The following is a 140,128-nucleotide window of genomic DNA, read 5'->3' on the forward strand; positions in this document are numbered from 1 at the left end:
GTGGAGGATCCTGTTCGGTGTATCCCACCCTTAGCACCCTTCGCACATCCCTTATCCATTATCTGGGTCAATGAGCAGAGATCTTCGCTGTACTGTACGGAGTACCCTAGATGCTTAAAGCTTTAATCTTAGTTGCTGTCGTCTCCGGCACTAGTCATGACGCCAGGGTCTTGCGTGGCATCGACCAGCATTGCACGCTTGCAGCATTGACCAAAAACCTTAGGGCTTTTGTCTTGCTATGGCCGGGGTCAATCTCTATTTGATATCTAGCTATACCTATATAGTTGGGATTCATTTGATTGTGCATATGTAGGAGAGTTCTCTCAACAACTGATTCGTTACCAAGCTGAATCTAGCTGACGTGGCCTTTACTGGCTGATTGTTGACGCGTAATTTTGCATCGGGAAGAAGCCCACATCCCTTGATCCCAGCCCACTTTTGATTCAGCTTATGAATGACACGCCGCTAACGGTTTACTTGAGTCATGTGGCGTATGCTTCGAGATAGACTTATAACTTGCTTATCTTTTCTACTTCTTCCACGTACTGTCGTGACATCTGCCAAAGTAGAATGACAGCCAAGACGCAGGCTTCCGAAAGTGCCAAGCCCAAGTACAGACGTGCATCTGCTCGCAAGGTCCGAACAGGTTGCAAAACATGGTTAGTCTCATGATCACCAAAAACGTAGTGCGCCGAGCCCTCTGCTAATAGGACCGTTGTAGCAAGTAGGTCTCGATCTCATCGGCTTCGATTCATTTCGGGTCTATCAGGAAGAGAAAATTGCTGACTAGATAGGATCCGACATATCAAATGCGATGAACGTCGCCCTTGCTGTCGTCGTTGTCTGGTTCATGGAGTGGTCTGCGATGGTTACGCGCCCATCGAGCCCAGAATCCCTGCGAAAAAACGGAACCAAGAGAAGAGTAAAAGTACTATCGAGGTTTTTGAGTTTGATGACACGCCGCCTCCAACTATCTCCTCTACGCCTTTACAACCCTCGGTGCTTTCCCAAAAACAACCTTCAATACCTAGGCGCAACCTAAGTGTCGTCGTTCTAGAAGGGGACCGTGATGCGGCATTTCCGCTATCATGGGACTCTCGCGTCGAGGAGAGCCCCGAATTAGAGTTGGCCCCGATCCAGAAACAGCTACCACTTCGAAACGAGAAAAAGCTTCCTAGGATTGCCGAGCTCGTTCGAGATACCGCGATATCATCTAGACTCAACCACAGGCCTATACCGAGTGTTAACCAGCCCTTTTCACTACCCAAACTTGCCGATTACTTGATAGAAACGGCTGGATCATCGCGTTTAATATCCCTGGATCGATCTTGTTACGGAGCAGGCCACGACAGCAGCGTCCTTCCACGGCTTCGTCAACCCTTTAGCGGTGTGCTCTAGTCAGAGAATGCTATTGCAGACATCAGTATATGGTATCACTGAGACCGGCGAACAAGGTCAGAGAGTCACGTTCGCAGCGCCATGAGGTAGCGGGAGATGCTGCATTATGTGACCAATACCTTCTCTAATTCACGTGCCGCACATTAGAGACATAGTTGGAAAGTTGGCGGAATAATGCCTTGCAGCGTAATGCGAAGGAGAGTTTACTATTGAGGGAAATCGAGGATATGTCAAACCCATTAGAGGTCAACATGGGGTGGAGGCTCTGCGACCCGGAAACGGATAGACTGTTCCCCAAAGACAGAGACAAGGCCAGCTTCTTACGGAATGCTATGCAATCAAGACCCGAGTCTTTTGTATTTTGATGTATCATAGGGATGACTGCTGATCGTAAGGTTAAGCTTTAGGCTGCAAACCCAGGTGATGAATGAGAACACGATAGTATTTTGATGTATGGTGGAGGGTAAAAAGCATTACCGACCCGGAGCATCCTCAGATAACAGCCAGTGCCGAAGGCTTCTAGTATGCATTCAAACACTGAAGGCGTCTGATTTTATGTACATCGATAAAGAAACCAGAAAAGCAAGCCATCCGTGAAAAGGAGCTATTGTCTTGCTTAGTGTGAAAGGACTGTAGACAGGCCTTGAGAATAAATGGTATAGGACGTCAGGAGAAGGCTGTCATTCGTGACAGGAGTAACATAGAATGGATCATGAAGGATGCTGGCTGGCTTGCTTTTCAGAGCTGTGGCTGTTGATTCCGGTGCTGGCGAGGCCATGATATGAACCTTGCAACAGAGATCCAACACGGTCAAGTTTTCATCACTTGTTGCCAGGCTCATCCCCTTCCTAAAAAGGCTTCTCCAAGTCTGATTCATTGCGCCTGCATTGGAAAGTAGAATACTCATTACTATTTCGGTTCATAGATAACTCGGCTGTCTCCGTATTAGTAGACCCTACCAGAGACACTAGCTTTGGTGCTGCCTTTGTGGAGATTGGACTGTGAGGATTACATGGCAGTATAATGGCCTTTAGAAAAGAAGGAGCATAGAATTTGCCTGCCTCAAAGAATGCCTTGCTTGTATAGATGCTTCGAACGGGGTTTGCATGACCCGTCGGAGCCTAGGTTCACGCACTGAGTAGATTGGCAGTGCCGCAGCATCGGATGTATGAGAGAAATGGGTTAGCTTTAGTATTACAAATGTTTCCGGCGCTCCAGTCGATATAAACTGCCCGCCATTGGCGAGCGGATACCAGACCAGCCCGAGAGCCAATTTCCTCTAAAGACAGGTATACTCCAACAACACTTGGTAGTCTCTCAGGCTTATTGAGAATCTTGACTTGTATAGTACGGTACTTGAACTGGAAGACAGGCTATTGAAGGGATGAGTAAAGTTCATGATGAATGTACCAACACGCGGTCGTCTCGACCACTTAATGCCGATCTGGCAAAGTTCCAACCATGGGTTTTGCTACCGCCAATGGCCCTGAAGCGGCCTTGAACGTAGATACCCTATCCTCTCCCAGTACATCAATTCTCAGAGATAGCCTTTGGGCATTATGCAAGTAGTCCAGCGTCTTCCCAGTGGATGGTCGATAAGCCAACCTCATGAGTTATTTCACGACCACAACAGCCACATCAGCTCGAGTTAGAGTCTCCTTTGACTTTCAGTCTATTTCCGCTAATAAAAGATAATTACCAAGACATTTTGGTTCCCCCCCTGGTACACATCATGTCGCAACAGCGAAAAGGTTCGCAAATCACGAGGTGTGACTACTAATCTTGTGGGCTAGAAATGTTATTTGCAGTTGAGATTTGTGGCTGTGAGCTTATTCCAGCAGAGAGAACCTAGAACCTAGTGACTACTAATCCACCCTCAACGCAGAACGAAGAGGAATTCTACTCGGAGCTTGCTCCAAGTGCAAGGGTCCGCACCTGCATTGTCCCCTTCACCCAGGTTGGACTGGATTCGAACCAGCAATCTTTGAGTGTGTATCTACTGGATGCAGATAGTAATTCTCTAGTACTGTTGTCATCTTTACTAACTATACTGATGGTATCAGACACCCATTTGCTTCTGGACGAGAAACACTGTTCGCAGATATCTGGATTGCCATGATTATATAGCTTTGAGGGTTTCCAAAGCTGTTGGTATTTATGCAGGAAAACCTTTACTTATTTTCTATGAAAGATAGGATAGTCTAGGTAGCTAAACTAAGAAAGAATCGAAGGATAATTTGTCAAATCCATGGACTTGATAAAGAACGTGTCCTCAGAAGCACGTGCGGCGAGGTATATTCCGAGAGCGATTGCCAATGACAGTTGCCTTCACACGCCCAGCATCTAGCAGAGCCCGTTGCAGTTCGTCTTCGAGACGTAGTTGACAGTGAGCATTCCATGAGACTTGATATCGTTGTCGCTAGGGTAGAACGCAGGAACACTGCCGCACTTGGCACATCCATGGTTGACCAGCTCCTGGAGCAGCCTCTTGATGTCCTTGCCAGGAAGGCCACCGGTGTTCTGGAGGAATGCACAGAACCCGGTCTTGTCAAGAGCCTGCCAACAGGCGATGTGCTGGCCGTTGTAGTACCACTTGTTGTCGTTCAGGTCCTGGGCGGTTCGGAGGAGGCCTGTCAGCTTGAAACCGGCGTTGGCGCAGTTGCTGCTGCCGTGGCAGTTGATGCCTTCAGCAGAGACACCGAGAGCAAGGACAGCAGAGGCGATGAGAGTGGTAAAATGCATTCTGGATCGGATGCGTTAGCAGGGGATAACTTAGGTTGACTGGAGCTCTTACTCGAAATTGGCTCTTGGTGAGTTACGATGGATTTGGTGGATTGTGATGGGCTTTGAAGCTCTTGTGAAATGATTGAGAGTGTTGCGAGTTGAGATTTTGGTCTCTTTGCAGGAATCATCACTTCTTTTATACATAATTCTGTCTCTATCTCTCCTTCAAAATTGTTGATACACATGCAAAATGAAATATACAATCAGTACTGCCCTCGGCATATCGCCCTGAGATCCGGCCACAATGTCACGGCACATGTTGTAGATCCCAATCCTGCGGCAAAAGTCCTTGACTGATGAGGCTATCGTATGTTCCATGTAAGGTTCGGCCGCCAACTGGATATGGGTTTTCTCGGCCATTCCTCTTTCGGAACAAGTTTGTAATGCTTCATAAGCTGCAGACATCTTATAAAGCTCGTATATGTGACATTTAATTACGTATCTGCAATGCTGAAGCAATCAATCTCAGCATAGACCATCAATGTCTGTCGTTTCCAGGTCAAAAGAGCATATGCTTCATTTTGGGCGTCGTCTTGTCCACGTCGGAAAGCCGATCCACTCTTATTACTCGTTCTCGGCAGTTATCAGCCAAGATCCACGACTGTAAAATGCCGAGGTCATATTTCCCTCAAGTATCATCTATATTTTATTTACCAAATTATCCAGAGCGCATTCTAGAGTATTAAGCAAAAGAAATTCTATACAATCGGTGAAACCCAATCTTGTCCTTTTGGTAAGCTGGAGCCTAGTAGAGTGGGCCAATTCTCGATTTGCATATAAACGTGGCTTGATACAAAGTTCCATGTCGAGAACCTCAGCTCGGGCACAGCTGCATCTGCATCACCGCAACTGCATAACCACGTTTTGGAGCCACAAAGACCTTCGTATTCGATAATGGAGACCGAGCATCAGAGTGACCTTCCTCTTCCGCTCGAGATCGTCACATTGATTTGTTCGACTTTGCCGAAACCCGACCTTCTTCGCTTGAGATTGGCCACTCATCAATTCCACGACGTAGTGACTCCATTATCTTCCAAGGCCTTTCATCTTAGAGTTTACGGAACCGTCGCAAACTTCACCTCCATTGCAACGTCACCCCATCTGCGCACTCATGTGAAGGAAATTACAGTTGACGCAAACACTGGCCTATATGAATACACTTCGTATGATACACATGAGTTATCCAGTGGCTTCTTCAACGCCCTTCCTTACCTCCGCTACTTTTCCAATCTCACCAGCCTGCACTTGAGGTTCAGTGAATATTATGGGAATGAAAATAGAGAATGGCAACCAGCAAGAGTCGAGGACGGCTGGCCGTTTCGATATAGAATCCTTGATATTATCCCACACTGTATCGTGGGATTGTGGTCACGGGCAAAGCTGTTCGAAGCCGATGAGAGGGCGAATCTTCGTTTTTTCGGACCTAGATACCGAGATGATGATCCAGAGTTCGTCACTGGGTGCATGGAGCACCTCCAAGAGCTCACGATTTCCAACTTGGCCGATTATCGTGATCCCAATCTGACTTTTTCAGATGCTTGGCAGCAATTACTCCGCCTACCTCACTTGCAGGATTTGAAGCTCTTGATTACTACCGAGTATTATAGGTTGAAGAACCAGACTTACTTTCCTCCAGAAAGGCATGAATTCTTTCAGAAGCTGCCCTACACCTGGCTATCGCCAAGTCTGGGGATTCATCTGAGAACTCTATCTCTTTACTACACTGAGTACTGGGGCTGGTTCCCGACAATGAATCTCTATGAGATTGGAACGTTGCCTCAGCTTAAGATTCTAGCTCTTGGCAAATTTGTCTTTATGGATGAGCGAGAAACCAACTGGATCGCAAGCATCGGAGAGAGCAATGCAAGCGGCGGTCTAGAGGAACTATACTTGGATGATTGTCCTATTCTGTTCAAAGCCCGTCAACGCAGTCCTCTGACCAGCGATGGATACCCGTATCACCACGCTGGCTTGGCGAATAATAAAGACTCTTCTGAGACCAAAGAGTATGCTATCAGATGACACCATGTCATTGAAAGCTGGACAGGACGAATAAAAGGCCTCAAGAAGTTCATAACGGGTCATGGCGACTGGATGAACCAATGGCCGAGTAACGAATCGTTGAGAGAGCACGAATGTGTTGTCAATCTCAGCAGCGACGAATTTGAGCAAATGATTTGTAGCAATGTTCACAGAAACTTTTCCAAACCTGCAGGCATGGACTTCGGGATTACCAGGAACCCAGTTTTGGCACAGACATACTTGCATGGTGTGGGATTGCTCCAACGAAGGGAAACACGGATGCAATATATTAGTTATAATGTCGGCGCCTCCTATCGATGGGAAAATCCAAATCGGACATGGGGAAGGGGTCAAGCAGATAATGGTTGGGCACCAGAGATGGGGACGGTTGGAATCGATGATGCTGAGTACGAGCTACTCATGGCAACTATTCGGTACAGGAATTTAGAAAACGAGAAATAGCATAATGGAGAAGAAGACCTGGCTCAAGTTCTGACGGTATGATTCAGTTTTACAAAGCATTACTGCTAGCATTTGACCCAATAGACAGATTTTAGATGACTTTATTCCGCATCTCCCGCCGTGTTTTAGCATTAGATCCCATTAATGCCATGCATCGGCATATGAATCAGTCCAAGCCGTAGAATCCCCATCATAGTCCAATGTCCATGCGATTATCCCATCAGGTCCCTCTTTTACGCCTTCCAGAAAATTTCGAGATCTCTTCTCGTGCGGAAGTGTCCGCGTTTCTCCACTCTAACGTTCCGTCTCTGCGTCATGATGCAGCAAACACGACAAATCCGCTTCTCGACCGTGGAAACTTCTTTTCTCGTGGCGGCTTTTTGAGCCTCATGTTGCAATTGCGTGAAGATAGAATTCTACTTATTTCTGCTATATCCAAACTCTGCTCGCGCTCGTGTTCAAGACTACCGATTTGAAGCTCTGTGGATCAGGGCCGATTATGGAGATGGTAACGATGCATGATTCCTGTGGAGTCGAAAAAATGGGATGCTTGGTGATTGAAGATTTGTGGTCAAGAACTCGTCGTTACACCGACTTGAACATCACTAAGAAGTAATAAAAGCCAAGCATCCGACCATAGTCCAAGCTATCGCCCAAATCTGTGTCTTGACCTGCCTCACCTCTTCACTTATTACTCTTAGCTTCACCCTAATCTCACAACCATTTCAATATGTCACAAGAACCCAGTATCCCTGATGTGTACGGTCCCCGGTACTCATACTGATCGCACATTCGTCCCTGTTCCCCGAGACACAGAACGCGTCTTCCGTCTCATCGCCTCTCAAACACCCGGCTTCACCCAGGACGAATCCATCCTTTCAAAATCCATATTCACCGGTGACGAGCTGTCAGTCATCTCCGGTCCGATCAAGGCTGTCCCGGTAGCTTCAGCTCTCCACGCCATGGCCGGTGTAGTAGCTGATGAGATCCTTACCCTTCGAGGCCTCGAGGACAAAGAGCGGAAAGTAACTGTCAATACTCCCCATGCCGGAATTTGGTTTGGCAATGTCGCTACTGCATATGTCGATGGCAAGGATGTCCTTACATTTGCCAAGTCTGGAGGGTTGAAGAAGCTGTTGTCAGATTGGGAACGCGGATGGGTTGATACACCTCTCAAGTATCGTACCACAGGGCTTTATCCTACCTCTGATCCTGACGCTTGGTACTCGCTCCACGGCTCCATGAATGCAGAGCCAGTTCTGAAGTCTATCGGCGTCGACTCATCTGATGCCATCACCTCCAACGAAGAAGCAGCGGCGCACATCCCAAGCTTCACAGGCAAGCTCTCACCGGAGAAGCTTGAATTCAAAAACCTTGTCAACGGCAACTGCGGCAGTATCTGCTTCACACCTAAGCAGTGGAACGAAAGGGAGATGGGCAAATCGCTCGCTACTCATCCTCTCATCAACATCAAGGCTCAGCCTCAAGCTATTCCTACACCTCCTGTTGCTTTGCCTCCTCTTGATCCAGACGATAAGCGCCTGCTGGCTGGTATCAAAGTCGTTGAGATGACTCGCGTTATCGCCGGCCCTCAAATCGGGACGATTCTTTCTAGCTTCGGCGCTGAAGTTATCCGGATCAACCCCCCTCACTTGCCCAATATCAACATTATGCAACTCACTCTCAACGCTGGAAAGCGCACTACCGCTATTGACCTGCGGAAGCCTGAGGATGCAACTATCATCAAGTCTCTTATCGCTGATGCAGATGTATTCATCCAAGGCTTCCGGATGAACAAGATGCTCAAGTTTGGCCTTGGATTGAACGATATCCTCAAGATGGCTGGAGAGCGAGGTTGTGGAATCATTCACGTCTCGGAGAACTGCTATGGCCCTCATGGCTATTATGCGGAGAGGCCCGGTTGGCAACAGATCGCTGATGCGGCTGCTGGATCAGCACATGTCACTGGCCGTTCTCTTAACCTGCCCGACAACGAAGCTGTTCTACCTTCGCTACCTATCAGCGACATGACCACCGGCGCTCTCGGTGCAGTAGGTACCCTTGTCGCCCTTCGCGATCGGGCCACCACCAAGGGCGGAAGCTACGCTGTTCACGCATCTCTCGTTGCAGTCAACGCGTTCGCTCTTCGATCCGACATCGGGCTCTACTCACCTGAAACAGTCGCCGAGTGTGCGAAGCGTTTCCAATGGGCCGAAATGAGAGGATCGCATCATGTGCTTGGTCTTTTGATGACGGTTTGGGATGGGTGGAAGAGAGTCCTTGGTAAAGAGTTGTCGGAAGATGGGGGATTTTATCAGAGCTTTGAGACGAGCGCTTTCGATGGAAAGAAATTGAGCATCCTGAAGCCTGTCGTCAGTCTGAGCGACGAGGAGGTGACGCCGCGATGGAAGACGCCCAGTGTTCCATATGCTTATGAGAATGCTGAGGGCGTCAAGTTCCAGTAAATGATTAGTTGTAGATTGTAGAAGAGCTGAAGTATAGAAATACCCAGAGTTATGACCTAAATAATTTTCCACGATTAATCTACCAGTCTTAACTTGGTCGCTGGATCCAGTAGTGAATTGCTATAGTGAGAAATTGGGAGAAGTATGACAGAGGCATGACAAAGATTAACAACTATTTTAGCGTCGGGTTTGAGGCGGGTAGCTACAAGGTCACTTCGGCACTTCAGTAAGGCCAATAGCTACTTGGAGCTACTTTATCAAGTATCTAGACACCAACACCATGTCTGTTTCGTATTTGAGATGGTTCGATTCGCGGTGAGTCACTTGCCGACTTCATCTTCAATATTTCGGCTGGCAACGATAAAAGAAATCGCCAATACTGTCAGCGACATTGAATCAATAAAACGTCAACACTGAGTCCTGTCCTTCCACGGGCTGTTTCACCCTCTGGGCGTTGATCTTCAATCCCATCGGATACGGTAATCGACATATTCCAGCTGTAATGAAAGACATAACGGCTTCACCGACAACGACAACGACAACAACAAGGATTGCTTACATACGCACCATCATCGACAAAGACAAAGAAAGAGAATATTATGAAGGCTGTTGGGCCAATCTATGCTTGTTTTTATGGTCATGGGTCGGCCAGAAAGTTCACAACGATCCTGCCGGAACTGGTACTCCACGACTTCGCAGCTCACCTCCACCTGGTCTCCGTCACCACTACATCATCGGTCATTCCAACCCTTTTGACGCTTTTGTTCTGCAATGGCTCCTAGAAAACTCCAAGCCCGAGAGTTGGAGGATGTCTCGTGATGACTTTGAAGTTTACCTTTCTGAGACGCAGATGAAGGACCCAGCAAGCAAAGAACTTCTTCAAAAGCTTGAACTGGAACGGGTGAAGGTCACGGTAGTCGACTCGTCCATGCCGACAGAATTTGAGACTGAAGACATATGTGACGGAGTGATGCTCACGAAAAGCGATTACGTTCTCGAGACATATATGGAAAGAGGTTCGAGCTGTTGGATAACGACAGACGTACTCTACCGCGACTCTCTTCGCCATGGCCACTCCCAACGTTACAACACTGAAGAGCTCTCACAACGGTACTACGATAACAGGCTCAAGAACAAGATGGGCCATACCAGGCGATCATGTTCATACCCTCACGGCAAATCCGACGCTTGGAAGCGCGATCATGAAGAAGATTGGAAGAACTATAAGTGCCCGTCCTGTGGGCAGAGATGTAAGCGTAATAAAGGCTGTAAAGTGACGGGCGAGGATTGGGCGAAGAGAAAAGACGTGAAAGCGTGGGACGAAGGAGTTGATACGTCGGCACCAAGACCGCCTGAATTTGAAAGGGACTGGAGAATGTTGACGGCAGAGGACATATGTCACTATTGGGGAACTGATCCAATATCTTACGAGAGGTTTAGGAATTGGAAGTGGAGATCTGTTGACACGTTTACGGGCGAGTGAGATCGTGCGTCTAACACGTTCATAATGCTTTCATCTATCAACAAACTACTACTCATAACTCATCACCTCATTTTCTCATCATCTCAACTTTTACAGGTACAACTCTAGATCTCGTGAATACCGCAACCCAAGTGTCGAATACCCATCGCCTCAAGCTCGTCAATCTGAGCCAGATCAGGGCCAACACTTCGTTCCTGGAGACCCTGCAACGAAGCCTCACTGGTCTTGGTCTTGGGGATCAGCTTTGTTCCTCTGTCGTCGAGGACGGCCAGAATGTGTGCAGCAGCCTGTTCATGTTAGAGTTGCTCATAGTCATGACCTGAGTAGAAGGCTTACCTTGGCGTTTATGGTGAGAGTCTTGGAATCGGGGTTGTCAATGGTGTCGCACGCTTGGTGGTAGCAGGGATCCTGTGCAACAGCCGTGCCCTAATTCTTGGTCAGTTGCAAAAGCACAGTCGAATGTGTGACACCTACAGTATGCAAGAATCCAAAGGGCTTGTTCAAGTTCTGCCAGAAAGGAGCATAATCACTGCCATTGGTCAAAACAGCGGGCGTGACCTCAATACCCTGGCTCTCAAAGTACTCTGTGAAGATCTTCTCCGTGACCTCGGAGCCCTCGGGAGCTTTTGATCCATGAGAGCTTCCATCGGTGTCGGCAACGCCGAAGAACCCCTTGGAAACCATATCGAAGTTGAGATAGACGAGAAGATCGTTGACGTCCTTGGCGGGGAGGGTAGAGGTGTAGTGCTTGCTGCCGAGAAGGCCGTTTTCTTCGGCTCCCCACCATGCGAAGCGGATCTTATTCTTTGTCTTGTACTTTGAGAGGGCGAGGAAGAGTTCAAGGATGAGGGATGAGCCAGAACCTGGCTGCATTAGTGGAGTCATGATGAAACGCGGCGGGGGACAAACCGTCGTCGTTAATACCGGGACCGGCTTGAACGCTGTCAAGATGGGCGCCTAGCTAGATATTTGTTAGTATGGCTATTGGCCATTGGGCTGAGTCACAAACCATGATGACATTACGAGGGTCGCCTCCCTTGGTCTCAGCAATAACGTTCTGCGTAATCCTCTCCTCAATCGTCTGCGTCTGCTGAAAGTGTGCAGTGACAGTCTCGCCAGCCTCGATCCTCTCCTTGATCTTCTCACCATCAACAAGGTTGATGAAGCCAGCTGGGACATGCTTCTCAGGATCGGGCTGGCTAAGAGAACCAGCAGTCACATTTGTCGTAAGATCATGGTAGATGATGACAGCGGACGCACCAGCCGCAGCAGCAGGAATCACTCTGCCAGCAAGAGTTCCGCCGGTAGGACAGCGGAACCGCTGGACGAGAACAATTTTACCCTTGACGTCGAGATCATCGTATGATGAAGCGTCGCAACCTGCTGCACCTTCGGGACCGAGCGCAATCTCGGCGGTGATGCCTTCTGCGGACGTTGAGGGGGAGTAGGTCAGGCCGTAGACATAGACGGGCGTGTCGTCAACCTTGAGCTCAATTGAGTCTACAAAGGCGAAGAGCGCGGGGAAGTTTTGCTTCCAGACTTTGGCGGTCTTGACTTTGGAGATGCGCTTGAAGATGTAGTCCACTGAAGCGTCGTATCCGGGAAGACCGAAGGCTCTGTTACCGCCGTTGGCAAAGGCAATGTCGTTGAATGTTTCGAGGTTTGACATGAGGCTACATATTGTTAACACTTTTTCGCTGGTACGAGGATCGAAAGTAATTACTTCTTGGTCTTCATGTCAGCTTGGATCTTCTTAGACTCCAGCTTATGAGTCTTGGCGAGGCCATGGCTGGGAGCCAGCGCCAGCAATGTAGCGACACCAGTGCTGAGCTTCATGTTGACTATATTTGAAGGTTGGAATGGCCGTAACAACGGAAGCAGGGAGTCGCACGAAGGCGGAGAGTCTCTATTTATACAGATAAACAAGTCACGCAATCAGAGGCAATCGCAGTGCCAAGCACGACAATCCATGGCGGGAAATCATGACGAACACAAGTTCACGGAAACAGTTTCGCTTATGGAAGGTCATTTCTAGCCAAGAAGCTGCTTTGATGATCGCCAGCAGACTTGTCTAGCGGAGGCCTTATCGCTAGTGGTGACGGCTCCCAGGCACTTTTGCTTGCACCAACGAGAATCGAACTTTTACTGCACTAAAATGTGACCAAGCCCGATCGACGTTGCACCAAATGAGGGTCATCTTGGCAGAGAACGATAACCCCACGAGCCCAAGAATGCCGAGGGGCTTTCATTGGGCAATGGCGAGTTATTTCTTGAGGTTGCACGGTTTTGGAAGGTGGATGAAGAGCTTGGGGACAGGGATCATGAACCATACGAATAAGCTTAACATGCAAAAGTTCCTAGTGCACGCTAGACGGGTTTGGGCGACGATCGAAGTGTCTCTTGCTTTGAAATGGGAGATGGATTGTTCAGATAGCATCATGTTCGTCCAACTACAATGACTTGTCTTCATGGCCTTTGAGTGGTGGGCGATTCTTTGTTCTCTAAAGTTCGGGTCATAATGCTCTTGGTCAGCAATCCAAAGCATCGCCCTTTGATAATCCTAAGACATGATGCTGAACAGGAGAACAGAGCGCCAAATTGCGAAAATGCGTCTAGTCTCCTAGTATTTAAAAGCTTAAGCTTCCTATTATTCTGTCTGTTCCCTATCTTCTTGACTAACCACAGAATTACAGTACCAAACAACAACAAATCTAAAATTACAGCAACATTTCACGCCATGGATCATAACGACTCGCTTATTGTGGATGTCGAGGCTGATGAAGGCTTCGATGTTCTGTCGTTCGTTGAGTCTTATTCCGAAAGACATGAAATTGGTCATGAAATGAAGAATGAGGGATACCGTAAGCAAGAGGAAATGCGTACGAAGTCAGCCATCGATTTCGTTCGCAGAGAGGCTACTGATGAGAATGGCCAGATCGCCACCGTCAACCCCCATCCTAAACTCTCCATTGCTCACGATCTAGTGTCATTCCTCTTGAGCCGCAAAGCTGCAACTTCTTACCTTTTTAGGCGTCATCTGATCCCTTCAGGCACTGCCTCTCAGCCGTTCCCTCTCAACATGTTCATGGGTAAATGGACACCATGGACAATTTTCGCGCTATCAAAATCAAAGGACGTCCAGCCAGGTACTCTCCAATGCTGTCAGCTGATGAAGCCTGGAGATATTGAAGTCATCACGGTTTCGAATAACAAGTTCGTGCAGCTGATGAGTCTTTTGACCGGGGATGAGCTGCTCATGATGTCAACTTGGGAGATGCCCGATGCTTCGAGACATGTGAGTCCTCATCTAGATATCATGAAGCCTAACTTTGGTTTAGTAGAAGGACGTGGCGAGAGAGTCATAGCTTGGAGAGTTCACGGACTCGATATCTCGTACTACATGGATAGACTGGGTTATCGCATTCCTGACATGGTTTGGCCGCTTCGAGAGCCTCGTAAGGCTTGATAATGCAATACCTTACTTGAATCTTAAAAGCAGACTAGCCATTCATAGGCATTACGATAGATAGAGATTAGAGCCTCAGAGCAAATACTTATAGATCACGATATACCTCTGAACCATGGGCTTAGACCTTGAAGTACATCAGTGCACGTATTAAACCGACACATAAGAAGGCACATACGTTGGATTATTGATACAACACTGTGCATGTTGAGTGAATATCTATCCCCAGTATAGAACTGTGTCTTCAGTTCCCCTTATTTAAGTATTTTATCACTGCCATGGCACTAAACAATACAGGGGAACCTGCGCAAGAACTTTAGTCTCTCTTTGCGACTCTATACCGTCGGTCCATAGGACTTCACTTCATGCATTGTGCAGATCAGAGCTGTCGTCATTCTTGCGGCCCTTTTCCATGGTAGTTGTCAAGCTAACACCATCGGACTCTCATATCCTGCCCGAAAAGTCGCTGGCATATCAGTCATCGACACACCAATCGTTTAAGATGCCGAAGCATTTGCGTTGAAGCATAGTACCTACCCCATCTACAAGCACGTCATGCGGTCGTAGCTCTACGGAGTTCTCATGATCAATGCCAACGAATCCCTTAGTGACAGAGTCGACCTAGAAGTTCAAACTGTTGCCACCCTCTTGCACGACCTTGTTTGGGACACGACAGAAGCGTCGCCCATCATCAGCGCTGATCGTCGGCTCGAAGTAGACGGGGCTTTCGCAGCGCGTGAGTTTATACAAGAGTATCAAGATGGAAGGTTCTGGCATGAGGAGAATGTCCATATGTTATGGGATGCGATCGCGCTTCATACAGAAAGGTCTGTATCATATTTCAAAGAACTTGATGTGCAGGTTGTATTAAAAGGCATCGCAATGGACTTTTCAAGATCAGCTTATGGTGTCTCGGAAGAGGATTATGCTGCATTTGCCAAAGCCTTTCCGAAAAGTGGTCTCAAAGACAGTGTCAATGACACTATCATCTGGCTTTGTGACACGAAGCCTCAGACGACATATGGTGAGTAATTCTGCTGCCTATTGCGCAGCCTCTACTGACTATGTATGCTGCAGACAATTGGTGCACCCTTTTGGGGAGAGATACGTGGACAAATATGACCCGAAAGGCAAACAGAGAATTGATTTGATTTTCCAGAATCTTACGACTGGGAATAAATTAGTTAGTTGATGCCTGGAACAGGCTCCCTTTTTGTTTGTAATACGAGCATGTTTCAGAACTAGCGAGTGGGGGTGATGATTATACGATACAGCCAATCCTCGAGGAGCGGCTATGAATTTCTTGGCCGAGCCACGATCAATCGTGCAAGGTAGCATCAGATAAATACCTAGCCCTGAGTTATTAAACATTTGACCGTTTGTACATACTTGCATGACATATTTCATAATGCAACTGAGTGACCGGAAGACCCTGCTTCGAAGGTTAAATCCGGGGGATCAATCAGCCGCTCAACAGCGGCTTCTCAATGACGCGGGTATTCCCGGGGTCGCGCAGTGGTTTTTCGACCATGAGATGACTCAGGATTGGCTGAGCGGGAATCGGGGTCGCGTGCTTTGGCTCCATGGACCAAGTATCTCACCAACTTCCATTACTTATTCGTGCCTGGCTAACGAACACCAGGCGCAACTGGCAAGAGTTTTATTACCTCAAATTTAGTGAGCCGTGTTCTAGATGACCAGATCTTACCAAGTACTGGGGCCGCCGTATACCATTTTGACAGGCATGAGCTGCAGTTCAACCTTGCTGACTACAACCTTGCGCTGCGCTCAATCACTAGACAGTTGGTGTCACAGCTTCCGGGAAAATCTACGCTTCCAGCCCAAATTTTGGCGACTATTGACGATGGTTTGGGAAATGCCGAAAGTACCGTGACTATACTGCAGATGCTGGGCTCTGCATTCTGTAGAATTATCATCATCCTCGATGGAGTCGACTCCTCAAATGAGGCTGGCTTACGGGAGCTGCTGGAATTTCTACTGAAAGAAAAGACACAATTGCGAATAATGCTGACTAGTCGGGGTCCGCCATCACACGCGCTCTCTGACGCCTTTGGTATCAACACGATCACAGCACGCGCTACCAATGAGGGTTTGAGTCTATACCACGCCAGAGCTGTTGACGAGGCACCTGCAAATGCAGAAGTGCTGGATGATTCCCATACCAGGCTGTTTCCATATCAGAAACTTACGGACATGGCTGAAGGGCGGTAAGGCTCGCTATGCATTCGTGATAGCATCCGCTAAAGTCTACTAGGTTTCTTCCCATCATACCGACTTGGTTCAGCAACATCGCATCGCAACGGAATGCGGTTCTTCTCAGCCTGATAGAGTCCTGGTCACCAAACTCCAGCGTGGATGTACCTCGCGCCTTTTGCAAAGCTCTGGTCAATGGGATCGAAGCCTCAGAGCATTCGGATATGATCCTCTGCTTGCTTTATTACCTGGTCTACGGCGAAGAAAATGGATACACCTTTACTCCATCAATGCTATGGGAAGCCCTCATCGCCTGGGGTATTAGAGACAAAGACTACACAGTGTTTACTCTCACACAAATCTCCAACGCCTGCGCCAGTTTTGCCTTTATCGACTCTCAAACGGAGGTCATGAAATTGCGATCACCATTGCTGTTGGACTACTTGCGAAATGAAGTATTTGACGACAAATACCATACGCGACACATCAGGGCGACATTCCTATACTTGACACGAGGCGACCACGAAGGCGCGTGCAGGTCATCTCAAGAGCTCAAAGAGAGACTGAAGGCGCATCCGTTTCTCTGTTATGCCGCCAGAACTCTTGCACCGAGTCTTGCAGCTTTGCCATCGCTGTCTTACGACACAGATTTTCTAAAAATGACAACCTCACATAGATCGGTAGACTCTTACCTTCAAGCTGCCGAAGCGTGGCCATACATTGATGAAGAGAGCTATGATGAGTTTGAAGCTGAGGAAGAGAGATGGCGGTGTTATACGCGAGGATATACTCCCCTTCACCTCGCTGCTCATTTTGGAGCCAGGGAGACACTGATCCAGTTGCTTGTTGATCGCGGCGACAATATTGAGGCTCAAGCGGCAAATGGACAAACAGCGTTGCATATCGCAGCGGAGATTGGAGATTCGTCACATACAGTCAAGCGGTTATTAGAATGCGAGGCCAATGTCGCTGCAGTGGATGAAGATGGACTCACACCTTTGGCTCATGCCATTGTATATGGATGCTTAGAGTCAGTGAGGCTGCTTATTAGTCACGGTGCAGATATCAATGCGCTAGAAGAGGAGGATTTATTAGAATGTTATCGCGAGAAACCTGACATTGCGGAGTTTCTAGTCGGGCTCGGTGTTGGGATGCCAGAGGCAGAGTCAGAGCCTGAAGAATAAATGACAAAGTGCCAGCAATTGAATACCGAACAGTGATTAAAAAAAGATTCATTTTGAATGTCTTGTTTGCCTCATAGTTCAGAATAGCTGACCGGCAAAAAACATACAACACCGGGGATTCGCTGGTCGTCACCGACCCAACTACTAATCCAGCGCTTCGCAGCTTGACTATGGGAGAGCGGACGGGATCCCGTATTTTCTACGAGCTTTGGTCGTATGTATCAAGTAAAGATCAGTCGTAGCTTATATCGACGGGGCTTGTTGCTCTATCCTCGCAGTCTTGCTAACCAATTGCTATTGATTCGGCACGGCTTTATTGAGGGCCTTGGCCTGACAACCCCAAACCCCAGGCCCAGTGGTACCAGCGATATTCGCAAGGCAAACAATAAGTTACTAGATTGAGACATGAACGTAACAATGCTAATTAATTCTTACCATTTACATCCTCGAACTACCATGTATTTTGTTCCCAGTGTTGACATGGCGCAAACTAGGTTCTCTCTGCTAGAATAAGCTTACAGCCACAAATCTTAACTATAAATAACACTTCAAGCCCACAACTTAGACATTAATACCATAATAACTGACTAATAGCTACAGCAAAATGCTAATATTATTAAAACCTAAAAGATAACTTATTTTCCTGCTATTACAGGCTATAAGAAGCTCTAGTATATCTCCTAAGATAACTAAATATAAGATAATAATAGAGTAATATAGCAGTATATATACCTAAATAAAAGCTTATCTATATAGTATATTTAGATAAATTCTAGTAGTAGTATATTAATAGAATTCCCCTTAACCTTAATAATATTAGGGATTACTAATAGACTCTTAGGAAAGAGGATAGCTTTAAGGCTATTAAAGATAAAAAAGATAAAATTTTTAAGGCTATTAAGTTTAAAGAATAGAAAAGGCTTTTAAATAACCTTATTTAGCAGTTAGCTATTTTTAGTATATATACTCTTACTTATACTATTTAAAGACTTCCTTAAGAGGTTAAGAAAGCTATTAAGTAAAAGAGGGAGGCGCTAAAAGCCCTTCTTAATAACAAGGCTAGATATAAGAAGACTATAAAGTTAATTAGAAGAAGAAACTAGGAGTAGATTAAGTCCCTGATTGAGGTGTAGAAGGCGATTTGCTAAGAGGAACTTCCAGGTATGGCACGAAGCTATTAGAATTGTTAAGAAATACTGATGTATAAGAAAAGCTTGACCTGAAGAAAGTTTCGTGATAATATGTATGTCGGTGCCATTGGGGACGAAGGTTGGACTGGAGAAGGTTCGGGGCAATCAGAAGGTGGTGGCGGTATTAAGTTTATAAGTCAGTCATAAGGTTAGAAAATACACTTCGGTTTTAACACAATGGACATGGCGCAAAATTGTTGCCGCGCCTCCTCCTGATTTACACCAAGATGCTAGGCAACAGGATAATTCTAAGGTCTAAAATAGAGATTTCAGGGTACTGGTAGAGAGATTGCATATGCTTCAAGGTTCTAGCACATGAAGGCTTACAATACTTCTATACTGCGGATTCGAGCTCGAGCTGATATACTTTTTTGCCTAACACAGGAACCAGCAAATTATCCCATGGAGCGGTTACTCGTTCATTCTCTCTTAAAGAGATCCTCAAGAACTCTTCTCTGATAACACAACTCGCTCCGGTTTGACACTACCCTCGGTACGCTCCTTGCTTTGTACCGTCTGGGGCGGGGCCGTAGCCTTTTCCTGACTCAGACATACCGGCTTGGTATCATGACCACTGACTGGAGCTTGTACTGCCCCAGATCCATTACATGCAGAAGATTCCTGCTTGAGACTCAGGGCTCCGACACTAGAATCAGGTGGCTCGCTCGGCCTATAATATTTGTTATCCAAAATTCCGTCATTCTATGTATTGTGGTCCTGAGGATCCTCGACATGCTTCCCAGCTTATACTCATCAAAACTGTAGCCGCTATTATCTGGGTGCATGTTGAAGCTAATATAGTTAAGAATCCCCTCAGTGTCTAATCGCTTTTCTTGGTAAGGGCGTACTGGCTTTTCTGCCATGTTCAGGACAGTAATTGCGTTTTGAATCAGTGTTAACGATGCCTTCTATGGGGGGATACCTTCAATACGACAAATATACCTCATTGCTAAAGTCCAGGACAAAGTAAGCTAGAGTTAATTACTCAGATGGATTTTGTGTTCAAAGACCAAGAAGTAAGATCTTCTCTTATCTCCTGGCAAGCTATCGTGTCTGCCGGGAAAGGCCTGTTGATGAGCACCAGGGTCATACAGGCTGGTAACCCAATATGACAACTGTTTAAAGATTTTTTACATTAATAATTTGCTTAAAAATAAGGGCGTCTACTAAAATAGTAAGGGGGCTGTTCACTAGCAGGTGGTCAATGGAGTGACGCGGGGCGGAGAAGACTGGGGCTGTGCTACCCTGTAAGATATACGTATGAACTGGCATTTTCTTGCTTCTTGAATTCTAGAAACTCATAGGTTGTCGCAGTCTCATCGCAATACTGTATCACTTTAGTTGAGGAAAGTATTAACCTCTGTGCTGATAAATAAGAACTTGCAATAAATTCGTATCCACTCCATACTCTCCGGTCATTCGGGAATACAGCATTTTTGATGGGTACCATAACATACTCATAGGATTTCTTTGGAAAGTAGCATAGCAATTGAAGCATGAGTGAAATCACATATGACCACCAGATTCCTAGTCATTGAGACTGACTTGTATATACAGTTTATCTACTCTCTAAACCAACATTCAATCCATAGATATTTACCCACCATCGTCCCTCATAAAATTACATCCATCTATTTCTCGTTGCCTCATTCGTGTACTTTACTGCCGATAACGAGTGTATAATGAAACAAATCCCCAAACTCCTTCAGCGTCATACGCCTACTCCATGTATCCAGAGCCAGAAGGGTCATCGATTCCTTCTTCATGTCTTAGGCAGATTATCGTCAGGAGCATTTCTTGGTCGCAGAGACTTTTCAACTCACCGTTTGTAGTGCCTTTCTAGTAGATCCTTGCGATGGAAACGTCTTTGACATACAGGGCATTCGAACTGGGGTTCTTGGTGTGAAGACTGATGTCGCCTTTTAAGTGTGAGCATACTGTCTTCGTCTCGAGTGTAAGTGTAGAAGTTGTACCTCAAATGCTCAGCTCGAGTGTAGACCTTGGTTTGTTAGCAGGTAAGCTACCGCTCGTAGTCATTGACGCACCTTTTGACATTCGGAACACACGTGGACTGGCTTTCCCTTCTTCGCTTTTGAGACTTTGCCAGTTGGCGTGCTCTGAAAATCGTCTTCGTAATTATCCATTGAAACTAGGTAGAGCGCTTGCAAAACGAACGAACTAAAAGCATGCAAAACACGAGGAGCTAAAAAGGACCGATGCGGCTGCGATGAATCGCCACCAGATACCCGAGCGCCAGCGCATACATATTTAAGAGACGGAATTCCCATGGCTTCCGTGAAAAGAGCTGACTTCTCCAGCGGGCTTCGTAAGTCCTGTCTAACATGAGCCACTCGCTGAGTAGTCAGAACGAGGCTTGCTCGGTGGCGTGGACGAATCCCAACTCCTCAATCCGTCGATCACAAAAATAGACTCGGACTCTGACCAATCGCCATGTCGAAGCGCCTCACAACCCTTGTGACGAATGCGAATTCTCAGCCTTGGACAGGGGTTCGTGTGGGGGCTTGCTGACATCATCGCTTCGGGGGGCGCGGAACAGATTTCGATACCGGGGATGACGTGGAGTCCGAATATAACTGATTAGATAAGATAAATGGCCTGAATTGGTTTGGAATCAACTGATACTTTTCTTGTTTTGAGGAACTTCGGAATGCGTGGATGGTGACGGAGGTGTCCGAGGGTCCCGTGGTGGCTGGGTATATCGATATATGCCAAGGTGATAAGAGTCACAACGTTTCACCGCCTCAAAGTCTGTACAACGCTTCGGACAATGCCAATTCACCGATCCTCAACTGACCAGATAGGCTTATTAATCCTTTTCTATGGTCGTTTTCTAACGCAAGCATACATCTCATGTAGGCAAAGTCTTATGCTCTTACGACTTCTTGGTCTTGTTGTAGGCTGGCAAAGCCCAATCCTTCACCCATCCCGATTCCAAAATTTGCTGCGCCTGAGGTCGATTCTTAGGCTTCCATGCAAGCATTTGTCTTAATATGTCCAATAGCGCAGCCGCCTCCTCCGAGTTGAGGGTTTCCATGCCCTCCGATTTTCTCGGCTCTTGTATCCATTGGGTGAATCGCCTGTCCCATGACCAGATATCCCGCTCGTTGCTGAGCGCCTGACCTTTAATATCAAACCAGTTTGAGCGCTTGTCCCATTTGTCCCACCATTCAGGCGGTGGAATCCCCTGCATGTGAACTTGTTGCGCAGTGATGTCGTCCTGGGGAGCGATGATGCCGTCGATGAGGGAGCGATGGGCAAACAACTCAAATATCAGACAGCTGAGGCTCCATATGTCTGATTCGAAGGTGAGAGGCTTTGTTGGCTCGAAATAAGACTCGGGAGGGCGGACAACAAGGGGTGCATTGGACTCGCATTTTGTCTTGTCTGCTGGCCGGAAGGCGACGCCAAAGTCACTCAGTAAGAGTTTGGCATCGCACAGGGAGATTTCATCACTCGGTAAGCCAAGCCAGACAGGGAGAACGGCATGAGAAGGCACGCCTGGTGGTAATGGTTCAACAGACCCGTCTAGACGAACAATTGGCTCTAGTATCGGAGCACCGAACTTTGCATACAGCTGGTCGATCGACAAGTTGTTGAGCGAGGCTGGAAGTCGTAGTAATAGGTTGCTCAAGTGGAGATCTTGCGATAGACTTTAGTAAATGGTTGAAGGAAGGCATCAGAAACTAACCTCCATGGGCATAGCCGCGCGAGTGAACATGGGCCACAGCTTTTATAACCTGAAAAGCCAGAGAACGGGCCACGTCTAGTTGGAAGAGACCTGAGTCAGACGCATCTTTTGTATCTATGAGGCTACATCGTGCAGGTGTCGTGACGAGACACAGGTGTGATCCGTTGGGCCCTTTGACAATGAAACTGTCAAGAACTTGCGGGATCATTGTTTCGTCTGTATCCGCCATTGCGAGCTTCGAGAGAATATCGACTTCATCTTTATCTGCGTCTGAAGTTCCAACCTTCACTGCAACGTAGGTGGATGAAGTTCGGTCGAGGGCAAGCCAGGAGGTTGAAAATGTACCATGTCCAAGTTTATGCACTATCTGGTAACGGTCATGATGCAGAGTATCGTTAATCTGAACAGGATGGTAGCCTCCAGGTCGATAATCTTCAAGTACCTCGACTTCTTCAATGTACTTATATTTGACACTTGGCGTAGACATAGCTTTATGGGATGTGTTGGAGTAAGGGCGATGAGTTACAGAAAACTGGGTATCAAATAAACGGAAGCGTGCCGGTAACACGTGTCGCGTAGAGGAAAAGAATGACACGTGGAGCTGGTTATGAGCGAAATATCGCTGAGTCTGTCGTGATTCTATAAGTGCACAGGCTTGTCAGTAATGGCGACCGACCAGGCTCCAGCTGATGCGCAGAAGATCTAACCACCAATCCCCTGATAAGTAGCGCTTATGGCTCTTCCTAGAGAACAAAATTTAAAGCCTCGCGGAATATCATAGTAGATGAAGTTGTGAGATGAACTTCGTTTGATCTGACGTTAATCCAGCATGTTTATTAAGCGTCAAAAGAATTAGTGGGTCACATGCCCCAAGACCGTTATGACGCCCTGTAAGTTTGCCCCGCCTCCCCTCGATCGATCAACCGGCAAAAGAAGGCAAAACTACTGAGGTTGCAGAGCATAATTGTATCATCCAAAACACCACAAAAATGGATCACATACAGCAAAAGAGAAACTCTCGAAGCTTCAGAGATGGTAATGCGTAATCAGGGAATCGAACCCTGGGCTCCCCGACGCTGCTCGAATGGCAACGAAGAATTTTACCACTAAACCAATTACGCTATTGGATGTTGTTGACAACAGAACTGCAATTGGAGCCCAGCCGTTTACAGCGAGGAGCACCAGCGCATGAAGGTTCGATAGCCTCTTTGTTGTTGGTTGGAGGAATGGCTCTAATCAGCATAGGGAGTTCGTGCCCAAGTTGAACAATTACCTTTGCTGTGGCGCTTTGCGAGGCCGAGTGTACATTCTCATTGATGCAAAGCTGTTCTCGGAGACCAATGTTCAGACCTCAAAATTGTTACCGTCAGCCTAGCATCGGCACACAAACGACTACCACCAACATGTTACCAGGCCCTAACCACTGCGACGGAGGTCCGCGAACGTCTTGTCATCCGGCGCATCACTTCGCAGAAAATGTCATGCCAGTCACGAGAAAGATTGCTCCCCGCGATGAGAATGATGAGGCTACTGCCATCCTTCCTGTTCAGCCACTTAAGTATGCTACGTACTGTAATTTCGCGGATGAGTTTTCGACTTGTTCTGGCTTTAGTGTGATGAGATTCACGACTACTTTGCCGACAGAGAGAGAGAGAAAGAGAGAGAGACTCACACTGCCATTAATCACATTTCCCTTGACAGAAGCCCCGCTCAGAGTGGACTCCTGTCAATACTGGCTGAAATGAACAGCCTATACTGCGATACCATTATGGCTATTGCTACATTGGGACAGACTTACACCAGCTATTCACGTTGAGGACGGAAATACAAAACTAAAGAGGCACATTATAAGTAATGTATCGCTTGACAGAAAGTAAGCCGACATTAAAGACCAATCGAGATAATCTGGATGACTGCATGAGGCTATGCCCTGGCTGAAAATCCTATATCGTAATTCCCCAGACACTAGGTGCATAAAATCCACTCCAGCTGATATCAGCCAATGCCCTACGCGAATAAGCTTACGGTGCAAGTTACTGTCTCGTAATGGGGCAGCAATACGATGTTTACGAGATTACTACCTTCTGCTTTCTATATTCACTGCACTTTTTTTCATTTCCTCCCTGTTTCCTCTTTTCGAGTCTTGAGTGAACTGTTGGGCGCCTCATTGGCTCTCGCTTCTGATCACGTGTTAGCCTTCGACGAATCTTCGTTGCCAGCGATGTCGATCGTCACTCCACTTTGAACGTTGGGCGCGGAGAAATTCCAAGATGATCAGTTTCATATATCGCGCGCCTAAACTCCAGCCCAATCTCTTGTTGATGACGGCGCAACCCGTGGATAGCGAAGCTGGTCATTGAAAGAACCTGGTCTGGCACCAGGATATCGAGTCTTAACCACCCTGCATCGTGTTCTGCCAAAGCCAATCGTGTTTCTTAGAGCTTTCAGGCTTCGGATGAACCCTCCAACTGGTTAGTCACCGCGCGGTATCGCAGCACTAGGAGACTGATAAGCGCAGTTGTTCGCCATGGTACAGCAAGTCGCTGTGGCATTGTATGACCGGGGTGACTATTCTCGCGGGGACAAGCGGCGAGTCTTTGGCTATGAGGCTTATCATTGGGGCATCATCATCATGCCCGATGGTCCCGAGGAACGAGATTATCACGCCTTCTCTGCTACCGATGTATCCGAGATCAATCCAGTTACTTTTCGCATGCACAACCCTACCATGACTTGGTGGCTCCGAGCCGAGGAAAATGTCAAGCCCGACGAAAACGTCAAACCACTTGGGTGTATTATTATTGGAGAAGTGCCAGAGGATGTCACGTTCACTCAACTAGACGACCTGTTTCACTCTATATCTCTACCGGTAAAGAACACGCATCCGCAGCAGAGCTGTGTGACTTGGATCGTGTATGCCGTACAGGCCCTTCAGGAGCAAGGTTGGGTAACGCAGTTTGATCTCGACGAGTTCAAAGACCGGGTCGTCTCTTACGCTGACGATAGGATGGAAGGGTCAAGCTCACAGGTCATATTCTATCAATCTTAGCAATGTTTATATGTCTTTTTATGATGCCAGTATACACTCTCCTTCCAGCCTTTCAGCTGGGTGTCTTGTAAGCCATTTCAGTGGGATATGAGACTTACTGCTATACAGCGGATGATATCTAAGTCATGATGCATGCGTCTCAATTCAAATTTGGCCTAGTATTGGCGGGCTGACGTTGCCTGCAAAGAAGTAAAGACTACCGTTGATGTTGAATGTCGCGGTGAATTCACCAGGCTGAGTAGATTGGATAGATCCCGGCGCAGAAGACATCTGTGAAAGAGTTAGAGACTTTTCGGTACTCAACAAGACATATTAGTGACTGACCTTCAATGCATGAATATAAAGGTCAAGTTTGATATGTTTGAGGATAAGGCTTGTTGTGCTGTTGGATGAGGAAAGGAGACAGTCTCTCGTGTAGAATGACCTCGATATAAATACTTGAAATCAAGAAACTTCCTCCGTTTCTCATGCTGTTCATAACGTAGAAGGCTGCTCAAGTCTGCCGCTTCTACAATACCTAAGAACTTCACCGGCTATCAACGTCAAAGCGATGAGACAAAATACGTATTCCAGACTATCCCCTAGTTTGGCGTCAGCTTTCAGCTCCTGGCTGATCTTTCCTGCATCAAAACAGATCCTTTGAGGCCAGGGAATTGATCAACACTAAAATCAAGTTTTTGAGGGCTTGGTTGAGGATGAGAGACCAACATTCCGGACGGCGTCCAATTGACGACACTTGGCGCTTCCAATAGTGTCCTGCATGTTTCATGTCGCTTGGCGCATCAGCTATAACATGTAGTCATGTAGGAGCACATGCAGGTTCAAATCCTTTGTCAATCATTTCCCTCTCTTGCTCGCCCTAGCTGATAGATAAACTGAATGTGTTTTTCCTTTGTAGTCTTCGTGATTTTACGTGCGCAATATGAGCATTTCGTCGAATCCGTCAGTGGTTGACAAGGAGTGGAGGTTTGTCGATCAAACGTTGAAGAAAAGAATACAGGCGCTTCAGTACACCTGGTAGTGGTTACCGGCCTATGGTCAACCCTAATTCTATGGACTACTGATGCTAGAGCGCTGTAGTACACGGGCCATCACAAGTAAGCTTCACCAATAATCTTCGCTCGCCTGAATCGCCAATGCCATGAGAAGATCATGAGTACTAGTTATGATACTGAGTGACTAAACCCCTTATATTAGGAAATGATACTCTCTGATTGAGAGTCGTCGTAGACTAATCTCTACCCACCATCCGCCGTCTATACTCGGGTCCCAAGGCAGCCTCATGAGGCCAACGTGCAAGGCAATGCAACGTCAACTCGCCCATCAACAAATCATGCGATATCTGTGCAAGTTGCTTCAGCTGGCTCAAAAAGCCAGGGTCATCAAACATACGGCCAGTGAAGAGATCCAATTCCATCTGAACCTTCTCGCTTATAAAATGCTTCCGTTCCCATTGGGTCTTGTAGACTAGTCGATGGGCCTCTTCTTGGTCTAACGGCACTATATAGACAAAGGTAGAGCAGGGCCAATTGAACAAAGTTAAGTGGATTTTGATACGGCCATCGTGAGTGTTTCGAACTTCCATAGTGTTCCCATCCCAGTCATTTGGAAACTGGGGAGATGGTGGGCGGCTTGGGTTCTGCTCATCGCGGTCGTGGGGATAATGCTCCATTATTGACGAGTTATTATGACGGAGACTTATGTGGGATGCAGGAAGTTGTGGTGAGATCTTTGGCCAGCAGAATGTAGTCGGTGCGAGATATTTACTGGAGAACATGCTCGCCCTGATTCGACTTTTATAGGTTGGTCCACTGCAGTGATGCAGTGATGCCGGGTTGGCTTGCGCGCATCAGCCGTCGTTCAATGCTGTAGTAAACCATGTTTCACGGACTACATCGCCTCCATGAGACGTATTGAGCCATGCGTTCACAGTAGGCCCTCTAAAATTGAATACGAGGTTTAAACATAGGCGCACTCCATGGGCATCATGATTATTGGGTAGGTGAAGGTCACCCCTCAGGATAGAGGTCTTGACCGGCATCTACTAACCGAAGTTAGGTCGGTTGTGATTCTGGTTCACGGTGCGCATAGAGATAATTGTAATGAGATGGCATGTGATTGTTTATGACTCCATTGTGACAAACTGACGAAGGACCATTGAGACGGTTTGAATCGTTTCGACGAAAGACATGATTCACTAGTAGAGCATGTCTGATGTGAGTGAATTCCCATGCTAGGCCAGGCTCTAGTAAGCGTATCGTGTAGCGCTTGTGTTTCCTTCCCGGTCCAGCTTCTTGTTGGTCTTAACAAGCCAGATCTTCATAGCCCAGACGCCCGCAATACACATAGTCGCAAAGCCAGCATTGCTTGCCATTCCGATCAGATATCGCGGTCCGTCTGACTTGGGATACAGATACGCAGTGTAGATGTACGAAGCGTTGGCTATAACATTGACGATTGACAAGCTGACCGACTTCTTCTCAGCTGTCGAGCCAAGCGTTGCGGAAACCCAGCCAAGAATTATTGAGTTGACTGCATATGCACCACTGGCAAACAAGAAACAAGCGATGTACCGCGCAGGCGTATTGAGCGTAACACAAGAGATGATGTATCCGACGAGTGCCATTCCCATACAGGCGGTGATATGCCAAGCTCGCTCGTTGAATCGACCAGAAGACCATCCGGCGAGGTATCCAAAGAAACCAGAAACGAGGTAAGGGGGGCAAGTCAGAACCAGAGTGATGGTGCTGTTGAAGCCGAGGGAGCCGACAACAGTGGGGAAGAAGTTGTTGAAAGAACAAGCAGAAAGATGCATGTTCTGGATAAAGCAGAAGAGCCAGAGGCGGGGATCGCGGATGGCTTGGAAGAATCCAGCTCGGGCTCCCTTACTCTCCTCCAGGCCAACAGTATCGCGCAGCATTCGATCGTGTGCAAGTTGTCGTTCTTCTTTGGTCAACCATCGAGTCGTCAAGGGACTGTCTCCCAGGGTGAAGATTCCGATGATGCCGACTATAAAGGTCAAGACACCTTCGATGATGAAGAGCCACTGCCAGCCCTTGAGTCCGTGGTGTCCATCGATGGTGCCGAAAGTGGCTGCCGCAATCAAGCCGGAGAAGGACGTTGCAAAGATGTTGCCTGAGTATAAAATCGATAGTCGCATAGCAATCTCTTTTCGCGTATAGAAGATTGCCAGTAGGTAAAGGGCCCCAGGATAAAAGGGGGCTTCAGCGACACCAAGGAAGAATCGAACGACGACGAGACCTTTGTAGTCTTTGACGAGAGCGGTGCAAGCTGACACGATGGCCCAGCCCATCATGCAGATTGACATGTACAGCGAGGGACGGACGCGTTTCGAGGAGATGAGCATGTTGGATGGGATCTGCATGAGTAAGTAACTTATCGAAGGTTAGCATCCTCGCAACGAAAGGGGAAGACATTCATCATACCCGACGAAAAGAATCGAGATACATGTGTTGTACTGTGTTCCTTTGAGGCCAAGATGATCTTCAAGACCGTTCAATCGCGCCTGGGCAATAGCATTTCGATCAAGCTACCAACATCAGCACAGTCTCCCCAACAATCAGGACTAAACTCACGTAGTTGAGGAAGTACATTGCCCAAAGAGTAGGCATGATGCGAAAGTCCAATTTGCGAACAAGACGAATCTCAGCTGGATCCGTCTTCTTCACCGCGCCAGAGTAATCTGCCTCTGGGTCAATAAGGACACCAGGCTTCTCAGCTCCATCGGCAACTGACATTTCGACAAAATTGTCTTCAGGCTTTTGCTCGATGCTTCCACGCTTGGGATAGGCAGTCATGATGAATGGTCAAGAGGTTGTAGAGATGAGTTGATTCTGAGGAGGCCAAGAATTGAGCGAGTGATCTGGCATGTTATATATCTTGAGTCTCGTGGCTAGGGGGAGAACTTCTCTATGGGGGGTTTTCCTGGGGCCCCGGATTCCCCCAGATCAACATTTGCTAGATCCAGTCCAGACCTTGACGCCTCATACTCTCGTGGTTTAGTGGCGGAGGAAGAAAAGACCGATGTTGAAGTGCGGGGGAGCAGCATGGCTGTTGAAGGTGCATGTTGATGATGGGGTTGAGACGCTTGCAATTACTGGATGCGGTTTAAAGGCTTTGGAGAACCTCCTTTGGGGTCTTCGGAGCGAAAAGTGACTTTATGTGAGATGCTGTTGCCAAGATCATGATATGATATTGGCTTGCAATTGAGCGCCTTGAAGCTTCATCATGCCCCCTTCAATTTTCCTTCTGCAGCATAAAGCGCCATCATACAGGCCTCTACGCTATTGTCTCGGCTTTCACGCGACCAGGACATAAAACTTTTGAGTGCTCGTCTTAAAGGGCTGCCTGCTAATTCCTATTTGGGCTTGAATATTGTCATGATGCGGCTGAGGATACTAGGATACTTGTCACGATTATCAATCGATATTTGTAGACAGAGCTGGAGGCTCTGGAATTGACTAATGATGGCCGTGGGTTGACTTGACCTGTCGGAGGAACAAATGTCCACGGAGGTTTAATCATCCGTTCCTCGAAGAATGACTCTTGCGATAGTAGTTGCCGACAAAGCTTACTGGCCACTTTTCGCAAGAATAATGGCATCTGTATATCGAAGCGATTGATCTCAGTAAGACGGTTTATATCACTACAGTGCTGAGCATTAGTGACGACTCATCACGCACTCACTTGGTACAGCCCAGCCATGCGTCCGAGTAAAGGCGATTGTCTAATGCGAAGAAAGCAATACCTATCTATCAATTCACGTTGGCAACATAAAGCCCTGGCCTTTCTTTGCGCTATTTTTCTTGTCTCTCTAATTCATTGCATCTTTTGATAAATATCATTGGTTTTGATGTTTGTATAGCAGCTCAAATATATGAACCACCCTACGCTCATTGAGAACGGTCCGTGCAACAACTTGCGCCTGGCCTAATCTGAAGTACTTTGCTTAGGACCACTATTGCTTGGTAACTCGAAGTCGTTTTGTTAGAAGACTAACACCATGCGCTCCCGATGCGACCGTTGATCAACGTTAGCAAGCTCCAACCAAATGCATTTCACGGGCTGTCAAAGCCTACAGCATCAAACAGCAGGAATTATTCGCAGCCTATTCATCTGAAAGTGATTTACTCAATTGCATGATCCTAGTATTACTATTATCATTGTCCAATTTTCTGCTGAATTTTGTCTTTGGATTGGACGCGCAGGGTTTTTTGCCAAAACTTCAAGCCTCATATCCAAGGCGCGAGTTTCTTCACGTCGAGACGTATTTTTTCCTACCAAAGCAAATCATCTATCTCGCAGGTAAGACTTCATCAACATGATTTGGGCCCCCGATTGACCTGTTGAATTAGCTGATGGCCGTTTGGTCTGTGGTAGTCATGGCTTGGTCGTTTGTGGACTCTGCTGCGCCGACTACAGTTTCATGGATGACGTACTTTACGAGGACCCAAGCGAATGGCCAGTGAGGCGTCCAGAAGATATGAAGACGACCTCGACCGCGCTTGCTCTCTAGATATCGATAGGCTAGACCCCATCCGCCGCATGGAAATGTGTATAGGCAGAGGAAAAGTCCTACCAACAGCCTTTGTACCGCCACAGTCGGCAACTCCCCAAAGCCTGTTTCCCGCAAGCATTGGACGCAAAGCTCACCCACCTGTGACACGATTTATTCGAGTGGACGATCCGAAGTCTTTTCTTATCTACACCGACGGTGCATGCCCTGGCAACGGACAAGCTGAACCTAAGGGAGGATGGGCTTTTGTCTTCGGGCCTCAAGAACGAAACACCACTTCGAGTGTAAACGAACGTCTGCAGGGTCCATTAGGCGATTATGCCAACCCAACCAGCAACAGAGCAGAGCTTCGAGCTACCATCGGCGCCCTTCGTTACAAGAACTGGGCAAGCGTAGGTTTCACTACTCTTTCTTGTCTTAGCGACTGATTCGGAATATGTCGTCAAAGGTGTAACAGAGTGGATCCAAGCATGGCTGTGCAGGGGCTGGAGAAAAAGTGGCGGAGCGGTTGTAAGCAATGTGGATATATGGCAGACGTTTCTCGGGGAGGTACAGAGTAGAGCGTTGGGATGAGTACGGTGTTAAGATTCAGCTTTGGAGGATTCCGCGGGAGTGGAACACTGAAGCCGATCCGTTGGCGAAGGAGGGTGCACAGCTTAACGAGGAGCTCACCTTTAAAGAGAGACTGGGTATCCCATAGCAAGAAAGGAGCGAGTAAGCTGGCGATGAAGAGCCGAACATGATCTGCCGAAGCAAATCGGGGTCTTGATCACGAGAAACGCTTCTCACCGGCTTCTAGCTTATCCGTCGAGAAGGTTTATTGGCCCTACGTTTCAAGTGCAAGCCGAATATGGAATAAGCTTTAGCTGTTAATATTAAATCACACCATTTTAATTAAGCTTACATAACGATATTTCTGGGCTGAAAAGCAATTCTGCTCAGCTTGACTCGCGCTATTGAGTTTGAGGTCCGTGATTCTACATTAGCGTAACGCCCATTCGGCATGTAAGCTATCTGAATGGTGGCAAGCCACAGGGGGAAAATGATGCGGAATTGCTTGCACTAAAATCACTGGTCTGTCAAATTCGATTCCGCAAATGTATTTCCCACTGCAGTCAAGCATCCCCGTTAGAGTGAACGCAGATGCATTTGGTGGAAATGAGACGTCTTCTCTGGGGAACATGATGGGACCATAAAAAGATAAAAAGATAAATAAAGACTGGATGGGACTTGACTGTACAACCAGACTCGTTCCTTTCGACCTTCATCAACCTCACTTTCTTCTTGTCTCCTTCAGTCACTCATTTAGTTGCTTAAAATCACTGGTCTTCACCATGGTCGCCACTCGTTTCTTCATGCTTTCTTTGGCCGCTGCCGTTGCTGTAGCTGGACCCTGCAAACCCCAAAGTTCATCAGTCATTTTCTCTGAAACAACTTTCACCACCGCCCTCCTCGAGTCCACTTCCGCCGCAGTGCCCGACGAGACCTCGACTTCCGAGCCAACAAGCACTGCTATCATTGAATCATCGGTAACCTCTGCCGCCGAAACTACAGTGACCACTGCTGTGACAACCTTCACATCGGCTGAGACTACCACCGAGGCAGCCACCGTTCCTTCAGTGGCTGCAGTACCTCCCCAGGGTATCACTTGTCCTGCGGCACACGGGCAGTGCGTTGGCGGTTTCAAGATCGAATGCGGTTACATCATGACCGGGGGTTTCAGTGTCCAGACGGGTTACTTATCGACTCTGGACGACTGTGCTGCTGCGTGTAATGCCAACTCCGGTTGTGCTGGCTTTTCTCACAACGGTGTCAGTTGCTACTTGGTCTCGTCCTCATATACAACTGCACCCGCAGACTGGATTACTGGCAAGAAGGAGGGTTGTGCTCAGTAGATGGATGGGTCTAATCGATCTGTCGTGCCGTCGCGGAATCGCGTTTACCAAGGTGCCATCAGTGGAGTTGAATAATGGGTTCTCATCAGTACCTTTCATGTATATATCTTGCAAAACCCGCTATATACCGAACAACTACATTACTATGGCCAATTCTTGGGCCGTTTATTTGCAATCGACCTTGATCACAATGTTGGGACAGTCCGCTCCCACTCATATCGCCTAACACTTGCAGCAAGAGCATGGATGCCGTTGACTTACATTTAGGGTCCCAGTTGAGATGACAATCTCAGGTACGTACTGGTTTTAGTAGAAAACATTCAAAGAAAAAAGAAGAACCGCCAGCGTAGGAATTCAATGCCTCCTTTCAGAGGTCAAGCACTATTATGTGGGTAGTTTAGCTATAACCGTTAATCTATCTCTTAGCAGCTACTTCTGAATGAGTCCGTGAGCTTGTCATAGTGAGACAGGACAGACCTACCTGAGAGACCGCCATTCACGAAATGCGATAGCAGCATACAGGCAATCTTTTGCTGAGACGTCGACTTTAGAGATGTTTGGCTATGAAACTTGATCCGAAGTTTGCTCTTGAGGTTGAGCGATGAAGATTGCTGATGATTTTGACCTGGCATATCTCGGCAGTGTTTACTGCTGGTTGGTGAAGCTTAGGTAGTGAGATCTCAGGCCATACGCAGCATTTGTGCATCGTTTTATGAGTTGAACAATAATCTGTGCATGATACGTTCTATTTTTATCTTCAGCTACCTAAGTATAAACATCACGCACGCCGATATTCGCCACGTTACGACCCGACTGTCTCTGGAGGAATATGCCCAACACGAATGGCCAATTGCGTTTCTCGTAGAGCCGCCGACGTTCCAGGGCTTGGGTTGAAAGAGGCGTCTTTGAGCAGCCTTGATTGGTTCTGCTCTGTAAGGCAATTGGTTCGCTGACTGCCTCACCTCGCACCCCAAAACCAACCCCGCTGCACCCCGAAATGCACCTCAAACCCATTAACCTCGATCTCACCCCAAATATCCAATCTTTCAAATAAGTCGATACTGCCAGATCAGATCAACATTTTAATACGAAACTTTACTATTACAAAAGTCTTTTTCTTTCACAACAAGGTTGGCAGAGTTTACCACGTCACCCCTCATGGCCGACTCCCAGCTTGGCCGCGATCAAGATGACGGTGGGGACCCGGAATGTCTGCAACAGACTCAGTCACGAAGAGGGCAACTACCCGCGGGACGCTGGCTCTGGACCGCTGATATGAGTATTGTTACACCCGTGGCTGACTCTAACAATCGTCAAGAAACACAGCACAGGCCTCGCAGAGCATGGGCGAGAGACGACCTGGGTATCCGCAGGCTCAAAGAGCATGCAGTGGACTCGAAGTATGAGACTTCTTCCGGAAATTACCTACCGAGATATCCTGCGCCGTTATTACCTAGAAAATGTGTCAACCACAATAGCCCATCGGACGTCTTGCCAAGGCCCCCTGCAAAAGCCACGAGGCCAAACGATTCCCTTCCAAGTCCAGCCCGTCCAGTCCCTGGGAGTGAGTCAAAGATGATGCGGCAACCAGAAACTCGACCAATTAGCCAGGATCAACTCGTGGCGGAGGTCAAAAGCATTTATGCCGGCCTGGTTATGGTTGAAACAAAATGCATCGAAGTCGACAAAGCCCAGTCCACCGAGGGATGTCTCAACCATGAAGAATGGCAGCAGCTTATTGCGTTTCATCGCTATCTATTACATGAGGATGATGATCCCTTCAACACCTCATCTTCAAAGACATCGCAGGATTACGAACTTGGAGCTCTCCTATCTGAAGTGTCGCTACGCTCACGGAGTTTCTGCCGCCTCAATAGCCGGTTGCTACCACTTTTGAAAGCTGCAAAGCGTACCCCTTCATGCGTACAATTTGTCGAGTTCATGACCCTGATTGGCACTCTCTCCGACATACTCAGAAGATACAGTTCCTTACTAGATTTCAAAGACACAATATTGACGGGTTTGTTTGATTTGATCACGTCAATCATCAGAAGGTTGAGCTCGAGATTCAGATCCGCATACGAGGAGCTGAAATGCAGGAACGCATCGACTCAGATAATATTTGAGTTTCCTAATAATATGCGGCATGTCTGTACGACAATGCCCTGGACCATATTGCCTGCACTGCTGGTACTATGGGGTGTTTGTTGGATGTTCATCCTCGGCCCTGGTGATCTTGAGCCTGAAAAGTTCAAAGCGCCTGTTCCGACGTTCTCACCAGCTCCAGCTGCCTATGACTTTTTTGACAACTCGGGCCAAGCGTACTACAATTGTAAGTTGTTCTGGCTGCTTCACTTAGGGACTTCTAACATTCAGCAGTTGGCCTGCAGAGCTTTTTTATGCCCGAAACTAGTACTACAGGCTTTGAGCACCCTTCTATCGACAGCCTCCCGTTCGACAACGATGGCGCCGGTGTTGATCCCATATACTTGGTTCAAGCTGCTCCTCAAGATCCAGTCTTTTTGTCTTTTGACGTGTTACCGAGGAACAGTGCAGGGATTACGGAAACGTCGTCGAAAGAAGAGCTCACTGAAGCGCTGCCAGCTGCTGTCACTCCAGATTCAATACTACAGTCCTACGGAGCCACGAGCAGCCAAGAGCCATTCAATGCAATGGTTAATGTTGCATCGGTTGATCAGGGAGTTCAAAATGCTGGGTACGTAATGAAAAACCTAGGTGGCGTCACATCAATTGCTAAACTCAAATGCAAGCAGTGGCCAGAAGAGCACATCTTCCTTTGTATGTCCGAAATGCCAGCAGACATTTGCAACATCCTTCACTCTCAACCGACATCAGAAAGAAGCGCACAAGGATGCAGCATCCAGCCCTGAACAGTCGTTTCCATGCCCGAACAGAGGCTGTAAGAGGTCAGAGGGAGGGACTCCCTTCCCACGTCTTTATAATCTGAGAAGACATCTTCGGATTTGCAACCACGATCCGAAGGCTTCGACCTCATCGGCCGAGTCGGACGGCACAGAAGAGCAGCCAGTGTCTCATCCAGTTTCAACACCAGCCTTACCTGCTGAGCTACAGCCTGCTGAGCCACTATCAGAGTGTTCATCAGGAGAGAGCAGCACTAGAAAAAGGTCGAGGTCTGAAAATGATGGGGAGGAAACCGGTGATGACTGGAGTGAGGAATCATTGCTGAGAGAGATGAAAAAGAAGCTCAAGCGAATGGCTCAAGAGGTCAAAGAGAAGGAAGATGCATATCTCCGGGCTCGGGAGGGGCTGGAATCCTTTCAAAAGACCATCCAAGTCATGGAAGACTCGCTCCGAAAGTCCTAGTCGGCGTTTGACTCATTGCCCCGAGAAGTTTAGGCTCCCAAAGTGATAGGATGAAAGATCAGATCAGATGGATTGTTTTTGTGAAAGATAACTACACATGCAGCGCTCACTAGACTAGACTAGGTAACAACTTACGGATATCTTAACGCTGTATATTCCCTCATTCGTTATTCGACATGTCAGACGATGGATCGACATACCGGCTTTGCATCTTGAACGTGGGATTGCCGCTGTCTATCTGTTAGCCGACCTCTGTCTGACAGAAAGCGTCAGACTGCCTCCACAAGATCCCATCGATCTGCCACTAAACCGAGTCTCAAGTATTTTGTCCACCGCTAGGCTTGGAAATCTCGTGGATCCCGCTTATCCACATGGCAGGCGAAGATTGCAGAAATGTGATATATCATCGGTCCAGTGGCCAAAATGAGCTTGCCTCGGCGTTACGACTGGGTACGACAACGCTACTGCAACTGACAACTTGGCAGCCAAATGCCGACTTTTCTGATCATGCAAGCTCGGCATGAAGCAAGGTGAACCAACAAAGTTCGTTGAAGGATGCATACAGTTCCGGTGGGAGTCGTAAACTTTGGAACCAACAACAAACATTAGCATTCAGTTCAGCCACATGTGCTTTCCGGAGCAGAACCGAGTTAATATAAAACTTGACCGCACGTGCGGGAGCGGACCGGAGGCTATCCGGAGCTAAACAACAAATCGCAGAAGAGCCACTAGCAGTTACAAAGTATTCGTAATACTCATGTACGCAGCACGCGCCAAACCGCAAAAGGACGGTCTGCAAGGTTACTGCCTGGATTTTCAGGGCACACTAGACAAGACCATGTTACTCTACAGCGGCGATGGGGATGGGGTTTGTGTCAAATCGTTGGTGAGTGATTTTATTTAGTTAGACGAGGGCGTACGATTGAGCCTATGCTTGATTGCTGCAACGCATGCGCATACCCACTTGTTCCCAGCAAGAGGGTCCTGAGTGCCTCTTGCAGGTGGTAGCCAGATAGATTGCGGGCATATTTTGCGGGCTTCCTTTGACAGCTGATTTAGTGGTGTAACATTAGATATGCCCACGTTGTTATCCGTGTACACGTCGCCTGGCATACCAATCTTATGAGATTGGGTTAATTAATCGTACTGGATAGTGAATACGGTTAAATATTAAATTGGATTACATCAACTGGCAATGATCGCACAATTGCCCCGTCGTTATCATTTCCTCATACCACTATCATTAGCTCGGCACTAAACAGCAGCCACCAGAGAATGGTCATGCTATTTTCAGAGCCGTTTGCACTAGAGCAAATTTGCCCCAGTCATAAACCCTGTCCCTGGCTAGCAAAGGTAACGGACGTTCCAAGGACTTGGACAGGCGGGATTGAATGGCAGCAAACAGACGTGTCGGGCTCTGATTTGGCTCGATTTGCTTGCAATCGTCTGTTGAGCAGTGAAGCATCGAACAAGGCACTAATTGCCGCTTTATCGTCATGTCATACCGATCCGAGTCAGTATCAGATGTTAAGCCAATGCTGACGAAGCTATATCATTCTGGCAAGGTCAAGGGTCCGTCATCAAGCCTCACCCGCCAGCCCGCAGCTAGAAACAATTGGTGCCGCTGAAGAAAACCGTTGCTCTAGGGATTACGGCCTAGTCTCAGGGTTAGCCACCTGATGCAATCAGTGAAGGGTACTCCGTAATGGTGGTGGTCTGCGTAACTCTCACCAGTTCTTTACATGGTTCTGTCCTTTTCATTCGGTTTCTTGGCCTCATTTGTTCTAGTGGCCGTTGTTACCTTTCTCCAGTGTTTTACGCTGATCAGGAAGGCTTGTAGATACGACCCTGTTTCTTGATGCACAGTGGCATTGAGCTTGGCGGTACCGAGGTTCTGGCTCTCGTGACAGGCGGTGCTGTAACATTCAGAGTGTCATCAGAAAAGAAGGTGTACAGTAGCTCCGGTAGCGCATGGAATCAACATTGAGTTTGGTTAACATGCTTCACACAAGTTTCGACGATGATTCAGAAAAGCTTCGTCGATCGGAAGCTACTGGTAGAATGAGTGTGATTTAAGCTGCATGACCCCATCTCGAGCCATAACGTTTCATGTGTCCACTTGATAGTAGTGATCAATCAGCGCCAACTGACTTGATTCTAGTCCGCGTTATCACCGAGGATCCATCCTGAATGCCACTTATTGGTTCTAGAAACGTATTGGTATTTTTATTGAAACATGAGAAACGTGAACTAAGTTCGTAAGTGCTAGAAATCAAGCGGTATCAAAGCTGCTAAAACATGGATATCCCTTCTACTCCGTAACCTTTTGTTCATGGTATCGACCTCGTGTTGGAGTCCTGATGGCTCATCGAGTCTGCGCTCGTGACACTTCCTGTGACAGAGGTGCTATTGAGTGACTCCATCTTTGCCATCTTCTTCCTCTTTTCAAACTCGTCCAGCAATGCATGGATCGTGCCCAATGGAAACTCGTGTATCAAGGGTCTTGTAGATGCGGGGCAGACGTTTGACTCGTGATCCTTGAACTCCTCCATGGCAAGATTGACTCGTAGTAATTGTTTCCACGAAACAATCGCATCACCAATCAGAAAGGTCGGTACCCTGGCCATGGCCATCTCTTCGAGGATCCAGCGGCGGTGGAAGAAGTTCCTGTTGAGAAAGTCTGCAGTTCCAATGGCAGCGTCGCTTTGGGGGTCGAATAAGTGGATAATGGGAATTGCCCACTCGTGATGCGGTGAGTAGTTCTCGGGGTGTTCCTCTCTATCGCCAGGTTCCTGCCACGTCTCGGGCATAGCACTGTCAAATGCTTGGATGAGCTGGATACCGAGATCTGTCTGCGGTATCTTGAGTCCCACCCAGCCCACTACCATCTGCGCGCGCTGGTACACGTGGTACATGATGACTCTGCTCTTGGAGTTCTCCCTCGAGTCCATCGAGTTGATGCAGATGCAGTCGATCCATACCCGCAGCTTCGGCCTGTTGTCCACCTCTCTCCCACCGAAATGCCTGAGAAGGCTCCTCAGCCAATTCGGTGATTTTCTGTCCCTGCCCAAGCTTTCGCTCGATTTGCTCACGGCGGGGTAGAAGACGGCTCGGACATGTTTGAGGGCGAGGGCGATGTGGACGGGGACGGGAATGGGATTTCGGTCGAGAATGATTCTGTCTTGGTCTGCGGGGTCGCCGAGTAGTGAGGAGATGGCGATGAATTCGACGTCTCGGCTTAGAGGGAGGGTGATGAGGCGACAGATGACCTGGTCATTGACTGAGTTTGCCGGTTCAATCTCCAAGAAACGGACCTCGTCTTTGGAGGTGCTCAATCTGGAGTAGTTGATCCTTGGACGTCGTAATTCGGATGCCATTTTCGTATGGTGATGCGCCGGTAGGTAGGTAGGTAGCTAGCTACGCCTGCAATGGACAGTCAATTAATGCGAACCTCCGTGACGGGCTGTTGGTTTGTCCGTCTGTTGGTTGTTGGTTGTTGGTTCGTTCGCGTATCTCTTATGCACGTCGATGTGTCAGGAAGGTGAATGACAGTCCACTCTCGGCACTGCTTGTCAGCAACATGTAAGGATAAACCCAAGAAGATGGTTCAGAGCAGGCAATTCTTTTTTTCTTCCCTCCTCCCCCTGTCCAAGCTCCCACTTTTATTACATCCCCGCCCTCCCCTCTCCACTAACTTAGTCTAGACTGCCCCTAGGAACCATCCCCGGCACGCAAACGGAACCGTCCTCGGAGACCATCTCTAGCGTCGAGCCCGTACAGTACACTCCCTCCCTCCCTCTGCTCAGCAATGCTAATCAAACCGGACAAACAGACCAGATACAAGAATCAGGCCTACTACGTAGCTAGTCAGTATCAACCAACAGCCAACATGCAGGTCAGTGGTGGAGTTGCAAAGTCCCTTAAACCCCGTATCTTCCGCTCCCACTCTCTTTCAAAAAGTAGCCAGTCCCCTACCAGGCCGGCCTAACTTAAACCATCGTTCACGTAGGCGAACAGCTTGTTTGCTACCCCAAAGTCCGAATCTTTACCTTGCGGCCTAAACGAAAATCCTCATACGCAAAATGGTACCCAGCCTAATCACACCGCCTCCGAGCCGCTCTGGAGAAGCCACACCACCAAAAGATGCCTGTCTGTACCCGGTCAATGGCGCCGAACCCGAGGGTCACTGGATACGACTTCCAGAAGCGCTGTTCTCGTCAATTATGGCAGTGGAACCAGAAGTCAATCCCTTGTACAAGACATCGAAAGCTTTATCAGACGAATGGCTGAAAACGTAAGTCAGTCCACTTCATTTTCACTGGGTGAAGGGTTCGGCTCCGCCCATCTCGGTAGTGTTTGAGACATTGCTCGCTAACAGCCCTATTATACAGTGCATTGCGGATGAACGACAAGACAGCGACCGTCTGGAGTCGGCTTGACATTGCCTACATGAGCGCAATATGCGCGCCGCATGCTGATCTCGAAACACTTAAACTGATGAATGACTGGAATGGATGGGTCTTTGCATTCGATGACCGTAAGTCAAGCAAACAGAACTGCGACTCCAATATTCTATCTAAAACGGCCCGCGCCGCTTCTGCATACAATTCCACGGCTGAGAAAAAGTGGCTTCCGCTAACAGAACAATAGCCTTTGACGAGGGAACATTTGCCAATGACCCCATCAAAGCAGCTGAAGAAGTCATCTATACACTCTCGACCCTCGATAATATCCATCCCGTTGTCTCACCCGACGAGAACCCACTGCGACATACCCTCCAATCCTGCTGGATGCGTTTCAGAGAGCGATCTAGCCCGAGTCTACAGTACCGATGGAAGAAGCACCTTACCATGTACTGTGTCGGCGTGCTGCAACAGGTTGGCGTCCAGCATAGGGCGACACGGCCTACAATCGAGGAGTACATGGACATGCGCGCTGGTTGCGTAGGAGCTTACCCCTGCATTGGGCTCATGGAGTAAGTATCGACCGTGCCCTACCATCTTATTGATTGCGATCCGCGGTTTCAGTCGCTGCACTGTAAATGTCACTGTAAAAACACCAAAGTCCACAAGCGTGGTTGGAAAACTCTTCTAAGTTTGTTGGCGGTTTCACCTTCGCCTAAGGCTATCCTGGTTCTGGCCAAGCCTGCAAGCAATCATTCCACGGTAGTTCGACTCGATTGGCGCCCAATTGGCCACTGAGCGAAAAAGTTCCAGGCGTCGCAGTCAGCCAATTACAGCGACAGAACATCACTAACTGGGCCATTCAGGTTTGCCGAAGGCATCGATATCCCCCAATACGTCATGGACCATCCCTCAATGCAGGCGATATCACGAATCACATGCGATTTAGTCACATTGTAAAACCTTCCAGAACCCTTCCATTTTCCCCGCTAACAACGGCAGACAAAACGACTTGTGCTCGTACCGAAAGGATTTGATCCAGGGTGAAGAGAGTAACATCATCTTCATCCTGAAGGATCAGGGCATGACTGATCAGCAAGCGGTTGACCAGATTGGGGAGATGCTCTATGACTGCTACCGAAGATGGCACATGGCCTTGGCGAATCTGCCGTTCTGGGGTGAGGGCATTGACAGGGATGTCATAAAGTTTGTCAATGGATGCCGAAATATCGCACTCGGTAACCTTCACTGGAGGTACGTGCAGCCGCCCCCCTCTCAATTGAGTGGCTTTGATATGCTGACGAGATCAACAGTCTATACACGTTCAGATATCTTGGCAACGATGGTCCAGAAGTAAAGAGGACTCGCATGATGAAGCTCCCTTAGGCGAAGAATTAATTGTTGGGGACGTGGCGAGAAGCGAGAAGCGAGAAGCAAGAAGCGAGAAGCAAGAAGCGAGAAGCGAATTGCGTGGAATGATGTCGTGAGCTGACCCTTCAGGCGAGAACAAGGGGGTTTTCGCTTCTAGAAGGAAAGGATCAAACCCACTTTAGATACCCGTATACGAGAAATTGACTTCTGTTTCAATTGGTTCATCTTTTCATTCCAGTAACTGTGGCTTTCGTCCTGTACATGCGGTTTGGAAAGCGGGCTGTGAGTCTTGGCTCTTGGCTGTTGGTTGTCGGTAAGACGGTTTGGATGAGGAACGCTGACTATCTCCGAATTCGTTCGATCTTGGAGATATCTTCATATTTTGAGATGTCTCGGTTGTTGGTTCTCAATGCTCAGATCAACAATTCCAATGAGAGACAATGTCGTAGATCGTAGATTGCCTTACAGACGAGATAGGTTTTGAAGTCGCCTCTAGAGTTGATGCTGATCTCGTTGCCAAAACAGCCAACTCCGACCTCCTGCAGGAAGGGGCATCAATCTGTGACAAACAAGAAGCCGAGTCTTGTCGTATTTATTTCTGTCACAATCGTAGAAAATTAAGCAAGAAGAGCACTAGGGACACAGGGTGACGGGTTTATCAACTAAGTGATCCGGTAACTGTGATCCGTATAAGACTTTCCAACCAGGAGTTGTGTATCCTCCACAGACTTATGCCAGATCCACAAATGACAATTCAACTACGGGACCAAGTTTTATAGAGCCAATTCATCAAATGTAAGACCAAAAATAAGAACATAGTATTAGATATATACCAGACATTGCAAAAAGACATCCAAACGACGCAGGCCTGATTCGAACAGACGCCTCCGAGGAGAATAGATTTCTAGTCTATCGCATTAGACCACTCTGCCACTGCGCCTTACGTAATGGATATCAGGGACTGCAGAACATGCGACTCATAGTCTTCTAGCCACTGTAAAACGAAAGCAGCTGGTATTATTCTCGTTCATTTTGGCCAATTATCAATAAGTCTTGTTGTTATAGTGTGGTTGACCTGTATTTGGTGGTGCACTGCTGGCATAGCTATGGGCACGTCATCCAGCTCTCAAGCAAAAACTTCAAAAAGGTGGAGTGAAATCTTTATCCCCAACGGTGACACCAACCAAGAAGTGGAGCGTGAAAATCCAAACAAATAGATCAACCAGACTAAGATAATTTACTTTTTAACTATATTAGCTATCTCTTTGGCTGGAGAAGCTGACCCAAGAACCGGCTCTTGCTGTCACGGTTGCTTATCCCTTTCGATATCAGGATACCCTACATCACCAACAAGAACAAAACAAAACCCAAGATCAAGAATGTTTTGCCCAAGGTATTAATACAACACGGCGAACGTGGATAATAACAGTCCATGGTTTATTCAGAAATCAACATGTTGTGACAACGAGTAAGTAGATGTCTCATCCTACGCGGTTCAAACAATGTCTACATGTTATCACTGTCGATGCATGTTTGGTTCAGCAAACAATTCCTTGTCCTGTCAGCAAGAACTAGGTCGTGAATACAATCATTGAACAACCACCATTTCGAAAGAACCTGGAGCCAAAGGCGGCAGACAAAGATCGCGGCTATAGACGCTCATCTCGTCCCAACATTCAGGCTGCCGCGGTTATTACCCAAAGCAGTCTAGCCACCCAATCATTAAGCTTTCGGCTCATCGAAGTCATAGCCGAGATCCATCCCATGTGATATCGTCAGATTCAACGGTCGCCGGAGAAAACGCTCGATTCAATTCACTTTACTCCATAGACCAAGTCAAAAGGCCCGATACTTATGAACAGCATATTTACCGTGCCGTACGGAGTACTCACGATCTCATCTGGTGCGTGAAAAGGACCGATGTGACCTGATGAGCTAAGCCCAGGGGAGCATCTCGAGTGCGGGGATGACGGGATGATCAGCGAACCTACCCCAGAAACGTCATGAGGCTAAATCGCGGTTTCTGGGGTTGAGGTTGCCATTGGTTACGGAGTTTCGAGATTCTCGGCGTAATTAATTCGATAGTGCTGTCGGAAATATGCAGGACGTGACGGTTTCGTGATGGGGAATGATTCCGCGTCTTTTTGAGTTGGATATATAAGTCACATCACTCTGCTAGGGATCTGCATCAACAGTCCTCTTCATCTATTCGTTATTCACTGCCATTATTTCTTCCGGCATTTACTGAGAATGTTTACTCAGATCTTGTATGGCCTCACGGCCTTATCTGCCCTCCAAGGTCAGGTCACTGCATCACCCGGCGGTTCCAGCCTTGATCGCTTCATTTCCAAAGAGGCCGACATCTCCATCAAGGGCGTGCTTGCCAATATTGGCGCCGATGGCAAGCGAGCCCAAGGCGCTGCACCTGGCGCCGTTGTAGCAAGTCCATCGAGAACAGATCCAGACTGTAAGTCAATATTCTTGATAGTATCGCAAATGGACGACTGAGACGTTTTCTAGACTGGTACACATGGACCCGAGACTCCGCCTTGACATACAAAGTCCTTGTTGAGCGCTTCATCCACGGAGACAAGTCTCTCCAGCGCAAGATCGACGAATATGTCTCTGCCCAAGCCAAGCTCCAGGGCGTCACCAACCCATCTGGCGGCCCCGAGTCAGGCGGCCTTGGCGAACCCAAGTTTCACGTCAACCTCACAGCTTTCACAGGATCCTGGGGTCGTCCTCAACGAGACGGCCCTCCTCTGAGAGCTACTGCATTGACGCTGTACGCCAACTGGCTTGTTTCTCACGGCGACCGCTCCAAGGCCGTCAACAAGGTTTGGCCTGTCATTGAGAAGGATCTTGCATACACCGTCAAGTTCTGGAACAGAACCGGCTACGATCTTTGGGAGGAGGTTAACGGATCTTCGTTCTTCACCCTCTCTGCTTCACATCGTGCTCTGGTTGAGGGAGCTGCTCTTGCTAAGAAGCTTGGCAAGTCTTGCTCCGACTGCGCAACCAACGCCCCCCGTGTTCTCTGCTTCATGCAAAGCTTCTGGACCGGCAGCTACATCGACTCGAACATCAATGTCAACGATGGCCGCAAGGGTCTTGATGCCAACTCCATTCTGTCCTCTATTCACACCTTTGATCCTTCTTCGAAGTGCACAGACTCTACCTTCCAGCCTTGTTCTTCAAGGGCTCTTGCGAACCACAAGGCAGTAGTGGACTCTTTCCGCTCCATCTATGGCGTCAACAAAAACAGAGGTAAAGGTAAAGCTGCTGCTGTCGGTCGATACAGTGAGGATGTGTACTACGACGGTAACCCTTGGTACTTGGCTACTCTTGCTGCTGCCGAGCAACTGTACGCTGCTGTCTATCAATGGAACAAGATCGGTTCCATCACAGTTGATAGTGTGTCGCTCCCCTTTTTCAGTGACCTTGTACCAAAGGTTTCCAAGGAGACCTATCGCAAGAACAGCAAGACATACAAGGCTATTATCAAGGCTGTCACTTCATACGCTGATGGCTTTGTCGCCGTTGTGCAGACCTATACTCCCAAAGATGGCTCCCTCGCAGAGCAGTTCGATAAGTCTACTGGAACTCCCAAGTCAGCTGTTCACCTAACCTGGTCCTACGCCTCCTTTGTCGGTGCTGCCGAGCGTCGTACTGGCGTCGTTCCTCCAGCTTGGGGCGAGAGCAACGCCAACAAGGTGCCTGCTGTTTGCGAAGCAGCTCCAGCCTGCGACACCACCATCACGTTCAATGTGAAGAACGTTGATGTCACGTCGGACCAGAAGGTTTACATTGTTGGCGGGATCACTCAACTTTCCAACTGGGCCCCTGCTGACGGTATTGCGCTTGAGGAATCCACGAGCACCAAGGGCTTGTGGACTGTGAAGGTCAAGATTCCATCTGATACCAGCTTTGAGTATAAGTATATAAAGAAGACGAGTGATGGAACTGTTACATGGGAGAGTGACCCCAATAACAGTGCGGCGACGGGCAGCAAGTGCGGAAGCAGCAGTACCATCAACGATGAGTGGAGGTAGAAGTTGGTGTGATGAAAGTTGTAAATAGTTTTTGTTTAAAGTTTGACAGATGTAAATGGTTCTACGATAAGATAAGAGCCAAAATAATGCTCCGGTTCGATCTTGTTATATTGACTGGTCACAATTACCTTGTTACTACTGGTATCCTTTCCCTCATCACAATAACATAAGATGACGCATCTCATGTTTAGCCCCGCGGAGGAAGATTGCACGATCTTGATATCTTCAGTGTTGAGTTCGTCAAGCTGTTGGACGACTCAACGACTGTTACGGCTACTCGGCACTTTGAGTTTGTGATCTATCGCTTGTCAAGAGTATCGCAGACGGTATCAGTAGAAAGTGGCCTAAAAATGCGCGTCCCAGACCCAGTTGCAGCATATCAACGATTTGCGAATTGCTGCATGCCATCTGCAATTACATCTGAAGGATTCGAAGCGAAAGCTTATAGCCACAGGCTCACACAAGTGCATGCAAACAATCCTGTATTCATTAAGCATAGATAAAGGAAGTATAACCCATAAAAAGACCCAGTGTTCAAAACTTCAACGCAACGTCTATCCTCGAGTTTTGCAGTTGGTACAGTAGTCCATAATGACAGTACATGAGTTGGAAAGGCGTATATGTCCGCAGATATCAACCCCGTCATTCTCCTTAGCACTCTCGCGACTAGAAAACCCTCTGTTAGCATGGATCAGATCCCCAGGGGACTTTAGCTTACGCTTCTTTGATGTCAGAACCTTTCATGCCAATACCGTAATCGTCACACTCAAATTTGGCAATGCATGCCGCTTGGCCGAAGGATGCTGCAACAAGGATACCTTTGGTTGAGCGGCTGTAGCGAGAAGCATAGTCACTGTAAATGGTATCATCCTCAAACTTACTGATTGCTCTGTCGCAAGCTTCACGAAGACCTTTCTTGGACAGACCATCACCAGTGCCGCATTGTCCACCCCCATCATTATCTACAGCCGTCTGACTTGGCAATGGAGTAGACACTGTCGAAGGTTCACCTACGCCGACTGACTGGGTGATCTTTGTGATGCCTGGGATGTTGATATAATCGAGTACGTAAGCTGACCAGACCAAGACCGTCCCGTCTGTCGTGGTGGTGATGGGTTGCTGGATAGGTTCATCGGTGATGGGACCAGTCTCAGGTGCTTCAGTGATTTGTGATGGGAATTCTGTGTATGCGGTGCACTGGTCGTCAACCAAGCTAGTCGTTGCGTAGTAACCCTCACCCCTGACGGTAGTTGAGCACTGGCAATATGGCGTCTCAACTGCAGGGCCGCCGTGGATGACACATGGGAAGTAGGTGCGAGTCGCCTCTTCATCGGTAGATACTGGCATGCCAGTAGTATCGCTAGTGCCTCTGGTCTTGGTCATCAACGTGCTGGGGACTGTTGTGACTGAGTATGTATCAGAGGCTGTTGTGAGAGTGGCAGTTGCTTCTGTACTCGAAGTCAAACTATCAGAGTAAGTAGTCGTAGAATCCTCAGAGGTGGCGGTAGAGACTGCTTCTTTATCGGTCAGACTAGTCATGGTTGACTCCTCTATCGTGGTTGAACCAGAAACAGTGGCTGTTTCAGTATCATTCCAACCATCATCATCACCAAAGATCTCCGCCCATTGCGCTTCCAGAATTGCGACTATCTCTGGATCAACATCAGCGGTGTAAGCATCCTCTGGAATGACAACGGCGGGATTGGTGTTTGGAACGCCAGCCCAAATGAACTCCGATGTCAAAGTCACGGTTTCTGTGGCTTGTGTCTTCGTGGCACAGCTGACGATTGTTGGACAGTCGCCAAACTCGGTCCTAAGCAGTATAGTCAGTTACCTACTAATGTGTCTGAGAAATACGCTTATACATACATAATTTGGGTTCCGTCTGAGGTCATGTATGAGATGGTCTTTGTACAGTCTGGCTGTGTTGCGGCTGTGCATTCGTCGGAAGTTGTTTCCTCGGAAGTGGTGGTGGTGGCGGCGGAAGTTGGCTCTTGAGTGGTTGAAAGTACTGTAGATTGGGCTGCAGACCTGTCACCTTCCTTAGTTGAGGCGTCATCATCGTCGTCATTGTCATTGTCGTCTTCATTCTTGTCCCCAGGCTCATTCTCTGGGACAGGGTTGGCCGTCGGAGCAGGAGGTTTTGCTACGCCGCCACCTCCCTTACCGTCATGCAACTTCCAATACCAGCCGAAGGGAAAGATAACAATGGCAGCGCCATTGTCATCAGTGGTGGTAGTGGTGCCAGTGGACGAGATGTAGTCTTTATTCTGCTCAGGAACATATGTTGCCACTGTCCCATCCGTCCCTGTGACAATGCCATCTTCCGAGGTCACAGTCGAGGAGGCCTGGCCACCCGTGGTTATCGGTTGCTGGGGAGATCCTGACGTCTTCTCACTGACTAGAGACTTGCGGTCGGACTTTGTGACTCCATCTGGTTTCTCGACAGTGGTCGTGAGCTGGAAGGTGTCTGTCGAGTATGTCGGAGCTGTTAGACTTTCCAACCCGGTAGCATCAGATTCAGTTGCTGATTGGAAACTCTCATAGGTTTTAGAAGTTTCATCGGATGGGGTAACGGCTTTAGAAGGCTGGCCTGTAGTCTCCAGATCACCCTCCGATCGGTCTGTAGTAGGTGTTGATTCATATGTGCCAGTGCTTTCTTCTGACAATGTCGTGAACGATGAAGCTGTAAGATCTTTGGAATATTGCGAGGCTTCGCTTGGAAAAGTTTCCGTCTCGATAGCAGTATTGGGTATCTTAGATTCGGCTTCACCTCTTGAGGTACCAGAGGTACCCGACAAAGTCATTGATGTCGGACGAAGTGAGATCTCTGTAGTGCTTGGCTCAGTGGCCGTACCACTACCGTCGTGTAAGGGTATATCAGGATCAATCGTGGTGCCAGTGGATGGCTCAGTGGCAGCTGGGTTCTCTAAAGACGACTGATATGTAGTTCTGCGAAAAGACTGAATGACTGAAGGAGTGACGGGAAATAAACCTGTCCAGTCGACCTCAACCGGAGTGACAGCAGTACTTCCGCCTCCAGGTGATGAGACAGAGATAATCCTAGTTGGATGACTGGGAGGATCAGAGGCTCCATCCCCAACGCTATTATCTGTAGCGGCATCTGTACTGATGCCAGATCTCTCTCGCGAGTAAAGCGTAGTGGCTTCAACTAATTGACGCGTTGAAGTTGGGAGAAGGAGTCGAATGGAACTTCCAACAGTACTACCATTGCCGGGCAGAATAGTGCTGGGCAAACTTGTGGCAGCTGGTGGCACCTCAACAGCTTGAGGATACCTCTTGAGCAGATGAGTATCACCAAGAAGATTGGCCTGACAGATTCCTGCCAAAAGACTGAAAGAGATTGCGCCTACGTTCCAGAACGAGGGCATGCTGAGAAAACGAGTCACAGTAAGACAATAGGAAAACTTTGAGCGGTTGGATTTAAGTCAGTGATTAAGAAAAGCAAAAGACTATATTAGGGTAAGAGAATGAATGAGTAGAATCTGAGTGTTCAAAACATGCGGACTTGGGGATCGTAGGATACCAGATACAGCACCATGCTAACAGGGCATTATGACTCAAAAGACAAGCCAACGACGATCTGACCAACACGCCAATGTTAAGCCAATCTATTCGAGAAATCCACAAGTTTCGTGCTTAGATTACGCGGAGCGTAACGCGCAATGTAACTCAACCCTGTTGACCAATGCTAATGAGGATTTGCAATGTATTTGTGGACCGTTGTTGGTTCCAACAACTTTGCAAGTCCTTTTGATATCAGCGCTCCAGGCAGTCAACCGTGCGAAATATTTGAAACAGAAGAACATGCACACTATAATCAACTCAACGGGGATATTAGCGCTTTGATCTGGCCCCTGCATAAGTCATCAGGTCACAATGCAACGCTTACAGGGTTGTCGACTAACGACTAAGGACCAACAACCAACAACCAACAACCAACAGACTCAATATTAGCCTTTTAGATATCCCAGGACCTACAGGTCTGGCACAAGATCAGTAGATATGTCTTCTTCTACCACGAAGCTTCTGGACTTTCGCTCATACTCTGCATTTCCAACTCTTCTTGTCATAAGTCACCTTCGTTCATAGAGAGCTTCGAACAGCAGTCATTTCCGAGTTTTGTTCAAGTAATCACTTCACTGTCTGTTTCTTTACTGTATTTTCTTCATTGGTGGTATAAACTACCTTCCTACTGTTTAACGATATGACAATCCTCGGCCACCTCTGGTTCTTGCTCTGGATGCTCGCTGTACCCATCTCCGCTGCCGAAGCGATTCGAACCACTTCGGTAGGGGATTCCGTTGCTACAAGCACTAGTATTCTCAAGATCTGGGATGTGGACAAAAGTTGCAATGAAGAGCTTAAGTACATGGAGGATTCCATGAGTATTGCTCTCGATATTGTCACCGCCGCTCACTCTGCTCTCAAATTCATGAAAGAGCAGTTACCGAATAAAGAGAAAGATGAGAACCGGTAACAGCGCTGGTCGACCATCTACAAGTCCATTCAAATTTTTTTTTGGGTTTATGACTAGTGAGCAACCCAATTATCTCAATGAGCTCATAGGTAAACTTCGACGACGTTGTCATGGCATGACATTTATAACTAACAAGTTTCAAGATCTCTTTGAAAAGATGGAAAGGGTCATTCTCAGTCAAGAAAACGATCCCCCAAAAGGATACGTCAAAAGGCTAAGCAAGCTGCCGAATGCCAAACCCATGATGATGTGTCGAGATGAAGCCGGTGAGGATAAATGGAAGTGGTATGATGTTGACGATGTACTCCCTGGCCAACAAGTGTCAATAGCGAATATGCCTGGCTTTACTAAGTTTGCTTTTGATAATTACGGGGCGTGGGTCTATGGTCCCCGATTCACTTGGAAGGTCATCGAGAGGGAGGAGCCGATCCTCTGCGGGCCAGGCACGGCGGCCGCTGTCGCGTGGGACAAGGACCTGATGATATTCTGTCATCAGCTCTTCACAGCTGAGGCTAAAGCCAAGAAGTCTCCGAGGGAGTTCAGAGAGTCTGGTATTGTCGCTGGAGAAACGTTGGGCGAATATGCTACGCATCTGTCGACCATCATGGTTCACGAACTTACTCATTGGTTTGGTGGCATCACTACAAATGGTGATCCCGGTAAGATGAGATACATCACTGTCTTGTTCAGGAAAATGTAACTGACACAAAGTAGTAATAGATGACCAAACGGCTTTGGATGATAAAGGTAGGCCACTCTATGAGATCGGAGAAGAGGTACGTGGTCGACGCCCGGAGCCGTCACGAAAGGAGGCCAAGGCACTGGGCTGGAAGCGTGTCAAGGCATGTAAGTTGTTCGAAGCATGATTTGGATCCGAGCCATTGAACTGACATGAGTGAACACTGTTTCAGATGGCGTTAAACACATTTGTAACCTGGCAATATGCGACAAGAAACGCTACACAGACCACTGTGGTCCGGAGAAAGCGACTAAAAATGCCGATTCTTTGGCGTTATTCGCTCTGGCAATGTAAGTTTTGTTTGTCATAGAAGGAGAATAACGTCCGCCATGCTAACACCATTGAAGGTACTATGATAAGTGGGATTGGAGTTCTGGTGCTCGTGCAAAAGAGCCAGGGTCTAAAAAGAGGCCAAAAGAGGGCGGAGGAGAGAATTCACGACAAGACGACTAACTTGTAAAACAAACGATCACAAAATGTCAAAGATATACCCGCCCTCTCTTCGATGCTCTCGAGACTTTACTCAGTTATTTTTAAACTCTCTGGCTGTGTTTTTGGATGTGATGTCAGATCAGACAGGATAATACAAGGCTGGCTAGTACATACTGGGCCTCAGTGTCTCAGCGCCCTGTGATCAGCAGATCGCCCCGCTTTTGCTAGGCGCCAGCCAGTATGTCTGAAACAAACCAATGTAACATCAGTCACCAACAACCAACAACCAACAACCAACACTTCTATCATGGCAACCCCAACTCTGTCCGTGAGATTTTCCAACTCTTCTCTCTCATCATCTCACATACGTACCAAGTCGCTAAACAATGGATTACGGACCGCGGCCACCGAACAGGCCAAAGATGGAGAAGTGGTGGAACGAGCATTGCGAAGGTCAAGCCAAACAGCTTCCAATTCTACCTAACCCTCGACCCCGCGCTTTGACGCCGAGTCTGACTCCAGGTGAGGATGGTATATCCAGTTCAGCACCCATACCACTCTACCAAAAGTCCTGTTTCTGGCTCAAGGTTCCACCCAATATCCGAAGAGATATTCTGCGACTTGCCTTTGGAGATACACGTCTTCATATTTACCTGCATTATCACTATCGCAATGCCCCCCCAGACCCAGGCTCCAAATATCACTGCAGATTAGTTACAGAGCCCGAGAGTTGGGGCAACAAGCGTTTTCCGGTGACCGATCAAAGCCAGGCAGAGGGATGGCAGTGGCGGGGCTCTAGATGCCATCGTTATCCCCCCAACATGGCGAAAGACCCAGGCCCAATGACTCACCGTGGTTTGAAAGGCCCGTGGGATGACTACTGCTGTAATGGCGGTGATCCGGATATCTGTGAAGCTTGGAGGGACGAAGAAGGCTCTTCTGCGTGCAATATCGGCGTCATGGGTTGGCTCTTATCATGTAGGCAGAAGTAAGCGGCGCTCTCATTTGTTCTGGAACCTATCATTTGTTATAGCGCTGACAGATAACCGCAGCTACATGGAGACGGTTGAAGTCTTGTACTCCACCAACACACTGATGCTGGGTGAAGTATGCATGGTCGAGCATCTTCCCTTCCTTATCACCCCTCAGCGATTTGAGATGATGACTTCTCTGGAAATCACCTGGTCGCTGAAAACACACTACACCGCCAATCAGGACTATGATGATATGGATGAGAGCCACCTGAGACTTGTATTCGATCTTCTATCGCCTTCAAAATTCCCTGCGCTCCGTCGACTTTACATATGGTTCGCCAAAGACCGGCCATGTTGGCTTAATATCAATGGCATTGAGACATATCAGAAAATCATCTTGGAACAATTGGACCTTTTTGTAAAGGAAAGAACCAATCTACAAGAATGCGGATTTGCACTCCCTCGATGCTTCTTCAAAAGGATACTCGCTGCCGCTAGAGGTATTACTCTAGACAAAGTGGAAGAATGGGAACTGCTCCCCGTAGTTCCTCCTCATGGACAAGTCTGGCGAGATGTTAATGGAGACATGACTGTTTTACAGCTGCCATACGTAGACAGCTACCCAAAAGCTCCATATCACATCCCCGCGAGGGATGTTCAGGTTGCAGGATATTGGATCCTCGAATCATCTTACGACGATCTGCCCACTTATCGCAGGACTAGCCCTCCTCCTCCATGTTTCTGTCCCGCCAGCACTTCACCATACCAACATAGAGCCTTACACCGCGATCGATCACGAGACAATTCACAGTCACCACCGTACAGTCCTAGGTCGCCACATTACAGTCCTTTGTCTCCCGGATTCAGTCCCACATCACCAGCCGGCTCCGATCAACCTTGCGTCTTTGAGATAGATGACATATAGAAGTGAATAACGGAATACTTGCTTCAATGGGCTTATCTACCTACCAAGTACTCAAATCATATTTTGCATAGACACATTCACGATTGTGGCAATAACTACTTTATCTTGAGTATTGATAGTTATTAATTACTTTATATTTAAAACCTTTATAACTTATTTAGTAAAGCTTTATTTAACTAAAAACCTAGTCTTAATTATAATTAAATCTTTAATAAATAAGCTTTTTTACCTAATATTACCTAATTATTTAACTTTTTCTTTTATTACTTACTACTTAACTTATTATTAAAAATAATAATAATTTATCCTTTTTTATAGATCTATTATATTATATATCTAGGCCTAGTTTACTATTATTAATTAAATTATATTATTTTTATTATTTTATAATATTACTTTTTATTTATAAATAATATCTTTTTAATAATTATATAATTTAATACTATAAATATATATATTAAAAATAAAATAAATAAGATTTATAAAGACTTTATTTTTAATATAGCTTTTTAAAATATTATTATAAAAACTTTTATAGCTATTATTATTATTAAGTTTTTAATATTTTTTATAATATAACCTTATAATATTATATAATATAAAATATATTAAAAAATATAAAAGTAATATAAGCTATTTATTAATTATTTATTATATAATTATAATAAAAGTTATTTTAAAAATATTATTTTAAATTAATAGATTTACTTTTAATAAATAACTTATTTTATATATATTTTATATACTTTAATTTAATTATTTTTATAAATAAGTAATAGCTATTTATTTATATATTTTTAAAGTTAGTTATTAAACTATCTAGCTTTTTAACTAAAAGTAAAACTTTAGGTAATTATAAGGGTAATAAGTATATTACCTATATATATTTATTAATATCCTTTACCTTTATAGCCTAGGAGCTAAAGCCTTTTTTAAAACCTGAACCTTACTGCAGATAGTTATTAATCTTCTTCTAGAAGTCAAAAGTCTAACGATCTCCTGTTGGAATAATAATGGTTCTGCGTCATGACTCATGGATGACCAGGCTTTCAAGCATTCCATTGTGTTCCAAATCTGCCAGTATTGCGAGAGATTTCCTTGTAGATAGGTTCCCATATCTCTTGCTCAACTTCCATGTACTTGTCAAAGAATTTCTTGGCGTGATTCGTCTCCCGACACGATTTGCAGTAAATTTGGCCTGGCTCCTGAGGGTCGTGACAAAGCCCGCATCTCCCTTTCCAATGCCTTTGCTCAAAAATACACCTGTTGCACTGGTACTTCTTTTGGGTACCCAATTTCGAGACGGGTTGAGGGCATGACATGCATTTTCCAAGCTCAAGCCGTTTCTCATGATGTGTGTTACACCAAAGGCACCCTTTAAAATCCTGATGCGTTTCCCTCATTTTGCATTTTTCGCAGACGCCTTCTAAGACGACAACTTTCTTTCGCTCTGTGCTGAGAAGACCTCTTCCTTGGGTGAGTTCGCAGTAACGGCAGGCGATTGCTGCGCCGAAGGTTGGGGCGGCACATATCACGCAACACCCTGAAGGTCTAGGTTCTTCTGATCCCGGATCAACAGAATTGAGTGAAATATCGCGAGGAGTCCTGGCTTGCTTCTGCCAGCAGTCTTGGCATCTCAAGCTGAACCGGGAGTCTATCTTGGTTCCACAACCAAGGCAATGTGTACCGCCTTCACAATAGATGAGGTCCTGTGCCTTGGTTTTCATATTTTCGGTATGAATTGATAAATTCCGATGTTGATCAGTGCTGTAATCGATGGTGACGTCGTAATTTGTTATCGTTTGTAGCAAAGTCGCTGCAACAAGCAGGGCGTTATATAGCTCATAATGGACGTTTTTCTACCCACGGTTGACCTCAAGTCAGCAATCGCAGTCGACCAGAAAGCTCGCGAACTGTCATTGACTCAGTGAGGTTAGTGAGGAACTTTCCCATAGATTGGTCTACGTTCACTGCAGCGCCAGCCTAGAACGCATACCCAGGTACCATTTGGACTCTTTGCCTGGACTGGGACTCGGATAATGCAAGCATTGATTCATTATGGAATTCGCCGTGTATCAGATCTCTTCAGATAACATACCTGATTAAAAGCCATTGGCGATGGTGCTCAGTGATTGTCTCTGGGATGCGTGTCAGTACTTCAAAGGCATTCACCAACACTCGGTAGACTCGGGTATGAGAGGAGACCTGGATTGGCGGTCACACTCAAGGTCGAGAAAACTCTATGATCAAATGTGCCACTCTATTGACCCTCTATCTAGAATACGATCGCCCCTCCGTCTACGACAATATCCGTTCCGTTCATGTAAGTTCCCGCAGAGCTTGCCAACAGCACCACCGCACCCGTCAACTCGCAAGGAGCGCCCATACGGCCACTCGGATTCCTCTCCGCCCAAATCTTACGATGCCCAGATATTCCGTCGCCCTCATTCAAGATGGTGTCCATATACCCCGGACTGATAGTGTTGGTGCGAATGCCATAGCGAGCCCACTCCGCAGCCAGACAGTTCTTGAGCGTCAGTAAGGCTGCTTTGCTGACATTATAAGCTGCTTGGGGTTGAGGATAGTTGACACGGTGTGCGGAGATGGAAGACGTGAAGGTGATTGATCCCCCAGTGCCTTGCTTGACCATCTGACGGGCCACAGCTTGTGCACATATGAACGAACCGGTCGTGTTGATGTCAATAATTTTGCGCCATTGAGATACAGGCATTTCCAACGTCTCGACACATCCAACGACACCGACAAAGCAGACAAGACCGTCAATGGAGCCGAGAGTCGCCACTGTCTCTTCAACGGCGTCTTGTACTGCCTTTTCATCTGTAACGTCGACCTTCAATGTCATGATCTTTACATGAGGAAAACGTGCTTTAAGAGAGGCGACTTCCTCCTTGGCTTGTGCTGGATTAACATCGAGGATTGCGAGACCTTCAAGTCCATGTTCCAAGAGAGCGTCGCATGAAGCAAGTCCAAGGGTACCTGTACCCCCAGTAACGATGAAATTGCCGCGCACAGAAAATCGCTCTTTAGCTCCAGTGGATGGATCAACGGCGGTTCTGTTGCTTGGTGGTGCAGTCAAAGACGATGCTGAGCCGTCGCTGAGAATCATGGAGGGGACTGCTCTCGCAGTGAGCGCGTCCCTATCAGGAAGCTCTGTAACACCAGGTGCCATTTTGACTGGATCTATAAATCGGAGATCCAGGGAAAGATGATAGGATGAGTATGGGGATGGCTGATCTGATTCTGTGAGGTTACCACGAAATTCACCTTTATAACCTGAAGCAAGTGCCCCGCCTCCGATGCTTCGTCGGAGTACTGTCACCCGAGACGCTACACATACAACGGTGCAGACGAGGTCGGTCTAATAGAAACTACAAGTCTTTCTCTTCTTCTACTGACTCTTCTGAAATCTTGTAACTTCCATCCTGTCTCATTCATCTGACTTTTTCCAGCCCATGATCGACATGGAAGATATCTACGCACAACTTGAGCGACGCGCCCTGAGCCTTCTCCAGCAATTACACCAACGATCCTCAGATTCCAGGGCCATCATTATTCTGGCAGGCCCTCCAGGATCCGGGAAGTCAACAATCGCTGCTCAAGTCGTACAGAGAATCAACGCGCACCATCCAACTCCGATCGCAAAAGTCCTTCCAATGGATGGATATCATTACTCACGCTCGCATCTAGACAGTCTCCCAAACCACGTCGAAGCCCATGCACGAAGGGGAGCACATTGGACATTTGACGGTCAAGCGGTTCTTGGCATGGTCAAGCAATTACACGCTTCGCGAGAGAGCCCAGCCACTACTCTTTACATGCCGAGCTTCGATCACGAGATAAAAGACCCAGTTCCTGATGCCATTGAGATAAGTCCAGATGTCAAGATTGTTTTGGTGGAGGGCAATTGGCTCTTGTACAATGAGCATCCTTGGAACCAGATTGTCAATTATGCAGATGACACTTGGTTCGTTGATGTCGAACCTCAATTGGCATTACAAAGGGTTGCGAAAAGACATGTTGCATGCGGCATTGAGAGGACACTAGAGGCGGCGATGGATAGAGCGAGGAACAACGACATGAAGAATGGAGGGGAAATTCGGCGTTTTCTGATTCAGCCGAACATCATCGTCAAAAGTGTTGAAGACGCGTGAGTTTCTCTAGTTGCATCGAGTCAATAAATCTAGAGTTTACCCTCAATAAGTTCATGAGGCTAATTGGTCAACTTCGAGCTTCTGATCACCCCCATATTTGTCGGTCTCCAGGCGTCCGAAGGTGGTTACTCCGCACTTGGTGGCTGTTGCATGTGTCGGCCAACAGTGCTCCGATGAATGAATGACGCTAGTTTGAACCTTGCCCTCATGATAACTCCCCCTTCTCTTCGTAACAACGCGTGCATATGCGAGACTAAAGATGGGTCGTCCTCCGATGCACGGCTCTTCAAGCCAACTTCGAGCTTGTCTCAATTGCCAGAAGCGCAAAAGCCGATGCCAACCTAGCGTCAATGGCCCTGGGCCTTGCTCCTACTGCGCCCGCGCGGGCAAGGACTGCAGCTTCGTGAACCCACCTGATCGGACACGGCTTACGCGGAAGAATCTCGATGCGATTGAGCAACGCTGTAACAGGCTTGAGGCTCTAATTCGGTCGCTACATCCTGATCTGGACATTGATGCTGCTCTCACCAACCTAGAGTCTGGTCAAGAGGTCATCAGACGAACTGATCCAGAGTCGGACAATGACTTTCCCGAGCATGAGGAACCAGCACATGAATATGAGTGGAGTGAGCCATCATTACCACCAGATTTCGACAGTCAGAATGATGAAGCCGCGGCTATGGATGGTATGGCTACGCTGAACAGCCTTGATGCTGGATATCTAGGTATGTCGTGTCATCATTCACCTCACAACTCCAACTAATTGGTTCGGAATCTGACTCCCACCAGGCAGTAGTTCGGGTGCAAATCTTCTTCAAGAAATCGCATCGATGCTTCCAGAGCTCGCGGCGTCAAATTCCCCTGCCACAAGTCATGGAAAGTCTCCCAGCCAAACACATAAGTCAAAACCGTCCCTGGATCCACCGAATCTCGCAAACGAATCATTAACGAATTATTTCATCGATGCTTACTTCTTGTTCTATAATGTCTCATATCCAATTCTTCACGAACGATCATTCCGCCAGAAACTTGCCGCTCGAGGCATGCGACGTGCCAAGTCATCGTGGAACATCATCTACTACCTTGTGTTAGCCATCGGGCACTGGATATCAACGTCAGATAAGCACCATGCAGGGTCGCGATTCTATACTGCTGCGAGGAACTCGCTGTCAATCCATATGCTAGAATCTGGGACCCTCGAAACCTTGCAAGCACTTCTTCTTATGAGCAATTATTTGCAAAAGATGGACAAGCCAAACACAGGCTATCAGTTCACAGGTATCGCGTACAAGATGGCACTTGGACTTGGAATGCATCGTGAATCGCCGAAATTACAAGACAACGTTGGGCTTGAAAGGCGGAGGCAGTTGTTCTGGGTGCTTTACTGCTTCGATAGCGGATTCAATATCACAACCGGGAGACCACCATATGCGCAGGAAGGTATCATTGATACCGCACTACCAAGAAATATTGACGACAAGGTAATTGAGCTTTGTGCATGTTCCAAGTAAAGCGACGTTGATCGTGGTATACTGACAACAGCAGGACCTCGAACCCACCATGCCAGTCCCCCCTGAGGTGGACGCACCAACGACGCTATCTGCCATCATCGCACAAGCAGAGCTTGCAAAACACGCAAACTCGCTATATCTGGAGTATCTGACTGCGAAGACATCCAACACAAAGGTCGAGTACCAAGTCGCCGAGACTTTGGAACGCACACTCACCGATTGGCGGCAAAGACTGCCACAATACTTCACTTCTTCAGACGTCCCAGTATGGTTTGCTGGTCCACGGGCTGTTGTTTTGTGGAAAGAACAGAATTTGCGCATTCTTCTTTGGCGAGGAAGTAAACGAAACCATCCATATCTGCCGAACAAGACCGATGCGGAGACACGCTGTCTTGATGCTGCCATGCATAGCATAAAAGATATAACAGCTTTCTGCAGTACAAGTGAAGGTATCTTGCATCTGGGCATTGTTTGGTATGCCACATATTTCTTGTTTCAAGCCGCCCTTGTTCTTGAAGCGAGCTATCTGGACCGTGAAGCCCAGGACAAGCTAGATAACGAGACGGCCGATTGGCGATTGATGGTCCACAAGGCACAAAGTTGTCTGGTGACTTTCTCAGCGAGAAGCAGATCAGCTAATCGGTGCTTGGAGGTTTTGGAACTCATAAACAGAAGGGCAGAAACAGCAGCGAACACTCGGCGAACTGTCCTCACAGTGCCTGAACTTGTTGAAGAAGTGCCAGCTACGCCTCAGCCTTCAGTAGGTGACACTGAGGCATCGCTTCCACCGGCCGATCTACCGACTTTCGGTGACGGGGATCTCTCCATGGGGACGTGGACACTGAACGACGATGGATCAGATCCTACGATGAGGATGATCCTGGATAATACCCCATGGGGATATCTCGATAATGCACCCATGGATAACCTGTTCAACGACTGGTTTCCTCAAGATAGTTTTGAGTAATGATATCTTGGAAAATCTCTTTATCTCGACATTCCTGAATGCTAGGGTAGTACATAACCACCATCAATGATGATGTCTGATCCTGTGGTATAAGTGGAAGCATCACTGGCCAAATACAAATACAAGCCCTTGATTTCCTTAACATGCCCTTGTCTGCCGAGGACCGACATGCGATAAGCCTCGTTGAGTGCCAGTGGACCAGCTCCCATCTTGGTATCGAAGAACCCTGGAGACACGATGTTGACGCGGGCAAACTCTCTCCACTCGCGGGCTAACGATTTGCCAAAATGCGTCACGAATGCTTTGGTGCCATTGTAAATAGGTTGGTCAACAGGAACATTAACTATGTGGGCGCTCATGCTAGAAGTGATGATGAGAACACCGCTGCCTTGTTGCTTGAAGACCTCGCCGACGTATTTGGAGCAATAGACTACGCCGTTGACTGAGAAGGGTTAGAATGACATTCAATGGAGGACAAGAGTGGAGCTGACATACCGTTCACGGACATTTGCTTGTCGAATTCGGGGAGAGTCTGTTCTAGGATTGGCTTGCTGATAGCCATTCCAGCATTGGCGACAAAAACGTCTATTCTACCAAAGTCTTCGACAACCTTATTTACAGTCTTTTGTACGGACTCAGCGTCGGAAACTGTCATGATGTCAAATACAGGTCACATATTGCAACGGGGCGCCGTTAACATACCATCGACTTTGTAAGCAGCAGTCTTGACATTGTGTTTAGTCCCAAGATCCTGGGCTCTTTGGATGGCTACATCGTTCCTGAACGATTGTCAGTCATTGAGCATGAGTCTGGCATGAACAGTACGACTTACGAATTGTACCATAATACAACATGAGCGTTGGCCTCAGCCATTCCCTCCGCAACAGCGTAGCCAATACCGTCAGCGCCACCAGTCACAACAACCACTTTGCCAGTCATCTTGAATTGCTCCAAGACATTGTTAGGGGTGTGGGGAAAGGGTCTAGGGAAGCCATCCCGTAGGACGGTACAGTCGGATTCGTTCATAGACATTTTAGTGGCGATCTTGTAATTTGGTGTAGAACGAAAATTGGCCACATTTCCCATAATGGTGAGAATATTTATAGTGTTGTCGGTGATTTGTTCATCTCCATCATTGTCGGGGTTTTGTCGACCGATACGAGCACAATAGCATAACTGACTCGCCCTCGTGGCTGGTTTAGGCGGGGTCACGGCTCACTGTGGCCGACATCAGTAAATGCCGTGATTGGGCGCTTTAGTTCCGTGGAACTGGTCATCCATTGACCACAAATTAGCTTCTAGAAACTAGTACTACGAGTCGGAGGTTGCTCTCGTTTCGTGATCATGTGTATTGTCAGGGAGTTAGGGATCCGGGGCAAAAGGTGGACAGCATGATTGAAGAGCGGTACGTTATCATGTACTTGAATCGAATCCGGGATATGCTGGTAGTAACAGCGACGTCTCACAACACTGTCTGCATCAGGACAAAGGAAGAGAGGCAGACAGTGAGAGCAGTAAACTTGAGAGCAAACTGCTTGGGCCAGCCCGTCTTCATCACTGGGCTCGTCGGAGTATCCCTTTTGGCTGAATTGTCTCACAGTTGGTCATCTCCATTGTCTCAATAGAATACCTTTAGTCGTGGTTCTTGCTCTCAACACTGGAACTAAAGTTATTTTAGCCCTTGGGAGACTTTCGACTGATCCCACTAGTCTGGGGCCTAATCCCGAAGAGGGCATTCCCCGCGGGGAAAATCTGGGGTCTGGAACTCCCCCGGAGTTCAGTGGACCGTGAGACTATGTATGGGCATTTCTTTGCTTCATATGTCCCCTTAACTATTTAATCATTAGTTCTTCCTTTACTGGACTTCTTGTTCCAGCAGACCAACCCCAATCTCTAAAGCCTTCTATTTCACCCAGACCACAATTGCAGCAACATGACTTCCAAAGATTCGGAGAAGCCAACTGTCGTTCACGACCCAGAACCAATTGACCTCTTTACCAAACAGTCACTGAGCATGGATAACCAAGTCTACGAGACCAAGTTTGCATGTATGTTCCAACGAGCCTGGTCATTTTATAGCCACTGACTGGCAGTCTACTAGCCCTTGGACGATGGGCCGTTGTCAAGACCTTTTGGAAGGCTCTCCTTTTCTGCATGATATTGAATTGGGCAGCACTGAACGACGGCGTAAGCGTGACTCTCTGCTCCATACCTCTCTATCTCTGCTAACAAACCCCTGCAGTTCCAGCAACAGATCCCCGGTAACGTTATCCCGATGCAAGCCTTCATCAACACCATGTCCGACACCACCATCAACGGCAAGCCAGCCGTCAGCGCTCGAGTTGTCTCCTACTGGCAGGGTTTCGCTGAGATGTCCAAGACTCTCGGCATGTTCACTGGTGGTTACTTTGCCGATAGATTCGGTAGAAAGTTAGTCTTTAGACTTGCTCGGCTCCGTCAACATGCTGATTACTCTCCAGGAAAGCTCTCTGCGGTGCGATCGTTATACTTCTCGGAGGCTCTGTTGCCGAGATCACAGCTTCAAGTTGGAAAAGTTGGCTCGGAGCTGCCGTTCTCGTCCGGCTTGGTGTCGGACTTGCGCAGTCGATCCTCATCACCTATGTCTCCGAGCTCACACCTTTCCAGATTCGAGGTCTCATGATTGGTGCCTATCAGCTTTGCCTTGGGTTTGGACAGCTCATCAGCGCCGTCGCAACACAACTCATTACTATTCATCAGCCGACCAAATGGAGACCTCTGATTGCCACTGAGTTTATTTTCACTGGAGTATGTATCTACTGTCTAGCAATTGGGGAGTCAAAAACTGACAGTTCTCTCCAAGCTTCTTATCTTGATGGTATGGCTCGTCCCCGAGTCTCATATCTACTACGCTCGCAAGGGAGAGGATGACAAGGCCAAGAAGTCTATGCTCACCCTCTACGGTAACATTGACGGGTACGATGTGGTAAGTACTGTCTCATGATCAGGTCCAGTAACCAGTGTTAATATTACTCCTTGCTAGGAACATGAGTACCGTGTAATTCAGCACGGTATCGAAGCCGAGCGACAGCTGCATCTCGAGTCCAAGTCCTCGTCCTTCTTTGAGATCTTTGACAAGCATAACTGGCGAAGAACATTGGCTGGGTGCATGGGTATCTGCAGTCAATGGGCTGCGGGAGCACCAATTGTGTTTTCGTACTCGACAGTAAGTAATATCTGTAATCCTGTTTGTTGAACAAAGCTGACATTACCAGTACTTCTTTGCTGTTGCTGGTCTGAAGGACCCCTTCCTCGTCACCATCATTACGTGAGTATAGGAGTTCCGAGTCGGCCGCTATCCTTCCGCTAATGGGGTCAGCTTCGTTCTCCTCATTATCGCAATTGTGTCCTCTCTAATCGCTTGCGAGTTCATTGGTCGCAGACCTCTCCTTGTCGGGTAAGTCTGAACCAGAAAGCAGACGAAGCCGATGCTTACCGATTATTTAGTGGATGTTTCGCCATGATGCTATTCAACGTCGGTCTTGGAACTACTGGTTTCTTCAAGAACCCAGCAGCTGACAAGGCTGCCTTGGGGTGTCTTCTCCTTTGGGTCATTGCTTATGGCTGTTCAGCTGGACCAATTGGTTTTGTTGCAGCTGGTGAAACCTCTACCCCACGCCTACGAGCCCAGACGACCTCTTTCAATTTGGGCTGCTATGGTCTTGGATTGTAAGTAACCTGTTATGATTCACATACTGTTGGCTAACCTGTCATCTTCAGTGTTGTCTTCCAATGGACAGTCTCTTACATGATCAGCCCAGATGCTGGTAATCTTGGTGTCAAGGCTGTGTTTGTCTGGGCTGGATTGTTGGTACCCACGACTGTTCTTCTTTGGTTCTTCTATCCCGAGGTCAGTTCTACCCTAAAGGCTAGAAAAGGACTTACACTAACATTCTTAGACCTATGGCCGAAGTTACTGGGAGCTCGACGAGCTTTATGCCCGGAATATCCCTGCCTGGCGATTCAAGAATACTCCAACTTTGGTCGACGAGAGTGGTGGCAAGAACCGAGCTCTTATGTCAGGTCGAAATGACCATTCAACGAACAAGAACACCATGACTTGATCTATACGAGGGCATTCATCACGTTAGAATGACTGGTGTTCAGTAAACTTGTCTCGGTACTAAACTGTGCCATTGGTGCTGCCTCTTGTGTAACGGGCGAGGTCGGTGATTCTTCGCCTCCTATATTCCTTTAATGTATATATCAGTATTTCGATCAAAAATTATCCATTTCATTTAATTCGAAAACATCAAATGAGACGCAAGAGTGAAGGTGACGATTGAGATTCGACTGTGTTGAAGATCCTGCCCTGTTTAAACCTCAATGCTACTAAGGGACGAACGATAAAGCCAGCCCATCGCCATTTATGGAGCACCTCAGACCCAGTGAGTGGTAGCTCCATAGTTGCCGCCATTAGCAGGGCGAAGAAAGTCACTTCGAGTGATCTTGCCATTCGCCTGTCGACGTCCCTTGACAAGGCTAGTAGAGGTAGCCTTGAAGTCTGCATCCTGCCAAGATCCACCCTTCTCCCAGTTGTTACCCTTGCCCTTCACTGAAGTGAGTGTGTTCTGCTTGCTCATGCTGCTGGAGCCGGCATTGTTGGCAGCGAGGTTGTTCTCGTAGGTAGCCTTGGAAGAGCGTTGGTTGAACCCTTCCTCTCGGTTCTTCCAAGCAGTGTTGTGGATAAGAGTCATATCACCGGGCATGTTGTTGTCGCTGAAGCCACGGCGATTACGGAAGGAGAAGTTGTTACGAGCGACATGGTTGACGTTGGCTCGGTTGGCGGGTGATCCACCGCCGAGCTTGATACCAATGCCGTCGCCTCTGTAAGGGTTGAAGTTCCAACGGTTCACGCCGTTATCGAAGATGATGTTATCAAGGATGGTGACAGAAGATTTGAACTCGTACAGATCGATGCCGTCATCAGCATTCTCGTAGCTGCGAATACCGCGGATGATGTTACCAGCGCCTGAGCCTTCCTTAATAGCCATACCATCAGCATTCTGGCCATTGTTGCGTGGATCAGCGTTGTTGTAGGTGTCAAGATAAACGATCTCGTTATTCGAGATGCTGTTCTGCATGTGGAATCCAGTCTCGTAGTTGCTGTGGGTAGTCAAGCGCTCGAAGTAGTTGTTGTGTGAATCTTTCACGTAGACGCCGTAGGGGCCCTTGGTGAGAGTAATGTGGATGAATCTCCAGTACTCTGCCTTCTCGACATGGAAGATACCACGATCTTTACCAGCGAGGCTAGCGCCAAGGGCAGCCGGAGTACCAGGCATCTTGTCACCGTCAATGATGACTTCTTCATTATTGTAGGATCTGATGGTGTAGGGCTTGCTGGAGGATCCTTTCTTGGTAAACTGGATGTTCTTGGATGGGCGATAGGTTCCCTTTCGGAGAAAGATGGTGTCTCCAGCGCTGGCAGCATTAACTGCAGTCTGGATGTCGGCAAGAGGGAAACTGCTAGAGCCAGAACCACTGCTCGATCCGTTGGGAGCGACGAAAATGTCCTTGGCCAGGGCTGCAGGCAGCACTGCGAGTATGTACTTGAAGAGAAGCATAGCAAAAGAATGTAACAGGAGCGAGCATATGAAAGAGCGATAAAGAAAGCAATGAGAAGAATATCTTGGTTCAAGCTCAAAATGGCTTCACGAGGTTTTATGTTTCCTTTTGTAGCTTCATCTACCCATCCTTTTACGGGGTTTTCTGAAAGCTCAAATTTCCAGCGATGCCACTGTCATTATACATATGGCACTTGGCGCCTCGGCACTCTTGGTTGTGTAGGTTGCTGTTGAAGACTGCAAGGAAGAGCTAAGTCCAAAGCCAAGATGCAGTAAGCTTAAATTTCCACAAATGACGGAGAATTTCATCTTGAATCTCTGGTCATCTATTTCTGCCCCAAGCCAAGCGTCATCCTCTACAATCGGACGTAATTCCCGTAATGGTCGTTGCGGAGCCTGCTGTCCCGAGTTTTGATTAAGGCCAAGATATCCAAGAAACGATCGGGCCGTGTCAGTCTGTCAAGAGTCTTGGCGAGTTTGAAACTACGAGAGAGGACCTTGGCACCTCTTGGATGGGGCATTGGCCGTTGATGTAAACTCCGCTCTAATCTCAAGGTAGCTCGTGATGTAGTTATCCATCATTAAAAGTTGATTGTCTCATGCTGAAGATAAAAAATACTTCAATTCCATGTGTCAACAAGCAGTAAATTGGTTCAAACGTGTATTTAATTACTGCTATCCGTTTCTATTACAATTATATATACTAAAGTACCATCTTAATCTACCTGTATGATCTAAGATTCCAATATTATCTTGTTCCCATTAAAACATCTCCCTATCAACCCTTTCGCCTCTGTTATGTTCCCGGGTAGCGTATAAGTATTTATCTTCGTTGCCTAGTAGGTGTAAACCTGTTCCGGCCCCAGGGCGCCATAGTCCCCGGATCCGTAGGGGTTCGATGGTGTGGCCTGTTGTCCGTTCACATCGTTCACGCCGAACCAAGCGAGCTCTGTACCTCTCACGACTGTCATGACAGCAAAAGCAGGAGCAGGCTCGGTAACATAACCCCAAGAGATGCTCAAGCTAGATCCATCAGTGCAAGGTTCGTTGGTCCAACTTTCTGTAGCAGCATTAGAGCCAGGCATACGAATGACGGTACACCTCTCAGTCTTGCCATCAGCCTCAACCGCGAAGTTATAATCACATCCATCGTCATCTTCACCGCAATAACGGGTGAGATTCTGGATGGCCCAAGTTTTGCCGATAACAGGCATGGGGACAGGGTAAATACCAGGCGCTGGTTGGGTACCGTTGGTCGGGACGGGAAAGGAGGGGTGAGTTGCGGTCGAAGTCGTAGTGTGGGTGATATGAGCTGAAACGCAAAGCTCTGGGTGAGCTGGGCTACAACCCCCAGGGACAATAGGGATTGGGGTGAAGGTTGGTGGAAGTCCCGTATGATAAGGTGGCGGGCATGATCCAGGGTGAGCAGGATTGCAGCCTCCTGGGATACCAGGGATTGGAGTGAAGGTCTCGATGGGAACTGTATCGTTCTTGCTGGCAGATGCAATCTCTGTTTTGGTAGGCTGTGCGAGAGATGCCGTGGCAGAAGAACAGTATTCATGAATCCGTGCACTATCTTCGCCAACACAAGCTGTCAGCGTGCAAGAGCATACTACTTCTGGTGTTCCAGCCGCGATACAAGCGTTGTAAGCCTTCTCACAATCATCATAGGATGTAAGAGGAAGAGCCAACGCGACCGAGGCGAGAGTCAAAACTGAGATGAGCTTGTTCATGGCTAGGAAACAGAGGGGATTGAACTTGGACAATTAGGTAGGTAATGAAGTGTGAAGATTGAGAGTATGTTTTTTCTCTGTTGTGCTGTAATGTCGTCGATTGGTGATGACTCAATGTCAAACGACATGTCTCGGAGGTTATATAGTCGCATGGAGGAAAGAGAGATCATTGATTCTGTTATCGTCCCAACCTCCTTCTAACTGTGCCCTTTTCTTCCATGACATAGCGCAAAGTTTGAGCCAGAAAGGGCTCTCTGACAAAACCTCCACTCTTCAAATGGTTTGCCAACGTTGAGCCGGTAGATTCATAGATTTGACATCATAATCACACTACCAAAGCCCCAGCCACCATCATTTTAATAGTTTTACCTCTTTGAGAGCTGAGCTACTGCCGAGCAAACCGACGGTTTGCATGACCAGCTGCTGAGCCAACCTCCGATTTACACAACGGCTCCGCTAACACGAAAGGTTCATAGAAGGTCTAGAGCGAATGCAACAAAGACGTTGTTCTTGCTGGCAAGCGAGAAAAGTCTAATTGGCACTCGGCGAATCAGGTTGGCGTGCCGTGCATATAGCACGTTGTTGAACGGAAAACGCAAACCTTAAATCGATGATTGCCAACTTCTGGAATGTGATTGAAATGATACAAGATGTGATGTTACTGTTTATCTATTGTTATCTCTTTCCTTCTTTCAAAGCCCGTAACTGTGAGACAAGCCGAAGACTTGGCTTTGTCTTCGATTTCTATTCTCTCTATTATACTGTAATTGACCATTCTCTAGCGAGCCATTTAGTGCCAAAACAGGTCAATTGATGACCGTTCACCTTTTATACCTCTCTATCCTTATCACTTTTAGGGTCGTAGTATGTTCGCGTCATAGACTTTTCCTTCAACCACGGCTGAAGATTTCCGCCTCTTCCTGCTGTATAGATGCTTTTGCGTTTTTAGATTCCAAACATACTACTAAAGCACATTCTAGTAAAGTTGAAAACGTTTTGCTGATCATCCTCGTAGTAAGCTACCACGTAGCTTGCATTGTTGGGGCGTTGGAAGCCATAACTAATGGTGCCATTATATGGACCATCAACAATATCATGATGCTCGGTCTTGTCGAACTTTCCGCGCAAGCATGCTAACAGATCAGCCTGTATACCTGGACCGCTTGTGAACTTTCCGCAAGGAGTCTTGCGAGTCTCAATGCATGCGATGACAATCACGGCAATTCCGAATCCCAACAGAACGCCGGTGTAGAATTTGTACCAGGTGGACGATATGCAAGGCAAGACGGTAGACTTGGCTCCTGTGATGCCCATGTACCAGGTTGTTATCAGCGCACTCATCCCGATCACGCCTAGGTAGAAGATAATCACTACAAAAGTCGTCGTTGTGTAGAAAGTGTCTCCTTGTGGGATCATGAACGACAGGGCCAACCCCAGGAGAGCGAGGAGCACCAGAGCATAGGTGTATCGAAATGTTCTGCTACCCCAAAACTCTGAGTTGTGAAATCTTTGGGGTTCAGTCGTCGCAGGGTTGGCAGCCAATATCTCGAATGATGTCGTGCTGCAGCTAATGGGTTGTGGAGAACCAGCAGGGATGTCCTCCATCGAGGCGAATGAGAACTCGTCCGTAAGCCACAGGCAGCTGCACAGCCTCAGCAACCCGAAAAGGGCAATGGGAAAGAAAATGATATCGACAGCCATCAACAGTGTGAAACTTGGGGCAGAAGGGTCGATTTGACTGCCTAAAAGCAGGATTATGGCCTGAATGCCTTGAACGGTAACAATGAGAGTCTTGATCGCGTCTCTTGACAACAAGGTAACCCTGTCTCCATCAGGCAGTTGAACACAACGCGGTCGGCTGTACGCGACCATCTCTTCAGTTCCATCCCAGCCTTGGTCAGTCCAAAACAAGGCATTGCTGGCTGCGAGATCGAATTTATCCCAGTTCTTTGCCCGAATGCGACGGTCAGCAATTGCTCCGTACCGCCATAGAATGGAAGTTGGGTTGTAGTGGCATATGCGTTCGTGCCAAGGTGGTCGACTTAGAGAAAGATAAGTCGGTGAAGGGGCACCGATGAGAACATGGGCAATAAGCGGAGCCAAACACAGAGTGAGAAGAGTTATCCAGGCAGAAACAGCGATCTCTTGGCTTTGATACAAGAGGGGATTAATAAACACAGTCATCCTTGGTCTCTCCAGATGTCTCTGAACATCAACTTCAGGTTATAGTTAGGGACAATGAAGAAGGCTTGGGAATAAGAAAGTCCCCTAAGCATAATGTAACGGTTTGAGGTTTTAAACAGGGAAACTAGTCTATACTAAGTTTATATTACAGATTATATAAGGCATTATACTAAGCATATTAGTTAAGTTATATCTCTTAATAGTTAATAGTATATATTAAGCTTATTAAGGTAAAGAAGTTTTATTAATAGCTAGTAAGCTAAGTTCTATTTACTATTAAATAAATATATATATATACTTAGGTAGCTTATACTTAAGTAAGTTAGGCTTATAGTAAGTTATAAGTTAGATTATAAGTCTAATATATAGCTTATAATAGTAGTTCTTTAGTATATTATAAGTTAAGTATTAATTAATGAAAATTAGTAAGGGCTATATAATATAAGTGCCTTTTTTATATTAAGTTATAATATAATCTCCCTCCTTTTATTAGTCTTATCCTTAAGACCTATATATCTATTTCTTCCTTTTTATATTACCTCTATAAGTAAAACTTAACCTTATAATCTCTATATTTTACTAATATTATATTAAAGTCTAAAGTTACTTAAAATTATTATATATAAGCAATTTTAATTAAAAGTACTAGTTTTCTTATTATACTATATAGTTATTATATAGCTAAGAAGCTATAGTACTAGGCCCTGCCTAGGTATAAGTATTATTCTTAATATACCTATTATAATTATAAGTATAATAAAAAGGGTATTACTCTAGTTAAAGGTTTATGATTTTTTTTTTTCTTTTATATAATTTTACTAATTATTATAGCTAATTATTTTACTGCTAAAAAGTATTATCTTAAATAAGAGGAAGAGGTAGCTAAGATTAAGTTATTATGCTTATAGTAATAGGTAAATAAGTATCTAAATTATTTAATATACCTATATTATTAGAAATGGCAGTTAAATAAGTATAGTTTTAAGATACTCTATTAGAATATAGTAACTTTTAATAAGCTTAAAGCTATTAAGAATGCTAAGTCTTTTACTATTATAGAAATATAGTTAGCAGGGGCTTTTAATATTATTAATTAAAATAAGATTTTCCTTATTAATATTCCTAATAGAAGTTCTTTAGTAGTTATTAGGTATTAGCTAGATATTTTAGTAGTTTTTATATATTTTTATTCTCTAGGTAGTCTTTCTATTTTATTAAGTACTCCTTTTTACTATTTTATATTTATATTTCTTTAATTATTTTTGCTTTATAAAGTTCTAGTTTATTAATTTTTTCTAGTTTATTACTAATCTTAATATAAATTATATTAGCTATTAATTTAAGTAATATAATATAGAAGATCTTATAAAGTCTAACTTTTACTAGTAAATCTAGCTTATAGTTATTCTTAAAGATCCTTTTAATAATTTTATAAGGTCTAATATACTTAAAGTCTAGCTTATAACTTAGTTATTTTATAGTAATATTTTTAATAAATAGATATACTATATTTTCTTTCTTAAAGGTTAGTCCTTTTAACCTTTTAGAATTATAGTATTATTATATCTATTTATTAATAAATTCTAGCTCTATTTAGAGTTTATTATATATATTCTTTAGATCCTTATTTTTAATTATTACTATAAGGTTAATAATTTTAGTCTTTCTTATATTATAGTATACTTTTAGTATATAACTAAAGTTAGTATCTAATAGTATAAGCTTTATACTTTTATTATAGGTAGTATTATAGGCTAGCTAGGTATATAGTAATTTCTTAACCTAGTTATCTTATTTATAGTTAATATAATACTATAAGTACTATTCTATTACTTAATTTATTTATTTTATTTATCTATCTACCTAAAGTCTAAATACTATTATAAGTCTATAGTTAACTCCTATATAGGCTATTAATATTTACTAAAACTTACTAGTAAATATAGTGCTTCTATTAGTAAAGATCTCTTTAGGTAATCCTTATTCTTATACTATTCTATTATAGAAAATATAAGCTATCTTTTTAATATTTATATCTTTTTTATAAGGTATATAGATTAAAAATTTTATAAGTCTTTTAATAATAATTATAATACTATTATAAAGGATTCTAGTTAAAAGTTCTTTTAATAATAGTAATTTAGTAATAAAATCTATTATAATTAAGCTTTATAGTATTTCTATAATTAGTAATAGTTATAGTTCTCTATAAGGTTTATGTTATTATGCCTTTATTCTAGCGTAAATATTATATTATTTAATAACCTTTTCTACTATTAGTTATTTAACCTAATATCTATACTATAGAAATCTCTTTAAAGTCTTAGTAACTCTTTAATATCTATATACTAGATATCTATAGAATTCTTATATAAATTCTTTAAGTTTACCTAGGATTTCTTTAGTAATTATTATTTATATCTATCCTAGTACTTATATCTATTAAGTAAATTTAAATTCTCCTTTCTTATTTCTTTCTAATACTTATTTTTTTACTTTTATAATACTAGTATTATAATCTAGTCTATAACTAATTATATTTACTTTACTATTCTTTAATCCTTTTCTATAAATAATTATAAAATTAAATTTATATAAGTATTTTATATAATATAATTATTATTAATTAAGTTTATAGGTTATAGTAAAGTAAGAAATATTTTAGTAATTAGTATAGACCTTAACCTAGTACTTACTTCTTATAAGGTAATACTTAAACTCCTTAAAGTAGTTAATAATTACTAAGAATTCCTTATTATATATTAAGTAATTAAGTTCTGCTTTATATAGCTTATAAAAGTAAAATATAATAAGGTATAACTTCTTTATATTATCTTATTAACTAATTTATCTTCTTAAAGTAAAGTCTAATAAATCTATCTCTAGTTTAATTTCCTTATTTAGATTAAAAATAGCTAATACTAGTTTATTAATAATAGCTTTTTTAAGTTATTTAAAGGCAGCTTATGCTTTATTATTCTATTTAAAATACTTATCTTTTTTAATAAGTTCTATTAAAGGATTTATAATCTTATTAAAGTCTTTAATAAATTATTAATAGTAATTAGTAAAGCCTAAAAAGGCTTATATTTCTTTAATATTATTTAGTACTTTCTATTTTAATATTATAAAGACCTTTTTTTTTTTTATCTTAATTTCTCTAGGTATAATAGTATATCTTAAGAAGTTTACCTTTATAATATAAAAGTAACTTTTCTTTAGTTTAATTAATAACTTAGTATTTTATAATATTTTTAAAACCTTATAAATATATTCTTTATATTCTTTTTTATTATTTAAAAAGATTAAGATATTATTTAAGTAATAAACTATAAAGATATTTAAGTATTATTAAAGTATACTATTAATTATTTACTAAAATATTATAGGTATATTAGTAAGATTAAAGGGTATTACTATATATTTAAATAGTCTAAATTTAGTTTTAAATACTATCTTTTATTTATCTTTTTTCTTAATATAAATAAGATTATATATATCTTTAAGGTCTAAAATAATAAAGATCTTTTTACTTTATAATTAATCTTTAAGTTTTATAATAAGTAGAAGTGGGGTTTAATCTTTAATAGTATATATATTAACTAGTTAGTAGTTAATAACTAGTCTCTCCTTTCTATTCTTCTTTAATATAAAGAATATTAATAATATTAATAATAAGCTAGATTCCTTAATATAGCCTTTTTTAAGTATCTTATTAATATATTCTTTTTAAATTTATAGCTTTTTTTAATTTAGTAAATAAAGCTTTTAAAATAGTAAGTTTTTATTTATAAGATTAATTTTATAGTCCTATTAACTATATTTAGAGACTCCTATTTTTAATTCTTCTATAAATAGTTTATTATATATTTAGTATTCTATTAATATATTTACTAGTTTATCCTAGCCTGTTATTATTATTTATTCCTTCTTTAGATCTTATTATTAAAGAATACCTAGGATCTATTTCTTACTTTATATACCTTTTTTATACTTATATTATACTCCTTTTAGAGGTAGTAGCTTCTTTATTCTATACTTACCCCTACTTTCTCTAGTAATTAGGGTTTAAGATCTTTTATTATTCCTTATAATTATTTTTCTATTACTATTAAGGTTATTAAGAAAGGTAACCTAGCTTTCTTTCTAGTTAATAATTAGGTTTTTTTATTTAAGTTATATTATATCTAGGAGGATGCTTATATCCTATCCTAAAAGTACTATATTAAAATCTACTTTTTATTTCTTTTTTTTAATAAAGACTTTAAGGTAATTAATCTCTTAATCTATAATACTATTATTATAGTTAAAAAGCTATCTTTCTATATTTACTAGTAAGTAAAGTAATAATTTCTTTTTTTATAGTAATCTAAGCTCTATAACTATCTTTAGGTTAATAAAGTTTTATTATATTTTACTATTAATTTAAGCTTCTAGCTATTTCCTTTTAATTTAAATAGGTAGTACTAAGTAATTTAATATACTTATTATTTATATTATTTCTAGAGTATTTATATCTTATTATAGACTATACTTTTTATATATCTATTACTTTATTATAAATAGTATTTATCTTTTCTTAAGGCATTATAGTAATTCTTTTTATAATTACTATTATAGTATCCTTTACTATTAATATAGTTATTATTAAATTCCTTATTAAATAATTACTACTAATATTACTCTTTTAGTTTATTATTAATATTATTATTTAAGGTTACTTATCTAGATAGTATATTATAGTTATTTAAGTATAGGCTATCTGCCTCCTATTATCCTTATAGCTCCTTTATACCTTCTAAGCTAGTGCTATTAACTAATAGTTCTTTCTTAAGGTATATATATTTTCCTTAAGTTAATTCTTTAAATTCTTTATTTATTTTATTAATTAGTTATTATAATTATCTAATTTTATTAAGTAGATCCTTATTTCTCTAGATCTCTTAGTAATAAGCTATACTAAATTATAGTTCTAGTACTTTAAGATTATTATACTATATAAAGGGTAAGTATCTTTTTATTTCTTTCTTAAGATATAGCTTATTATTAGGGGTTTTAGGTATTATAATTAAAAAATAGTTATTATTAAACTTATTTTACTTATATATATTATACTAATAGTTTTTATAGGAGATCTATAAAATACTTTAGTATTATTTATATATAAGGAGCATTTATATATTATCTTAAGAGTTAAATTCTTCCTTTTTATATTATAGGTTTATAGTATTATTAATATAATAGGCTTTAACTAGTATTATATTAATTATATTAGTATCCCTATATTTTCTAGCTCTTTATATATAAAAATCCTTATAGCTTAAGTATATCTTTCTTATTCTATTTACTTTATAAAGCAGTTTATACTTTTAGGTCTATTTCTATTTTATTTCTTTATCCCTATAGTAAAGGTATTATACTACTTATCTAGCTATACTTCCTTTATATCCTATATTTCTATTATTCTTATAATATTATAAGTAAAGTTAGTCTCTAGCTTTATATTCTATTTTTTAAGTTTCTTTTATATCTTAAAGTATAGTCCTAACTAGAATATTATTAATAATTTATAAAGCTTATTTCTACTTACCTTAACTAGAGGTAATTAAACTTCCTTATCTTATTATTTCTAAAGTTTATATTTCTTTAAGTTTCTTTTTTTACTTTTATTAGGCTAATTCTTGCTACTTTCTCTTTTCTTTATTCTTATATACTAGGTCCTTATATACCTCCTTTTAATAGGTATTTAACTTAGTTTTATATAGTATTGGGATTTATAGAGTATTTCTTTCCTTTATATTTTATTTTATAGGAAATTTATTTCTTAGTTTCTTAATAGAGCTTCCTTTATTTAAGTTTTATTTTCCCTTTAATATATTATCTTTATATAAGGCAGTTATTACTACTATATTATATATACTTTATATTATCTCTAGTATCTAGGTTTATTATATTATTTAGGGCTTATATTACTAGGTTAGTCCTAAAGTCTGCTTACTTTAATTAAGATCCTGTAGTTTTTATAATTCTAGATACTATTATACTATATACTTAAACTAGTTATAATTATAGTACTTATATTTAAATATATCTTATTATTATTAGCTATTAGTAGGCTATATTACTCCTAGTAATATAAGTCTTAAGTATATTTTATATAAAGTATTATTATAGTAATTACTTTATTATTATCTTTAATTATAAGAGTTACTTTAATTATTATTATTATATTATTAGTTAAAGTAATATAAATTAAAGTTATTCCTATACTTATAATTTACTTTCTTTTATTTATATTTATATTATTATTTATTAATCTTAATTACTATAGTAATATAGGTTATTAAGTTATTAAATCTATCTATAAGATATAATTTATTCTTAATTTCTTTTTTTAAGCTTTAGTAGTAGATTTCTATAAAAGTATTATTATTTTACTAAGTCTTAGTTACTAATTATTAGAACTTAGCTAAGTATATAGTATATAACTTCTGCTACTTAAGTATAAGTAACTTAGCTATAGCTTATTATTTCTTATTTATTACTTTAAAATTATCTTTAAGTACTTATTTAAAGTTTTCCTAATTTAAAAAGATATTTTAGGTCTCCTAATCCTATAAGTACTTATTATTATTAAGATAGTCTCTTAAAATAGGTTTAAACTATTCTTTAGCACTTCCTTAAATTAAAGGTACTATAAATAAGACTTTCTTAGTAATAGTATCTAGTTTATTAAAGAATATATAAAAATATTCTTTTATTTAAGTAAGGAATATATTTATATTTAATACTTATTTCTTAAAAGGTTCTAGCTTAGGTAGTTTTATAGCTTTATTAAGGTCTTTTCCTTACTATTCTTTATTACTATTATTAGCTATAGTAATATTCTACTAATTATTTATTTAAGCTTATAAGGTTTAAATTATATTATAAAGCTACTAAACTTTAGCTACTATCTTAGTATTACTAAGTAGTACTCTAATATAAGGTAGTGCTAGGGTAGTATTATTAGATATCTTAATAGTATAATATTACTTAATATAAATACAGTATAGTCTAAATAAGAGCTATTAATATATAACGGTTTAAGGTTTTAAATAGGGAAATTAGTCTATATTAAGTTTATATTATAGATTATATAAGGTATTATATTAAGTATATTAGTTAAGTTATATCTCTTAATAGTTAATAGTATATATTAGGCTTATTAAGGTAAAGAAGTTTTATTAATAGCTAGTAAGCTAAGTTCTATTTACTATTAAATAAATATATATATATACTTAGGCAGCTTATACTTAAGTAAATTAGGCTTATAGTAAGTTATAAGTTAGATTATAAATCTAATATATAGCTTATAATAGTAGTTCTCTAGTATATTATAAGTTAAGTATTAATTAGTAAAAATTAGTAGGGGCTATATAATATAAGCGCCCTTTCTATATTAGGTTATAATATATAAGCACTATAGAAAGGGGGATATACTAAAAGAAATCCTTTATTAAATTACTATTAATATTACTATTTATTACTTTAATATTAGTTATTATTTTATAAAGTAAATATACTTAATTAAATAAATTTTATTTAATTAATTATAGCTTTATTTACTTATTAAAAGGCTTTTTTAACTTTTAAATAAAACTTTTTTTTATATATAAAATCTTTTTTATTTTATATAATTAACTTTAATAGAATTTTTTAAGTAATTTTATTATATATAAATATTAAATATTATTTATAAAAAGTATATTTTTAAATTTATAAAAATTATAATTATAAAATTAATAATTATTATAATTTAAAAACTATAATAAGCTTTTAATTTAATAATTTAAGTATTTATTAAGTTTAAAATATTAATATATTATTACTTAATATTTAAAAATAGTATTTTATTTTAATATTAATTTTAAATAATATTAAAATTAAAATATAAATAATAAAATATTTTATATTTAAATTTAATTAAATTAAATAATTACTTATTTATTTAATTATTATAATTAATTATAAATACTTTTTTTATTAATTTTTATTAAAAAAAGATAAAATATCTTTATAATAATATATAAAGTATAACTAATAAGGTCTTATAATAAAAATAATATAATATAATACTTATTTTTTAATATATTATATATAAAGTATTATATATAATATTAAAAAATATAATAACTTTAAAAATAAGTCTTAAAGTTATATAATATTACTTTTAATCTTATAATTTAATTAAATAAGTAGCTTTAATTTATAAATATAAAAAGATATTTTCTTTAGCTTTAATAAGCTAAAGGCTTTCTTTATTATTACTTAATTAAAGTAATTAATACTAAAACTTTAACCTTAAAAGCTTAATTTTAAATAAGCTAGAAACTATAAAAACTATTTAAAGATATTATATTATATAATTAATATTAATAGCTATAACTATCTTATTATAATAATTAATCCCTAATTTAACTACTATTTTATTATTAATTTTACTTTATTTATAGTTTAGATATAAGGGTAATTAGTTATATGCCTAGGTATATATATTTAATTAATAGAGTTATTATTAACTTTAGGTTAATTTGACTTTTGCTAACTAACTTACACAAAAGTTAACCCTATTCCTTTATAGAACCCCGCTATTACCCTGCCTTTATCCAACTCTGTACGCAGACATACTGCCCAGCTATCTTGGCAGTTTTGCTGTCGTGGTCTTAGACTATGACCAGCCTGTCACCAATTCAGAAGCAGCTCCCCCTCTACTGTTAGGTCGGGGAACGTACTTTGTGATAGGTGTACCAGGCCTGGTATTCTTTTAATTAGGGTGAAGGAAGAAGGTTGGTATAGCTGCTAAGGGACCTGCAGGTAGTACTTATGCTACTTAGTTAAGGCAGTAATTATGCTACTTAAGGTAGATAAACCTTAACTGATTTTAAGCTTTATAATTCTAGCTTACTATAGGGGCCTTACTATTAAAGCTATTATATAAAAAGTTAAAAGCTTAATAGCCTTAAATAAGGCTAATAGTAATTAAAAAAAAAAAAAAAAAAATAATAATTAATATTTATATAAATAGTAATTTAATTAATATTAATAATCTTAATATTAATAATATTTTTAATTTATATAGCTTTTTTTAATATTTAAATATTATAAATAAAGACTTACTATATATTAATAAGTTAATATTAATATAATAAATTAATCTTATAATCTTTAATTATATTATAAGGCTTTTAAATATATAAAATATATCTATTATATTAACTATTATAAGTAAATTAAAAGCTTTAAAAGACTTAATTAATTACTTAAAGTAAAATTAAGATTTATTAATAAAATAATAAGCCTTTATTATAGCTATTAAATTAAGTAATAGTAATAGCTAATATTAAGTATAGTTTATAAAGTTAAAATATATAGTTAAAGTAATTAAATTAATAATATAAATATTATATTATAAGAATTAAAGGCTATTATAAAGTAAAAAAAAAGAAGTAAAAAAGGAAAAAAAAATAAAAAAGTAAATAATAAAATAAAAGTTTTAGTATTAAAAGAAAAACTATAAATATTAATAAGCTAAAGCTAGCTTAATAAGTTAGTAATAAATTAAATTAAATTATAAAGTAATATAAAGTAATATAAAGAATATAAATTAAAGGTAAATATAATTAATTAATACTTAATTATTAATTTTTATATTTATATTCTAGCTTTTAAAGTTATATTTTAAATAAGATTTATAATATTATTATTATTAATCTTTTAATTATAATTAAGTAAAAATAAAGATTATATATTTAATTAATTAATAATTTAAAGTTATAAGTTATTTAAGTTTAATATTTTAATTATAATTAAAATTAATAATATTAATTTAATAAAATAATTAAAATAAGAAATTTATAAATAATTTAAATTTAATTAATTCTTTAATAATTTTATAATTATTATAATAAGTATTTTTATTAAATAATAAATAAATTAAAAAAAGTTAAAATTATTAAAAAAATAAAATATCTTTATAGTAATATATAAAATATAGTTAATAAAGTCTTATAATAAAAATAATATAATATAATACTTTTTAAGTATTAATTAGCTATATTTACTTTTAATTTATATTCTTTATACTATTTTATATTACTTTATAACTTAATTTAATTTATTACTAATTTATTAAGCTAGCTTTAGTTTACTAATATTTATAGTTTTTCCTTTAATATTAAAACCTTTATTTTATAATTTACCTTTTTACTTCTTTTTTTTTTTTTATTTCCTTTTTTTTACTTTATAATAGCCCTTAATTCCTATAATATAATATTTATATTATTAATTTAATTATTTTAATTATATATTTTAATTTTATAAATTATACTTAGTATTAGCTATTATTACTACCTAATTTAATAGCTATAATAAAGGCTTATTACTTTATTAATAAATCTTAATCTTACTTTAAGTAATTAGCTAGGTTTTTTAAGGCTTTTAATTTACTTATAATAGTTAATATAATAAATATATTTTATATATTTAAGAGCTTTATAATATAATTAAAGATTATAAGATTAATTTACTATATTAATATTAATTTATTAATATATAATAGGTTTTTACTTATAATATTTAAATATTAAAAGAAAGTATATAAATTAAAGATATTATTAATATTAAAATTATTAATATTAATTAAATTATTATTTATATAAGTATTAATTACTATAATAAAATAGTTATAATTATTAATACTAATTATATAATATAATATCTTTAAATAGTTTTTATAGTTTTTAGTTTATTTAGAATTAGGCTTTTAAAGTTAAAGCTTTAGTATTAATTACTTTAATTAGGTAATAATAAAGAAAGCCTTTAGCTTACTAAGGTTAAGGAAAATATCTTTTTATATTTATAAATTAAGGCTATTTATTTAATTAAATTATAAAGTTAAAGGTAGTATTATATAATCTTAAGACTTACTTTTAAAGTTATTATATTTTTTAATATTATATATAATGCCTTATATATAATATATTAAAAAATAAGTATTATATTATATTATTTTTATTATAAGACCTTATTAGCTATACTTTATATATTACTATAAAGATATTTTATTTTTTTAATAATATAATACTTATTTTTTAATATATTATATATAAAGTATTATATATAATATTAAAAAATATAATAACTTTAAAAATAAGTCTTAAAGTTATATAATATTACCTTTAACTTTATAATTTAATTAAATAAGTAGCTTTAATTTATAAATATAAAAAGATATTTTCTTTAACTTTAATAAATTAAAAGCTTTTTTTATTATTATTTAATTAAAGTAATTAATATTAAAGCTTTAACTTTAAAAGCCTAATTTTAAATAAACTAGAAATTATAAAAACTATTTAAAAATATTATATTATATAATTAATATTAATAATTATAACTATCTTATTATAGTAATTAATACTTATATAAATAGTAATTTAATTAATATTAATAATCTTAATATTAATAATATTTTTAATTTATATATTTTTTTTAATATTTAAATATTATAAATAAAGACTTATTATATATTAATAAAATAATATTAATATAATAAGTTAATTTTATAATTTTTAATTATATTATAAGGCTTTTAAATATATAAAATATATTTATTATATTAATTATTATAAGTAAATTAAAAGCTTTAAAAAGCCTAGCTAATTACTTAAAGTAAAATTAAGATTTATTAATAAAATAATAGGCTTTTATTATAATTATTAAATTAAATAGTAATAATAGCTAATATTAAGTATAGTTTATAAAGTTAAAATATATAATTAAAGTAATTAAATTAATAATATAAATATTATATTATAAGAATTAAAAGCTATTATAAAATAAAAAAAAGGAAATAAAAAAAAAAAAAAAAGTAAAAAAGTAAATTATAAAATAAAAGTTTTAGTATTAAAGAAAAAATTATAAATATTAATAGGCTAAAGCTAGCTTAATAAATTAGTAATAAATTAAATTAAGTTATAAAGTAATATAAAGTAATATAAAAAATATAAATTAAAAGTAAATATAGCTAATTAATACTTAAAAAGTTAAAATTATAAAGAAATTATAGACTTTATTAATTAAGTTTTATAGCTTTTTAGCTAATTAAGTAATATATATATTTTAATTAAAGTTATTTAAAATACTATAACTTAAAAGTAATTTTATTAATTAAATTTATTAAGATTTTAGTTTAGCTAAAGACTTTATAGTTAATACTTTTATAGCTATTATTAAAATATTTAAGTCTTATTTATTAATTATTATTAAGTTAAGGCTATAAAATATTAAAAGAAATATTAAAGAAATAGCTTTATTTTTATTAATAAATAAAATATAATATTAATAGAAATAAAATTATAAGGCTTTAATATTATAATCTATTAAACTAGTAGTATTATATAATTAAAAAGGATTATATAATACTATAAGTAATTTAACTTAAATAAGCCTTAATTATTAATAATATTAATTATTTTATAGCCTTAATCTCTTTAATTTAACTACTATTTTATTATTAATTTTACTTTATTTACAGTTTAGATATAAAGGCAGTTAGTTATATACTTAAGTATATATATTTAATTAATAAAGCTAGTTATTATTAACTTTAGGTTAATTTAGCTTTTGCTAATTAATATATATAAACAGAACCCTGCTATTACCCTGCTTTTACCTTAAAACTCTATTTATAGATATACTTTAATTTTATATAATTAAAAAGATATAATATAGATAATTAGCTTTAATAATTATATTTTTAAGCTACTTTTTATATAAAGCTAAACCTATTAATATAATAAAAAAAGCTACTTTTTTTATATTAAAAAGCAGGCTTTTTTTTATAGTTTTTTTTAGCTTATTTAATCTAGCTAGCTTTTTAATTAATTAAATTAAATAAATAAAATAACTTAAGTAAGCTAGATTTATATAACTAATTAAGTTAATTTAAGTATAGTTAAAAATAGCTATTTTAATTAAACTAGATAGGCTTTTAAATAAGAAGTTTTTCTTAATAGCTATAGCTATTATATAAAGCTTATAGTAATCTTTACTATTAGCTTAACTTAATACTAATTTAATTATAATAATAAGGTTATAGTTAGTTATATAATAGCTTTAATTAGGCTTTAGGCTTTTATATATAAGTATCTTATTAATAGTTATAATTAATATTAATAACTATAACTAATAGTTAAATTAGTAAATATACTTTATAATAAATATACTAGGCCTATCTTTTAATAGAAGTAAAAAAAGAAAGTTAATATAGCTATTAAAGGACCTGTAGGCAGTATTTATATTACTTAATTAAGGTAATAATTATACTACTTAAGGTAAATAAACCTTAATTAATATTAACTCTTATAATTCTAGCTTACTATAAGGGCCTTATTATTTAAGCTATTATATAAAAAGCTAAAAGCTTAATAGCCTTAAATAAAGCTAATAGTAATTAAAAAAAAAAATAGCTTTAACTTAATAATAATTAATAAATAAAACCTAGATATTTTAATAATAGTTATAAAAATATTAATTATAAAATCTTTAGCTAAATTAAAATCTTAATAAATTTAATTAATAAAATTACTTTTAAGCTATAGTATTTTAAGTAACTTTAATTAAAATAAATATATTATTTAACTAGTTAAAGAGCTATAAAAAAGCTTAATTAATAAGATTTATAATTCTTTTATAACTTTAACTTTTTTTAATCTATTTATTATTTAATAAAAATACTTATTATTTTTTTTTTTTTTTTTTAGTTATTATTAGCCTTATTTAAGGCTATTAAGCTTTTAACTTTTTATATAATAGCTTAAATAGTAAGGCCTTTATAATAGGCTAGAATTATAAAGCTTAAAATTAATTAAGGTTTATTTACCTTAAGTAATATAATTACTGCCTTAACTAAGTAGTATAAGTACTGCTTATAGGTCTTTTAGTAGCTATACTAACCTTCTTCCTTTACCCTAATTAAAAGACAGGCTTAATATACTTATTACACTTCTATTTAAAGGTTAGTTAAACTTTAATTAAGTAAGAGATTAAGTATAAACTTATAAGTATATTCCCTAACTTAACTTTCCCTATATTTATTAATTATAGTTACTAATATTTATTATAATTACTAATATAATACCTACTATATAAAATAGCCTATAGCTATATAATTAGGCTTACTATATAATCTACTATAACTTTAATATAGCTATTAGGCCTACTATAAGGGTAATTAATAGGAAAGAATATAAAAAGTTATATATAATAATAATTACTATTAAGAAGAACTTTTTATTAAAGTATTAATTTAATTTTATTAAAATAGCTATTTTTAATTATAATTTAATTAAGTTAATTTATTATATAGGCTTTTTTAGCTTAATTAATATAACTTAAGTTAATAATAAGCTATTAGCTTTTAAGGATTTAGAGAGAGACTTAAAGGAAGGTTATCCTTTTTAATTAAATTAAGTAGCTTTCTTTATTGCCTTTATAAGCTTAAACTTAAGTATATATAAAAAGTGGCTTCTTAATATAGCTAAAAGGGTTATTATAGTAAAAAGGGAGCTGCTTTTAAATTAGTAATAGGCTAATTATAGTTTAAGATTATAATAGTAAAAGGATAAAGGCAGGGTAATAGCAGGGTTTAAAGGTTTTATAAAAGTTAAAATTAAAGAAATAAGGTTAACTTTTATATAAGTTAGTTAGTAAAAGTTAAATTAACCTAAAGTTAATAATAACTTTATTAATTAAATATATATATTTAGGTATATAACTAACTGCTTTTATATCTAAACTGCAGATATAGTAAAATTAATAATAAAATAGTAGTTAAACTAGGGAAAAATACTTATTATAATAATTATAAAATTATTAAAAAACTAATTAAACTTAAGTTATTTATAAGTTTTTTACTTTAATTATATTAAACTAATATTATTAATTTTAATTATAGCTAAGATATTAAACTTAAATAGCCTATAACCTTAAACTATTAATTATTTAAATATATAATCTTTACTTTTACTTAACTATAGCTAAAAAATTAATAATAATAATATTATAAACTTTATTTAAAGTATAACTTTAAAAGCTAGAATATAAATATAAAAGCTAGTAAAAACAGTATTTATAATTAGCTATAATAGTTAAATAAATAAATAGTTATTTAATTTAATTAAATTTAAATATAAAATATTTTATTATTTAAACCTTAATTTTAATATTATTTAAAGTTAATATTAAAGTAAAATACTACTTTTAAGTATTAAGTAATAATATATTAATACTTTAAGTTTAATAATAAATTATTAAATTAATAAATTAAGAATTTATTATAGCTTTTAAATTATAATAATTATTAATCTTATAAATATAATTTTTATAAACTTAAAAATATACTTTTTATAAGTAATATTTAAAGTTTATATATAATAAAATTACTTAAAAAATTTATAAAATAAAAGATTTAATATATAAAAAAGAGTTTTATTTAAAAGTTAAAAAAGCCTTTTAATAAGTAAATAAAGCTATAGTTAATTAAATAGAATTTACTTAACTAAATATATTTACCTTATAAAATAATAATTAATACTAAAGTAATAAATAGTAATATTAATAATAATTTAATAAAAATAATATTAATTATATAATTAAAAACTTAAGTATTAATTAGCTATATTTACTTTTAATTTATATTTTTTATATTACTTTATATTACTTTATAACTTAATTTAATCTATTATTAACTTACTAAGCTAGCTTTAGCTTACTAATATTTATAGTTTTTCCTTTAATATTAAAACCTTTATTTTATAATTTACCTTTTTACTTCTTTTTTTCTTTTTATTTCCTTTTTTTTACTTTATAATAGCCCTTAATTCCTATAATATAATATTTATATTATTAATTTAATTATTTTAACTATATATTTTAATTTTATAAATTATACTTAGTATTAGCTATTATTACTACCTAATTTAATAGCTATAATAAAAGCTTATTACTTTATTAATAAGTCTTAATCTTACTTTAAGTAATTAGCTAGGTTTTTTAAGGCTTTTAATTTACTTATAATAGTTAATATAATAAATCTATTTTATATATTTAGGAGCTTTATAATATAATTAAAGATTATAAGATTAATTTACTATATTAATATTAATTTATTAATATATAATAGGTTTTTACTTATAATATTTAAATATTAAAAAAAAGTATATAAATTAAAGATATTATTAATATTAAGATTATAAATATTAATTAAATTACTATTTATATAAGTATTAATTATTATAATAAAATAATTATAGCTATTAATATTAATTATATAATATAGTATTTTTAAATAGTTTTTATAGTTTCTAGTTTATTTAAAATTAAGCTTTTAAGGTTAAAGCTTTAATATTAATTACTTTAATTAGGTAATAATAAAAAAGGCCTTTAGCTTATTAAAGTTAGGGAAAATATCTTTTTATATTTATAAATTAAGGCTATTTATTTAATTAAATTATAAAGTTAAAAGTAATACTATATAACCTTAAGACTTACTTTTAAAGTTATTATATTTTTTAATATTATATATAATACTTTATATATAATATATTAAAAAATAAGTATTATATTATATTATTTTTATTATAAAACCTTATTAGCTATACTTTATATATTACTATAAAGATATTTTATCTTTTTAATATTAAGTTATAATATATAATAATTATAACCTTTTTAAATAGTAAGTTATAGTTAATCTAGGCCTTAGTATTTATTTTATAATACTAAAGCTAATTTTTAAAATTTACTTATATTACCTTTTTAAATACCTTTATATATATATATATTTATAATTTAGTATTAAATAGTAGTAATTATAAAAGATCTCTAGTACTTAATTACTTATAATTAATATTATAACTATTACTTTATAATTATTAAGCTTATAAAAAGTTATATTACTTTTAATATTATTACTTAACTTTAATTATTATTATTATATAAATACTATTAAAAGTATTTTTAATAATATAAATTATATTTAAATTTATTAATTATTTAATATTTAAAAAATACTAATTAAAAAGTTATTATATTATATAAATACTTATATTTTTAATCCTTAATCCTAGATCTTTACCTTTATATAATAATTATATATATTTTTAATATTTTTATCTTTTTTTATAAGATTTAAACCTATAACCTTTAGCCTTATTAATATTTACTTAAAAAAGTATACTTTACTTTATATAATTATTAATATATATAAATTATAATTACTTTTATTTATATATTTTTTTATTAAATTACTTATATTTATATAATAACTTTACTTTTATTTATTTTATATTATAATCTTTATTAATTTTTTTTTTTTTTTTTTAATTACTATTAGCCTTATTTAAGGCTATTAAGCTTTTAGCTTTTTATATAATAGCTTAAATAGTAAGGCCCCTATAGTAAGCTAGAATTACAGGAGTTAATATTAGTTAAGGTTTATCTACCTTAAGTAGCGCAATTACTGCCTTAACTAAGTAGTATAAGTACCGCTTACCTTTTAGCAGCTGTATTAACCTTCTTCCTTTACCTTTACTAAAAGATCTTTAATTAACCCTTATAACTAGGCCTAGTATACCTATTACACTTTTACTTAAAGGTTAGTTAGACCCTAACTAAGTAAAAGATTAAGTATAAACTTATAAGTATATTTACTAACTTATTAATTATAATTACTAATATTAATTATAGCTACTAATAGGATACCTGCTATATATAAAAGCCTAGAGCCTAATTAGGGCTATTATATAACTAACTATAACCTTATTACTATAATTAAATTAATATTAAGTTAAGCTAATAATAAAGATTACTATAAGCTTTATATAATAGCTATAGCTATTAAGAAGAACTTCTTATTTAAAAGCCTATCTAATTTAATTAAAATAGCTATTTTTAACTATATTTTAATTAATTTAATTAATTATATAGATCTAGCTTATTTAAGTTATTTTATTTATTTAATTTAGTTAGCTAAAAAGCTAGTTAAATTAAATAAGCTAGAAAAGGCTATAAAAGAAAGCTTATCTTTTAATATAAAAAAGGTAGCTTTCTTTATTATATTAATAGGTTTAACTTTATATAAAAAGTAGCTTAAGAATGTAATTATTAAGGCTAATTATCTATACTATATTCTCTTAATTATATAAAATTAAGGGTAAAGGCAGGGTAATGGCGGGGTTTAAAGGTTTAAAGGAAGAAGGTTAACTCTCTATCAATTGAATGCACGTGCCTAGGCACGTAACCAACTGCCCTTGTGTCTGAACTGTAGATAAAGTAAAATCAATAATAAAACAGTAGTTAAACTAGGGGTAATCTTTATTAATAATTATAAAAAAAAGTTTTTTAATTATATTTACTTAAAAAATATTACTTTATAATAAATATTTCTTAAAAAACTTTAAGTAAAATAAATCTATTAGCTATTTAATATTTATAAATAAGACTTTTTAAGTAATATATTAAAATAAAACTAAAATTAAAAAAAAATTAAATAACTTAAGTAAGTAATATAATTTTTAATATCTTAAGTATTTATTAGCTATATTTTTTTTTAATATATATTTTTTATATTACTTTATATTACTTTATAACTTAATTTAATTTATTATTAACTTATTAAGCTAGCTTTAACTTACTAATATTTATAGTTTTTCTTTTAATATTAAAACCTTTATTTTTTAAATTACCTTTTTACTTTTTACTTCCCTTTTTTTATATTATAATAGCTTTTAATTCCTATAATATAATATTTATATTTATAATTTAATTACTATAATTATATATTTTAACTTTATAAACTATAGCTAATATTAACTATTATTATTACTTAATATAATACTATTAATAAAAGCCTGCTATTACTTTAATAAGTATTAACCCTATTTTAAGTAATTTATTAAGTCTTTTAATATATATATTTAATCTATAATATAATTATTAAAGGCTTTATTTTTAACTTTATTTTTATTAATATTAAGTAATTATACTTAATAGTTAAAGACTATAAGATTAACTTATTATATTATTAATAGTTTATTAATATATAATAAGTATTTTCTTATAATTTTATAATACTTTAAAAAAGATTAAAAGATTAATATAATATTAAGCTTAAAGTTATAGATTTTAATTAAAAGGCTAGATATATAGGTATTAATTACCTTAATTAAATAGTTATAGCTATTATTAATATTAATTATATAATATTATATTTTATATTAGTTTTTATAATTTTTAGTTTATTTAAAATTAAGCTTTTAAAGTTAAAGCCTTAATATTAATTACTTTAATTAGGTAATAATAAAAAAGGTATTTAGCTTATTAAAGCTAAGGGAAATATCTTTTTATACTTATAGATTAAGGCTATTTATTTAGTTAAATTATAAAGTTAAAGGTAATAGTATTATATAACTTTAAGACTTATTTTTAAAGTTATTATATTTTTTTAGTATTATATATAATACTTTATATATAATATATTAAAAAATAAGTATTATATTATATTATTTTTATTATAAGACCTTATTAGCTATATTTTATATATTATTATAAAGATATTTTTACTTTTTAATAATCTTTAATATAAAATAATTACTTTTTATAATTATTAAATAAAAAAAAGCTATTATTTTATTAAACTAATATTAAAGTACTTTATATCTTTATATTACTTAAAGTAATTAATATAACTATAAGCTATATACCTTTTAAATTAGCTATTTTATTACCTTTTAATTAGCTATTATATTACTTTAATTAATATATTATTTTACTATTACTTTTTTATATAATTATATATTAATATTAAGATTAAAGCTATTATAATTATATTTTTACTATAATAATATAATTTAATTATAAAAATAAGTAAAATAATTTCTTAAAGTAATAATATAATAATTAATTAAATTTTTTTTATTTTTTTTTATAGCCTTAACTTAATAATAATTAATAAATAAGACCTAGATATTTTAATAATAGCTATAAAAGTAATAACTATAAAGTCTCTAACTAGACTAAAATCTTAATAAACTTAATTAATAAAGTTATTTTTAAGCTATAGTATCTTAAGTAATTTTAATTAAAATAAATATATTACTTAATTAGTTAAAAAGCTATAAAACTTAATTAATAAAATATATAACTTTCTTATAACTTTAATCTTTTTTAATTTATTTATTATTTAATAAAGTTATTATAATAATTATAAAATTATTAAAAAACTAACTAAACTTAAAATATTTATAAGTTTTTTACTTCTAGTTTAATTACTATTTTACTATTAATCTTACTTTATCTATTTAGATATAAGGGCAGTTAGTTATATACCTAGGTATATATATTTAATTAATAGAAGTTAATTTAGCTTTCGCTAACTAACTTATATAAATAAAGTTAACCTTTTTCCTTTAAACCTTTAAACCCTGCTATTACCCTGCCTTTACCTAACTCTATTTATAGATATACTATCCTTAATTTTATATAATTAAGAAGATATAATATAGATAATTAGCCTTAATAATTATATTCTTAAGTTACTTTTTATATAAGGCTAAACCTATTAATATAATAAAGAAAGCTACCTTTTTTATATTAAAAAGCAGGCTTTTTTTTATAGCTTTTTCTAGCTTATTTAATCTAGCTAGCTTTTTAGCTAGCTAAATTAGATAAATAAAATAACTTAAATAAGTTAAATCTATATAATTAATTAAGTTAATTAAAGTATAGTTAAAAATAGCTATTTTAATTAAGCTAGATAGGCTTTTAAATAAGAAGTTTTTTTTAATAGTTATAATTATTATATAAAGCTTATAGTAATCTTTACTATTAGCCTAACTTAATACTAATTTAATTATAGTAATAAAGTTATAGTTAATTATATAATAGCCCTAATTAGGCTTTAGGCTCTTATATAGTATCCTATTAATAGCTATAATTAATATTAGTAACTGTAATTAATAGGGAAAGTCAGGTTAGCGAATGTATTTTAAAAGTGCGATAGGTATACTAGGCCTAGTATTCTTTTAGCAGGGGTAAAGGAAGAAGGTTAATATAGCTACTAAAAGGCAGTACTTATATTACTTAGTTAAGGCAGTAATTATATTACTTAAGGCAGATAAACCTTAATTAATATTAACTCTTATAATTTTAGCCTACTATAGGGGCCTTACTATTTAAGCTATTATATAAAAAGCTAAAAGCTTAATAGCCCTAAATAAGGCTAATAGTAATTAAAAAAAAAAGAAATAAATTTTTTACTTTAATTATATTAAATTAATATTACTAACTTTAATTATAGTTAAGATATTAAACTTAAATAAGCTATAAATTTAAAGTTTTAACTAATTAAATATATAATCCTTATCCCTACCTAGCTATAGTTAAAAGATTAGTAATAATAATATTATAGACTTTATTTAAAATATAATCTTAAAGGCTAAAATATAAATATTAAAAAGAAAAATATCTTTATAATAATATATAAAGTATAGCTAATAAGGTTTTATAATAAAAAGAATATAATATAATATTTATTTTTTAATATATTATATATAAAATATTATATATAATATTAAAAAATAATAACTTTAAAAATAAGTCTTTTTTTTTTTTTTTAATTATTATTAACTTTATTTAAAGCTATTAAGCTTTTAATTTTTTATATAATAATTTAAATAGTAAAGCTCTTATAATAAGCTAGAATTATAAAGCTTAAAATTAATTAAAGTTTATTTACTTTAAGTAATATAATTACTACTTTAATTAAGTAATATAAATATTATCTTTTAATAATTATATTAACCTTTTTCTTTTACTTTAATTAAAAGATCTTTAATTAACTTTTATAATATACTAGGCTTAGTATACTTATTATAAAGTATATTCCTTAACTTAACTTTCTTTTTATTAGTTATAGTTATTAATATCTATTAAAGCTATTAATATAATATTATAAAATAGCCTATAGCTATATAATTAGGCTTATTATATAACTAACTATAATTTTAATATAGCTATTAAGCCTGCCTTATAAGTAGCTAATAAAAAAGATTTAAAAAATATTTATATAATAATAGCTATTATTAAAAAGAACTTTTTATTAAAGTATTAATTTAACTTTATTAAAATAGCTATCTTTAATAATAAGTTAATTAAATTAATTAGTTATATAGATTATTTAACTTATTTTAATATAATTAACTTAAGTTAAGTCTATAATAAGCTTATAAGCCTTTTAGCTTTAGTTTAATTACTATTTTATTATTAATTTTACTTTATTTATTTAAATATAAAGGCAGTTAATTATATACCTAGGTATATATATTTAATTAATAAAGTTATTATTAACTTTAAGTTAATTTAGCTTTTATTAATTAATTTATATAAAAGTTAATCTTATTTCTTTAAACCTTTAGTTTAAAAACCTTACTATTACTTTACCTTTATTTAACTTTATATATAAATATATTACTTTTATTAATTTAAAAGTAGCTTTCTTTTTACTATAATAACCCTTTTAGCTATATTAAGAAGCTAATTTTTATATATATTTAAGTTACTTATAAAAGTAATAAAGAAAGCTATTTAATTTAATTAAAAGAAATAACTTTCTTTTAAGTCTCTTTTTAAATCTTTAAAAGCTAATAGCTTATTATTAACTTAAATTATATTAATTAAGCTAAAAAGGCTTATATAATAAATTAACTTAATTAAATTATAATTAAAAATAGCTATTTTAATAAGGTTAAATTAATACTTTAATAAGAAGTTCTTTTTAATAATAGCTACTATTATATATAACTTTTTATATTTTTTCTTATTAGCTATTCTTATAATAAGCTTAATAGTTATATTAAAGTTATAGTAAGTTATATAATAAGCTTAATTATATAGCTATAGGCTATTTTATATAATAAGTATTATATTAATAGCTATAATAAATATTAGTAATTATAATTAATAAGAAAAGTTAAGTTAAGGAATATACTTTATAATAAATATATTAGGCCTAGTATATTATAAAAGTTAATTAAAGATCTTTTAATTAAAGTAAAGGAAAAAGGTTAATATAATTACTAAAAGGCAGTACTTATATTACTTAATTAAAGTAATAATTATATTACTTAAAGTAAATAAACCTTAACTAATTTTAAGCTTTATAATTCTAGCTTATTATAAAGTCTTTATTATTTAAGCTATTATATAAAAAGTTAAAAGCTTAATAGCCTTAAATAAGGCTAATATTACTTAAAAAAAAAAAAAAAATAAGCCTTTTAAACTTAAAGAGGGTTTTAAAAGAAAGTTATCTTTTTTAATTAAATTAAGTAGCTTTTTTTATTACTTTTATAAGCTTAAATATATATAAACAATAGCTTTATAATATAGCTAAAAGGGTTATTACTATAAAGGGGATTCTATTATTAATATAATAAGCTAGTTATAGTCTAAGATTATAATAATAAAAGGGCAGTATATTTATATATAGAGTTAGATAAAGGCAAGGTAATAGTAAGGTTTAAAGGTTTTATAAAAGTTAAAATTAAAAAAAGGAAGGTTAACTTTTATATAAGTTAATTAATAAAAGTTAAATTAACCTAAAGTTAATAATAATAACTAGCTTTATAAATTAAATATATTAAAAAGTTAAAATATCTTTATAGTAATATATAAAGTATAGCTAATAAAGTCTTATAATAAAAATAATATAATATAATACTTATTTTTTAATATATTATATATAAAGTATTATATATAATATTAAAAAAATATAATAACTTTAAAAGTAAGTCTTAAAGTTATATAATACTATTACCTTTAACTTTATAATTTAATTAAATAAATAACCTTTTTTTTTTTTTTTTTTTTTTAATTACTATTAGCCTTATTTAAGGCTATTAAGCTTTTAGCTTTTTATATAATAGCTTTAATAGTAAGGCCCTTATAGTAGGCTAGAATTATAGGAGTTAATATTAATTAAGGTTTATTTGCCTTAAGTAATATAATTATTGCCTTAATTAAGTAATATAAGTACTACTTACCTTTTAATAGTTATATTAACCTTCTTCCTTTACCTTTACTAAAAGATCTTTAATTAACTCTTATAATATACTAGGCTTAATATACTTATTATAAAATATATTTATTAACCTAACTTTCCCTCTATTAGTTATAGTTACTAATATTAATTATAGCTACTAATAGGATACTTACTATATATAAGAGCCTAAAGCCTAATTAAGGCTATTATATAATTAACTATAATTTTATTACTATAATTAAATTAGTACTAAATTAAGCTAATAGTAAAGATTACTATAAGCTTTATATAATAACTATAGCTATTAAAAAAAACTTTTTATTTAAAAGCCTATTTAGTTTAATTAAAATAGCTATTTTTAACTATACTTTAATTAATTTAATTAGTTATATAAATCTAGCTTATTTAGGTTATTTTATTTATTTAATTTAGCTAGTTAAAAAGCTAGCTAGATTAAATAAACTAGAAAGGGCTATAAGAAAAGGCTTACTTCTTAATATAAAGGAGGTAGCTTTTTTTACTGTATTAATAGGTCTAAACTTAGCCTTATATAAAGAGTGGCTTAAGAATGTGATTATTAAGGCTGATTATCTATACTCCTGATTATATAAAATTAACAGGCTGGTTATAGTCTAAGACTATAAGTATAAAGCTAGGGTAAAGGCGGGGTAATGGCAGGGTTTTATAAAGGAAGAAGGTTAACTTTTATATAAGTTAGTTAGTAAAAGCTAAATTAACCTAAAGTTAATAATAACTTTATTAATTAAATATATATACCTAGGTATATAATTAACTGCCTTTATATCTAAACTGTAAATAAAGTAAAACTAATAATAAAATAGTAATTAAATTAGGGATAAGTAACCTTAATTTATAAATATAAATAGATATTTTTTTTAATTTTAGTAAATTAAATACTTTTTTTATTATTACTTAATTAAAGTAATTAATATTAAAGCTTTAACTTTAAAAGCCTAATTTTAAATAAGCTAAAGATTATAAAAATTAATATAAAATATAATATTATATAATTAATATTAATAATAGCTATAACTATTTAATTAAAGTAATTAATATTTATATATCTAGCCTTTTAATTAAAATCTATAGCTTTAAGTTTAATATTATATTAATTTTTTAATTTTTTTAAAAATATTATAAAATTATAAAAAAATACTTATTATATATTAATAAACTATTAATATTATAATAAGTTAATCTTATAATCTTTAATTATTAAGTATAGTTACTTAATATTAATAAAAATATAATTAAAAATAAAGCCTTTAGTAATTATATTATAAATTAAATATATATATTAAAAGATTTAATAAATTACTTAAAATAAAGTTAATATTTATTAAAATAATAATAAGCTTTTATTAATAGTATTATATTAAGTAATAGTAATAGTTAATATTAGCTATAGTTTATAAAGTTAATATATATAGTTATAGTAATTAAATTATAAATATAAATATTATATTATAGGAATTAAGGGCTATTATAATATAAAAAAAGGGAAATAAAAAGAAAAAAGAAATAAAAAGGTAAATTAAAAAATAAAAGTTTTAGTATTAAAAGAAAAACTATAAATATTAATAAACTAAAGCTAGCTTAGTAAATTAATAATAGATTAAATTAGGTTATAAGGTAATATAAAGTAATATAAGGAATATAAATTAAGAAAAAATATAGCTAATAAATACTTAAGAAATTAAATATATATATCTAGGTATATAATTAACTGCTTTTATATTTAAATAAATAAAGTAAAATTAATAATAAAATAGTTATTAAATTAAAAAAAAGCAAGTCTTAAAATTATATAATATTATCTTTAACTTTATAATTTAATTAAATATATAAGTTTAATTTATAAATATAAAAAGATATTTTTTTTAACTTTAATAAGCTAAAGGCCTTTTTTATTATTACTTAATTAAAGTAATTAATATTAAAGCTTTAACTTTAAAAGCCTAATTTTAAATAAGCTAAAAACTATAAAAAATATTTAAAAATATTATATTATATAATTAATATTAATAGCTATTTTTTTTTTAATTACTATTAGCCTTATTTAGGGCTATTAAGCTTTTAACTTTTTATATAATAGCTTAAATAGTAAGGCCTTTATAATAAGCTAGAATTATAAAGCTTAAAATTAGTTAAGGTTTATCTACTTTAAGTAATATAATTACTACCTTAATTAAGTAATATAAGTACTGCCCCTTAGTAGCTATACTAACCTTCTTCCTTTACCCTAGTTAAAAAAATACTAGGCCTAGTATACTTATTATAAAGTATATTCCTTAACTTAACTTTCCCTTTATTAATTATAGTTACTAATATTTATTATAGCTACTAATATAATACTTACTATATAAAATAGCCTATAATTATATAATTAAGCTTACTATATAACTTACTATAACTTTAATATAGCTATTAAGCTTACTATAAAAGTAATTAATAAAAAAGAATATAAAAAGTTATATATAATAGTAGCTACTATTAAAAAGAACTTTTTATTAAAATACTAATTTAACTTTATTAAGATAGCTATTTTTAATTATAGCCTAATTAAGTTAATTTATTATATAGATCTTTATAGCTTAATTAATATAATCTAGGTTAATAATAAGCTATTAGCTTTTAAAGACCTAAAGAGATACCTAAAAGAAGGTATTCCCCTTTAGTTAGATTAGGTAGCCTTCTTTATTACCTTTATAAGCCTAAATTTAAATATATATAAAAAGTGGCTTCTTAATATAGCTAAAAGGGTTATTATAGTAAAAGGAGAGCTACTTTTAAATTAGTAAAGGTAATATATCTATATATAGAGTTAAATAAAGGTAAAGTAATAGTAAGGTTTAAAGGTTTAAAGGAATAAAATTAACTCTATTTATATAAGTTAGTTAGTAAAAGTTAAATTAATTTAAAGTTAATAATAACTCTATTAATTAAATATATATACCTAGGTATATAACTAACTGCCTTTATATTTAAACTATAAATAAAGTAAAATTAATAATAAAATAGTAATTAAACTAGAGAATATTAATAGCTATAACTATTTTATTATAGTAATTAATACTTATATAAATTAAAAATATTATTAATATTAAGATTATAAGTTAAGGATATTTTTAATATTAATAATCTTAATATTAATAATATTCTTAACTTATATACTTTCTTTTAATATTTAAATATTATAAGTAAAAACTTATTATATATTAATAAATTAATATTAATATAATAAATTAATTTTATAATCTTTAATTATATTATAAGGCTTTTAAATATATAAAATATATTTATTATATTAATTATTATAAGTAAATTAAAAGCCTTAAAAAACTTAATTAATTACTTAAAGTAAAATAAAAATTTATTAATAAAATAATAGGCTTTTATTATAGTTATTAAATTAAATATTAATAATTACTAATATTAAATATAATTTATAAAATTAAAATATATAATTAAAGTAATTAAATTAATAATATAAATATTATATTATAGGAATTAAAAGCTATTATAAAATAAAAAAAAGAAAATAAAAAAGAAAAATAAAATAAAAAAGTAAATTATAAAATAAAGGTTTTAATATTAAAAAAAAAACTATAAATATTAATAAACTAAAGCTAGCTTAATAAGTTAATAATAAATTAAATTAAATTATAAAGTAATATAAAGTAATATAAAAAATATAAATTAAAAGTAAATATAATTAATAAATACTTAAAAGAATATAAATATAAAAGCTAGTAAAGAAAGTATTTATAAGTAATTATAATAGTTAAATAAATAAGTAATTACTTAACTTAATTAAATTTAAATATAAAATACTTTATTACTTAAATCTTAATTTTAATATTATTTAAAGTTAATATTAAAATAAAATACTATTTTTAAAATATTAAGTAATAATATTAATATTAATATTTTAGGCTTAATAGATTATTTAATTAATAAATTAAAAACTTATTATAATACTAAAATTATAGTAATTATTAATCTTATAAGTATAATCCTTATAAACCTAAAAATATACTTTTTATAAATAATATTTAAAGTTTATATATAATAGAATTACTTAGAAAATTCTATTAAAGTTAATTATATAAAATAAAAAATTTAGTATATAAAAAAGAGTTTTATTTAAAAGTTAAAAAAGCCTTTTAATAGATAAATAAAGCTATAATTAATTAAATAGAATTTACCTAATTAAATATATTTATTTTATAAAGAAATAACTAATACTAAGATAATAAATAATAGTAGTAATAGTAAAATTTATAATTATAAGTTATAAAAAACTAGAAAGATTTATAATTACTTTTTTAGGCTTTTATAACTTTTTTATATATATTTAATAATATATAAATAGGCTTTTATATTTATACTATAGCTTTTATTATACTTTCATTAATAATATTATAATTTTCTTTAAGTCTATTAAAGAGTATATTTAATATATAAATATACTTTTTAAATTCTTTATTTTAAGAACTTATCTATTTTACTTATAAAAAGCTAAATAAGCTAGTTAAATATTTAAATATTAGGATTTTATATTAATACTTTTAAACTATTTATAATAATAAAAAAAGTTTATATTTTTATTAAATTAAAGTTTTTATAATAGCTTATAGCTTTTAAATAATATATTAAAGTAATTAAATATATTTAATATTTTACTTTATATTATATAAAGATTATAAAGCTATTATAAAAATATAAAGTTACTTTTTTAACTAAAAGAAAAAAAAGTAATAAAATTATTAATAATAATAAAAGAAAAAAAAAGTTATATATTAAAATAATATATTATAATTTTATATTAGTAAAAAAGATTACTTTTTAAATTATATAAAAATAAATTACTTTTAAAAAAAGATTAGCTTATTTTAATTTAAAGAAATTTCTTTTTCTTTAATTTAATATTAATATTTAATATAATTTTAAAGCTATTTTATATTATATAAAAGATAAGTATATTTAAAAAAAAGGTATTTAAATTCCTTTTAATATTATTATTAATATATTAAAATATCTTTATAATAATATATAAAGTATAGCTAATAAAGTCTTATATAATAAAAATAATATAATATAATAACTTTAAAAGTAAGTCTTAAAGTTATATAATACTATAGCCTTTAACTTTATAATTTAATTAAATAAATAACTTTAATTTATAAATATAAAAAAATATTTTTTTTAACTTTAATAAGCTAATTACTTTCTTTATTATTATCTAATTAAGGTAATTAATACTAAAACTTTAACTTAAATAGACTATTTTAAAATAGGCTAAAAATTAAATAAATTATTATAAAATATATTATTATATAATTACTATTAATAACTATAATTATTTTATTATAATTAAAAAGTTAAAATATTTCTATAATAATATATAAAGTATAATTAATAAGGTCTTATAATAAAAATAATATAATATAATACTTATTTTTTAATATATTATAAATAAAGTATTATATATAATACTAAAAAAATATAATAATTTTAAAAATAAGTCTTAAAGTTATATAATACTATTACCTTTAACTTTATAATTTAATTAAATAAGTAGCTTTAATTTATAAATATAAAAAGATATTATTTTTAGCTTTAATAAACTAAATACCTTTTTTATTATTATTTAATTAAAGTAATTAATATTAAAACTTTAACCTTAAAAGCTTAATTTTAAATAAACTAAAGATTATAAAAACTAATATAAAATATAATATTATATAATTAATATTAATAATAGCTATAATTATTTAATTAAAGTAATTAATACTTATATATCTAGCCTTTTAACTAAAATCTATAGCTTTAAGCTTAATATTATATTAATCTTTTAATCTTTCTTAAGGTATTATAAAATTATAAAAAAATACCTATTATATATTAATAAACTATTAATATTATAATAAGTTAATCTTATAATTTTTAATTACTAAATATAATTACTTAATATTAATAAAAATAGAGTTAAAAATAAAGCCTTTAATAATTATATTATAAATTAAATATATATTAAAGGATTTAATAAATTACCTAGAATAAGGTTAATATTTATTAAAGTAATAGTAAGTTTTTATTAATAGTATTATATTAGGTAATAATAATAATTAATATTAGCTATAGTTTATAAAGTTAATATATATAATTATAGTAATTAAATTATAAATATAAATATTATATTATAGAAATTAAAAGCTATTATAATATAAAAAAGGGGAAATAAAAGAAAAAAAAAAGTAAAAAAGTAAATTAAAAAATAAAGGTTTTAGTATTAAAAGAAAAACTATAAATATTAGTAAGTTAAAGCTAGCTTAGTAAGTTAATAATAAATTAAATTAAGTTATAAGGTAATATAAAGTAATATAAGGAATATAAATTAAAAAAAAATATAGTTAATAAATACTTAAGATTTTATTATAATAATTAATAATTATAGAAATAGTAATTTAATTAATATTAATAATCTTAATATTAATAATATTTTTAATTTATATACTTTTTTTTTAATATTTAAATATTATAAGTAAAAACTTATTATATATTAATAAATAATATTAATATAATAAGTTAATTTTATAATTTTTAATTATATTATAAAGCTTTTAAATATATAAAATATATTTATTATTTTAATTATTATAATTTAATTAAAGGCCTTAAAAGGCCTAATTAATTACTTAAAGTAAAATTAAAATTTATTAATAAAATAAAAAGCTTTTATTATAGCTATTAAATTAAGTAATAGTAATAGCTAATATTAAATATAATTTATAAAAATAAAATATATAATTAAAGTAATTAAATTAATAATATAAATATTATATTATAAGAATTAAAAGCTATTATAAGATAAAAGAAAGGAAATAAAAAGAAAAAAAAATAAAAAGGTAAATTATAAAATAAAAGTTTTAATATTTAAAAAAAAACTATAAATATTAATAAATTAAAGCTAACTTAATAAGTTAATAATAAATTAAATTAAGTTATAAAGTAATATAAAGTATTATAAAGAATATAAATTAAAAAAGAATATAGCTAATAAAGCTAAAAATAGTAATACTTATATAAGTAATATAAAGACTTAAAGTATATATTAAATTTTTTAAAAAGTCTTTTATTATATTTATAGATTACTTAATAATAAAGTAGATTATTAAGAAAATAATATTAAGTACTATAAGTATTAATTATATTAATAGATAACTTATTAATACTTTAATTTACTTTTTAAAATATAAATTATAAGTTTTTTATATTTTTAAAGAAAAAAATATTATTCTTAATACTTTTAATTACTTAAAGGCTTTAAAGACTAATTATAATACTTATAGGTTTTATTTTAACTATATAGTATTTAATAATATATATATAAGTATAAAATTACTTATATTTAATAAGATAAAAGATAGGTTTATTTAAAAATATATTAATAATATAAAGTATATACCTATTTTTAAAATAGTTTTTAATATTATAAATAAAGTAGTTAATATTAATTAATTATTAGTATTTAAAATAAGTCAGTAATTTATTAGTTATTTAAATTTAACTATTTAATTAAATTATAATTTAATTTAACTTATTAGAAAATTAATTTAATTATAGTTATTTTACTTAATTAGCTTAAAATTACTTAAAATTATTATATTAAATCTTATTTTATTTAAATAAGAAATTAAATATAATATATAAATTATATATAAAAAGTATTATATAAAGCTATTTTTATTATCCTTATAGGGCTTATATAGCTTTTAAAATAAAATAAAGTATATTTTAAAATTATAAACATTTTAATATAATCTAATTAAATTATTTATTATATTTTACCTTTAATTTATTTATAGGCTATTTAAAGTATATATATAAATAAAAAAGATAATATAATATACTATTAACTTAATATTATAAGTTACTTATATTATTTTATTTATAGCTCTTAACTTTTATTTAATATTTATGTTTAAAGATTTTAAGATTTTAATTTAATTTAATTAAGTTACTTATTATATTTTAGTTTTATTTAATTTATTATTAAAGTATTTATAATATATATAAGATAAAAAAAATACTATTTTTTTTTTAATTACTATTAGTTTTATTTAGGGCTATTAAGCTTTTAACTTTTTATATAATAGCTTAAATAGTAAGGCCCTTATAGTAAGCTAAAATTATAAAGCTTAAAATTAATTAAGGTTTATTTACTTTAAGTAATATAATTACTACTTTAATTAAGTAATATAAGTACTACTTACTCCTTAATAGCTATATTAACCTTCTTCTTTTACTTTAATTAAAAGAATACTAGGCCTAATATACCTATTATAAAATATATTCCTTTACTTAACTATTAATTACAGTTACTGATATCTATTAAAGCTATTTATATAATACTTATATAAAATAGCCTATAGCTATATAATTAGGCCTATTATATAACTAGCTATAACCTTAATATAGCTATTAAGCCTATTTTATAAGTAATTAATAAAGAAAATCTAGAAAATATTTATATAATAGTAGCTACTATTAAGAAAAACTTCTTATTAAAGTACTAATTTAACTTTATTAAAATAGCTATTTTTAACTATAAGTTAATTAAGTTAATTAATTATATAAATTATTTAGCCTATCTTATTATAATTAACTTAAGTTAGGTTTATAATAAGCTTATAAGCCTTTTAAACTTAAAAAAGGTCTTAAAAGAAAGTTATTTTTTTTAATTAAATTAAATAGCTTTCTTTATTACTTTTATAAGTTTAGATATATATAAAAAGTAGCTTTATAATATAGCTAAAAGGATTATTACTATAAAGGGGATCCTGTTATTAATATAAAGATAAAGGCAAGGTAATAGTAAGGTTTAAAGGTTTAAAGAAAGAAAGTTAACTTTTATATAAGTTAGTTAGTAAAAGCTAAATTAACCTGAAGTTAATAATAACTAGCTTTATTAATTAAATATATATACTTAGGTATATAACTAACTGCCCTTATATTTAAATAAATAAAGTAAAATTAATAATAAAATAGTAATTAAGCTAAGGAAAAAAATACTATAATATATTATTTATTATATATTATTAAAATATTAAAATATCTTTATAGTAATATATAAAGTATAGCTAATAAAGGCTTATATAATTAAAATAATATAATATAATACTTATTTTTTTATTTATTATATATAAGGTATTATATATAATATTAAAAAATATAATAACTTTAAAAATAAGTCTTAAAGTTATATAGCACTATAGCCTTTAACTTTATAATTTAATTAAATAAATAGCCTTAATTTATAATATAAAAAGATATTTTCCCTAACTTTAATAAGTTAAATACTTTTTTTATTATTACTTAGTTAAAGTAATTAATACTAAGGCTTTAACTTTAAAACCTTAATTTTAAATAAACTAGAAACTATAAAAACTATTTAAAGATATTATATTATATAATTAATATTAATAGCTATAACTATTTTATTATAGTAATTAATACTTTTATAAATAATAATTTAATTAATATTAATAATATTTATATTACTAATATTTTTAATTTATATATTTTTTTTTAATATTTAAATATTATAAATAAAGATTTATTATATATTAATAAATTAATATTAATATAATAAATTAATTTTATAATCTTTAATTATATTATAAAGCTTTTAAATATATAAAATATATTTATTTTATAGCCTTAACCTAGTAATAATTAATAAATAAGACCTAGATATTTTAATAATAGCTATAAAAATATTAACTATAAAGTCTCTAGCTAGACTAAAATCTTAATAAACTTAATTAATAATTTTAAGTAACTTTAATTAAGATAAATATATTATTTAACTAGCTAAAAAGCTATAAAACTTAACTAATAAGGTCTATAACTTCCCTATAACTTTAACCTTTTTTAATCTATTTATTACTTAAGAAAATTATTATAATAATTATAAAATTATTAAAGAATTAACTAAATTTAGATTATTTATAAGTTCTTTACTTTAATTACTTTTTTTTTATAGCCTTAACCTAGTAATAACTAATAAATAGGACCCAGATATTCCAATAACAGCTATAAAAGTATCAACTATAAAGTCTCTAGCTAGACTAAAATCTTAATAAACTTAATTAATAAGGTTACCTTTAGGCTACAGCATCTCAAGCAACTCTAATCAAGATAAACACATCGCCTAACCAGGCAAGAAAGAGTTTTATCTGAAAGTCAAAAGAGCCCTTTAGCAGGCAAACGAAGCCATAGTCAATTAAACAGAATTCGCCTAACTAAGCATATTCGCCCTATAAAATAATAACTAATACCAAGGCAATAAACAGTAATATTAACAGTAATTTAATAAAGTTTACTTTAATTACTTTATTAAATTAATATTACTAACTTTAATTATAATTAAGATATTAAACTTAAATAGCTTATAACCTTAAACTATTAATTAATTAAATATATAATCTTTACTTTTACTTAGCTATAGTTAAGAGATTAATAATAATAATATTATAAACTTTATTTAAAGTATAACCTTAAAGGCTAGAATATAAGTATAAAAGCTAATAAAAAAAGTATTTATAATTAGCTATAATAAATAGATAAATAAGTAATTACTTAACTTAATTAGATTTAAGTATAAGATACTTTATTACTTAAACCCTAATTCTAATATTATTTAAAGTTAGTACTAAAATAAGATATTACTTTTAAGTATTAAGTAATAATATAATAATACTTTAAGTTTAATAATAGATTATTAAATTAATAAATTAAAAACTTATTATAGCTTTTAGATTATAATAATTATTAATCTTATAAGTATAATCTTTATAAACCTAAAGATATACTTTCTATAAGTAATATTTAGAGTTTATATATAATAGAATTATTTAGAAAATTCTATTAAAGTTAATTATATAAAATAAAAAATTTAATATATAAAAAAGAGTTTTATTTAAAAGTTAAAAGAGCCTTTTAATAAGTAAATAAAGCTATAATTAATTAAATAGAATTTACTTAATTAAGTATATTTACTTTATAAAATATTAATTAATACTAAAGCAATAAATAGTAATATTAATAGTAATTTAATAAAAATAAAATATATTTATTATATTAACTATTATAAGTAAATTAAAAGCTTTAAAAAACCTAGTTAATTATTTAAAATAAGATTAAAACTTATTAATAAAGTAATAAGCTTTTATTATAATTATTAAATTAAGTAATAATAATAATTAATACTAAATATAATTTATAAAGTTAAAATATATAATTAAAGTAATTAAAATAATTAAATTAATAATATAAATATTATTTTATATTTTATAGCCTTTACCTAGTAATAACTAATAAATAAGACCTAAATATTCTAATAATAGCTATAAAAGTATTAACTATAAAGTCTCTAGCTAGACTAAAATCTTAATAAACTTAATTAATAAAGTTACTTTTAGACTATAGTATCTTAAGTAACTCTAATTAAGATAAATATATCGCTTAACTAGCTAAAGAGCTATAAAAAGCTTAACTAATAGAGTCTGTAATTCCCCTATAACTTTAACTTTTTCTAATCTATTTATCCTTAAAGTTATCTTAATAATTATAAAATTATTAAGAAACTAACTAAGCTTTTATTAGATATAAGTTCTTTACTTAACTATATAAGATTAATAATACTAACTTTAATTATAGTTAAGATATTAAACTTACTTAATATATAACTAGTAAAGGTTATTTAATAATACCTATAGCTTATTTTTACTAGCTATTATAATAACTAATTAATTAATAGTAATAATATTACTTTCCTTTAAATTAATTTAACCTTTAAAGCTAAATTTAAGGTATAAAAGGAAGCTAGATAGGTATTAGCTATTAGCTATAATTAGTAAATAGATAACTAGTTACTTTAGCTAGTTATCTTTAAGTATAAGCTCCTTTACTACTTACCTAAAAGCTCCCTTTATAAAAAGTAGCTTAATAGGGAAGTGCAGTAACTAAATACCTTAGGTAAAGAAAACCTATATTATTATAAGTTAAAGAATAAGTATAGTTTCTAGATTTAGAGTATTAGTATATTTATAAATTATATCTTTACTAACCTATAGGTTAAGTACTAATAAGTAGGCTTATAGAGTGTTATAAGTAGTATTTAAAGTTTATATATAATAGAATTACCTAGGAAAATCTATAAAGTTAATTATATAGGATAAAAAAGACTCTATATATAAGAAAGAGTTTTATTTAAAAGTTAAAAGAGCCCTTTAGTAGGTAAATAAAGCTGTAGTTAATTAAATAGAATTTACCTAACTAAGTATATTTGCCCTGTAAAATAATAACTAATATTAAGGTAATAAATAGTAGTATTAATAGTAATTTAATAAAGAATATAAATATTATATTATATAAATTAAAAGTTATTATAAATTAAAAAAAAGAAAATAAAAAAGAAAAAAGAAATAAAAAAGTAAATTATAAAATAAAGGTTTTAATATTAAAGAAAAAACTATAAATATTAATAAATTAAAGCTAGCTTAATAGATTAATAATAAATTAAATTAAATTATAAAGTAATATAAAATAATATAAGAAATATAAATTAAAAGTAAATATAGCTAATTAATACTTAAGAATTAATAATTATATAAATAGTAATTTAATTAATATTAATAATCTTAATATTAATAATATCTTTAATTTATATATTTTCCTTTAATATTTAAATATTATAAATAAAAACCTATTATATATTAATAAATTAATATTAATATAATAAGTTAATCTTATAATCTTTAATTATATTATAAGGCTTTTAAATATATAAAATATATTTATTATATTAACTATTATAAGTAAATTAAAGGCTTTTAAAGACTTAATTAATTACTTAAAGTAAAATTAAAACTTATTAATAGAATAATAGGCTTTTATTATAATTATTAAATTAAATTATAGTAATAGCTAATATTAATATAATTTATAAAGTTAAAATATATAATTAAAGTAATTAATTTAATAATATAAATATTATATTATAAGAATTAAAAGCTATTATAAAGTAAAAAAAATAAAATAAAACAAAAATAAAAATTATAAAATAAAAGTTTTAATATTAAAAGAAAAACTATAAATATTAGGAAGTTAAAGCTAGCTTAATAAATTAATAATATATTAAATTAAATTATAAGATAATATAAAGTAATATAAGGAATATAAATTAAAAGTAAATATAATTAATTTCTAGTTTAACTACTATTTTATTATTAATTTTACTTTATTTATTTAAATATAAAGGTAGTTAGTTATATACCTAGGTATATATATTTAATTAATAAAGCTAGTTATTATTAACTTTAAATTAATTTAACTTTCATTAACTAACTTATATAAATAGAGTTAACTTTCTTCTTTTAATTCTAACTTTTATAAAACCTTTAGTTTAACCCTGCTATTATCCTGCCTTTATCCTAGAACTCTATATATAGATATACTGCCTTTATATTAATAATAAAATCCTTTTTATAGTAATAACCCTTTTAGCTATATTATAAAGCTACTTTTTATATATATTTAAGTTACTTATAAAAGCAGTAAGAAAAGCTGCCTAGTTTAATTAAAAGGGATAACCTTCTTTTAAGACCTTTTCTAAGTTTAAAAGGCTTATAAGCTTATTATAGACCTAGCTTAAGTTAATTATATTAAGATATACTAAATAATTTATATAACTAATTAACTTAATTAACTTATAGTTAAAGATAGCTATTTTAATAAAGTTAAATTAATATCTTAATAAGAAGTTTTTATTAATAGTAGTTACTATTATATAAATATTTTCTAGATTTTCTTTATTAGCTATTTATAAAGTAAACTTAATAGCTATATTAAAGTTATAGCTAGTTATATAATAGGCTTAATTATATAGCTATAGGCTATTTTATATATATATTATATTAATAGCTTTAATAGATATTAATAACTATAATTAATAGTTAAGTTAGGGAATATACTTTATAATAAGTATACTAGGCGTAGTATATTATAAAGGTTAATTAAAGATATCTTAGTCTTTTAACTAGGGTAAAGGAAAAAGGTTAGTATAGCTATTAAAGGGCAGTACTTATATTATTTAATTAAAGCAGTAATTATATTACTTAAAGTAAATAAACTTTAACTAATTTTAAGCTTTATAATTCTAGCTTACTATAAAGGCCTTACTATTTAAGCTATTATATAAAAAGTTAAAAGCTTAATAGCCTTAAATAAGGCTAATAATAATTAAAAAAAAATATATAGTTAATAAATATTTAAAAATAAAATATTATAAGTAATAATTAAAAATTTAATTTAATTTTTATTATTTATTTATTAATTTTAAAATAAATTATTATTAATAGCTTTTATTTAATTTTTAAATAGTAATATAATTTTAATTAAAATATATTTATAAATATAAATCTTTTATTTAATAAAATACTTTTATATATTTTAAATTATAATTTAATCTTTTTATAAAAAAGCTATATTAATTTAAAAATAATAATTTTAATAAAAATAAGTAAATATTATATAAATTTTATAAGCTTATTAATTATTATTAAAATTTTATTTAATTATTAGTATTTAAAAAGTATTAGTAATAATTTTATAATAAAATCTATAAAGACTTTTTAAAAAAATATAATAAAATTAATAGGTTTTTAAGTTTTTTATAAAATTAATATCTTTTAAATACTATTTTTTAATAGATTTTATATATAAATATATATTTTTTTATATTAATTTTTAAGCCTTTTTAATATTAAAAAGATAAAATATCTCTATAATAATATATAAAGTATAGCTAATAAGGTCTTATAATAAAAATAATATAATATAATACTTATTTTTTAGTATATTATATATAAGGCATTATATATAACGCTAAAAAACATAATAACTTTAAAAGTAAGTCTTAAAATTATATAGTACTGCCTTTAACCTTATAATCTAACTAAATAAGTAGCCTTAATCTATAAGTATAAAAAGATATTTTCCTTAGCCTTAGTAGGCTAAAGGCCTTCTCTATTATTACCTAATTAAGGTAATTAATATTAAAGCTTTAATCTTAAAAGCCTAATTCTAAATAAGCTAGAAACTATAAAAACTATCTAAAAATACTATACTATATAATTAGTATTAATAGCTATAACTATCCTATTATAGCAGTTAATACCTATATAAATAGTAATCTAACTAATATTAATAATCTTAATATTAATAATATCCCTAATTTATATACCTTCCTTTAGTATTTAAATATTATAAGTAAAGACTTACTATATATTAATAAATTAATACTAATATAGTAAGTTAATCTTGCAATCTTTAATTATACTATAAAGCTCCTAAATATATAAAATATATCTATTATACTAACTATTATAAGTAAATTAAAGGCCTTAAAAGACCTAGTTAATTACTTAAAGTAGGATTAAGACCTATTAATAAAGTAATAGGCCTTTATTATAGCTATTAGATTAGGTAGTAGTAATAGCTAATACTAGGTATAGTTTATAGAATTAAAATGTATAGTTAAAGTAGTTAAATTAATAGTATAAATATTATATTATAAGAATTAAGGGCTATTATAAAATAAAGGAAAGGAAGTAAAAGGAAAAAGAAAGGTAAAAAGGTAAATTATAAAATAAAGGTTTTAGTATTAAGGGAAAAACTATAAATATTAGTAAGCTAAAGCTAGCTTAGTAAGTTAATAATAGATTAGATTAGGTTATAAGGTAATATAAAGTAATATAAGGAATATAAATTAAGGGTAAATATAGTTAATTAATACTTAAGGCCTTTTTAATATATTTTCTTTTATATTAGCTTTTAAGTTTTTTTTATATTAAAATAGCTTATTAAAAGATTATTATAATATAATTTTAATATATTTTTTTTTAAAATTAAGTTTTAATAATATATAAACCTTATTTTTAACTTTTTATTTCTAAAAGCTTTTTTTATAATCTATTTAAAAGACTTTATTTTTTTATTTAAATATTATATTATTTTTAAATTATATAAATTTAATAAATTTAATTAATAGCTTTAATATATTATTTTTTAAAGATTCTTTTTAATATAAAAAGTTAATTATTATTTTATTAAAAATTACTATAAATAACTTTAATATTTTTTAAAATTATATATTTAAATTAGGTTTTTAGCTTATAATATTTATATTATTTAATAATAAAACTAAGCTATTTTTAATACTTAAAAATATTTTATTTACTTTTAATTTATTTAAAATTTAAAATAGTTTTACTTTTTTTATTAGTATTTTATTTAACTTTTATTTATATTTTTTATTTTTTATTATAACTTATATTTTATTTAATTTATTTTTTAAAAAGTTTAATTAAATTTAATTTTTAATATTCTTTTTTTTTTTAATTTTTAAAGGTTTTAAGAAGATATTAATAAGATTTATTAATCTTTTTTTATAATTAATTATAAAATTATAAGTTATTAAATATAAATATTATTATATTTATTTTTTATTTAACTTAATATTTTTTATAAATAATTATAAATTTTAGTAATTATTTAAGACTTTTATTTATTTTAAAAAGCTATTAAAGTAATATTATTAATATTTAAATAACTTTATTATAATTATTATTTTATTACTTAATATTATACTATTAATAAAAGCCTATTATTACTTTAATAGGCATTAACTTTATTTTAAGTACTTTATTAAGTCTTTTAATACTTATATTAAATTTATAATATAATTATTAAAGGCTTTATTTTTAACTTTATTTTTATTAATATTAAATAGTTATAATTAATAATTAAAAATTATAAAATTAACTTATTATATTATTAATAGTTTATTAATATATAATAAGTAATTTTTTATAATTATATAATATTTTAAAAAAGATTAAAAGATTAATATAATATTAAGCTTTTAAGTATTAATTAGCTATATTTACTTTTAATTTATATTCTTTATATTACTTTATATTACTTTATAACTTAATTTCCCTAGTTTAACTACTATTTTATTATTAATTTTACTTTATTTATTTAAATATAAAGGCAGTTAGTTATGAACTTAGAAATATATATTTAATTAATAGAGTTATTATTAACTTTAAGTTAATTTAGCTTTTATTAACTAACTTATATAAAAATTAACCTTTTTCCTTTAAACCTTTAAACTTTACTATTACCTTACTTTTACTTTTAATTTTATATAATTAAAAAGATATAGTATAAATAATTAGCCTTAATAATTATATTTTTAAATTACTTTTTATATAAAGCTAATAGAATTATTAATATAGTAAAGAAACTACTTTTTTTATATTAAAAGGTAGGCTTTCTTTTATAGCCTTTTCTAGTTTATTTAATCTAGCTAGCTCTTTAGCTAGCTAAACTAAATAAATAAAATAACCTAGATAAGCTAGATCTATATAATTAATTAAATTAATTAAAGTATAATTAAAAATAGCTATTTTAATTAAACTAGATAAGCTTTTAAATAAGAAGTTCTTTTTAATAGCTATAGCTATTATATAAAGCTTATAGTAATCTTTACTATTAGCTTAATTTAATACTAATTTAATTATAGTAATAAAGTTTTAACTAATTATATAATAGCTTTAATTAAGCTTTAGGCTTTTATATAATATCCTATTAGTAGCTATAATTAATATTAGTAACTATAACTAATAAAAAGAAAGTTAGGTTAGTGAATATATTTAAGTATAATAAGTATACTAGGCCTAGTTATAAGAGTTAATTAAAGATCTTTTAGTAAAAGTAAAGGAAAAAGGTTAATATAGCTACTAAAAGGCAGTATTTATATTACTTAATTAAAATAATAATTATATTACTTAAAGTAAATAAACCTTAATTAATATTAACTTCTATAACTTTAGCTTACTATAAGGGCCTTATTATTTAAGCTATTATATAAAAAGCTAAAAGCTTAATAGCTTTAAATAAGGCTAATAGTAATTAAAAAAAAAAAAGTAAAATTTTTACTTTTAATAATATTTTATTAATTATATTACTATTTAAAAAATAAAAAGTATTATAATATATTATTATTAACTTAAGTATTAATTAGCTATAATTACTTTTAATTTATATTCCTTATATTACTTTATATTACTTTATAACTTAATTTAATTTATTATTAATTTATTAAGCTAGCTTTAGCTTATTAATATTTCTTTTTTCCTTTTTATTTCCTTTCTTTTACTTTATAATAGCCTTTAGTTCTTATAATATAATATTTATATTATTAATTTAATTACTATAATTATATATTTTAACTTTATAAATTATACTTAATATTAGCTATTACTATTACTTAATTTAATAGCTATAATAATAGCCTATTATTTTATTAATAAATCTTAATCTTACTTTAAGTAATTAATAGGATCTTTTAAGGCTTTTAATTTACTTATAATAATTAATATAATAAATATATTTTATATATTTAAAAGCTTTATAATATAATTAAAGATTATAAAATTAACTTATTATATTAATACTAATTTATTAATATATAATAAGTTTTTATTTATAATATTTAAATATTAAGAAAAAGTATATAAATTAAAAATATTATTAATATTAAAATTATTAATATTAGTTAAATTATTATTTATATAAATATTAACTATTATAATAAAATAATTATAGCTATTAATATTAATTATATAATATAATATTTTTAAATATTTTTTATAGTTTCTAGCTTATTTAAAATTAAGCTTTTAAAATTAAAGCTTTAATATTAATTACTTTAATTAAATAATAATAAAAAAAGCCTTTAATTTACTAAAAGTAAAGAAAATATCTTTTTATATTTATAAATTAAAGCTATTTATTTAATTAAATTATAAAATTAAAGGTAATACTATATAACCTTAAAACTTACTTTTAAAGTTATTATATTTTTTAATATTATATATAATACTTTATATATAATATATTAAAAAATAAATATTATATTATATTATTTTTATTATATAACCTTATTAGCTATACTTTATATATTATTATAAAAATATTTTAATATTTTAATATTAAAATAATAATCTTTTTTTTTTTTTTTTTTAATTATTATTAGCTTTATTAAGGCTATTAAGCTTTTAATCTTTTATATAATATCTTAAATAATATAGCCTTTATAATAAGTTAAGATTATAAAAGTTAATATTAATTAAAGTTTATTTACTTTAAGTAATATAATTATTACTTTAATTAAGTAATATAAATATTACCTCTTAATAGTTATATTAATCTTTTTCCTTTACTTTAATTAAAAAATAGGCTTAATATACTTATTATAAAGTATATTCTTTAATTTAACTTTCTTTTTATTAATTATAGTTATTAATATTTATTAAAGCTACTAATATAATATTTACTATATAAAATAGCCTATAGCTATATAATTAGGCCTATTATATAACTAGCCATAATTCTAATATAGCTATTAGGCCTACTTTATAAATAGCTAATAAAAGAAATCTAGAAAATATTTATATAATAGCAGCTACTATTAAAAAGAACTTCTTATTAAAGTACTAATTTTATATAAATTAGTTAATAAAAGCTAAATTAACTTAAAGTTAATAATAACTTTATTAATTAAATATATATACTTAAGTATATAATTAACTGCCTTTATATTTGAATTATAAATAAAATAACCTAAGTATTTATTAGCTATATTTTTTCTTAATTTATATTTCTTATATTACTTTATATTACCTTATAACCTAATTTAATCTATTATTAACTTATTAAGCTAGCTTTAGCCTACTAATATTTATAGTTTTTCCCTTAATACTAAAACCTTTATTTCTTAAATTACCTTTTTACCTTTTACTTCCTTTCTTTTATACTATAATAGCCCTTAATTTTTATAATATAATATTTATATTTATAATTTAATTATTATAACTATATATCTTAACTCTATAAACTATAGTTAATATTAATTATTATTATTACCTAATATAATACTATTAATAAAAGCCTACTATTACTTTAATAAACATTAACCCTATTTTAAGTAATTTATTAAGTCCTTTAATATATATATCTAATCTATAATATAATTATTAAGGGCTTTATTTTTAGCTTTATTTTTATTAATATTAAATAGCTATATTTAATAGCTAAAGATTATAAAATTAACTTATTATATTATTAATAGTTTATTAATATATAATAAGTATTTTCTTATAATTTTATAATACCTTAAAAAAGATTAAAAGATTAATATAATATTAAGCTTAAAGCTATAGATTTTAGTTAAAAGGCTAGATATATAGGTATTAATTACTTTAATTAGATAATTATAGCTATTATTAATATTAATTATATAGTATTATATTTTATATTAATTTTTATAATTTTTAGTTTATTTAGAATTAGGCCTTTAAAGTTAAAGCTTTAGTATTAATTATTTTAACTAAATAATAATAAAGAAAGTATTTAATTTACTAAAACTAGGGAAAATATCTTTTTATATTTATAAATTAAGGCTATTTATTTAATTAGATTATAAGGTTAAAGGTAGTAATACTATATAACCTTAAAATTTACTTTTAAAGTTATTATATTTTTTTAGTATTATATATAATATCTTATATATAATATATTAAAAAATAAGTATTATATTATATTATTCTTATTATAAGACCTTATTAGCTATATCTTATATATTACTATAAAGATATTTTTACTTTTTAATAAATAAAATAAAATTAATTATAAAATAGTAATTAAATTAAAGAAAATAATAAAAAATAAGTTTACTTAAAAAAGGAATAAAAATTAATTTTTAAATAAGATTATAAAGATTATAAAAGTTATTATTAAATATAAAAGCTAATATAAGCTTTAATAAGCTTTTATAAAACTATAATTAATTAATTAATTAATAAAATAAATACTTATATGATTAAAAAAAAGTACTTATTAATAAGCTAATAAATAAGCTTAAAATTAGATATTAAATAAAAAATTATAGCCTTTAAATAGGATTTATTTACTAATAAAATCTAAATATTAAAAATAAAAGAAAAAGTCTTAAAAAAGGAAATATATACTTTAAAGTTATTATTAAAGATAATAAAGTATTTATTATAGTATTTTATTAAATAGATTTATAAGCTTTTTTACTTAAAAAAAAAGGGATTTCTTTAAAAAAAATTAATTAGCTTTTAAAAAATAAAATAATAAAAATATTTATTTATAAATAAAAATAAAATAATAACTCCTTAAAAGATTTACTTTTTAAAAAATAAAAAGATAAGTTATTTTAAATAAAAAAATATAATATTTTTTTTAATAGCTTTTTTTAAAGTAAAAGTTAACTTAGCTTTTATTTTTTTTTTATATATTAATCTATAGGTAGGTTATTAGCTATTTTAATAATAGTTAAATTAATATATATTATATATATTATATAATAAATAAAAAAAAATTTATTTACTTTTTTTATTTTTTTTTTATTTATATATTTATTAATATATTCTTTTTTTAAATATTATAAGAAATTAAAAGTCTAAAACCTTTTAATAATAGTACTTTCTTTATTATTATACTTATATATTTAAATAAATTAGTAAAATATTATTAATTATATATAAATATTAATAAAAATATTAAAAAAATAGAAATAAAATACTTATTTTTTTTTTTTTTTTTTAATTACTATTAGCCTTATTTAAGGCTATTAAGCTTTTAACTTTTTATATAATAGCTTAAATAGTAAGGCCCTTATAGTAAGCTAGAATTATAAAGCTTAAAATTAATTAAGGTTTATTTACCTTAAGTAATATAATTACTGCTTTAATTAAGTAGTATAAGTACTACTTACCCTTTAGTAGCTATATTAACTTTCTTCCTTTACCTTAATTAAAAGACTAAGATAATACTAAGCCTAGTATACTTATTATAAAGTATATTCCTTAACTTAACTTTCCTTATTAGTTATAGTTATTAATATTTATTATAGCTACTAATATAATACTTATTATATAAAATAGCCTATAATTATATAATTAGGCTTATTATATAACTTACTATAACCTTAATATAGCTATTAGGCTTACTATAAAGATAGTTAATAAGAAAAAATATAAAAAGTTATATATAATAGTAGCTACTATTAAAAAGAACTTCTTATTAAAATACTAATTTAACTTTATTAAAATAGCTATTTTTAATTATAGCTTAATTAAGTTAATTTATTATATAAATCTTTATAGCCTAATTAATATAACTTAAGTTAATAATAAGCTATTAACTTTTAAAAACTTAAAGAAATACTTAAAAGAAGGTCTTTCCTTTTAGTTAGATTAGGTAGCCTTTCTTATTACTTTTATAAGTAACTTAAATATATATAAAAAGTAGCTTCTTAATATAGCTAAAAGGGTCATTATAGTAAAGGGGGAGCTGCTTTTAAATTAGTAATAAGCTAATTATAGTCTAAGACTATAATAGTAAAAGGATAAAGGCAGGGTAATAGTAAAGTTTAAAGGTTTAAAGAAATAAGGTTAACTTTTTTATAAGTTAGTTAGTAAAAGTTAAATTAACTTAAAGTTAATAATAACTTTATTAATTAAATATATATACCTAGGTATATAACTAACTACTTTTATATTTAAATAAATAAAGTAAAATTAATAATAAAATAATAATTAAACTAAAGATAAAATACTTATAAAATATAATTAATTTATATTTTTCTTTTAATAAAAGGATTAATAAAAAGTAATTTTTTAATAAAAATATTACTTTTAAAAATCTAAGAATTCTTATTTTTTATAATAAAAAGTTAAAAATTAGATTTATTATAAATAGAATCTATAATATTAAAAAGAATACTTTTATTAAGAAAAATTAATTAATAATATTATTTTTAAAAATAAAAAACTTAAGATTATTATAAATTAAAAAAACTATTTTAAATAATATAAAGAAAGTCTTAAAAAAATAGTTATTAATTAATAATAATAAAAATAAGTTAAATTAATTAATATAAAGCTATTAAAAGAAAAGTTTTTATTTTATAAAATTTTTTTTTTTATTTATATATAAAATATTAATTTTATATAATTTTATATATTTAAAATTATTTATTATATTATAATTACTAAAAGTTTAATATTTAGATTTTTAATATTTCTATAAACTTTATTTTAAATATTAAATTAAATATAAAAAAAAGAACTTATTAAATTAAAATTAACTTTTATAATAAAATATATTTAATTATTAATATATATAAATAAAAGATAAAAAAAAGTAAAATATAATATTTATTTTTTAATATATTATATATAAAGTATTATATATAATATTAAAAAATATAATAACTTTAAAAGTAAGTCTTAAAGTTATATAATATTACCTTTAACTTTATAATTTAATTAAATAAATAGCTTTAATTTATAAATATAAAAAGATATTTTCTTTACTTTTAGTAAATTAAAGGCTTTTTTTATTATTATTTAATTAAAGTAATTAATATTAAAGCTTTAATTTTAAAAGCTTAATTTTAAATAAGCTAGAAACTATAAAAAATATTTAAAAATATTATATTATATAATTAATATTAATAGCTATAATTATTTTATTATAATAATTAATACTTATATAAATAATAATTTAATTAATATTAATAATTTTAATATTAATAATATTTTTAATTTATATACTTTTTTTTAATATTTAAATATTATAAATAAAGACTTATTATATATTAATAAATTAATATTAATATAATAAGTTAATTTTATAATCTTTAATTATATTATAAAGCTTTTAAATATATAAAATATATTTATTATTTTAATTATTATAATTAAATTAAAGGCTTTAAAAGGCCTAATTAATTACTTAAAGTAAGATTAAGATTTATTAATAAAATAATAAGCTTTTATTATAGCTATTAAATTAAGTAATAATAATAGCTAATATTAAGTATAATTTATAAAAGTAAAATATATAATTAAAGTAATTAAATTAATAATATAAATATTATATTATAGGAATTAAAGGCTATTATAAAGTAAAAATAAAAAAATAAAAAGGAAAAAAGAAATAAAAAAGTAAATTATAAAATAAAAGTTTTAATATTTAAAAAAAAACTATAAATATTAATAAGCTAAAGCTAGCTTAGTAAGTTAATAATAAATTAAATTAAGTTATAAGGTAATATAAAATAATATAAAAAATATAACTTAAAAAAAAATATAATTAATAAATACTTAATATTATTTTAATATATATATATTTAATTATTAATTAATATTTATTTTATTTATAATATTACTTAAGATAATATATTTAAAAATACTTATTTTTTAAAGTCTTATTTAGTTATATATAAAAATAATATTAAAAAAGAATTTAAAAATAATATTAAATATATTAGTTATATTCTTAATCTTATTATATAAGATATTCTTAAAAGCTATTTAGCTTTTAAAAAAACCGATTTATTTTTATTTAATTATATTAATTCTATTAATAAAAGCAGAAATCTAAAAGAAAGTAAAATAAAAAAAGAATTTTTTAATAAGTTTTTATTTATTTATTTTATAATTTACTTATTTACTATATAATTATATTTAATTATATATATATATATTATAAGGGATTTTATTAATTTAAATAGGTATTACTAGGCATTTATAGTAAATTATAACTTTAATAAAATATATATAAGAAATTAAGACCTTTTTTAAGAAATAAATTTAAACTTATAAAAAAGAAGGTATTTTACTTTTTAATTTTAATAAAACTATTATTCCTTTTAATATATATTTTCCTTATTTTTATATTTTTATATTTTTATTATTATTTTTCTTATATATAATTTCTTATATTATATAATAATAATATTATTAATATTAATTATATTAATTTTAAATATATAGATAATTTTACTAAATAGAATTTAACTTATAATATAATAAATATAGCTTTAGCTTTATAAGAGCCTATTAATTATATTATAAAAAATTTATCTAGTACTAAAATTTAGTAAATAAGACTAATTAGTCTTAATTAGGAAGCTTTAACTTACTTAAATAGCATTTTCTTATTATTTATTAAAGCTTTAATTAAATTATAAAAAGAGATTTATATTATAATTTCTTTAGGTCTTTTTTATATTTATTTACTATTTATTAAAGCTATTAATATTAAATTAAAAAAACTAAAAAAATACTTTCTTTTATAATTAACTATAATAAGTTTAAAGGATTATTAGTAAGTTATTTTTTTTATTTATACTATATTTATACTTTATAATTTATAAATATTAATAAAAATAAAGGTTTTATTTTATTTATAATTTTAGATCTTAGATTTAAGTTATAGTATTTTAAATAAGGCAGTTTTTAATATTATTATCTTATTATTAAGGATAATATTAAGGATATTTTTATTAGAAAATTTAAAAAATAAGTCTTTTATTATTTCTTTAATCTTTTTATAAAGACTTTTTATTAATTTATATATTAAAAAAGCCTTATATTTAGTAAAAAGAAAACTACTATTAATTTCCTCTTTTAGCTATTTTAGACTTTTGCCTTTATTAAAAGGATATTTTCCCTTTATAGTAATATTATTATAAAAAAAAGAAATAAAATTAAATTAGAAATAGTAAAAAAGCTAGTTTTATTAAAAAGCTAGTAAGTTTAAGATATTAATTCTTTAAATAAGGAATTAAATAAGAAATTAAAAAAAGAAAATGTAAAAAATAACTTTATTAGTTAATAGGCTAAAAAAGATATTTAATTTAAGTATTAAATGGAAAATATTAAAAGAAATAAAAAAGAAAATAAAGAAAATAGTAAAGAAAGGGTTAAAATTAAAGTTAGTAATAATATAAAATCTTCTTTTTAATTATTATTATTTTACTATATTATTTATATTAATTTCTAGACTTTTATAATTATATATATATAAAATACTATATTATACTATTTCTTTTACTTTATTTATACTATAAATATACTTAAGATAAATTAAATAAGATTAAACTACTTTAAGTAGCTTAATTAAATTAAGTTAAAATATAAAAATCTTAAAATATAAGTAGTATATTAGGGTTTAGAGTTTTTAATATAGAGGTATATATAACTTATAAGATTTACTAAATAGTATATAATAGTCTTTTTTTTTCTTTATATATACTTTTAATGCCTTTAAAATAAATTAAATAAAACTAAAATATAATAAATAACTTAATTAAATTAACTTAAAATCTTAAAGTCTTAAAATAAAAATATTAAATTAAAATTAAAAGCTATAAATAAAATAGTATAAATAACTTATAGTATTTATTAAATAGTATATTATAGTATTCTCTTTAGCTTATATTATAATAGTTAAGGTATATAGCTTAGGGTAAGAAGTCTAGCCTTATTAGTAAAAATAGAAGACTATATAACTTAATAAATAAAAAGGGATAAGGCCTTAATAAGGATTTTTAGCTTCTTTATACTTTTTTAAACTTTATTTTATATATTTTATCTTTATATTTAATACTATTAAACTAATTACTTAATTCTTTATATAATAATAAAAACCTAATTTTAATTAAACCTTTATAGCTAGTTATATAAAGCTTATAATTAATAATCTATTAAAAATTATTATTTTCTATAGTCTTTTTCCTTATTATTATTCTTTACCTTTAAATTAATCTCTAAAACTTAAATAATTTAATTTACTAATAGTTACTAGCTAAAAGGATTTTAAAATTAACTAATTAATTAAAAAAAAAAGCACTTTTATATTACTTAAAGTTATAAACCTTATTAAAAAAAAAAGTATTAAAATAAAAAAATAAAATATAAAAAATTATAATAGTAATAATAATAATAATAATTTACTTATAGAAATAATAAAAAGTAATAAATCCTTTATATATTAAACTAAAAGTAATAAAACTAAATATTTCTTAAATATAAAAAGTAATATTATAATTAATAAACTAGGATTACCTTATATTTACTTCCTATCTTAAGATAATATTATATTTTAATACTTAAAAATAATTAATTTTAATTTAATAATATAAAAATAGTATTATAATAAGCTTTAAAAATACTTACTTAATTAGAAATAATATAAATTAAGGTCTTTATATTAAAAATAAAAACTTAAAAACTTTATTTTTTATATAACTAATTTTAGTAATATTTTAAAATTCTAGTAAAAAATACTTTAAAATTATTTAATTAAATAAATCTTTAAGACTTATTTATAAAATATTTTTATATTATTAATATTTTAAACTTTTATAAAAAACTTAATAATTATAATAGTAGTTAATATAATAGTTTTATAAAAAATAAATATAAAAAATACTTTTAAAAGTTTATATAAAATATAAAAAAGTAATATAATTATTAAAAAGTAAAAATATTTTTATAATAATATATAAAGTATAATTAATAAGGTCTTATAATAAAAATAATATAATATAATACTTATTTATTAATATATTATATATAAAGTATTATATATAATATTAAAAGAATATAATAATTTTAAAAATAATTTTAAAATTATATAATACTATTACCTTTAACTTTATAATTTAATTAAATAAGTAGCCTTAATTTATAAATATAAAAAGATATTTCTTTTAGCTTTAGTAAGCTAAATACTTTCTTTATTATTACTTAATTAAAATAATTAATACTAAAGCTTTAACTTTAAAAGCCTAATTTTAAATAAACTAAAGATTATAAAAACTAATATAAGATATAATATTATATAATTAATATTAATAATAATTATAATTATTTAATTAAAGTAATTAATACTTATATATTTAGCTTTTTAATTAAAATCTATAATTTTAAGCTTAATATTATATTAATCTTTTAATTTTTTTTAAAATATTATAAAATTATAAAAAAATACTTATTATATATTAATAAACTATTAATATTATAGTAAGTTAATCTTATAATCTTTAATTATTAAATATAATTATTTAATATTAATAAAAATAGAGTTAAAAATAAAGCCTTTAGTAATTATATTATAAATTAAATATATATATTAAAAGACTTAATAAATTACTTAAAATAAAGTTAATACTTATTAAAGTAATAATAGGCTTTTATTAATAGTATTATATTAAGTAATAGTAATAGTTAATATTAACTATAGTTTATAAAATTAAAATATATAATTATAGTAATTAAAGTATAAATATAAATAATATATTATAAGAATTAAGGGCTATTATAGTATAAATAAAAAGAAATAAAGGGAAAAAAAGAAATAAAAAGGTAAATTAGGATATAAAGGTTTTAGTATTAGGGGAAAAACTATAAATATTAATAAGTTAAAGCTAGTTTAGTAAGTTAATAATAAATTAGATTAAGTTATAAGGTAATATAAGGTAATATAAGGAATATAAATTAAGAAAAAATATAGCTAATAAATACTTAGGATTAAAAATATATATTAAGTTTATAAAGGCTATAATTAAAAAAAGGTAATAAAAAATCTTAAAAAAATATTTATAGCTAAAAATAATACTATTTTTAATAACTTAGAAACTAAGCTTAAAAAGCTAAATTTAAAATAGCTTTTAAATAACTATCTTTAAATAATTAAATAGTAAATATATTACTAATTTAAGTTTAAAAAGCTAAAAGCTAATTATAAAGATATAATAATTTAATTTAAAAATATTTTAAATATTATATATTAAGAAATCTTAAATAAAGTTTTACTTTAATTTAAAAAGAATTAAAATAAAATAAAAGCTATACTTTATAATAAACTTACTTAAATAATTAAATAAATAGCTAATAATAAGATTTTTAAGGCTAAAAACTATTATTATTTTAAAGATATTAAAAATATCTTTATAATTTTATAAAATACTAAAATAAAATCTATAAAAATAGTCTTTAAATAGATCTTTAAAAAGAAATAAAAGATAGTTATAGAAATCACTATAAATAACTTTATTAACTTAATAAAAAAAATATAAGTTAATACCTTTAATAAACTTAAAGGCACTTTTTAAAAAATAATAAAAGAGATAGTTATAAAATAATTAAATAAAAAGGCTGTAAATTAGATAATAACTTAGCTATAATATATTATAATCTAGACTTATTTAATAGTTATTAAATAGAATAATTAAATAAAAAAAAATTATAATATAAAAGTAAATATAAATTATATTAACTAAAGGTAATAATACTTATATTAATACTATAATAAAAAGGGGTATTTTCTTAAGACTTATTATAATTTAAAGTATAATAAAAAAAATAGATTAGTAGATTATAATATAATTAGTAAAATAGCTTAAATAAGATATTATAAAATACTAATCCTAGCTTACTTAATATATAAAGTAAAAAGTAATTTTAAAGTTAAAAAGCTAATTTATATATAAATCTTTAAATTCTTTAAATCCTACCTTATTATAATTATTAAGTAAATAATAGCCTATAATAATATAAAGGTTAGCTAAAATATATAAAATAAGGTTATAAGTATTATTTAAAAATACTTAAAAAAAATAGCTAAACTTTAAGCTTTATATATTACTATATACTTACTTAAGAAATAATATTTAATTACTTATTAAAGTTATTAATAGATTATATAATAAAACCTAGCCTAAAGCTTTAAAACTAATATAAATAAACTTTATTATATTTAATAATAGCTTAAATATAAATTTAAAAATTTAAAAGCCTTTATTACCTTTTAAAATATAGATCTTTAATATAAATATTAATATAAATATAAAAAAATAAGTATATATTAATAATAAAGAAAAAGTTAAGGCTACTAAAATCTTAAAATAGAAAATAATAGTAAAGGCTTTAGAAAGTCTTAATTTTTTAAAATAAAAAAAAAGACTTAAAAAATTAAATAATCTTAAATCTTACTAACTTTAAATTTATAATAAAATTAAAATAAATTTATATATTGAAAAGATTAATATAACTATTTAAAATATAATAATACTTAACCCTTAGTTTAGTAAAAAAGTTATAAAAAAACTTAAATATATAATAAATAATATTACTAAAATCTTATATTAAATAATTAAGGGTATATAGCTTAGTTAATATAACTTAACTTTTATAAATATAATCTAGTTTATTAAATAAGACTATAATAATAGTTACTAAAAGTAAATAAGTATAATAGCTAAGATTTATATTATTTAATTTAAAATTAATAATAAAAATATAATTAATTAGTTAAATAAGTATACTTAAAATTATAAAAAGCCTAAACTAAAAAAAGGAAAGTATATAATTATAAAAAATAAAAGTATTTCTTATAAAATAAAAATAATTATCTAAACTATAAATTAATATATAGCGCCTTAATTAATTAATTTATAAAAAGAAAATAAAACTATTTATTAAAATATAATAGCTTCTTATAATAAAGATTTAAAAGATATAATAGTTAATAACCTTAATATAAATACTTATTTTTAAAGTAAAAATAAAGTATTAATATAAAAGTAAAAACTATTAAAAATTATAATTAAGCTTAATAACTTTAATAAAAATATTATAAAAGCTATAATAAATATAAAGTTTAAAAGAAATATTATTTTAAAAAAGATTATAAAAGCTTATAAGCTAAAAGTAATTAAAGTTAAAGCTATAATAATATCTTATATAAGAAATAAGCTTAAAATAATAAGTTAAGTAAAAGCTAAAGTATATTTAGTAAATATATAAGTCTTATAGTATTTTTTTATTACTTTAATAAAAATTACTATCTTTTTTATCTTAAAAATACTATTTATAAAATTAATTTAAATAATATTTAATTACTTATTAAAAAATAAATTAATATTACTAATTTACTAATTAAGTAATTTTTTTTTTTAAATTACTATTAGCCTTATTTAAGGCTATTAAGCTTTTAACTTTTTATATAATAGCTTAAATAGTAAGGCCCTTATAGTAAGCTAAAATTATAAAAGTTAATATTAATTAAGGTTTATTTACTTTAAGTAATATAATTACTACTTTAATTAAGTAATATAAGTACTGCCTTTTAATAGCTATATTAACCTTTTTCCTTTACCTTTACTAAAAGATCTTTAATTAACCCTTATAACTAAGCCTAGTATACTTATTATACTTTTAAAATATATTTACTAACTTATTAATTATAGTTACTAATATTAATTATAGCTATTAATAGAATACTTACTATATATAAAAGCCTAGAGCTTAATTAAAGCTATTATATAATTAACTATAACTTTATTACTATAATTAAATTAGTATTAAGCTAGGCTAATAGTAAAGATTACTATAAGCTTTATATAATAGTTATAGCTATTAAAAAGAACTTCTTATTTAAAAGCCTATTTAATTTAATTAAAATAGTTATTTTTAATTATATTATAATTAACTTAATTAGTTATATAAATCTAGCTTATTTAGGTTATTTTATTTATTTAATTTAATTAGCTAAAAAGCTAGTTAAATTAAATAAATTAAAAAAAGCTATAAAAAAAAGCCTATTTTTTAATATAAAAAAAGTAGCTTTTTTTATTATATTAATAGGTTTAGCTTTATATAAAAAGTAGCTTAAAAATATAATTATTAAAGCTAATTATCTATATTATATTTTCTTAATTATATAAAATTAAAAGTAAAAGTAAAGTAATAGTAAAGTTTAAAAGTTTAAAGGAAAAAAGTTAACTTTTATATTAATTAGTTAATAAAAGCTAAATTAACTTAAAGTTAATAATAACTCTATTAATTAAATATATATACCTAGGTATATACTTAATTACTTTTATATCTAAACTATAAATAAAGTAAAATTAATAATAAAATAGTAGTTAAACTAGGGCTAATTAAGTAATATAAAGTTTATTACCTTAATTATAAGATTAATTAAGTAAAAGCTAATATAGATTAAAATTAAAGAAATAGTTAATTTAAAATAAATATTAATTCTTATATTAAGCTAGGAATTAAAAGTATATTAAACTTAAAAGAAGATAATATCTTACCTTTAGTTAAAGTAATAAGCTAAAAATCTATAAATAAGGTTATTAAGCTAATTATTAAGAAAAGTATAAGATAATATAAAAAGGTTTTTAAAGCTACTTTTTAAAAGATTAAATAATATTAAGGTATAATTTATTAAATTAAAAAAAAAACTAATTAAAAAAAAGAATATAAATATAATAAATATTAAAGTTACTATAATATATAAATAAAAAAGAATTAAGATTTATAAATAATATACTATTAGATAGGTTAGTTTTAAATAAAGACTTCTTATAAAAAAAAAATAAAAAAAATTAAAAATATATTAAATATAATAATAAAGTACTTTAAGTAAATTACTTTAAAGTTCTTTAAGATAGAAAAAGAAAGTAAATTAAAAAAAAAAGGCTTTTAAAATTAAAAAATTAAATAAATAATATACTAATTAAAGCTAAGTTAAATATATTCTTTAAAGTAATATATAATTAAGAAGCTATATTAGTATAAGACTTTATAAAATATAAGTAACTAGACTTAATTATAGCCTTTCCTTAAATCTTAAAAGTTATATCTTATAAAATATAATAAGCTAAAGATATCCTTATTTTTAAAAAATATAAAATAGTAGTTATTAAACTATTAAAAAAATAACTTACTTAAAAAGTTTTAAAAAAATCTTATAATATTTATTAAAACCTTTAATTCCTAGTTATTAAAAAAGATAGTAATTTTTAACTAATTAATTTTATAACTTTAATAAATAAAGTAACTATAAGGGATAGTTTATCTTTACTATATATAAATAAGTTTTTAGCTAATTTTACTATTTATAAAGTTATCTTTACTAGTTTAACTACTATTTTATTATTAATTTTACTTTATTTATAGTTTAGATATAAAGGTAATTAATTATATACCTAGGTATATATATTTAATTAATAGAGTTATTATTAACTTTAGGTTAATTTAGCTTTTATTAACTAATTTATATAAATAAAGTTAACTTTTTTCCTTTAAACCTTTAAACCTTACTATTACTTTACCTTTACTTTTAATTTTATATAATTAAAAGGATATAATATAGATAATTAGCTTTAATAATTATATTTTTAAGCTACTTTTTATATAAGGCTAAGTTTAGACCTATTAATATAATAAGGAAAGCTACCTTTTTTATATTAAAAGGCAGGCTTTCTTTTATAGCCTTTTCTAGCTTATTTAATCTAATTAGCTCCTTAACTAGCTAAACTAAATAAATAAAATAACTTAAATAAGCTAGATTTATATAACTAATTAAATTAATTAAAATATAATTAAAAATAGCTATTTTAATTAAACTAGATAGGCTTCTAGATAAGAAGTTCTTCTTAATAGCTATAGCTATTATATAGAGCTTATAGTAATCTTTACTATTAGCCTAATTTAGTACTAATTTAATTATAGTAATAAGGTTATAGTTAATTATATAATAGCCCTAATTAGGCTTTAGGCTCTTATATATAGTAAGTATCCTATTAGTAGCTATAATTAATATTAGTAACTATAATTAACAGGTTAGTAAATATACTTAAGTATAATAAGTATACTAGGCCTAGTATTCTTTTAGTAAAGGTAAAGGAAGAAGGTTAATATAGCTACTAAAGGACCTATAGGCAGTACTTATACTGCTTAGTTAAGGCAGTAATTGCGCTACTTAAGGTAAATAAACCTTAATTAATATTAACTCCTATAATTCTGGCTTACTATAGGGGCCTTACTATTTAAGCTATTATATAAAAAGCTAAAAGCTTAATAGCCCTAAATAAGGCTAATAGTAATTAAAAAAAAAAAAAAAAAAAAAAAATTATCTTATTATTAAATTTCTTTTTAAAATATAATTAATTCCTTTTAAATAAAAAAAGTAAAGATATAATTATATTTGATATATTAATAAGATTATTAAAGATATATAATTTACCTTAAAAAGTAATAAACTTAATAATATAATTTATAAAAAATATTATTTATATCTTTAAAGACCTTATTTTAAAAGTCTATAAGGCTTTTTTTAATAATATTTATATTAAAAGACTAATTATTACTTATAAAAATAAATAAATTACTTTAAAAGTAAAAAGATATATTTTTAAATACTTAATTAATATTAATAAAATGCTTTTTAATATAGAGTTATTAAAGTATATTATTAATAAAAAAAAGTTCTTATTTTACTAAAAGATAATATAGTAATAAAGTATTTTTATAATATATATAAAAAAGCCTTTAATAATATTAAAATAATTAAAATTATAAAATAAAAGAATTATATTAATATTAAAAAGATATAATCTTTTTTTAAGATAATTAAATATTATAAGTAATAGATTTATTACTTTATTTAAATTACTAAACCTTTTATAAAACTACTTTAAAAAGATATTAAGTTTTATTAAAGCTAATTAAAATAAAAAATAATAAATACCTTAAAAGCTAAAATAACTTAACTCCTTTTTTTAATTACTTTTAATTATATTAAAAAAGTAAAAGAAATTATTTTTATAGTTAATATAAACTTAATTAATTAAAAAGTAATATTAATATAAGTTATTAAAAGAAAATATTATTTAATATATTTTAAATTAAAGTTATAAAATAAAGCTAAATTAATATATAATATAATAAAAAAAGAATATTAAGTAGCTTTATATATATTTAAAAGATTTAAAAAAATAATATATAGTATTAAATTTATTTTAAAAATTAATATATAAGTTTTAGTATATTAGCTAAATAGTAAAGTAAATAATATACTAAAATCTTTTATTTTTTAATAAATTAGCTATTTACTTCTCTTTAACTTTAAAGTAAAGTATATATTAGGCTTAAAAAATAAAGTTATTAATAGGCTATTATATAAGCTAATAAGGCTATTTAATTAATTAAATATAAAGGTTAAAGAAAATATAAAGGATTTTATTAACTTTTACTTTAATATAATTAAAATTAATAGTTTTTTTAAAGTTTTAAATAAAAATTATATACTTAAGTTAAAGTACTTAACTTAATATCTATTAATATTAAAAAGGCTATTAAAGATAATAGATTTTTAATATTATACTTTTTAAAAGTAAAGTAAAGGATTTTATATTTAAAGTTATTAACTTTAAAAGTACTTATAAAAGTAATAAAAGTAGCTTTTATTAATTAAAAAAAACCTAGTAATTTAAAAGTAAGTAATTAAATAATATTATAAAGCTAATAATTATAAAAAGTATAATATAACTATAAACCTTATTAAAAAAAAGTATTACTAAAAGAACTTTTAAGGAAATATAGTAATTACTATTAAGTCTTATAAAACTTATTAGAAATATTACTTATAGTATTTAAAAGAAAAAGTCTAATATATAATACTAAATAATCTTTTTATTAAAATTTATTTTAATACTTAATATATATTAAATAATTAAAAATATAAGTATTTACTTAAAGTATATTATAATCTAATAAGCTAGATTAAAGTTAACCTACTAAAGGTATTATTAATAAAAATAATAATATAATTTATTAAAAGCCTTATTTTATACTTTAAAATAATTATAATAGCTATAATAAATAAAAGATTAAAAATTAAAAAAAAATTAGTAAAAATACTTTAATAATATAATATAAAAACTATTAAGATATTACTATATAATCCTAAAGCTAATAGTTTAAATAAATATAAGTATTATATATTTTAGAAAGTATTAAAAAAGCTTAAATATAAAAGGAAATATATTTAAGTAAATAATTTTAAATATACTTTATTTACTAAATAAATAGCTTTAAAGAAATTATATAGATTTTTACTTTTTTACTTTATATATAGCTAAGAGCCTATATACTTTTAAAAAATTAATTATTTTATATAATAATTAATTAATTAAAATATAATTAATATATTAGAAAAAAGGCTTAAAATATAAATTTATATTTTAAAAATAAAAAGGTTAAATATATAAAAAGCTAAAATAAAAATTATTAAATATTAAAAAAAAGCAATTACTTAATATAATAATAAACTTTAATATAAAATATAATAATAGTTATTATAAGTTAAAGACTTTATTTTTAAATATAATATATTAAAAGTAAATAATATATTAATTAAATATAAGTTAATTAAAAAATAAAATAGCTTATTTTATATTATTAAATACTATTTAAAAGCTAACTTTTATATACTTTAAAAGCTCTTAAGTATTTATTAGCTATATTTACTTTTAATTTATATTTCTTATATTACTTTATATTACCTTATAACTTAATTTAATTTATTACTAACTTACTAAGCTAGCTTTAGCTTATTAATATTTACAGTTTTTTTTTTAATATTAAAACTTTTATTTTTAAATTTACTTTTTTATTTTTTATTTTATTTTTTATTTTTTTTTTTTTTTTAATATTATAATAGCTTTTAATTTCTATAATATAATATTTATATTTATAATTTAATTATTATAATTATATATTTTAACTTTATAAACTATAGCTAATATTAACTATTATTATTACTTAATATAATATTATTAATAAAAGCTTATTATTATTTTAATAAGTATTAACTTTATTTTAAGTAATTTATTAAGTCTTTTAATATATATATTTAATCTTAAGTATTAATTAGCTATATTTACTTTTAATTTATATTTTTTATATTACTTTATATTACTTTATAATTTAATTTAATTTATTATTAACTTACTAAGCTAGCTTTAGCTTACTAATATTTATAGTTTTTCCTTTAATATTAAAACCTTTATTTTATAATTTACTTTTTTATTTCTTTTTTCCTTTTTATTTTTTTTTTTTATTTTATAATAGCCTTTAATTCTTATAATATAATATTTATATTATTAATTTAATTACTTTAACTATATATTTTAACTTTATAAACTATACCTAGTATTAGCTATTACTATTACTTAATCTAATAGCTATAATAAAGGCCTATTACTTTATTAATAAGTTTTAATTTTACTTTAAGTAATTAGCTAGGTTTTTTAAAGTCTTTAATTTACTTATAATAGTTAATATAATAAATATATTTTATATATCTAAAAGCCTTATAATATAATTAAAAATTATAAAATTAACTTACTATATTAGTATTAATTTATTAATATATAATAAGTCTTTATTTATAATATTTAAATATTAAAAGAAAGTATATAAATTAAAGATATTATTAATATTAAAATTATTAATATTAGTTAAATTACTATTTATATAAGTATTAATTACTATAATAAGATAGTTATAGCTATTAATATTAATTATATAATATAATATCTTTAAATAGTTTTTATAGTTTTTAGTTTATTTAAAATTAGGCTTTTAAAGTTAAAGCTTTAATATTAATTACTTTAATTAAGTAATAATAAAAAAGGCTTTTAATTTACTAAAGCTAAGGAAAATATCTTTTTATATTTATAAATTAAAGCTACTTATTTAATTAAATTATAAAATTAAAGGCAGTATTATATAACTTTAAGACTTATTTTTAAAGTTATTATATTTTTTAATATTATATATAATATCTTATATATAATATATTAAAAAATAAGTATTATATTATATTATTTTTATTTTAAGACCTTATTAACTATATTTTATATATCATTATAAAGATATTTTATCTTTTTAATATATATTTAATTTATAATATAATTATTAAAGGTTTTATTTTTAGCTTTATTTTTATTAATATTAAGTAATTATATTTAATAATTAAAAATTATAAAATTAATTTATTATATTATCAATAATTTATTAATATATAATAAGTATTTTTTTATAATTTTATAATATTTTAAGAAAAATTAAAAAATTAATATAATATAAAGTTTAAAGTTATAAATTTTAATTCTTAAGTATTAATTAGCTATATTTACTTTTAATTTATATTTCTTATATTACTTTATATTACTTTATAATTTAATTTAATTTATTATTAACTTATTAAGTTAACTTTGGTTTATTAATATTTATAGTTTTTCTTTTAATACTAAAACCTTTATTTTATAATTTACTTTTTTACTTTTTTTTTCCTTTTTATTTCTTTTTTTTTACTTTATAATAGCTTTTAATTTTTATAATATAATATTTATATTATTAATTTAATTACTTTAATTATATATTTTAATTTTATAAACTATATCTAGTATTAGCTATTACTATTACCTAATTTAATAATTATAATAAAAGCCTATTACTTTATTAATAAGTCTTAATCTTACTTTAAGTAATTAGCTAGGTCTTTTAAGGCTTTTAATTTACTTATAATAGTTAGTATAATAGATATATTTTATATATTTAGAAGCCTTATAATATAATTAAAGATTATAAGATTAACTTATTATATTAATATTAATTTATTAATATATAATAAGCTTTTATTTATAATATTTAAATATTAAAAAAAAGTATATAAATTAAAAATATTATTAATATTAAAATTATTAATATTAGTTAAATTACTATTTATATAAGTATTAATTACTATAATAAGATAATTATAATTATTAATATTAATTATATAATATAATATTTTTAAATAGTTTTTATAGTTTTTAGCTTATTTAAAATTAAGCTTTTAAAATTAAAGCTTTAATATTAATTACTTTAATTAGGTAATAATAAAGAAAGCCTTTAGCTTATTAAAGCTAAAAAAAATATCTTTTTATATTTATAAATTAAAGCTATTTATTTAATTAAATTATAAGGTTAAAGGCAGTATTATATAACTTTAAGACTTATTTTTAAAGTTATTATATTTTTTAATATTATATATAATACCTTATATATAATATATTATAAAATAAATATTATATTATATTATTCTTATTATAAGACCTTATTAGTTATATTTTATATATTACTATAAAAATATTTTATTTTTTTAATAAATTTTAATTAAAAAGCTAGATATATAAATATTAATTACTTTAATTAAATAATTATAGCTATTATTAATATTAATTATATAATATTATATTTTATATTAGTTTTTATAATTTTTAATTTATTTAAAATTAGGCTTTTAAAGTTAAAGTTTTAATATTAATTATTTTAATTAAATAATAATAAAAAAGGTATTTAGCTTATTAAAGCTAAAAGAAATATCTTCTTATATTTATAAATTAAAGCTACTTATTTAATTAAATTATAAAGTTAAAGGTAATAGTATTATATAACTTTAAAACTTATTTTTAAAGTTATTATATTTTTTTAATATTATATATAATACTTTATATATAATATATCAAAAAATAAGTATTATATTATATTATTTTTATTATAAGACTTTATTAATTATACTTTATATATTACTATAATAATATTTTTACTTTTTAATACTTTAAAAGTTAAGTATAATATTATTTTTAAGTAAATTAATTTATAAAAACTAGCTTTAAAAGTTTATTAAAAATAAAAATAAATAGTAAATTTATAAAAAAGACTTAAAGCTAAATAAGGAAATAAAAGGTATTATACTTTTATAAAGCTTAATTTTTAATATTAAAAGTACTAGATTATATAATTAACTAAAGTTAAAGGTAACTTAATTAATATTATAAATTAAAGTAATTTTTAACTTTAAAAATAAAACTAATAATAATAATAATAAAAAAGAGGATTTAAGTATATTAAACTTAATATTAAACTTATATAAAGGACTATTAATATACTTTAAAGTATAATTAAAAAAGCTTTTAAAAGCTAAAAAAAATCTTATAAATTAATTAATTAATTTTAAAATTAATTAAAAAAAGTAAAAATTAAAAGCTTTTAGCTTTATAATAATTAAAATATAAAAAATAAAGCTAATAATACTAAAAGTATTTAGTATTAATTATACTTTTAATAAAAAAGAAAAAAGTAAATAATAATAATAAAAAAAGAAATAAAAATAATTACTTTTATAAAAACTTATAATCTCTATAAGTAATTATTTAATTATATTAAAAAAAGAAAATAAAAATTATAAATTATAAATTATAATAAAAATTATAAAAACTTAAAAAATGAATATAAAATTTAGCTAAAATAAAGAAATAATACTAAGTAAAAATACTTTAAGAAATATAAATAAGAAACTAAAAGTAAATAATTACTTTATATATAAAAAAGATAAGCTTTTAAATAGTAAGTATTTTACTAAAATAAAAAATATAAAATCTAGACTTAAAGGAAATAAATTAGCCTTAATATACTTTAAAAACTTAAGATTTAAATTAAATATTATTTAAATACTTAAATAATATAGAAAATATATTAAAAATATACTTTTAATATCTTAAATAAGTATAAAATATATCTTAAATTCCTTAAATATAATACTAAAATTATAAATTTTTAAAATATAGATTTTAAAAAACTTAAATAAAGTAAGATTTATTATAAAAGAAATATAGTTTTAAAAGCTAAAGTATTAACTAATTACCTAGTTTTATAAATCTTATATTAAAAACCTAGTTTTTATTACTTAAAAATACTTTATTTTTTACTTTTTAATTATTTAATTATAAATTTAATACTTTTAATTATTATTATATTATCTAGCTTATTATTTTATAGTATTATAAGCTATTAATCCCTAGTTTAATTACTATTTTATTATTAATTTTACTTTATTTATAGTTTAAATATAAAGGCAGTTAATTATATACTTAAATATATATATTTAATTAATAAAGTTATTATTAACTTTAGGTTAATTTAGCTTTTATTAACTAACTTATATAAAAGTTAACTTTTTTCTTTTAATTTTAACTTTTATAAAACCTTTAAACCTTACTATTACCTTACTTTTACCCTTTATTTTATATAATTAAGAGAATATAATATAGATAATTAGCTACTATTTATATAAAGCTAAACCTATTAATATAATAAAGAAAGCTACTTCCTTTATATTAAAAGGCAGGCCTTTTCTTATAGCCTTTTCTAGCTTATTTAATCTAGCTAGCTCCTTAGCTAGCTAAACTAGATAAATAAAATAACCTAGGTAAGTTAGATCTATATAACTAATTAAATTAATTAAAGTATAGTTAAAAATAGCTATTTTAATTAAATTAAATAAGCTTTTAAATAAAAAGTTCTTTTTAATAGCTATAGCTATTATATAAAGCTTATAATAATCTTTATTATTAGCTTAGTTTAGTACTAATTTAATTATAGTAATAAGGTTATAATTAGTTATATAATAGCCTTAATTAGGCTTTAGGCTCTTATATATAGGTATTTTATTAATAGCTATAATTAATATTAGTAACTATAACTAATAGAGAGAAAGTTAGATTAGTAAATATACTTTATAATAAGTATACTAGGCCTAGTTATAAGGGTTAATTAAAGATCTTTTAGTAAAAGTAAAGGAAAAAGGTTAATATAGCTATTAAAAGGCAGTATTTATATTACTTAATTAAGGTAGTAATTATATTACTTAAAGTAAATAAACCTTAACTAATATTAACTTCTATAATTCTAGCCTATTATAAGGGCCTTACTATTTAAGCTATTATATAAAAAGTTAAAAGCTTAATAGCCTTAAATAAGGCTAATAATAACTAAAAAAAAGAAATAAGCTATTAATAAGTAATTTTTAAAAGAAATTAAAAGTTTAATTAATTTATAGATATTTAATAAGGTTTTTTAACTTATAAAAAAGAACTTACTTTAATAATACTATCTTTTTTTAATAAAAAAGCCTTAAAAGAGCTAAATAGAAAGTTATTAGCTTAATAAATAAAAAGAAAATATTAATTATAATTAGCTTTTATTAAAAAGATAAAATATCTTTATAGTAATATATAAAGTATAGCTAATAAGGTTTTATAATAAAAATAATATAATATAATACTTATTTTTTAATATATTATATATAAAGTATTATATATAATATTAAAAAACATAATAACTTTAAAAATAAGTCTTAAAGTTATATAATATTACTTTTAACTTTATAATTTAATTAAATAAATAGCTTTAATTTATAAGTATAAAAAGATATTTTTTTTAGTTTTAATAAGCTAAAGGCCTTTTTTATTATTACTTAATTAAAGTAATTAATATTAAGGCTTTAATTTTAAAAGCTTAATTTTAAATAAGCTAGAAATTATAAAAACTATTTAAAAATACTATATTATATAATTAATATTAATAATTATAACTATCTTATTATAATAATTAATATTTATATAAATAGTAATTTAGTTAATATTAATAATATTAATATTAATAATATTTTTAATTTATATACTTTTTTTTAATATTTAAATATTATAAGTAAAAACTTATTATATATTAATAAATTAATACTAATATAATAAGTTAATTTTATAATTTTTAATTATATTATAAGGCTTTTAAATATATAAAATATATTTATTATATTAATTATTATAAATAAATTAAAAGCCTTAAAAGACTTAGTTAATTACTTAAAGTAAAATTAAGATTTATTAATAAAGTAATAAGCCTTTATTATAGCTATTAAATTAGGTAATAATAATAGCTAATATTAAGTATAATTTATAAAGTTAAAATATATAATTAAAGTAATTAAATTAATAATATAAATATTATATTATAAGAATTAAAAACTATTATAAAATAAAAAAAAAGAAATAAAAAAAAAAAAAAAATAAAAAGGTAAATTATCCTTAGTTTAATTACTATTTTATTATTAATTTCACTTTATCTGCAGTTTAGATATAAAGGCAGTTAGTTATATGCCTAGGCATATATATTTAATTAATAGAGGTTAATTTAGCTTTTATTAACTAACTTATATAAATAGAGTTAACCTTCTTCCTTTATAGAACCCTACTATTACCCTGCCTTTACCTAATTCTATTTACAGATATGCTTTAATTTTATATAATTAGGAGAATATAATATAGATAATTAGCCTTAATAATTATATTTTTAAGCTACTTTTTATATAAAGCTAAACCTATTAATATAATAAGAAAAGCTACCTTTTTTATATTAAGAGGTAAGCCTTTTTTTATAGCTTTTTCTAGCTTATTTAATCTAGCTAGCTTTTTAGCTAGCTAAACTAGATAAATAAGATAACCTAGGTAAGCTAGATTTATATAATTAATTAAATTAATTAAAATATAGTTAAAAATAGCTATTTTAACTAGGCTAGATAGGCTTTTAAATAAGAAGTTTTTTTTAATAGCTATAGTTATTATATAAAGCTTATAATAATCTTTACTATTAGCTTAATCTAGTCTTAATTTAATTATAGTAATAAGGTTATAGTTAGTTATATAATAGCCTTAATTAGGCTTTAGGCTTTTATATAGTATTCTCTTAGTAGCTATAATTAATATTAGTAATTATAACTAATAGAGGAAAAGTCAGGTTAGTGAATATACTTATAAGTTTATACTTAATCTTTTACTTAATTAGGGTCTAACTAACTTTTAAGTAGAAGTATAATAAGTATACTAGGCCTAGTATTCTTTTAATAGGGGTAAAGGAAGAAGGTTAATATAGCTACTAAAGGGCAGTACTTATATTACTTAGTTAAGGTAGTAATTATATTACTTAAAATAAATAAACTTTAACTAATATTAATTCCTGTAATTCTAGCTTACTATAGGGGCCTTACTATTTAAGCTATTATATAAAAAGCTAAAAGCTTAATAGCCTTAAATAAGGCTAATAGTAATTAAAAAAAAAAAAAAAAAAGGTAAATTATAAAATAAAGGTTTTAGTATTAAAAGGAAAATTATAAATATTAATAAGCTAAAGCTAGCTTAATAGGTTAATAATAAATTAAATTAAGTTATAAAGTAATATAAAGTAATATAAAAAATATAAATTAAAAGTAAATATAGTTAATTAATATTTAGGAATTAGCTTTTATATTTTAAATATAATTAAAATATTAATTACTTTAAAAACTTTTAATTAAAATATAATAATAAAAAAGCTAAAGGAAATATTTATTATTTTAGCTAATAATAAAAAGATAAAAATTAATATAGTTTTAATATATTTTAAGATTATAAAAGCTAAAAGAATCAATTAAAAGGGCTTTAAAGTAAGGCTTACTTTTAATAAGCTTAAAAAAAACTAGCTTTAATAATAAGTAAACTTAATTAAAATATATATAAGCTAGAGTAATTAATAAATATATTTAGTAAATTATATAATAAAAGTAATATTACTTTAGTTAGTAAATATAAGTATTTTCTTTTAAAAAGTAAAAGCTAATTTAATAATTAATATTAAAAAGTTAAAAAAAGAATATAAAAGCTTAATATATAAAAGATATTATATATAATTAAAAGCTATATTAATATAAATTTAAATATTAAAAAAATTAAAGATTTAAAAAATTAATTAATATAAAAAGTAATATAAAAAGTAATAATATATATAAATATATAAAAAGTAAAGTTTTTAAAATCTTTTATATTAATTTAAATATTATTATATAATTATTAATAATAATTAACTTTATAAAAAAACTTAAATTTATAAATATAATAATTAATAATTATAATAAGATTTAAAATAGCTTTTTTTTTTTTTTTAAAAAAATTAAAGTTATTAAAAGCTTTAATAAATATAGTAATAAATATTAATATTAAAAGGTTAAAGTAATAAAAAAGATTAATTAAATAAGAAAAATTAAAGTAAAAACTAAAAAAATAAAAAGAAAAGAAATAAAATAAAAAGTAATTAAAAAAAGAAAAATCTTAAGTTTAAGATAAAAGCTTTAAATACTTATTTATAATAAATTACTAATATAGCTATTTAAAGGGTTTTTATAAGTATAAAAAGCTTTTCTTTCTTTTTTTTAATTTCTTTTTCTTTTTTTTATTTAATATATTATTTACTTTTTACTTTATTAATTAATTTACTTTTTTACTTTTATATTTTAAAGCTACTTAAAGCTATTTCTAACTTATATTAATAATTACTTTTATTTTCTTTTTATATTAATTTATACTTTTATTATTATAAATTTTATATTTATATATATATTTCTTTTATTATATTAAACTTAAAAGTATTTAATTAATTAATTTTATACCTTTTAAGTCTTATAAAAGCCTTATTATATTAATAACTTACTTTACTTTTTAAATAATTACTACTTTTTACCTTTAATTACTTATAATAATATTTAATAATAGCTACTAGACTAATAAGTATTTATATATATATAGTAAAAAATCTAGCTTTTTTATATAAAAAACCTAAACTTTTTTACCTTTACTTAAAAAAAATAATAAATATTATTTCTTTTATTTTATTAATTAAATTATATAATATTTAATTATTTATTTTTTTTTTTTTTTAATTACTATTAGCCTTATTTAAGGCTATTAAGCTTTTAGCTTTTTATATAATAGCTTAAATAATAAAGCCCCTATAGTAAGCCAGAATTACAGAAGTTAATATTAGTTAAGGTTTATCTGCCTTAAGTAATATAATTACTGCCTTAACTAAGTAATATAAGTACTACTTACCCTTTAGCAGCTATATTAACCTTTTTCCTTTACCCCTATTTTTAATTAACCCTTATAACCAGGCCTAGTATACCTATTATACTTCTAAAGTATATTTACTAACTTAACTTTCCTTTTATTAATTATAGTTACTAATATTAATTATAGCTACTAGCAGGATACTTATTATATATAAAAGCCTAGAGCCTAATTAAGGCTATTATATAACTAACTATAACCTTATTACTATAATTAAATTAATATTAAGCTAGGCTAATAATAAAGATTACTATAAGCTTTATATAATAACTATAGCTATTAAAAAGAACTTTTTATTTAAAAGCCTATCTAGCTTAATTAAAATAGCTATTTTTAACTATACTTTAATTAATTTAATTAATTATATAGATCTAGCTTATTTAAGTTATTTTATTTATTTAGTTTAGCTAGTTAAAAAGCTAGTTAGATTAAATAAGCTAGAAAAAGCTATAAAAAAAGGCCTGCTTTTTAATATAAAAGAAATAGCTTTCCTTACTATATTAATAGGTAACTTAGCTTTATATAAAGAGTGGCTTAAGAATATAATTATTAAGGCTAATTA

The 140,128-nt window shown here is 30.8% G+C and overlaps 24 protein-coding genes and 2 non-coding genes across 26 annotated transcripts; 13 read left to right on the top strand and 13 right to left on the bottom strand.

The window, feature by feature from the left end:
- Positions 1-3,741: 3,741 nt before the first annotated feature.
- J7337_010960 (uncharacterized protein) lies at positions 3,742-4,140 on the bottom strand (the record flags this gene model as incomplete). The annotated part of the gene is made up of 1 exon (XM_044828517.1): positions 3,742-4,140. One exon carries the CDS (start codon positions 4,138-4,140, stop codon positions 3,742-3,744), a length of 399 nt encoding a protein of 132 aa, XP_044677071.1.
- Positions 4,141-7,421: 3,281 nt separating this feature from the next.
- J7337_010961 (uncharacterized protein) lies at positions 7,422-9,131 on the top strand (the record flags this gene model as incomplete). The annotated part of the gene is made up of 1 exon (XM_044828518.1): positions 7,422-9,131. One exon carries the CDS (start codon positions 7,422-7,424, stop codon positions 9,129-9,131), a length of 1,710 nt encoding a protein of 569 aa, XP_044677072.1.
- A 1,587-nt stretch (positions 9,132-10,718) lies between these two features.
- On the bottom strand, positions 10,719-12,450 carry J7337_010962 (uncharacterized protein; the record flags this gene model as incomplete). The annotated part of the gene is made up of 6 exons (XM_044828519.1): positions 10,719-10,901; positions 10,951-11,040; positions 11,089-11,477; positions 11,524-11,575; positions 11,624-12,287; positions 12,338-12,450. The coding sequence occupies 6 exons, from the start codon at positions 12,448-12,450 to the stop codon at positions 10,719-10,721; spliced, it is 1,491 nt and encodes a 496-aa protein (XP_044677073.1).
- A 901-nt stretch (positions 12,451-13,351) lies between these two features.
- J7337_010963 (uncharacterized protein) lies at positions 13,352-13,979 on the top strand (the record flags this gene model as incomplete). The annotated part of the gene is made up of 2 exons (XM_044828520.1): positions 13,352-13,909; positions 13,956-13,979. 2 exons carry the CDS (start codon positions 13,352-13,354, stop codon positions 13,977-13,979), a joined length of 582 nt encoding a protein of 193 aa, XP_044677074.1.
- A 2,315-nt stretch (positions 13,980-16,294) lies between these two features.
- J7337_010964 (uncharacterized protein) lies at positions 16,295-17,478 on the top strand (the record flags this gene model as incomplete). The annotated part of the gene is made up of 2 exons (XM_044828521.1): positions 16,295-16,308; positions 16,356-17,478. 2 exons carry the CDS (start codon positions 16,295-16,297, stop codon positions 17,476-17,478), a joined length of 1,137 nt encoding a protein of 378 aa, XP_044677075.1.
- Positions 17,479-21,561: 4,083 nt separating this feature from the next.
- Positions 21,562-22,864, bottom strand: J7337_010965 (uncharacterized protein; the record flags this gene model as incomplete). Its single annotated transcript, XM_044828522.1, has 2 exons — positions 21,562-22,292; positions 22,378-22,864. 2 exons carry the CDS (start codon positions 22,862-22,864, stop codon positions 21,562-21,564), a joined length of 1,218 nt encoding a protein of 405 aa, XP_044677076.1.
- Positions 22,865-23,416: 552 nt separating this feature from the next.
- On the bottom strand, positions 23,417-23,498 carry J7337_010966. Its single transcript has one exon. It is a non-coding gene; the product is annotated as a tRNA-Gly (tRNA).
- Positions 23,499-25,009: 1,511 nt separating this feature from the next.
- On the top strand, positions 25,010-25,497 carry J7337_010967 (uncharacterized protein; the record flags this gene model as incomplete). Its single annotated transcript, XM_044828523.1, has 2 exons — positions 25,010-25,405; positions 25,483-25,497. The coding sequence occupies 2 exons, from the start codon at positions 25,010-25,012 to the stop codon at positions 25,495-25,497; spliced, it is 411 nt and encodes a 136-aa protein (XP_044677077.1).
- A 2,174-nt stretch (positions 25,498-27,671) lies between these two features.
- J7337_010968 (uncharacterized protein) lies at positions 27,672-29,244 on the bottom strand (the record flags this gene model as incomplete). The annotated part of the gene is made up of 3 exons (XM_044828524.1): positions 27,672-28,821; positions 28,873-28,976; positions 29,023-29,244. 3 exons carry the CDS (start codon positions 29,242-29,244, stop codon positions 27,672-27,674), a joined length of 1,476 nt encoding a protein of 491 aa, XP_044677078.1.
- A 1,660-nt stretch (positions 29,245-30,904) lies between these two features.
- On the top strand, positions 30,905-31,390 carry J7337_010969 (uncharacterized protein; the record flags this gene model as incomplete). Its single annotated transcript, XM_044828525.1, has 1 exon — positions 30,905-31,390. The coding sequence occupies one exon, from the start codon at positions 30,905-30,907 to the stop codon at positions 31,388-31,390; it is 486 nt and encodes a 161-aa protein (XP_044677079.1).
- Positions 31,391-32,296: 906 nt separating this feature from the next.
- J7337_010970 (uncharacterized protein) lies at positions 32,297-32,857 on the top strand (the record flags this gene model as incomplete). Its single annotated transcript, XM_044828526.1, has 1 exon — positions 32,297-32,857. One exon carries the CDS (start codon positions 32,297-32,299, stop codon positions 32,855-32,857), a length of 561 nt encoding a protein of 186 aa, XP_044677080.1.
- Positions 32,858-34,015: 1,158 nt separating this feature from the next.
- J7337_010971 (uncharacterized protein) lies at positions 34,016-34,263 on the top strand (the record flags this gene model as incomplete). The annotated part of the gene is made up of 2 exons (XM_044828527.1): positions 34,016-34,150; positions 34,189-34,263. 2 exons carry the CDS (start codon positions 34,016-34,018, stop codon positions 34,261-34,263), a joined length of 210 nt encoding a protein of 69 aa, XP_044677081.1.
- Positions 34,264-35,017: 754 nt separating this feature from the next.
- Positions 35,018-36,202, top strand: J7337_010972 (uncharacterized protein; the record flags this gene model as incomplete). The annotated part of the gene is made up of 3 exons (XM_044828528.1): positions 35,018-35,189; positions 35,279-35,573; positions 35,632-36,202. 3 exons carry the CDS (start codon positions 35,018-35,020, stop codon positions 36,200-36,202), a joined length of 1,038 nt encoding a protein of 345 aa, XP_044677082.1.
- A 2,330-nt stretch (positions 36,203-38,532) lies between these two features.
- J7337_010973 (uncharacterized protein) lies at positions 38,533-39,579 on the bottom strand (the record flags this gene model as incomplete). The annotated part of the gene is made up of 1 exon (XM_044828529.1): positions 38,533-39,579. The coding sequence occupies one exon, from the start codon at positions 39,577-39,579 to the stop codon at positions 38,533-38,535; it is 1,047 nt and encodes a 348-aa protein (XP_044677083.1).
- A 705-nt stretch (positions 39,580-40,284) lies between these two features.
- On the top strand, positions 40,285-41,991 carry J7337_010974 (uncharacterized protein; the record flags this gene model as incomplete). The annotated part of the gene is made up of 5 exons (XM_044828530.1): positions 40,285-40,496; positions 40,594-40,739; positions 40,853-41,177; positions 41,608-41,859; positions 41,919-41,991. The coding sequence occupies 5 exons, from the start codon at positions 40,285-40,287 to the stop codon at positions 41,989-41,991; spliced, it is 1,008 nt and encodes a 335-aa protein (XP_044677084.1).
- An 843-nt stretch (positions 41,992-42,834) lies between these two features.
- J7337_010975 lies at positions 42,835-42,916 on the bottom strand. The gene has a single exon. It is a non-coding gene; the product is annotated as a tRNA-Ser (tRNA).
- Positions 42,917-44,226: 1,310 nt separating this feature from the next.
- On the top strand, positions 44,227-46,028 carry J7337_010976 (uncharacterized protein; the record flags this gene model as incomplete). The annotated part of the gene is made up of 2 exons (XM_044828531.1): positions 44,227-44,443; positions 44,497-46,028. 2 exons carry the CDS (start codon positions 44,227-44,229, stop codon positions 46,026-46,028), a joined length of 1,749 nt encoding a protein of 582 aa, XP_044677085.1.
- Positions 46,029-46,742: 714 nt separating this feature from the next.
- Positions 46,743-49,420, bottom strand: J7337_010977 (uncharacterized protein; the record flags this gene model as incomplete). The annotated part of the gene is made up of 2 exons (XM_044828532.1): positions 46,743-47,841; positions 47,898-49,420. 2 exons carry the CDS (start codon positions 49,418-49,420, stop codon positions 46,743-46,745), a joined length of 2,622 nt encoding a protein of 873 aa, XP_044677086.1.
- Positions 49,421-50,256: 836 nt separating this feature from the next.
- On the top strand, positions 50,257-51,721 carry J7337_010978 (uncharacterized protein; the record flags this gene model as incomplete). Its single annotated transcript, XM_044828533.1, has 5 exons — positions 50,257-50,525; positions 50,695-51,188; positions 51,250-51,375; positions 51,495-51,558; positions 51,616-51,721. 5 exons carry the CDS (start codon positions 50,257-50,259, stop codon positions 51,719-51,721), a joined length of 1,059 nt encoding a protein of 352 aa, XP_044677087.1.
- Positions 51,722-55,874: 4,153 nt separating this feature from the next.
- J7337_010979 (uncharacterized protein) lies at positions 55,875-56,789 on the bottom strand (the record flags this gene model as incomplete). The annotated part of the gene is made up of 1 exon (XM_044828534.1): positions 55,875-56,789. One exon carries the CDS (start codon positions 56,787-56,789, stop codon positions 55,875-55,877), a length of 915 nt encoding a protein of 304 aa, XP_044677088.1.
- A 1,241-nt stretch (positions 56,790-58,030) lies between these two features.
- Positions 58,031-60,249, top strand: J7337_010980 (uncharacterized protein; the record flags this gene model as incomplete). The annotated part of the gene is made up of 3 exons (XM_044828535.1): positions 58,031-58,496; positions 58,561-59,252; positions 59,317-60,249. 3 exons carry the CDS (start codon positions 58,031-58,033, stop codon positions 60,247-60,249), a joined length of 2,091 nt encoding a protein of 696 aa, XP_044677089.1.
- A 41-nt stretch (positions 60,250-60,290) lies between these two features.
- J7337_010981 (uncharacterized protein) lies at positions 60,291-61,281 on the bottom strand (the record flags this gene model as incomplete). Its single annotated transcript, XM_044828536.1, has 4 exons — positions 60,291-60,691; positions 60,745-60,897; positions 60,952-61,028; positions 61,082-61,281. 4 exons carry the CDS (start codon positions 61,279-61,281, stop codon positions 60,291-60,293), a joined length of 831 nt encoding a protein of 276 aa, XP_044677090.1.
- A 901-nt stretch (positions 61,282-62,182) lies between these two features.
- On the top strand, positions 62,183-64,352 carry J7337_010982 (uncharacterized protein; the record flags this gene model as incomplete). The annotated part of the gene is given in 11 exon segments (XM_044828537.1): positions 62,183-62,297; positions 62,351-62,436; positions 62,492-62,679; positions 62,730-63,036; positions 63,056-63,214; positions 63,272-63,454; positions 63,504-63,556; positions 63,608-63,685; positions 63,736-63,957; positions 64,009-64,138; positions 64,188-64,352. The coding sequence occupies 11 exon segments, from the start codon at positions 62,183-62,185 to the stop codon at positions 64,350-64,352; spliced, it is 1,686 nt and encodes a 561-aa protein (XP_044677091.1).
- Positions 64,353-64,667: 315 nt separating this feature from the next.
- On the bottom strand, positions 64,668-65,852 carry J7337_010983 (uncharacterized protein; the record flags this gene model as incomplete). The annotated part of the gene is made up of 1 exon (XM_044828538.1): positions 64,668-65,852. One exon carries the CDS (start codon positions 65,850-65,852, stop codon positions 64,668-64,670), a length of 1,185 nt encoding a protein of 394 aa, XP_044677092.1.
- Positions 65,853-66,688: 836 nt separating this feature from the next.
- On the bottom strand, positions 66,689-67,585 carry J7337_010984 (uncharacterized protein; the record flags this gene model as incomplete). Its single annotated transcript, XM_044828539.1, has 1 exon — positions 66,689-67,585. One exon carries the CDS (start codon positions 67,583-67,585, stop codon positions 66,689-66,691), a length of 897 nt encoding a protein of 298 aa, XP_044677093.1.
- Positions 67,586-68,413: 828 nt separating this feature from the next.
- Positions 68,414-69,190, bottom strand: J7337_010985 (uncharacterized protein; the record flags this gene model as incomplete). The annotated part of the gene is made up of 2 exons (XM_044828540.1): positions 68,414-68,508; positions 68,548-69,190. 2 exons carry the CDS (start codon positions 69,188-69,190, stop codon positions 68,414-68,416), a joined length of 738 nt encoding a protein of 245 aa, XP_044677094.1.
- Between the last annotated feature and the right edge of the window lie 70,938 nt (positions 69,191-140,128).

This window comes from Fusarium musae, chromosome 8 (genome assembly GCF_019915245.1).
Source record: "Fusarium musae strain F31 chromosome 8, whole genome shotgun sequence".
Classification (NCBI taxonomy): Eukaryota; Fungi; Ascomycota; class Sordariomycetes; order Hypocreales; family Nectriaceae; genus Fusarium; species Fusarium musae.